The sequence below is a fragment of the Ursus americanus genome, chromosome 1, assembly GCF_024610735.1.
Source record: "Ursus americanus isolate L20-20 chromosome 1, mUrsAme1.1.p, whole genome shotgun sequence".
Taxonomy (NCBI): domain Eukaryota; kingdom Metazoa; phylum Chordata; class Mammalia; order Carnivora; family Ursidae; genus Ursus; species Ursus americanus.
Genome location: NC_142127.1, coordinates 44,668,270 through 44,786,103, shown reverse-complemented (window position 1 = coordinate 44,786,103; position 117,834 = coordinate 44,668,270). Strand labels below are relative to the sequence as shown.

The following is a 117,834-nucleotide window of genomic DNA, read 5'->3' as shown; positions in this document are numbered from 1 at the left end:
AAGGGAACAATGATGTATTCCCCCTAACTCGGATCGAAGCCACAAAAGGAGCTTGAGGGAAGTGGGAGAGAGTCCCTTCTTCCGTGGAATGCCAAGCAGGAAACACTGAGTTACTTTTAATGAGACAGAGGTCACGATCAGCAGTGATACTGCAGATGCCGGCCGGTTCCCAGTGTGAACCGCCGGCTTTTCCAAAGTGCCCAAGAAAGGTCTCCGGGTGGACAGGAGGCTTTTCATTTCGACCGTCTTTGTTATCATGGATTCCCGCTCTCCTACCTGTTTGAGGTATGTGTTTAAAGACCACCCCCCGCGTTTACTTCTCATATTTCTTTTTGTTCTCTTCAGTTACTCACTGAGAAGTGTCACTCCTCTGTAACAAATCGGTCCAAATAGAGTGGTGGTAGGTGCTTTTTCACATGTCTCCCCAACCGGTTGAAGCCAAAGCAGGGTAATGCTCTGTGCATCTGTGCGTGTGACTGAATATTTTCTGAGATGCAATAGCAAACTTGTGAATTGCTGACGCGGTTGCTCTCACACCCATCAAATGTGCCTTCTTTTCCTATGGATTTACAGTTCACATGGTGTTTCTGATGCAGTAGTGTAGTAACAGGACAGATTTCTCCGTAAAGCACTTTAAAGCATCCCAAGAGGATGATACCGAACAGAAATAGGAAAATTCCATGCTGAGGCTGGTGCTTCCGGCTTGAGTTTCTCCGGTTCTGGAGCAGTGGGTAGCTTACCTTTCCTATTTGCCGGGAGACCGGGCCCTCTAGGGTGATGCACCGTGGGGCTTGTGCACATTCGCTAGATGCCTGACACTTCCCTTTCCCCTCGGCTGGGCATTTTGGAAGAAGAACTATGGTGAAAAACTCCTGTAAACCTCTCCTTTGGGGCTGTTGCTCTTGTAATTGCTGTGAAACCATTGCATCCCTCTTCCAGGAGTGCTGTTGCCATTTAGGCCTTCCTCCGCAAAGCTCCTTGAAGAGAGTTTTAGATGGTGTCTATTTTAGGAACATAATGTGTAGACAGGAATGGATGGCCACAGAGATTTACGGGAAAACAATTTCGTGGAGAGGGTGAGGTAACATGATAAACCACTAGAATGGAGCGCAGCGGCTGGTTATATCACATGAACCTAGCAATGCAATCAGTTTTCATTAAACTCACTGCAACTCCTTTGCATGGCTTTTTTTTTTTCCTTCCCTCTTCACATTGTTGGTCTGTTTTTTCAAATATGTTTTTAGGTAGCCAACATATCTGGAATGCTCCTTCTAGTGAAAGTAATTAATACATTGGATTTGCCGCCAATACTAATAGTCTCTGTTTACATGGCCCCTTCTTGCTAGGGAATTTGGTATCTGGAGACTCATTTATTAGGGCAATTTCCCTTTAAGACATGGTGGAAAGGGTTTCTCCATCCATGGGAGGGGAAGGGAGGGCACAATTGGAGGCCTAATTAATTATACAGTATCCAAGAAGGCACTGGGGATCTCAGCCAGGATTCACCATTAGCAACTGAAATACCAGGGACAAAGGGACAGACTAGAGACCTGTAAGTAAACTTTATTGCCACCAATATAGGGAATGAAAACTCCAGAATCTCCTAGAGGAGTCCAGTAAGAAATATTCTAATTCCTTGTATAGAGGGCACTGTCAGGGAACCCAGAGATTCTGAGAGAGAAAACACAAGAGCACTTAGTCTCTGTGAGTTGCAGAAAAGGAAGGGAATACCTGGGGCTTGTTTGGAGTTACCCATAAGACCTCACAGACCTGGCAGTCCTCATGGGTTTACACTGGTATGAGTCTGACACCTGAAAGCACCCATTCAACATTTAGCCGTGGAGTTGGGGTGGGGTGTGTGGCCAGTACAAGGTGTTACAGGCCAAACCCATCACTTCCTGCCAGGTAAACAGCTACCTTGGAAGGGGGAGGGGAGGAGAAAGAGATTACAGTGGAGGGTGGAGAGGGACTGAGAATGAGCTATTGATGCTTTTGCTGTCTTCATCTTTGGGTCAATGGGGCTGTGATTTGTGAAGTAATCACTATGCTTTGAAATTCTGATTAGTCAATTAAGCCTGTTTCACATCTCTGTTTAGATTATACCAGTGAAGGGTAAGGGTGGGGAAGGGATTTATTCTCCAAGCAACTGTGGTGGGGGGGGGGGGGGGAACAACACCAAATTTCTCCAAACTGTGCTTTTCCAACTTTTTCTTTTGTCCATGTTCATAGATTCCCATTTATTAACTATTTTATTTAGCAAAGATGCATAGCATTTACTCCTCCCAGCCACTATTCTGAGCAGAACTTAACATATTTTGCCACTTAATCTATCAGGTAGGTACTATTATTAATCGACAGTTTATGGATAAGGAAACCAAGGCCTAAGGAGGTTAACTTTCCCTGGGTTAGACAGTAAGTGCACAGCCAAGAGAAACCCAGACAGGCTGGCTGCAGTCTGCTCTTTCCACCATCCCTGGTCACTTGTGTGATGGTAGAGCTAGGAGTCAGCCCAGATAATCAGGACTCAGGTAGTGCACTCTGTATATGGCGGCTGTAATTCTGATGTGGAAACGCTGGGGTTCAGAGCCAACAGGCAAGAAAGAATTCTTGAGGCATCTTTGGTGCAAAAAGGTGGTTTTATTAAAGCACGTGGACAGGACCCATGGGCAGAAAGAGCTGCACTGGGGTGTGAGGAGTAGCCCAGTATATACTTTCAAGTTGGGAGGAGGTTAAGGATAGCGCAGGTCTCTAAGGAATTTGGAAGCAATGTTTCCAGGACCTTGAGGGTCTAGCTGTTGTTGGGGAAAAGGTCATTTAGTGCTGTCTAGTAAAACCTCAGTCATGAGACCCTTCAGATGTATATCAGTGGGCCATATGCTTGGAGGATGATTGCTAACATCTATCTTGGGGGATGATTGCTAACATCTATCTTGGGGGATAGAGATAAAGGAAGTTTCCAAAGGAATTGTTAACGTATTAAAGGAGACTCACAGGGTCCTGGAGGTGGGTTCATGTTAAACTAAGATTGCCTTTAGCCCTTAGCAAAAACTCAACATTGGCAGTTGAGTTCCTAGAGCAAGAACACTTTGCCTCTCCCAAGGACTTGTCAATGGACTGTAGGTTGTAAGGATTCTCTTGCCTTTGTTCCCCATGTCAATTCATCTGAAATTTCACATACTTCAATTTAGAATGATTTCCTAAATGTACTATACTCACTCAGTCCCTATACTAGGTAGAGGAATATGGTGAATAAGACAGAATCCCTGCCCACATGGTACCTTCAGTCTAGTGATGGAGTTGGTAGACTTATCAGTGTGTAATGAAATAACAGAGAATAATACATGCTTTTTGAAGAAAAATAAAGTGGGGTAAGGCAAGACTGAGGATGAGGGGGGGCACGCAGAGAGAAAAGGCAAGAGGTGCAGAAAGTGATTTTTACCTGAGTGAGGTGAGAGAAGAGCGTTCAGGGCGGAGGGAAGGGAGAAAACACAAAGGTCCCCAAGGGCACAGTGTCTCACAGGTATAAGGAGTGGCACCCATCTTGTTAGCAATCCTGAGAGAAGAAACCGAAGGACTTGGAGGCCACACAGATGACCAGCCAGATCTGGGGAGCCCTGGCAGTGTGCTTAGGGCTCTCATCATCCCTGGCATTTATAAAAACAAAAATGGTGACAAATTACGGGTTAAAACAACAACAACAAAACAAACTTAAACCACTCATTTTTATACACCAAAAAGTTTTAACAACTCGTGAAGTTCTGTGAAAAATGCTGTTTCCTAGAATGCAGTGAAATTGGCTCAAAAAATGTTTAAAAGGCGCTATTTGATGAAAAAAATCTGAGATTTTTGGTTAGATGGCTGCAAATAATCAGCTAAAATTAAAAAACAAAAAAACCAACAATGCCCCAGGCAGCCAGTCCATCTTGCTTACATTTCAGCACTTTCCCCTGAAATGGCTAAATTTGGGAAGTGTGGGCTGATGGTAAGGATGGAAACTAGTCTGTCATCCCCCAGGTTTCTCAGGACACAGTAGGCGCTCAGAAGTGTTTGAACAAGTCTTTTTTTGAGAATGAATTGACAGGATCTCAAAATAATATGGGAAAATATAAACATCAGCTTTCATTTTTATCTATATTAAATGTTTCATTATGTTTTTATTCCTCCAGAACTCACATTCTAATAGTTTATCTTTTTATATCTCCTCTTTGCTCCCACTCCCTCTCAGGTACCTACAAACATTGTAATTTCTCTCTAGCAAGTGTGAAATTCTCTTCTTAGAATGAACCTTGCTTCTAACCCTATAAGTGGCAAAGATCCTTTCCTTCTCTTAGGACCTCTTCCTCCTTCTGTGCTCTGGCCACAACCTTAACTTGACCTGTGATCGAAAGCATCTGTAATTTTTGGCTTTAATTTTTTCTTTTATCATTTGCGCTTTAGATGTCATATATATGAAACCGTCACCTAAGGCAAGGTCGTGACAATTTATTCCTTTTTTTCTACTCTATTTATAGTTTTAGCTTTTACATTTATATCTGTGATTCATTTTGAGTCAATCTTTGTAAATAACATGAGGCAGGGATCCAACTTCATTCTTTTACATGTTGATATTCAGTTGTCCCAGCACAAGTTCCTTACCGAACCTAAACTTGTCTGTGCGCCTGATACGCACACAGTAGGCCAATGTCCGAGACGTGGGTTTTGAAGCAAAGAAGGCGCTATTATCAGAAGGGCAAATCAATGAGAAGGCAGATCGTTCCCGAAGTTGCCTTGCCCTGTTGCGCCTAGGGACGCTTCTGTATGTTTGGGGAAGAAGATGAATATACCTGAGGAGGGTGAGGCATATCCCAAAACCTGGAGGCAGGGGAGGGCTTGAAACAATCCAGGGGTAAGCATTCTTCCAGACAATGAGGTGCCGTTTGACACCTGGTCTGATCAGGCACATCAGATAATTTCAAGACAAATGCCCCCCTTCAGTACCCATGAGGTTTCCACAATCAATGGGTAAACAGAGAATAGGGGTAAAGAGGCAAAGGTAATGATGGTCACACATGAGGTTAAGAGGTGCACAAACATGCATAATTAAGTAGGGAACAAAAGAGAACCTGGAGCTAAGTTAATAATCAACTAATACCCCTGAAGTCTGTTTAGGCTTTCAACACAGGCCCGGGAACCAAGCACTTGGCCTGAGATTGTCGGAAAGCCTATTGTTTCCCCACCGAATCATCACGTTACTCTTGTTGGCCGTGCTATATGTTACGTGCATCTACGTTCTTAGCACCCGGTATTACACATACTGGTGCAATGGTTGCCTCTGCTCTTTAAGAAAAGAGCAGTGAGATTCTCCCTTTTGGAGAATCCATATAACTTCAAGTATAAGAAAATCGGCCCACATACCTGTAACTGTGAAACACTTTTTTAACCTAACTTCATGTCAAAATTTTTCTCATAACGGAAAGCATATTCATTTGTGACCGCACTGGAAATTTAATGAGATAATGAGTAACAAGCTAATATTTTTGCAGAAAGATTACTAGTAATTTCTAAGAAATATCCCTACTATATTGCACATGCCCTCCCAAACTTATACAAATATTATCCATGTTCTTTATATGTTTCTAGTCTGCTTTTGTTTCCTGTTTATGAAACCATTGGGGAAAACCATTGAACTTAAAATAGAGGCGAACCATTCAAATAGGGTTCCTTGTTGTATTGGTTTGCTAGGGCTGCCGTAACAAAATACACAGACCGAACAACAGGAATTTGTTTCTTATAGTTCTGGAGGCTGGGAGCGCAAGATCAAGGTGTTTCTCAGGTTTGGTTTTTTTCTGAGCCCCCTTTTATTGACTTGCTGATGGCAGCCTTCTCCGTGTCCCCACATGGTTTTTTCTTTGTGTGTATATGTTTCCCTAGCATCTCTTTTTGTGTCCAAATTTCCTCTTCTTATAAGGACACCAGTCAAACTGTGACAGAGACCACCCTCACAGCGCCATCTTAACTTATTCACCTCTGAAGTCCCTGTCTCCAAATACAGTCACATTCTGAGGCTCTAGGGATTAGAGCTTTGACAGATGAATTTTGAGGGGGACACAATTCAGCCCATAGCAGTTGTCTTTGGAACATTAATGACTGCTAAAATAATGAGCAAAGAAGATAGAAACTGATAAGTCATTTTTTTGTTGTTGATAAAATTATTGTGGTTATACTAATGGTGAGTTTTCATTATTCATGTTTCTCCCACCGGATAATGAGGAGTTGTCTGTATATGTGTTACTAGTCCAATAAAGGCAATTAATTAGGTTTCTATTTAAAGGGGCGTGCTGAATAACAAAGTGGGCAGCAGAAAAGGAGTGGTGACATTGATTACACTTGTGTGCCTGTAATGTCACGTTTGTATTCATAATCTGTGGGAAGTTTACTTAGCTCAGGCTCTTACTTGTTTCAATGAGAAAAGTGACATAAAAGGGTACAAAAATTAGGAATCCATGAAGAATTTATAAATAATCAATTTCAAAGTGCTTCAATAAGCAACTGAGATTAATTTAAGTATAAAAGTAATATCCTAGAAAGTTAGTGCAGCTCATGGGCTTGAGGAGTAGTTGAAATCTGGACTGGAAATGACAAGAGTAAGGAAGGCTATGATGGTCGGTTAGCCCTTACTTGGAACTTTCTGGTGGTTTTTACTGGACTTTTCTGGTGGTTTCTGGTGGGCTTTCTGGTGGTTTCTGCAAGATGCTGTTATCTCCTAGGATAAATTTGTTCAACTACTTTAGGATTTTTTTTTTTGTCATTTGGATTAAAAATTAAAGTTCCAGGAAGTGAGCATCTGGTTGGTCAAGTTTGGATTATAAATCTGATCACCTTAGTTAAGGGTGAACTGTGCCCTTCCACTGACAGTCCTACCAAACTATTCCCTGTTTAGAAAGATTAGTTCCGGGGGCGCCTGGGTGGCACAGCGGTTAAGCGTCTGCCTTCGGCTCAGGGCGTGATCCCGGCGTTATGGGATCGAGCCCCACATCAGGCTCCTCTGCTGTGAGCCTGCTTCTTCCTCTCCCACTCCCCCTGCTTGTGTTCCCTCTCTGGCTGGCTGTCTCTATCTCTGTCAAATAAATAAATAAATAATCTTTAAAAAAAAAAAAAAGAAAGAAAGATTAGTTCCACCCAAACAAAACTGAAAACAGTCTATGTATACAATGTTAGAAAAATGGTTAAATAAACCATGGTCCTTACAAAAAATGAGATTTCATAGAGCCATTAAACACAATGTTTCAGGAATGTTTACTTCTCTGCACAATTGTCCAAGCTATAATGGGTACATAAAAAATACCATACACACATATATATCTAGTATGAGCTCAGTAATAAAAAACAAGAAGCAATAGTGTTTTTACTTAGGAAAAGAAAAACTGGAAAGAATGTAATAGTTATCTCTAGTTTATGAGATTATGATTTTTATTTTCTTCTTTATAAATTTTCTTTTTAAAAAGTAGAATATTATGTCTTATTTTTCTTATAACAAAAGTAATACATGCTCATTACATAAAGTCAGAAAGAAAAGTATAGAAGAATAAAGATAAAATGACCCCTACTCTATACAAGCAAAATGATCACTGTTAATATTTTATATGCCAAAATATTTTTTGTACAGGTTCTCCAAAAAAAGCCTGTGTTGCTTTAACACCCAGAATAAAAGTTAGCATACAGGGGCGCCTGGCTCGCTCAGTCGGTTCGGCGTGAGACTCTTGATCTTGGGGTCGTGAGTTTGAGCCCCAGATTGGGTATAGAGATTACTTAAATATAATAAAATTTAAAAAACAGTCAGCATACATTACTTTTCAATGGATTTGGGTAAATCTGTTTTGTATAAAGATCCTTATTGAATTTGTATCAAAATAGTAAACTCAATATAAAGTTATTAAAGAAATAGTTGAATGTTTGAATATTTTATCATCCCACACGCTCTCTATGATAAAATTAGTATTCTGCAAGTTTTGTAACAATAGATGAGCTTTGGGAAAGGGTCTAAAATAAAGTTAGCTTTAAATGTCAAAGGAGTGTTGTTCTGAAATTGTGTAATTTGGTAATCTAACTTCTCCCTTTTGAATTCAGCAATATTTTAGGAAAGTCATCTTGTATTTGTGACACACCCATTATTTGCAATGAATTGTTTTCGTAAAAATTAACCTCAGACCGAGAACATCAAAAGCAGACCAAAAAAAACCCTATAAATACTTTTGCATTTGTACAGAAGTTTTTTTTTTAAGCTTGTATTGATTTGAGAGAGAGAGAACGAATGAGCGGGTAGGAGGGGCGGAGGGAGATGGAGAAGGAGATTCCCCACTGAGCAGGGGGCCTGATGTGGACCCTGGGATCATGACCTGAGCCAAAAGCAGACGCTTAACTGACTGAGTCACCCAGGCATCCCTGTGCATAAATTTTTGAACTACTTCCAATAAAACTCATCAAATTGGCAAAATCAGTTTATGAGATTATCAAATAGAATAATAAGAATATATTAGCAATGTATACTATTGAGCCAGAGGACAGGGTGGGGCAATGAGGGTCATCATTAGTGTATGTTGCGTTTGGAGAAGTGGAATTATTTGTGTGGAGAGTATGGTGAGACGAATCTGTGTGAAGAGGAATAGATGGTTAATGGCAAGTCTTAGATGACAATATCTAGATTATTTTTAAGCAAATACTAATAATTTTAAAATCAAAGAGAAATATTGAATACAGCAAAGAAACCAGAGTTCAGGATTTCTAATCATATATTCATAGAGGAGAAAAAAACTAAGAGAATTCTGTCACATGAAATATTTCAGTCTAAGAAATTCAGTGGATTTGAAAATCCTGGAAAAAGTTACTTTGAGACTTGACAAATGCTACCAGGCAGCAGTTTTCCTATTATCCTGGAATGTGATACACCATTTAAAAAGGCCAGTGGTATTTTGGGCTATGTATGTCAGTGTGTTGGTACAAAACCAAAGAGGCAACAGACTGGTTTCAGGTCTAGAATGCCATCATTTCAGTGGGCCCTGGCGTTTCAGGTTTCCAGTGATTTGAGGAGTCTGGAAGATTGCACACCAATATTTATTAGAAGTTTATAGATCAACCTGTATGAATGAAGACAAGACTGACTTTTGAAGACATTCCAAAAAAGGATGTTAGAATATAATTAAGAACTTAAATAGACATCAGTAAGCAAAGAAAAAAGAAAACACAAGGGTGGGCTCCATCAGCCTACCTACGGAATAACAAAGAATGGATCTCACCTCTCTCTCCTCTGGGACCAAAGCTTATCTTATTCTCCTTTACTCTCTCTTTTTTTCTTTTCATTTTTAGGCATTTTTCTGAGATCAAGAGTCGGATGCTTAACCGACTAGGCCACCCAGGGGCCCCCTGTTTTTGTCCTTCATTTCTAACATTCCTTCCACTCTGTGGTTATTTAAAAATATTTCCACAATCATATTCTGAATATGTTCATAGTCTTTGATGCATACAGAATGTAATACAAAAAAATAGAAAAAATCATTAACATGACTTCAGCAGTTATTTTCAAAATGTAGTCCACAGACCCCTCTAAGTTCCCTTGAAAGCTTTTAGGGAGTCGTTCAGGTCAAAACTACGTTCATAATCATACAAAGGAATTTTTCTTTTTTTCACTATATTGACGTTTGTCCTTATGATGCAAGAACAATGGAATCTCCTAGCCTTAAACTTACCAAGACAGGGACACCCAACTGTACTAGTCATCGTTGTATTCTTCACTGCCATTCACTTCCTGTAAAAACAGGTAAAGAAATAAATTAATTAAATTAAAAGCCAGTTATTATGTTCTGTGTGCTGAGATGGGAAATATGCATAAAGAGCATGTGCCACATTCCAGAGTATGATGATGGTTGACTCAAAAGAAAGCACTGTGCAGTTGTTTGAGTTACAGACTGAACTGGCTGCTTTTCCATGGAAGATCATTTTTATTTGAAAGAATGACTGACAGACAAATTGTGGTCATTCAGACTTGGCTATTTGGCAGATAATTTTTTGAAAATGAAGTAAGCCTGTCATTTCAAGAAAAACAACAGACTATTTGTTACCAATGACAGCATTGGAGCTTTGAAGAGAAAAATTAGAATTTTTGAAAACTTCTATCTGAACTCAGCAGCTTCTCAAAACTTAAAGGATTTTCCGATGTGATTAGTAGTGATGATAACAGATGGATAATGAAATGTTTCAACATCTCAAAGACCTCAACTGGTACATTTACAAATGAACAATGGATAATGATACAAAATTGTACATGGGTAATGGATCCATTCAAAGTGTAAGATAGACCAATAGATTTTAGTGTAGCAGAGTACGAAGTTCATTGATAATGGTTTCAGATTCCAGCTGTCCAGTTTCTGTAGGCTATCAAAGAAGACTGTTCACATTGAAGTGAAAAGGCTATTAAAAATTTCAAACTACAAATCTATGTGACGCCAGATTTTCTTCATCCAAATGTAAATTATAATGGATTGAATGTAGAAGCTGATTGAAGAATCTAGACATTAAGCCAGATGCTAAAGAAATTTACAAATTTATAAGATAACAGCACTCTCAGGTTTTTTTAGAACTATGATTATTTTTCACTTAAAATATTATTTTTAACATGTGATTGGTTTATTATTTATAAATTAGTATTTTCATGATTCCTCTATTTTAATTTCTAATATCATAAATATCAATAAACAACCCACATAAACAAAAGCTTTTTGGGGGTCCTCAATAATATTAACACTATAAGGGGGTCCTGAGACCAAAACTTTGTATGACAAGGATGAATTTGATAATTCATCAATTCAATGGTACATTTATGTCTGTTACACTGTAGACATGTACTCATTGAGATTATTATAATGCAGGTTAACTCAGTCCCTGGAAGCTCTGCTGATAGAGAAAATATTGGTCACATTATACCAGTAGGTTTTCCATTAGCTTCACATGTCATCGGTTTAGTTCAATAAGTTCTAGTGAAAGTGAACAAAAAGTTTTGCAAAGTAAATCAGAGATCATAAAAGATAAATGTTCTAATACTTTTTTATTTATTATTTATTTATTTGTATATTTAGGGATTGAGAGCATGAACTAGTGAGGGGGAGAGGGAGAGGGAGAGGGAAAGAGACAATCTCAAGCAGACTTCTGCTGAGCGCGTGGCTTAACGTGGGACTGGATCTCAGGAGCCTGAGAGCATGATCTGAGCCAAAATCAGGAGTCCCTCGCTTAACAGACTGAGCCACCCACGCGCCCCAATGTTCTAACACTCTTGTTTGGACTTTCATCATCCTTCAACTAAACCAACGTAAGAATGTTCTGTTGGTTTTCATCTTCCCTACTTGGAGTCAGCCCTCCACACAGTCAGCAGTGACTTTTCTAACAAGTGCATCAAATCACCACTTTTTGAAACTCTAAGTGATATCCTCGGGTAAAAACCAAGTTTCTTTAGGATGGCTGGCTTCTGTGAGCTGTCTAGGTTTTTCTTTTCCCCATGGCCTATCTACCCTGCCATTAGTCTTGCAGAACTAATTGCATTTCTGTGAATACCAGAAGCTGTTTACGTCTCCAAGTCTTTGCTACTGCTTCCTTCTCTGCCTAAAAAGCCACCGCTGCTTCTCGCGAGGATTCATTTCGCCGCTGTGCGGCGAATGTGCTGCTGCTCGCCGCTATCACAGCGCCAGTGGTACTTGGGTGTGCGTGTTTCGTAGCCTCCCTATGCGGTCCTGCACTTTCTTTGCAACACAGGCCAACCTAGTGCCTGCTATGACTAAGTATTATCAGCACTGCCTACATCAGTTTGGAGCACATAGGTACTCAACAGGTGTTTGTTAAATAAAAATGAAACAAAACCAAAAACAATTTTTGGGTAATATCTAACACCTGACAGTTCCATACTTTAATACCACTTCTATAAAAATACCACTTTTATAAAACTATATGTAAGAATAATACAGTAATTTTAATAATTCTTTTATTTCTTATGCAAATTCCAAACTGCTATTATAGAGCCCATAGATATTACAATTAACACTGCTTTTCAAAGCAATTTTTAAGGTTTTTAAATTATTATCTTTAGCATTATGAGTTGATTTAATATTTGATTACTTCTTTTTTTTTTGTCATTTTGAGGCATATGTTGTTTTCTTACGCGAGTCTAACTTTTAAAAAATTATCCAAGTGTTATTTTTTACAGTTGTAAAATTTATAAATAGTTATTATAGAAAACTTAGAATATTTAGAAAAGTATAATGAAGAAAATAATGTTCACAATCTTACTATCTTTTATGTGATTTTTCCCCACAATAACAATAGGGTATTGTTTTTAATATTTTAATATTTTCCTCAAAATAATCTTTATTCTTCTTTGCATTATAGGATTCCTATAGTGTTTCAATTTAGTATCAGGTGTTATATCTTAAACATTTTTTCTTGCCATCAGAAATAATCCAAAAATATAATTTTAATGACTCCATATATTCCATTATTGAGCTTTACATTTATTTAGTTATTCCTACAGTCTATTGTTCCATATATTTATGATTAGCATATATGCTGATTGTACAATCTGATAGACAAGTGAAAGGAAACATTGACTGATAACATTGATTTAGCTTTATAATAATATTCATAGTTAATGGACCCTGGAGTAGAATGGTCAGGAAGTTGTTCAGAGCAAGAGATAATTTTTCCATCACTCATTTTTTTCATTTACTATTCATTCACTTAACAAACACATATTGAGAACCTGCTTTGTATAAGACTAGCGTTAAAGACTATGTATAAGATTGCAAAGATACTTGCTCTTAAGTATTTAGATTCTGAATAAAAAATATAAGCTTGGGTATATAAAAATTGTCTTTAGAAAGATAGAATTCATTACGTCTTTCAAACTCTGAACATATTTTATACCATCTTTAAGCTTCAATACTACAGAGCTTAAGAAAAATCAATGTTCGTATTTACATGTACTAGTCTCTTCATATAAATTGAGTACTGTGCCTTGGTGGGTCATAATAGGATTCAAAATTCCAGCTTAAATAGAGAATAAAGATTTTTCTTTGTTTGTAATACCCAACATAACACCAAAGATAATTAATAGACATTCTGTGAGGAGTAATAATTCTTGACTTTAGGAAAAAAGAAAATTAGGTAAGGAAATATATTTATGTCCTTTACTATAAAATGTTCTGTATTTTAGCCTTTGTTACTATAGCTGTTGAATTTTGAACCATTTGAATATTGAACTTTGCACCTCTCCTTGGCATTGTTATTCCAATTATTTTATTAACTAATTCAGCGGCTACTTATTGTGTACCATTCATGAGGAAGGAACTTTGTATGGTACAGTGATGAATGCAAAGACAGATGCTTCTCTAGAACCGAGAATGAGATATATTCACAAGTAGAGATAAGGGGAGATAGAAGTCAGCAAGTAGTGCAAGAGTGGCAGACGAACGCTTATGGGAATTCAACCATGACTTGCTCTTCGTTTTGGAGAACTGCCAGTGAATGAAGAAGTTAACAGTCTATATAACAGCAAATTTGCCTCCACATTGGTCAATAAAAGTAGTTAAGGGGAACAACAAAGAGTAGGCAGTAAGTATCTGATTGATAAAAATAAATGAAACATAGCTAATAAGCAGTATGGCCTGTGACAAATATAATTATGAATAATAATATTCATTGTACAAGACGTGCCAGTTACCAATGTATTGACCCTCAGCTTCAGGTCCACCCTTTGGTACCTAGCCAGCCGTAGTATGTTGGGCTCTTTAAGCGTTTGTCCTTTACAGTAAGTTTTGTCACTGGTGTTAAACTTTGTCAGCAGAGGACACGGAAGGGGCATTGCAAGAGGAGAGGCCTTCTATTCCTGGTTCTAAATGTTACATTTTGATTTTACCTGCTTCCAGTGCATGGCCCACTAGAGGGGTGTGTGTGTGTGTGTGTGTGTGTGTGTGTGTGTGTGTGTGTTGTGTGTTGTGTGTTGTGTGTGTGTTGTGTGTCTGTGTGTGTGTGTGTGTGTCTGTGTACATCTGGTGATATTCTTTCCAGCCACATACTCAGTTCGGGCAGCCCCTTGGCGACTTCAAAGCCTTCCCAGCACGGACAGCACAGACTCTGGGACTGCCCACCGTGGTGTCCCGTTCCTCCTGAAGGCTCATTCACCAGCCCTGGAGGGTTGTTCCTGCTTGCCCCATGACTGTGGCCCACTCTGGCCTGGGGACCCCAGCAAACTACACGGTCCTATACAAACAGGGCTTCAACCACAGAACCTTCCCATGTTTATCCTCCTTTGGGTGCTCTACCTCAGCCCAAGACACTCCTTAGGCCTTTCTTAAATCTTTAAGTGACTCTCCTATCATAACATTAACTCTTCATATTCAACTTTCTGTGTTTAGGATGTGGTTTCTGTCTCCTGACGGGATCTCATACTGTGGCTACAAGTTCTTTTGCTCAGTTAAAATTGTTGATTGTCAAGTTCCGTAGTTTGTAGCGGTAAAGTTAGATTTCATGTCACTATCCCTGAAAAAAAGAGTTGAATGGGTGTGACATATCATCTTCTTGCTTGGTGTCATGGAAGATGGCTTTTTCACTAGGGAATGCTAAATATGGTCTAGCACTCCCATTAAGATATAAAAATTAGGCACTCATTGACCAAATAAAGTCTCATTAATCCTATTTCTAATAAAAATGCTTAATTTCATATTGAGTTATTAATATAACAGATGTCATAGGATTGTTTTGACCCAAGTAAGCCAAAAAAGATGGATTTAAACTATTTTCATATGGTCATAGGTGTGAATTCTTTTAATGTAAAGTGTTTCAATAAAGTATCAGTATATATGCAGAAGTTTTAATAGGTATGAGGTCTGTAGTCCAGGAAATCATTTGTTAATTGTAACTGATTTCACTTCTTTTGCCCGAGTTTTCAGTTACATTTAGACCTGGTGTTAGCCATGTTAACAACTAAATTTGGTCCCTCATTTTAATCCTTTGGTAAAAGGGGGAGACCCTGCATAAAGCAGTTTTAAAAATTTTATGATTGATTTTTAAACTCACAAGTGGCAATTTTACCTCAAAGATTTTTAAAACAACCAAAAACAGTAACAGCCGGGCTACAAGTTTATTGACTCTGGGATCTTTTAAAAGTGAAAATATTTACCAAGAATCCCCACTGGATTGGAGCAAGGTACACCAAGTAAATATGTACAAAATGTTAAATGAAGAAAAGTTCACATTCTTTCCTCTATAGCAAAATTCCTAAAAAAATAAGATATAAGATATGTCATTCCCCCTAGGACTTAACTGAGGTTCTTTGAAACATATCAGAAATAAACTGAGAAATTATCTCATTTCCTTTTAGAAGTGCTCTCCCACAGATGAAGTATTTTCTGTTATTTTTATTCCCTGAGGAAGTACTTTCTCAGGACCAGATATTAATTGTTTCCTTTCTCACCAGCAGCCTTGCACTTTCTTATAAACAGCAGGCTGGCAAGACAAAGTGGCCAATTCGCTTCAAAGATGAGGAAACTTTTCCATTAAGGGTTGTTGACCGAGAAATATCAGTCGAAGATCCCATACCAAAAAATGCACCTTATTTTAGCTTTAAGAAGGATTCTTCTAAGGGAAGAAATAGAAAATGTTATAAGGATATGGGTGCCAAATGGAAGTAGGGGTGATCTTATCTAGAGACCTTCTTTTTATGAAACTCTCATGTCCGATCAAGATCGATGCCACCTTTTATAGATGAAGAAAAATTAAGAGGAGTGAAGTGTTATCTCTGCTCACTCAGGTACGAATCTGCACTTTGAACAGTTTCTTCTTCCATATTAACCTCTCAGTTCCTCTGTTTTTTCCACACTTATTTTCTCACAGATCTTGATCCTCTGCTTCATTCTTTTTCTCCAGCATATAATAAGACTTTTTCCTTCTTATCAAAATGTTCCTTCTCTGTCTAGCTACAGTAACACCTTGTCCTTCTATTCAGTCAAGCTTCTTGAAAGAAGACTCATTCAGTGTCTCCATTTCTCATTGCGCATTTACTTTTTAAACCACCGCAATAGTTTGTTTGTATTTCTAGCACTCTAGGACTTCCATATGTTCATGAGATGATAAGGACAACCCTGTTGGTAATCCAATGGACTCTTCGGATCTTCCCATCCTAGATCATGCTGTAACATTAGACAGTGGTGATCATTGTCTCTTACTCTCTCTTCCCCGGTTTTCTCTTCTAGAAAATAGGGATTATTTCTGCAAAGATTGACAGTTGAGTCCTAGGAATGAAAACATTCCTTTTCGATTAATGTCTAGTTTCATCATTTTCATAAGAAAGTTATGACAAATTTGTGTCTCTCCCCTTTCTTCTCAGTTCTTTTCTCTACTATCCGTAAATACCACCAATAAAATTAACTGACTAAATCGAGTTTGATATCAGATCATTCACTCATTTCTTTCGCGCAGCAGATATTTATAAGCAGAGTGCCAGGCACCCTGCCATGAGCAGAGATATATTTCTAGCAAATCTGGTAGAGTGGAAGAACATGGAGCTACAGTCAGATGACTCAGTATTCATATCCCAGCTCTTGCTGAATCCTCTGTGACTTTGATCAGGGTTTATTTCTTCTGACTTTTGTTTTCTCATCTGTAAAATAGTGACAAAAATACATATTTGCCATGCAAACTGTGTAGTAAAATCTACCATTCATGTTCATCAAGTGCACAGCACGATGCTTGGCACCGTGGCATTGTGTTTAAACTATCAGCATTCCATTTTGTACTTTTTTCCTAAGTGATCAAAAGACCATATTAATTTTACAGGTCCTACATGTCCTCACAGCCCTATTCCTTTGTCTTCCTGGAGAATTTCCTTTCATTTGATAAAACCCATTTCAGCCATTAGGAAGCTTTTCTTAGCAACGTTTCTACTCCTCCCCATTCCGAAAGAATTGATCATGGCCTCTTCTGTGCTTCCTCTGTGTCTCATAGATAACTTACGGTGACATGTACACAGTGTAACAAACGTGTCTCTCCTAATATACTGTCTGCTTCTCCTGAACAGAAGCCATGTCTTCATATGTATATCCCAAATTTGAAATCAGGCTTAGAGCCACTTAGGCAACCCAGGAATGATTTATTCTTAAACAGATTAAACCATGCTTTAAGATACAAAAGCCTCCCATTATACATAAAATAGACAACATCAAATTTACTGACGTTTTATTTGGTGAATGATATTTTCTTTATACCTATTATATCTGAATAACAATGAGATATAATGTAATTATTACATGATCTAAATAATTCTGCATATATTTAGCAATCAAAATTAGTTCTTTAATTCACTGTCTTCTGAATGCTGGCGTGTATGTTTTCCATTATGAGTAAGTGCTTTACGTACTTCCAGAGATAACTATCATACTAAAATGTTCAAACAAAGATAAGCCCAAGATATGCCTTCAGTTTTAAAGGGAGGTTATTTCTTGTTTAAATGCATTAATTCAGATAAATACAACAAGATTATTTTATCCTTTGTTGTGCTTTTTAAAATTTAAATATTTCTTATTTATGTCATGTTTTAAATCTCAGACAATAGTTTCTTAGCTTTAAAAAATTGTGCCAAATTAAGTATTGGCCGCATGATTGGTGTTTCAGCATGTGGTCATTCTTATTTTGGATATTAATATAATTCTTTTTTGTTATTGTTTTATGGAACGTGCCATCATAAAGTTTTTAAAATGTTAGTATCCTAAAATGTAGAAATAGAGAAGATGTTTGGCTGGCAAATAGTTTTACTATTCAAGCATATAAATTTACTTACTGGCTTTTATGATTGCAAGTGAAGAAAATAAAATAAAATTTATCTTTCATGTCACTTTAGTGAGTAAAAGCCTTACAAATCACATATTTGTATTGCTAACTTAAAGGGTAGAAGGCTCTACTTATAAAAGTGTATCTTTCATCATTAATCCCCAGCTTTTATATCAGAATTACGAAGGACTACCATAGTCAAGAAGTTGAACTTTCAGTGTCTTAATGGTAACAATGAACATTGACTGTTAAAAAGCCTTCTATGAAAGAATTTGTATTTTATTACATATTGCCATATATATAATATAAAGAGTGTATGAACACGTGTAAAGTATGCATTCAACAGAGATCCAAAGCTGGAGTTGGATTACAAATTCTTAGAATCTTTAAAATAACTCTGAACCTTATTTCCTGCAATTATTGGTCTATATCATATTGCTGTTCAGGTAATTTCAAGTTATTCAAGATGATTAACACTGATTCCATGATATCCTGGAGAAATATATTAACTATACCCTTTTGAAGTCAATTCAAAACTATTACTGTTTGATAACTTTTTACTGATCTCAATGTTGAAAATGAAAATAAGAAATTAAGTGACATGAAATAAATGATATTAATAGCTCTGAGGGATAGAGGAATAGGAACTAGAATAACCTTGAAACTTTTAGAAACTGGTTCATTAAGGCAAGAGAAACTCTAGTGTTAAGTTTAACCATAAGGTAGTATATTCTGAATCAAGAAAGAAACTTACAAACAACAAGATGGTGGAGAAACCAATTCATCACACGCTAGTGGAATCAACAAGGCTCTTGTGTTTGAAGGTAGTCAATTATGTTTGTTGTTTCTGATTAATAGAAGGAAGAACAGGAAGATCATAGGATATTTTGATATGTAAAGATCAACTTAAAAAAGATCAATTTTATTGTTTCAATCCTTTTTCAAAAATATTAAATTGATTTATACAAAGACATAGGCTAAATAGAGATACTCTATCACTAAAAAAACTACACAGAAATTTGTATTAAGGGAAATGTATGCAAAAGTCAGGCATTGTCTTTATGCTAATCTTATTACCCCGCTTCTATTACAGTGTCTAAGCAGATCAGTGGACTTGGGCAGAAATTGGAAAGGAGCAAATGAACAACGCAAGTGGTCATATAGAATCCATGATACTGGAGTGAGATGTTTTTTCAGTTTAGCAGAGAAAAAACGAAAGGGAGAGGCAATAGCTACCTGCAAGCCTATGCAGGTTTGTCAGAAGGGGAGTAGGGGGCTGAGATTTTCATCTCTGTAGAAAGATCACTAGAAATGGGCATAAATTGTAGCAGGGGAGAGTTTTGTTTGTCTTCTGTTCTACTTCCAAAAATGATTTAATCTGACTTACAAAATCAAATACAATATAAATCAGAATAATAAAGACCAAAGAGCTAAAAAGAATGGTAAAGTAGATGTTGTTAGAAGCTGAAAAGTAATAGTGATTTTTGCTTGGTCTTGAGTTTAGCTTGTGCTTCTAACAGCTAAAGAAAGGGGTAGGGTAAGGGACACGGTGGAGTACATGAATAGTCCTCGTTGTCTGCACAGGCAAGTTAATAATTAAAGGCGAGCACCCTGCAAATCTCTTCTAGCCCTGTGTCCTCCAGCATATAATAGCCTAGCTGTGTGATTTAATAGTTCTGTCGGTGATTGATTGGGTGATTGGTATTTAGTGATCCTTTTTTTGTTGAATTCCATTCTACTACATATGCCTAGCAACTGTGTGCCTGTGCCAACTGAATAGAAATTTCTGGTATTTTTATCCTATCCAATTTATTTTCTGCATTTGGCCCTACTTTGAAACATCTAAAACACTAGGTATTTTTATGCTAAGATCTTTTGAATTTTGAAGTGCCACATTCTGACTGTTATTCCTTATTTCTGCCAAAAGATTATATAATGATGTATAAAACTGTGACTTTATGTGGAAAATAAATTTGGCTCAATTTAATATTCTGGGCACAAACTTTGTGTCAGCTGCACTAAAACTTGTTCTTTCTGGTAGATGTTCTACAAGATCTGAGTTGATCATTTAAAAGGACACTTTCAAACACTCACCTCAGTAAGTGGCTCAGAGATTCCAATTTGCAGGTAGCCCGTGTGACAGATCCATCTGTATACAGTTCTCCTCCAAATCAGTCATTCTCCAAGTGTCTTTTTTTTTTCTTGAATGTTTAAAGCATAATAATAATGGCTGCTTTTTTTTTCTGGTCATAATTTTTTCCATCTTTTACAACGTAGAGCTCTGACATTCCAACTAGGTGCTTGCCCAAATGCTCAAGACTATGCTAACGACGTTTTGAGGAAGAATTCAGCCTGGAAGGATTCTTTTAGTCCACTTTTATGAATAAAATGGGATGACTCCATTGCTCAGGGACAGAATCAGTCGGGGCAATACATGTTTCTAATAAAATATCAGCTGCTTGAATTTCTGGTTTTAAAACAAGAACACTGAACTGTGAAACAGTAGACCCAGATCCAGACCTCAGACTTCCCACAGGCCATCAGACCGAGGCTGCTCATTCCATCATCTGTGGCACTGCACTTCACCATACTTCCGTGTCCTCTGTAAGGCAGGCAGTTAAAATAAAATGTTAAGAACCCTTTTATGTGCAAACTGTGTATACATGTCAGGAACAATTGTTTTCAAGGATTAAAACCATATTGAAGTTCACATAAGTAAAATGGATTATTTATTGAAAATCCCATAGACCAAAACATAGCTAAGCCAATGAAAAGCCTGAACTGGAATTGAGAAGTCAGGAACCAAATCAAAATGGCCTACTCTTTGGTTGCACAACTAACTTCTTGTTTCTGTGGGTCTCTTTTTTGCCCTATTGGCTGGTATCCCCTGCTTGCTCATGGAGCTTCCCAGCCTCAACTCTAGATCACTCAGTTCCGGTTATCATAGCATTCTGACTCACTCAGTCAGTCTTAGTCTAATTTAAACATTCTCCAGGAAGAGAATCCTGTTGGCTCAGTTAAGCTTATGCAGTGGCTTCCCTGGGATCCGTGTCCTCATTTAACCTCCCAGGCTATGGCCATGGGAAAGGGTTAGAAGAGTCAGGTGGTACAAAAATGTCTGTCTGGGTTTATCTTTCAGCACAGGTTACATTTGGGACGCAATTTCCAAAAAGCAGTGAGGGCTGGGTAAGCATCTAAAATGTATTATTCCAAGAATCACTCACATTTCAGAAATGATGGAATTGAAGTTGAGGGAGGTCAAGAAGCTATTTTAATGTCCCAACTCTAAGGATTAGAAGCAAAATCTGAACCGAAATATATTCTTATTGCAAATCCAATGATCTCAACACGAAACTTTCATGGCTGAGAAGCTAAATCTCCAGGTCAGAAATGACCCCTTCCAACATTTAAATGAACTGTAACATGGATTCATCTCTAATTAACAAACCAATACTTGCATGAATTAACTCAATTGTTTAGGTGCCAAAAGCTTGCTTTTGGTATTTGTAAAGCGTGCCTTACCTAGTCTGTTTTTCTATACCAGTGTTTCTCAACACTTGCCCATTGATCGAATACAAGCTCTACTTCCTAACCACCCAGACGAGTGGGTTAAATACAGATGCTGGGCCCAACTTCAGACCTCTGAAACAAATTCTAGGGTGGGGTCTTGGACTGGATGTTTGCTCAGAGCTCTCCAGATGACTTTTGTTAATGCAATGGTTTGTGTCCGCCAAGTTCAGTGTCTATTAGAACAATAAGCAATGGGCTATATTAAATTCCTTGCATATTTTCACTTAGTTAAAATGTTATGTTCCATGCTTGGATTTCATAGAAAGGGGAGGTTTTATTTGAATAAGACTGAAAATTTTCATTGTGGCTAAATGTTGGGGTTCTCTTAGCTTAGTGATAACGTGCCTGTTATCATGAGACGGAGAACAGTGGCATCGCACTTCTTATGATCTGTGCGCTGAGCACATGGCCTGGAATAGACCACTGATTGATTACAAGTTAATTCATGTATTCGTTCATTCAAAGAAACATTTACTGAACAGTGTGGCACATATTTTGGTTCTCCAGTATCTCAGAATGATTATACTTGTATTTCTAGGGAAGCTGGAGAAGAATGTAGGACCCAAGAGATTCCGTTGATTTAGTTCTTGTTGATTATTTGCACGATTTGCCTTTTTTCTCAATGCCAAACTTATCTTTTCTGCCAGTAGTGAAAGGGGTCCCGGCTTGCCTATGCAGCCAGCAAAATTTATCAGCTTCTGAAAATGCCTAAAGTGCTGAGTAATGCTTGCCAATGTAACAGGCCAGTCTGTCCCTTCCCTACAGCTCAGTGAATGTCCTCTACCAGCACGACATGATCCCCCTGTTTTCATAGCTCTGTTTCTACACTCAAAATGAGCCTCGAACTAAACAAAACATTCAATAAGCTTACCGGTATTTTCTTTATTCAAATCAGTAGCATCTAAGTCCCTCCTGTAAGGACCCTCTGCTTTGGGTTACTAGAGAGAAAAAATATTTAAAAGTGCTATGTCTCTCGTTTCTGAACATTGCTGAACGATTTCCTGAATGATACCTTTCCTTGTAGCCAGTGTTTAAAGGAATTAAGTTAGATTAGTTATGTGATTTTTCTTAAGAAAAAAAAAAAAGAAGAAGTAGGAGAAGAAAGAAAAGAAAATCTTTTTCATCTCAGCTGACAGCAAGCAGTGCTGCTCCAGAAAGCAGTGATTGGATCTGCAGCTTCTCCGCAGCCTCTCTAGACTGCATTAGTGCACTCTGCTGCAAAGCCGTGCATTGTGTAACTTTCCCCATCAGGCAGCCAGCTGTTTAGCTCTCTTTCCCATAAAAGTCATTGTGGACGAAAGGGCAAAAAATAAAAATACAATGCAGGTGAGTTCATATGTCCCGACATGTTTCATGCAGATTATAGTACAATAAAATGCTTGTAACTGAAAGAGTAGCTGGAATTATTTTGGTAAATTGGGTTATTTTAAAACAGAAATCTTAGGAAAATGAAATTTTAAGCATAGATTATTTAGTTAGGAGTAACAAGTAGCAATAGGAATAAATATAATCTAATATAGAAAATATTAGATTTTAGAATTTAGAATATGTCTAGGGGAGTTTGCTTTGAAATATGAAGTTTAATTAACAATTATTCAATTAACCAAAGGCTTTGGAGGGTCTGTTAAGTATGTTACTCTTCTGGGTGTTACCAGAGGTAAAAGGGGTTTGTCGCTAAGGCAAATATATAACATATTAGTTACATTCTACAAGAAAGCTGTGTTGTGCCGGGGAGTGGTAAAGACAATAGAAACCAGGACCGTGCTGATCAGGGAAGGTGTTGGGGCTTGATGGTTCAAGGAGAGCCAAATGCTGCCAGAGTCTTATTCATCCTTTCCCTTTTGCTTGGAATACATTATATCCGCTCTCAGGCTGTAGGCAGTATATAATTGCTTTATCTCTTAGAGGTCTGTGACTCACGCAAATGTTTCAGAGCATTTTCCTCGTTATTGTGGTTATTCATGTTCACCAGTTTCCTCCTTAGTGATCCGAATTGCCTTCTCTTTCTTTCATTCTTGATTTTGAACGTATACGACCTCCTGGGTCAAGAGGAAAGTGATAAAATCAACAAAGGGGACAAATCACTGATGTGGACAGAGGCACTACCCAAACCTTTGAGGATAGTTCACATTCTTTATAATAGAAGAAACCTGACTACGTGGTGTGGGAGGAAGTACATATTATCTATGCCATGAGTTTGCTTTTCAGAGCCTTCTATTTAACATTTTTGTTAAAAATAGAAGCCAATATTGTTCATTTAGCCACCATAATTTACACACATAGTGAGGCCAAAATGAAATTAGTAAACTTGATCTGTCTTGCTGTTTTATTTTATTTATTTTTTTTTAGGATTTTATTTATTTATTTAAAAGAGAGGGAGAGAAAGCACAGAGGGAGGAGGAGAAGCAGACTCCCCTCTGATCAGAGAGCCCAATGTGGGGCTCGATCCCAGGACCCCGAGATCATGACCTGAGCTGAAGGCAGAGACTTAACCGACTGAGCCACCCAGGAACCCCATTGCTGTTTTATTTTTATCACCATCTCTCCATCATTGATGAAAATCTGCTTGTCACTGTTTAACAGTTAACCATTTTCCACTTGCAAAGAATAGAGTCCACTACTGATTCCCCTCATCAGTTAGGGACTGTTCTCAAGAACAATTCTGGAAGGAGTGAGTTCTCCGTGGGGCCCCTGCCTTAATCTCTGCCCCCCATTCTATCCTTTCTCCCTGGCATTTGATGATTTTGTCAGAAAGTCCCACTAAAATTAGTTCATCCACAAGTATCCTCCCACTGAGCTAACAGTTCCCACCCAGACCCACACTATACCTCTTCCCACCAAAAAGGAATTCCGGGCCCTCCGTCTGATGAATGGACTCACTTTGATACAGAGAAAGGAGTTAGCCATTGAGAAATAAGCAGTCTCTTTACATTCGTGTTGATGTATGAACAATTCATACTTAGCAGAGATAGTTGTCTTTTACAAGGGAATGCCTGTTAACTGAAAATGTTAACTAATTGAATTTTAGGCAATGTGAAAAGAATTTTTAGCAGAGAAGCCTTTCTTCAGGTTTAGGGTTTAGCAAATGAAAATACAGGACGTGTGATTTTCTGATAAACAATAAATAATTTTTGTGTAAGTATGCCTGAAATAGTGTATGGGATATGCTTACAGTAAAAAAAGTGAGTCTGTTGTTTATCTGAGGTTCAAATTTAACTGGGTGTCACGTATTTTTTCTGGCAACCCTATAGAGATTTCTTAAATTATCACGGTGGTTACTAGCACCCTCCGTGGCTTAAGCTGGCCCGGCTCTCCCTGCCTCCAGTCAGGTTAGGATTATATTTCCTCCATCTAGCACTCCACCCAGAAAAGAACAGCAGCTAGTGCCACAAATCTAGCACCTTTCTAGGCCAACTCTATAGCATTTTAACAGCAATAATGCCCTCGTGCCTAGGAGCTTTGGGACTTTACTGGAGGTGGGAGTGGAGTAACAGGCAAGAAATATTTGGGAATTTAAACAGAAGGAAAAACAATTTGAGTGTAAGCCTTAGTGGAACGTAATAATAGTATTTAAATTATTTATAAGGTTTCATTTAACAAAGCATATACTTAAATGACTTCAGCTGCCACCTGCCATTGAAGATAACAAAAAGGAAATTTTTCTCAGTACTTAAGGAATGTTAGAAAACATTTTGAGATGGAAGAACAGAAATGGATCCAAAAAGCATGCCTTTTTAAGAGTTTGTGTGTTAACTGTCTCTTTCCAGTTCTTCATCACTGACATAAGGCAGTGGCAACCACAAAAATGGGTAGGTGAAAGAATGTGGGACATGCATTGAACTTTATGGTTTCTTGTCTCACACGTTTATTAACATTCGGTTTGGTGTACCAAAAATATCTTTAAATGATAGGAGCATTAAAATGTGCATCTAGATTAGAGAAAAATCACTCTGGCCTGATAATTTTGTGTGAGACAGTGAATACAGATAACACAATGGTTGCCCAATTATTAAAACATGGTATATTGGTAATAATTCAGCACAGCATTGCAGCTCGCTGCACGCACACGCAGATACCCACACACTGACTTGACTTGTGGGGTTAGGGAAGATGGCCAGTTTTAATGCTTCAGTGTTCAGTGTCCATTTCCTCCTCTCCAGGACTAAAAAAAATGAATCCACTAAGATCAGGAATAGCTAATTCTCCAAGTGGCCTAAAGTCTATTTCATAAAGCAGCCTTTAGAAGGAATTAGCTTACATTCCAGTATTTCCAATATTGTTCATTTCCCCTTGCCAACTTACATCCTTCCCAGCCCTGCCCAGGACCTTGTACATGGTATGCATTCAGCAGATTTTTGAGGAATGAAGAAAATTGACTGCACCTACCACGTGTCACAAACCAGACGGAAATAGACCTGGCTAGGGCTCTGCCGTGACAGACGTGCTGGACATCTGGTCGTGTCCCCTCTCTGTGAGTCTGTGATCATCAGCAGCTGATGGGCACTCAATCTGTATGAAACTAGAACAATACCTAGAGGGTCACTTTAACCCAGACCAGTATTCCACAAAAGGAGTATAGTGAGAATGACTGAGGCCACACTACAGACTAAAAGCTGCTAACAAGTACTGCATGTAAGAAGTAAAGCAAATTTGATTGGTTAGATGATAAATAACATATACAGAAAATTCCATATAGTGAGTTTTTGAGTCAGGATGTTATCTCTATCTTTCATTTTTCAAGATCTATTTTCTGTAAGTTCTTTCTGCTTACCTTGTACCCATATGGTTCTTCTCTGAACAAGAGTTCACAGCAATAATTGCAGGTAATATTATTACTTTACCCATAATTGTTCGATATTCCAATTTTATATATACAATCTTTATCAATGGAACTACTGCAGCTCTGATAACTTCTGGTCTCAATTTCTCATAACTCAAGGAGATTACCTTTGTCTTCAGGCCATTTTGAAAAGTGAAAGTGTCCAACACCAGGTACTCATGCCTCAGGGTGGTTCATTTGCGTGCGACACTCTCCTCTCCCCCGTGCCACCATGTCTTTCTCTCATTCTTTGCCAGATAGCTCTGTCCTTCGTCTACCCAGCTGCCCCTGGTTCTGTGACGGCCGTGTTTCCGCACACATCAACCGTGCCCTGGGCGGTTTCGCTTTGTGATGAGGTGGTTTCATATGAATTCCCTTGAACAGGAGGAGGAACTTCAGGTTGAGTTTATGCTAAAAAAGAACCCCCTGAGCAGAATTCCACACTCCAGGACATCTTCTGTCTGGCACCACTTAAACACCCTTCTGGCTACAGCAGCTCAAGGACTGAACTCTTGAACTATTTCACACCCTGAGTTGTTCAGGCAACACGCATAATAGTGAAGGGGAGGCCATAAAAAAACAAAAATTAAAAACAAAACAAAACAAAACCCAACTGTGAGTGTGTAAGGAAGGTAATGCCTCAGCATTCAGTAAAGATCCTACCGAAGTCTAAACATGCATGCCATGAGACCTGAACGGGAAAACATGTTGGCTGAAAATATTGCGTTATTTCCCTGAAACGGTTATCAAAGTAGATACTGGCTAAAAGGGAGCGTGACAATTTTCTCCCCAACGACTTGTGTTAAAATGCTAGTGCTAGTGCTGACTTCTTTTTCCCTCGACAGGAATTATACCGAGTAAGCCTGATTTTTTCTCTTCTGTTATTGTCCCCATAGCAAAGGACAAATGCTGACTCTAGCACTATTTCCCTGGCTGCTCCTTACAGCTCCATAACTCCCACCTTGACCAGCACCACGGGCGCAAATGACTTGCATTGCCTGAGAGAGAAAGCAGCAAGAATGATGGCATTCATTCTGTCTGTATCTTTGTCAGATTTATAATACATTACTTTTCAACAGTGGAAAATACTGAATGGACTCCTGACAGTTCTACAGACAGAGGGGATGGTGGGGAGTGCGAGGAAGGTGAGCCACGGAAGTGAGATGAGAGGCTGAGGAAAAGGACAGAAATGGAGCATCAGGGAGAGTTGGGAGAGAAGAAAATGAGCGAGGAGAAAGGGAAGGCGAGTGGATGAACACAACTGGCTGCTGTACTTCTCGTCCCTCTGTTATCCACTGTGTTGACAACCTGCCGTGTATAATCTGGGCTTAGGCAGTGCCTCCCTTGGTCCCAGCCACACGGGGTGGGGGGCTTCCAGTGCTTCCAGCACACACTATCTCCAAATCTCCGACCACAGACACAGCCCGAAGAGACTTCTACTCTTTCCTCCCAAACCTCTGTGGCCCGACCACTCCCCCACCAAAAGAAGAGTATTTACTTTCAAACATAGAAGACTTCTTTATGGAGAGATTTTAATTTAAATAACTTGTTACTTACTGTTTTCTTAATACAAATTATTCAAAGTTGTGCCAGAGAATACCTTTCAGTTATCCTGAGTAGGAATGAGCAAGAAGAGATCCTGAATTTCACACGGTTTATGCTGTGGGCTAGCCACCATCCGACTTCTTATGGCTGACTTTTAAGGGAAAAACCCATCTTAATGGTATTATGTTCTTTGTGACCAATCTACAGGCAGAACCTAAGAAACTGAGCAGGTCTGAATCTCATTCAATAGTTGTGTTTGAGAGATACTGTGTTTCTGTATCATTTGTTAACTCGGGTTAGCGATCTGGTCATTGATTAGTGGCTTTTGCCAATGGATTGGTTAGCTTTGCTGTGTTCAATCAACCCCAAAGTTTCAGTGATTTACAAACTTGTTAGTGGTGAGTGGCTGGCTCTGGCAGCTCTGTCCACTGGTCTTCCTGTTCCAGGACCCAGGCTGAGAGAGCAGCCTCTATTTGACACATGCCATTCTTAGGAGTGAGGGAAAAGAAGGCTGGGTGGAACCGCAACATTGCCTGGTGAGCCTCTGTGTGGTTGAAGACTATGTTTGTCTTCTTCTCTCCCATTGGCCAAAGCAAGTCACCTCTTCAAAGGAACAATGCAGCAAGGAAGCACATTCCAGGAACATCACCTACCCAGAGGGGCTGCAAGTCACAAGGCAGTAGGTGGAGCTGTAGCCTCCCCTTAGGGGAAGCAATGATTAGGCATCTACCACAATTGAATTCCAGTGGGGCACTCGTTTCACCCCTTCGGGTCCATTACACCTGCTGCAGTGTGCAATGCTCAATGTAAAGAGGAGTTTGGGGCAAGACTAAGATTCTCCCTGTCAAGGATCTCCCCTGTCAGCTGTCGCCTCTGAGATGTTATTGCCTGCCTAAGGCACTGCCATCCCCTGCTCCATCTAGAGACTCTAACTGTTCACAGAGACAGTTCTTTCCCCATCTCCCTACTCTGAGACTTCTAACCTCATGTCTGCAGTGCATGTCAGAGTTTACCCAGAGGAAGGAAAGCATGGACTTAATGCAGCTTCTGTCTACTGCTCTACTAAAATTCATGAGTTGATAAAGACCTTACCATTCAATCTGCTGGAAATGATAAATATATATATATGCAGAGCACACACAAATTTATATTTCAATAAATGGTGCTACCACGTAACAAGTTTTCTAAAGGTTAAGACTCTCAGTCCAAGTCTAGGACACAAATGTGCCAGCACTTCCTACTGTCAATGCATCTTTTTAATCAGGAATACACTGAGTGCAAGATAACGTCCTATACTGGGTAGTAGTTGAGTGGTTTCTGGAATTCAGGGAACAAACTGATGGTATAGTTAAAGGCATAGTATGGAAATAGCAATTGCCCATAAGACTGGACCCAGTGAACTATTTTGGCTAGTAAAATTTATCATAGGGCAAAGGAAAATAGGATTGAAGGCCGGATGGTATCTATTAGAGCTAAATTTGAATAGGAAAGTTCTCTGTGGAGCAAGAATACAAATGTTTGGGCCACAACAGTATATGTATGGTCAAGCACATTGTGGGAACCGATTTGAATGAGTCGGTGTATTTTTTTTTTCGATTCATTAAATACTGCCTCAAACATACTGCCAAACCAAGATATATTCGAAGTTAACTCCAATTGATGGGATTGGGACATTAGGGGCTCTTTTGTTTTTCTGAACATTTAATTCAGTAATTATACAGTGAGGCAAAAATGCCTAATAATTACACAATTTTATTAATAAAAAAGTAATGCATTGTGTGTTTCTTGATTCTAAACATCCCTAGAATGTAGTGTTTTATTTTGGTTCAACATATAGCACTTTTTAATCCACTGTTTTTGTTAATTTAGCATTAGCATCTGAAGTAAATATAGACCATCTATTCAACAGAGTAATAAGTGATGTCGATTTGAACAAAGAAGTTTATTGATACTTGATCGGCCAAGGCACTAGTGGATTGAGTCAATTTTGGAGCTTGTGGTTTATTATTCGAATGCCCTGAAAAACACAATGTAGATGTCAATGTATGTTAGATACGAGACCTTCTTTTAAATGATATCAGCATATAGCATGAAAACTTAGGGATGGATTACAAACATTTTAAAGAATGTAATTTTTTTTTAGATTTTATTTATTTGAGAGGGAGAGTGTGCACATGAGGGAGGGGCAAAGGCAGAGGGAGAAGCAGGCTTCCCGCTGAGCCGGGAGCAGGATGCGGGGCTCCATCCCAGGACCCCAGGATCATGACCTGAGCTAAAGGCAGACACTTAACCAACTGAATCACCCAGATGCCCCAAGAATGTAAATGTTTTAAACACATGGAAGAAATATGTTGTTTAATCTCAGGTATAATACTTAAAATGAATATTATTAAAAACCAAATGAAATGAAGACTTTTTAATACACATACCAAACCAAATTTTTCTAGAAAAGAAATTTGTAAAACAATATTTCCTAGGCTTGTGAAATTCTGTGTAAAAAGTAATTTCTTTCCTGGGTATTAAAAAAAAAGAGTCATGTGAGATCACAACTGTAAGAATAACATTTTACCTAGTTATTTTTATTATTATTGGCAGCAACATTCTTTTATAAAATGGGTGGCAGATACACCACGAAACCAACCGGAATGCTTCATGAATTGCCATGCCCAGGTGGTTTATGTGCCCAGAATAGTAATGGGACTGCACAAGGGCTGACAGTCATTTTGGCAGGAGTCTGTTCGGTGTCTCCTCAGCATGAAAATCAAACCACTTTAATGACAGAATTGCAGATATATGAATTTTCCCCACCTCAAATTATATAGTATAAGATGATCGAGATACATAAATGATACATAATTATAACTTTAGTGTTAGGAAACCTTTGGGGAAATTGAAGTGGGGCAGATGAATTAGAGAAAGTGATCTGCTCAGTAGATAACTAGAAATAACCAGGTTTAGCAAAACATTAAAAAAGTTATTTAAGAGTGGGGGATGGGCTAGATGGGTGATAGGGATTGAGGAGGGCAGTTGTGATGAGCACTGGGTTTTGTATGTAAGTGATCAATCACTGAATTCCATCCTGAAACTAATATTTCACTGTATGTTAACTAACTAAATTCAAACTTTACAAAATTAATTAAATAAATAAACTAAAATGAAAAACAAACAAATGTTATTGAAGTAAAATATAAATTGACTGAGTTTATCAGGTTTTAAACCTACATGATATAATTTCTAAATTTAAATATTACAATCACCTCTTTTTTTTATGTCTCCTGTTTTTCAGATTTTCTAAGATAGTCTCCATTTCTGCCAAAATACTTTATTTAGTAGATTTGTTTTGGGTGTCTCTAAGAAATATAATTCAAGTGAATTTCAGTTTAATGTGGCTATTTATATTTGCATACACTTTACTGAGGTTTAATATCATGTAAGTACTTGAAAATTATTTCGTAACTATTCGAAAAGGACAGGCGCTGGTTTGGGAGTCAGGAAATAAAAATTCTGATTCCAGTTCTGCCATTATTAAGCTGTGTGACCGTGGACATATCACATGCTTATTTTGGAAGTAGGAAGCACAAAAACTCTAAAAAAAGAAATGTCAATTTTTCTTTGATTCCGTTTGTTTTCTGTTAAGTGAGAGGGATGAGTTAGACGATCCTAACTCTTCTTTAAATGTCTGCCATTTCTTGATTTTATGAGGACTTCTGTTTGTCTTATTCTCTTAAAATACCTTGTTAACCTATCAGAAGTTCAGAGGTTGAGGCAGACGAAGTCATCCCTGCCTGAAAGCCTGTCTCACAGACTCCAGTGGCCTGTGCCTCACCAGCATCATATTAGAATTACAGTAAGGATTACATGCATTCTCTTGTCTGTAAAGAAAAACTTAAAATCTACAACCTGGGAAAACAAAAACCTGTATGTTTAGTTCATTCATCAGTTGGTCAATTGATTTTTTTATTAATTAATTTAATAACTCATAATGGTAGCAGTAGAAGCTTGGAGGAGAAGATGAGGATTGTCTCACCATGTTGGTGGCAGGAGGGGCAGGCAGTCGAGAGGGGGGGTTACTTTTAGGGTTTAAAAAGAACATGGACTTTAAGGACACTGTGAAAGTAAAAATATCTCATCAGAAGTTAACAGTTATGTTATTCTTTGCCTAAACCCACGACGACATTAGAATGCAAAGTTGTGGGTATTAGTAGTTGCTTAGGGGGAACATTAAATAGCAACTGTCTTTCTCACCCATATTCTGAACCAAGAGCAAAATTAAACAGAGGACTAAGATAGATACGTAATAAAATATCACCTTTTTATCTCATAGAAGTTTGTCTGAAGGATGTAGCTTTGTGTGAAAGCCCAAAAAAGTATGCAAACCAAACTCGAGTTAAGCAGACCTGCACACCCAGGCCCGAGTTGTCGAGGATAGCAGTACTTTCCGAAAAGAAGTTACATAGTCATTAACTTGAAAAAGGCCGAACTTCTTCGCATTCAAAGCATTTATAAGATCGCCTTCATGTTGCAGGCTTTTTGTGTGAAATGCTGCAATGAAAAGGAAATGCTTCATTCTGAGCTATTGTAGACATTTCCATTTGGGTGGAAAAATTCAGATGCTCAAAGAAGTCTGAACTATGAGACCTCATGAGTTAAGATAGCTTTAAATGAAGCTCTTTTACAAAGGTGATCAAAACCATATTGTTCACTAGTCCAGGCCACCTTACAATAAAAATCTTTTGGCTGCGATACACAATTGCTCCAGTCCAGTCTGTACTACATACATAATCTTCTACAGAAAAGAGAGATACAAAATGTCCAGAAGCAAAAACTTCATCCAGGACTGGGACGTTTATTATAATGCATGTAAGGAATTCAGAAACTTAGAAGTGATACAGAATATTATCATTACGAACTTTCTGATCTTACAAAGCCCCCAAGAATGTGTAACATCACTGAAATGTGATTCTAATGCTACTGCTGTAGCTTCCCTTTTTTATATCAGCTTGATATCATCAGAATGCATCATTTATTTATCCTTTCTAAGTTCTGATAAATTTTTCCCTTTTATTCATCTTTCACCCATATTAATGAATATTGGGCTATTACTTTTTTTCTTTCCAGTCACAAATCCTATATTTTGTTTTACAAGCTTTTTTCTGGCTATAGCCTCTGGCTTCCATTTTGGATTTTTTTTTTCCTCTTTAAGACTTCTTATCTAATTGTTTTCTACTTTTGTTTGCCCTCCTAAAGAATCATTCTTCTTCCATTTTTCTTTTTTTAAGGATTTTATTTATTTATTTGAGAGAGACTCAAGAGAGAGAGCACGAGTGGGGATGGATGGGCAGAAGGAGAGGGAGAAGCAGGTTCCCCATTGAGCAGGGAGCCCGATGTGGGGCTCGACCCCAGGACCCCGGGATCATGACCTGAGCTGAAGGCAGACGCTCAACCAACTGAGCCACCCAGGAGCCCCTTCAATTTTTCTGTTGTCCATTATACTAATTATTCCCAACATTTTTTTTTATTCTTTCAGATTTGATGTCTGTTAACATACACTTCCTGTTATTTTGTGTGCCTAATTATGGTTCTTTCTTTGCTTTCTTTCTTTTTTTTTTTTTAGTTTTCTTTTTTTATTTTGTCTAACTGCATATCTCTATTCCTCTTGAAAATACATCTGTGTCTTTGAAGTCTTTTCACTAAGAAAGTGAGCGTGTCATCTTACCTTTTTTGAAAGTTAGCAAGGGCTCCTCTGTCAACCCAAAGGCATATATAAATCCTGGTTCTCTTGTAAAGAAAAGGGTGTAAGCCAAAACCACAGATTCTGATGTTCCCCCCTTTCATATCAAATGAGATGTAATTTCATAAAATTAGGACCATGTATTTAGTTACACATTTTTGCACTAAAGAGTGAAGTTTCCTTTCAAGTGTAAATGAAGAACTCATCATTTGTTTATTTATTTATTTATGTTAAAGATTTATTTATTTATTTATTTGACAGAGAGAGACATCGAGAGAGGGAACACAAGCAGGGGGAGTGGGAAAGGAAGAAGCAGGCTCTTAGTGGAAGAGCCTGATGTGGGGCTCGATCCCAGAATGCTGGGATCACACCCTGAGCCGAAGGCAGACGCTTAACGACTGTGCCACTCAGGCGCCCCTCATTATTTATTTTTATATTTTTTAGCAAAGTATGTACAAATTCCAAATATAATTTAGAAGTTTTTTTCTATAGTGGTACTTAGAAAATATAATATTAAATTGTATCTGATAGTTTGTAAATATTCCATAAATAAACTTATGGGATAGTTTATAATTTAAATTTTTTTATTCATATAATTAATACAAGGTTTACTTTTAAATAGATATTGGAATAAGCTCTACTTAGAGTTGCAAAAACCCTTTCATTAATCTCAGTGTGATGTTATTATAATATGCATGAAATTGCTCAGATATAAATGTAATTCCAGTGTCTGAACTAATTTATAATTATATGTAATACAGTTGAAGCGATTGTATTTATCAACATAAAATGTTTTTCTTCTATCTTCCTGGTTGTTTACTTCTCCAGTTGGAACTAACAGCTAGTAATCAGGAAGATTTGCCTAGAAGGCTTTTCTCAAATAGACTATTTCTGGAAAATAGGAAGGTTTTAGTAACTTTCTGTTCCATCTACACAACTTCATGGGCAACAATCTCCAACATAACATTCCCTTTGAAGGGCAGTGATTGGCCACAGTGATCATATATATTTAAAATATACCTATATACAAAATCCAAACATATATACATATTAAGGAAGTTGCAAAAGTGAAATGGAAAGGAGGAAACCAAGTGGGACGGGCAAAGACATACCAGATAAATGCAAACAAGAAGAAAACAGGAGTCCTAATATGACATCAGACAAAATTGTCTTCAGAAGGAAAGATATTAAAGTGAGACAAGGACTATTTAAGGTAGTAAAGGGTTCAGTCCACTCCATAGATCATACCAAATAATACAGCATTAAAATTCATAGAACAAAAATCACAGGGACTATAAGAATAAATAGAAACACATTAAAACAGACTTTAATTTTCCTCTCTCAACTCATAATAGATCAAGTAGAACAAGAATATGTACAGATACAGAAGATCTAAGCACGGTAAATTTAACTGAGATAAACTGAACTCTATAGCTTTATTTTTTTTTTTAAAGGCAACTTTTTTTTTTTTTAAGATTTTATTTATTTGACAGAGAGAGACAGCCAGCGAGAGAGGGAACACAAGCAGGGGGAATGGGAGAGGAAGAAGCAGGCTCATAGTGGAGGAGCCTGATGTGGGGCTCGATCCCAGAACGCCGGGATCACGCCCTGAGCCGAAGGCAGACGCTTAACCGCTGTGCCACCCAGGTGCCCCTGAACTCTATAGCTTTAAAACAAAGAAAATCTTTACTGTGTTCTTGGAAGGTCACTTAAAAAAACAACCTCCATTAGGACAAAGAGGAAATCTCAGTAAATTCCAAAGAACATAAATGGTACAAAGTACATTATTGGATTATAATATAATAAAACTAAATATAAATAAATAAGAAGAAACCTGTTATTTGGAAATTATAAATACTTCTTCTTATACAGCTCTTACAATTAAGAGGAATTTGAAAGCAAAGTTAATTTTAAGAATTTTCTGGTTATTTTTTATTTTTCCAAGTTCGTGCAGTTCTAAAGTTTTCTTGTTATTTTTGGGAAGGATATATTTAATTCATTAATTAATTTAGGACAATTTCATATCTTTATTATATTGTATTTCTATCTAAGAAAATGATATGTCTTTCCATTTATACTTTGTTTTAGGTTTATTCAAAGATTTTTTAAAAATTCTTACATTGTATTTATGAAATATTCATTAATTGTGTTTTCCTCTTTTAAATGGACTGTTTTTTAGGTTCACATAAAAACTGAGCAAGAAGTACAAAGTTCCCATATATGCCCAGCCCCCCTGTGAGCTCAGCCCACTGTCAATATCACACACCAGAGTGGCACTTTTGTTATAATTGATGAGTCTACATTGACACATTGTTATCACCCAAAGTACATAGTTCAGATTACGATTCACTCTTGGTGTTGAACATTCTATGGGTTTGGACAAATGTGTAGTGACTTGTACCATTACAGTATCATACGGAAAAGTTTCACTGCCCTTCACATAGTCATTGTTCTTTCCCCACTAACCCCCAGCAACCACTGATCTTTTTACTGTGTCTATAATTTTGCCTTTTCCAGAATGTCATATAATTGGAATCATGCAGTATGTAGCTTTTTCTGATTGACCCTTCCACTTAGTACTATGCATTTAAGTTTCCTCCATGTCATTTCATGGCTGGATAGATCATTTCTCTTTAGTGAGAAATAGTATTCCATTGTCAGGCTATACCACCATTTATCAATCCATTTACATTTTTAGGACATCTTGATTGCTACCACATTTTGGAATTTTTTATTAATAAAGTTGGCATAAACATTTGTGTGCAGGTTTTTGTGTAGACGTAAGATTTCAACTCATTTGGGTAAATACCAAGGGGGACAATTGCTGGGTTGTAGGCTAAGAGTAAATTTTGTTTTATAAGAAGTTGCCACATTATCTTCCGAAGTGGCTGTGCCGTTAAGCATTCCAGATGGCAATGGATGAGAGTTCCTGTTACTCCACATCCTTGTCAGCATTTTGTATTATCAGTGTTTAAGATTTTGGCCATTCTAATAGGTGGGTAGTGGTATCTCATTGTTGCTTTAATATGCATTTTCCTGATAATATATGATACAGAGCATCTTTTCATATGCTAATGTGCCATCTGTACGTGTTCTTTGGTGAAGTGTCCATTAAGGTCTTTGATCGTTTTTTTGAATCAAGTTGATTGTTTTCTTTATTATAAAGTGTTAATTGTTCTTTGTATATATATTTTTTCTTTTGAACTAAAATAAAATGTATTTACATTATTTCTAGTGCAGTTCAAGTAAAAACAGGTCCTGAACAAGCCTGGGAAGGTGTTGAAGCGAGAGAACCTAGGAAACGTGTTACTTCTTAGGTGCAGCCTGATTGTAGCAACAGGAAGAACTTCAGACACAGGAATACAATGTAACCCTTCAGTTTTGAAATGTTGCTAAATCTTCTTGTGCTTCAGAAATGACTGCCCCTGTCCTATAAAAATTAAAATCATCTCTGCCGTTATGTGGAACTGCAGCCCAGACGGGTGCTTCATCAGTCCTTGTCAGCTTTATCTTTTGCAAATATTTTCTCCCAGTCTGTGGCTTGTCTTTTCATTCTCTTGACATTGTCTTTAACAGAGCAGAAGTTTTTTATTTTAATGACATCCAGTTTATCAATTATTTTTTTCATGGATCCTGCTTGCTGTGTTTTTATCAAAAAAGTCATTCCCACACCAAAAGTCATCTAAATTTTCTTCTGTGTTCTCCTCTAGGAGCTTTATCGTTTGCATTTTACATTCAGCTCTATGATCCATTTTGAGTTAATTTCTGTGAAGAGTGTAAAGTCTGTGTCTAGATTCATGTGTTTGCATGTTGATGTCTAGTTGTTCAAGCACTATTTGTTGGAAAAGACTATCTTTGCTACATAATATTGCCTTTGCTCTTTTATCAAAGATCTGTTGACTAAATATATATGGGTTTATTTCTGAGCTCTCTATTTTGTTCTGTTGACCTGTTTGTCAATAGTTTCACCAATACCACACTACCTTGGTCACCGTAGCTTTATTGTAAGTCTCGAAGTCAGGTACTGTCAGTCATCCAAGTTTTTTCTTCTCCTTCAGTATCGTGTTGGCTATTCTGGGTCCTTTGCCTCTCCATATAAACTTTAGAATCAGTTGGTCAATATCCACAAAATAATTTGCTGGAATTTTTATTGAGATTGCATTGATCAATAGATCAATAAACAAAGATCAAATTGAGAAAAACTGACATCTTGATATTATTGAGTTTTCCTATTCATGAGCAGGGAATATCTCTATTATTTAGCTCTTCTTTGATTTCCTTTATTAATTTTGTAGTTTTCCTCATATAGACCTTGTACATAATCTGTCAGATTTATGCCTAAAAATTTCATTTTTGGGGGGACTAATATAAATGGTTTGTGTTTTTAATTTAATTTAATTTAATTTAATTTTTTTAAAGGTTTTATTTATTTATTTGACAGAGACAGCCAGCGAGAGAGGGAACACAAGCAGGGGGAGTGGGAGAGGAAGAAGCAGGCTCCTAGTGGAGGAGCCTGATGTGGGGCTGGATCCCAGAATGCTGGGATCACGCCCTGAGCTGAAGGCAGACCTTAACGACTGCGCCACCCAGACACCCTATGTGTTTTTAATTTTACATACCACTCGTTCATTGCCGGTGTGTAGGAAAGCAATTTGCTTTTGTGTATTGATCTTGTATCCTGCAACCTTGCTATACTTGCTCATTAGTTCCAGGAGTTTTTTGTTTTTTGTAGGTTTGGTTGTTGTTGTTTAATTCTTTTGGGTTTTCTACATAAAAAATTTGTTATCAGCAAACAAAGACACTTCTATTTCCTCCTTCTTAATCTGTGTATCTTTTATTTCCTATTCTTGTCTTATTGCAGTAGTTAAGACTTCCAGTACAATGTTGAAAAGGAGTGGTGAGAAGGGCTATCCGTGTCTTTTTTCTAATCTTACTAGGAAAGCTTCTAGTTTCTTCTATTGTGTTTTAAAATATGTATTGTTCCTGTAAAGAAAATCTATTGAGTTTCTTATGTTTTTGAACCCAGACACTTAATTCTCTTACTACTTGTCGGAGTTTTTCAGTGTTTACACAATATGCAAATAAGTATAACTTTACTTCCTCTGTCTGTGTACACACAAATGTGTATAATAACACATTTGTGGTGAAGATGTGGACAAACAGGCACAGCATTATATTGCTGTCTGGAGAGCCAATACTTCATAGCGAGTAATTTTGCAATAATTATCAAAATTAAAAATTCATGTTTTACACAACCAAGTCCATTTTTAGACACTAATACCATAAATATGTCCGCAGACATGTGAAAATATGTGTATGAAATATATTAGTTGCAGCTTTATTTAGAATAGCAAAAGATCAGAAACAACCTGAATACTCGTAACTGGACAATTGATTCAATAAATTACAGCACTTAGAAACAATGGAAAACCATGTAGCCAATAAAAAGAGAGTTGAAGCTATAAAAATTGATAAGGAATGAACTCTAATATATACTTTTAAGTGAAAAATGAAAGGTTCAGAAGAGTTTGTGTACTAAGATACTATATGTATGTGTTTTTTGATAGAAAATGTGTGAGTATACATACACTCATGTGACCAGTGTTTACCTATTACACACCTGGAAAAATATATGGAGCCAGAGAACAGTGGTTACCTCTGGGAGCAGAATCGAGTTTTGGAGAGCAGGTAGCAGGGAGAGTTTACACTGTATTTTCTTTTAAATGATTTGTGTTTATGTCATTTACACATACCTTCAGTCAAAAAACGAATTAGTTAAAAGTGAGAGTATCTATGTCATAATACTTCCCTTATGAGAAAAAGCACCGTACTTGTTATCCCTAAACTTTTATTTCCAAATAAATAACTGCCAGTGTTTTCCTGATGCCTTGTGGGGGAAGTAGAGTCTTAAGGTAAAATATTCCTTTTCCACTCATTTACATTTACTGATTTAATTTTTCTATTCTTCCAGGCCCTGAGCTGATTACAGGTAGATTCTTACAAGCTCTAAAGTTTGTTAGTTCACTTAATAGACGGAGGGTCCAAATTTAAACTTCAATGTCCTACTTGTTTCTCTTCATCCACTGAAAAATATTGTCATAAACCTCACAGCAGAGGGAACGTCCTTCGGTGAAATTTGAGGGCCCTCTAGGATGCCTCACAAAACAGTCGTGGCTGCAGTGTTGTTATCACAGTTTCTATCCAGCAAAGCTGCAATTGACTGCTTCATAGCTTGTTGACCTTAATGAGTTAACACACTTTCCAGATAAAACTCATGGCCAAGCAGGAGCTTAGGCTCTGAGAAGTTTTGGCTCCATAATATCTGTGAAATTTGAGCTCATATTAAATATACCTTGAAACAATACACTTGGGATTTGGCTCCTGGCGTCAGATCAGATCTGACTCTGCTGTATGGAGTTGAGAGTTTTGCCTCAGGTCCGCATCGTATGTTTAGCACTCCAGGACTATAGAATCAGCAAGAACAGCCTTATTGCTTTAGGGAAGCAAACACTTCCACTCTTGTTGAGCTATGGCACCCTGCCTTCTTTCCGATCACTTTTTCCTGAAATAGGAGAATTCTGTTGTCTTCTCCCACCTGAGGCCCAATCTAGGAATTTCTTTCCAGCTTAGTCTTTTTCTCATTCCTAGTCACATAAACGGCATTTGTCCAACACTGAACTGTCTCTGTGCGTGTCCAGGTAAGCCAACCCTGGCATGGCTAATGACGTGAGCAGGGCACAGTTCTAGCTGTCTCCATCTGAGATTAGATCAAGACTCAGGTCTGTGAGTCAGTCAGTAGTGACTCTTTGGTTATTAAGGCTGGCTAAAGCAAACTGTTTTGATCGGCTTGGCCAGGAGCCACCTGTCAGGACTTAGGGGTTGGATTTTATATCCTCTCAGAAACAACTCCCTTTCTACTCCATGCCGTTGATAAGCTCTTATTGCCTCTCTGCGGATACATCCTCATCTGGGTGGCTCACAGAGTGAACAGCCCATTAGGGACATGATGGTGTTTAGCCTAATGTACTTTAATTAAGGCTATAGTTGAATCACTTTCTTAAGTTATGGCACAGTTCCTGTGTCGGCAAAGCACAAGAATTAATAAACATGGGACACTTAACAAAACCTGAGATAGAAAACATATCTGGTAAGCCAAAGCCAATGAGGCAGAAAAGTAGAACGGTGGTTGTGGGGGTTGGGAGGGGGAAGGGAGAATTGATATGCAGTGGGTATAAAGTTTCCGTTATGCCAGATGAATAAGTACAAGACATCTGCTGTACATCTTTGTGCCGGTAGCTAACAATACTGTCTTGTACACTTAAAAATTGATTAAAAGGGTAGATCTAGTGTTCCATGGTCTTACTACAAAAAAATTTGTATTTCATAATTGCATTTCAATTTAATTAGAAATAAAAATGCAATCCTCTAGTTCCTATTTCATGACCAGAGTTTAGACATTAAAATTTTCTCTTAATCTCCTTAGAATATCTGCATCCTTTTTTTTTTCTTTTTTTTAGGGCTTTCATATGCAGAGTAGATGGTAATTAAAATGTGCAGGATGACAAGATGGAGCAAACAGTGCTTGTACCACCAGGACCTGACAGCTTCAACTTCTTCACCAGAGAATCTCTTGCGGCTATTGAAAGACGCATTGCAGAAGAAAAGGCTAAGAATCCCAAACCAGACAAGAAAGATGATGACGAAAATGGCCCAAAGCCAAATAGTGACTTGGAAGCTGGGAAGAACCTTCCCTTTATTTATGGAGACATCCCTCCAGAGATGGTGTCAGAGCCGCTGGAGGACCTGGACCCATACTATATCAACAAGAAAGTGAGTGTTTTTTATCAGGCGTATTTTACTGCTAATTGCCTACTGCATACCTTGGACTGTTGTAGCACCAACATGTGCCAAATTAGCAGAAAGTCCAGATTTGTGTGTGTTTTATGCATATGCATCCGCGAGAAATAAATTGGTTATATCATAACAGATGGAGCTGTCCGAAATGCACCACAACAGATACCTAAAAATAAATGTATGATGTAGGCAGGCAGCTAATTTAACGAATTGAAACATTCTCCCCAGAGATTGTATGTACTCTACAATTTTATTATGTGTTTTCTGCACTTGAAAATCCTGAAACTATCAAAAGTGATAAAGATTTCAAAAATATTAGTATTAATTTCTCATGGAACAAAATTTGATGCCGCAAAGGTTTCAATTTCCAGATCATGTTATATATAATAAATCAATTTCCTGCAGAAACTTTTTCCTCCTTAGAAAAGAACATTCCTATACAAACTACAGTTTTAAAAATTCTTCAGAGCAAATAATAATGTACTTTTTCCATTTGGATCCATGTATCTCTGGGAAGTATTATGTTTAGTGGTAACAGCCATTAAAACTCAGTATATCAATCAGCTGAACTATGAAACAAACAACTGAATTGCTGTATCACGAGGTGTTAAATCAAAATTTAAATAATGAGATCTATTCTGCCATTTTTCCCAATATTATTAATACATAAAATAAAATTTTGCTTAAAATATTTTTATTTCAAAAAATATTTTTATTTTTTTGGTGAAAGTATATTGATATTGGTAAGAATTAACAAAAATATAGTATTCTGAGGAACTTTTAAAACAGTATTTAAATGCCTGTATTTTCTGTATCCATGCTTGAAATGAATACTTTGTATTAAGCATCCAGTCTTTCATTATGACCATGACTTCACCAAACCAAGAAGGAAAGCATAGAAAAAGATAAAATTGAAAAAAAATGTATCGTATTGATTTTAGATTAAATTTATGACTAGTTAATTTGTAGCATTTTATTATCTTTTTCACTTTGTGAACTCTTGGTAGAAGAATGGGGCAAAAAAATTGTAACTGAGTAAATAAAATTTTTTAGTTGGACACGAGCCTTAAAATACCCCAAAACTTTTAGGGACTCTCTTGGTTGCTGGCACAGTTCTGTATCAAGTTAGTCCTTATTAAACGTATAAGTTTGGTGATTTTAATATGTGGATTTGAGACAGTTTTGCAAATTGCTTCTTTATTGACTACCGTAGTTTCAGAAGTAAAAATCTCACTATGTTCAGATTTTTTTTTTTAATTTTTCAGGATATAACCAATTTCAGGACTTACTTTCCCTTTTTAAAAACCAGTCTGCACATTATACAGTAAAGAAAGAGATAAAGAACTGTTTTCTATAGATTTCATTATCTTTTATTTACTTTGCTTTTTAACATAATGTTAAATCCTAGCAGGTAAGAGTTTATCCATTTCATAACTACCATTTAAATTATAAGTTGCACTTTATCGTTCAGTCACTCCTTTGAAAATTAATTTGATATATTATCTGAAAAGCTAAAACCCAAATTAAGCAAATGATGAGGGGTTTATCTGTATAAGGAAAGCAACAATGCAGATTATTCAATTTTACAAACATTTTAACTTATTTGAAATTGCTTCATTCTTGAAGTAATGACTCTGATGTGTTTCCAGACAGACATTCATTCACACCGTAGAGTTTGTTTCTTTATTTTTTTAGCCTGTTTAGAGGTGCTGTTATCATGGGTAAGGGGGCTCTGTCCTCAGCAGGGCTTTTGCTACCCCCAACATCCATGTCCCCCCTTTCTGGTAGTAATCACAACCTAAAAATTATTACAGCTACCCAGTTTCTACCCCTTCATCAAACAGGGCTTAAATCTAGCATCGCAGCTCATACACTGTGTCCTTATTTGTAAAACAGTAAACGAATACTTTGAGAAAGACCAAACTAATACATGTTGACAAGGGCAGCAATTCTTTATGTGGAAACCAGATTATCCAATCAATCTTTCCTTTAAATTAAAGAGTTTTCAGACGTAACAGTTGTTGTCTTGAGGGAGTGTCCCCAAACAAAACACCCCTTGATTGGATTAATACAAATGATATATAACAAAGGATATGAAAGCAGCTGGAAAAGAAAATTATGCAAACCCTTTCAAATAGTTCAAAGAAAGGTCTTCAAACTGAGGATGAAAGACCAGCTCTGAAGGAATCAGTCAGCCAGATTCTTGTGCTGAAGTAACCCTTACAGACTTGGTTAGGTTCACATTCAAACTTGCCTCTAACATCATCTATCCTTATCTCCAAACGCACATTGTATGAGGAAGGGAAGACATTTTGGCATTTTGGAACAAATCACACTGTGCAAGCAGGACAACCTGATAAGAGAAATACTGTTATCAGGAAGGAGTTTTCCCCAAGGTAAGGCTCTCCATTGCCTTAACACTGGCCTGACATCACCCAAGTCTCCAAATGTAAGCCGTTCAACAGCAATACAAATGAAACTCCACAGCCCTGAAATGCTTGGAAAGTAACATTGCATGCTTAGGACACACGACTATGCAACGTGTTTAAAATTTCCTTCTTTAGCATTTTCATGTGAAGACTTTCTCTAGTTGCCATTACACTGGTTTCTAGTCTCAAATTTTCTTTCTATAATTGGATTATTTCAGTTTTGAGGAGTAGCCTCAAATTCTGGATTAGTTTGCTCTGATTAAAGTTGGAATGCTTAGAAAATTAATAGCTTTTTAAAAAATAGTGAGTATTTCTTTTGATATTTGGTAACCAATTTTATTGTCCGACTTGGATATCTGAGCTCAGCAGGGTGATCTTCATTAAAACGGCGGCTGACACACACGGTTCCCCTCGCATACACAAAGCTTCTAATGGTGGAAATGTCACTGAAGATCCCACTATTCCTGATATTGGGGATGTGGATTTTATGGCCTGAGTGAGTTGGAATATACAAATATAGGCAGGCCAGTGACTTACTTCCCTAAGTTTTAAGTCAAGTATGACAATTAATGTGCCATTTATATCTATAGACAAAGTCTTTAGTTTCTTTCTTATTAATATATAGAATAAACAAAGCAAGACTACTATAAAAATGATTGCAGAATCTATTCTTTATGTTATATTTTAAAGTACAGTGGTATCTGTATAAGAAATTTATGTGTTAGGACTAGAAACAACGCAAACCACACTAGAGCCCTCTATGATCTTCTAAGAAGACAATGTCAGTGAGCTTATGGAACTGTCATTGCTGAGGGTGTATTTTCAGATGGCATATGCCCACATATTTTTATCTTCTTTGCCCTAGTTTAAAATGTGCAAGTTATATAATGTTCGAGAGTTCTACTAAAATTGTTAAAGTAGTTTAATCCCTGGTCAGTGATATTGTAGTAACAACTGAAGAGATAGTAGCAATCATCTCATGAACATTCCTGATGCGTGAAGCATTTCCAGACCCTCAGAGGTTTTAAGCTGTCAGCAGGCCACGGTAAGAACCAAAAAATGAAATAACAGTGCTATCAGAATACGATCACGGAATTTTCCATATCGTGTTACCCGTGGTCCAGCACTCTTCGAAACATGATTCCAGGCTGGGTTCCTTTTGTTTGTTTATTTACTGCAGCTATGTGGCAAGTCACATTTAGCTTGTGAGCACACCTTTTTTTCCCCTTATTTTTTTCTTCACATTCTTTTTTTTCAAAGCTTGGGATAATTTTGTACCATTTGGCTATATGTTCAAATTCTTCACCTACTCTTTATTACAGAAAATTTCTTTCTTCCCATGTTCTTCTTAAAATTACAGATGACTCATTAGTACCATGGAAGAAAATATCCTTTGTGACAGTGTCCTGGAAATAGAATGAGGTATTTTAGATCTGTAGTGAAAATGGATGTTAATCATGGAATATAGAAACGTATCCAGTTAAAAATGTATTCTTTCCTTGATTGTGTCGCGGGCCATTTATGAACAACTTATTCTCCCTTTTTATCAGCTCTTCTAAAAAAGATGCATACGGCCTCTTTATTGGAGCTGCATGAAGAGTCATATGAATTTGTGATTTCAAATTCATGCCTGGTCTGTTATTGCTACAGGAATTTTAAATTGTTATATTGGGTAGAGAGAGCTGTTTGTTTTGTTTTTAATTGGGATTAGGGAGTTTTTCTTGCAAAAGTAATCTAACAGAAAATCAGAAAAGTAAATGGTAAATAAAACCTTATAATTCCATAAATTGTCTTATGAACAGTCCCCAATTTGTAACTTTTTTTTTTTTTTGGCATATCATTAGCTCCTCTAGAACTAGCAGTCCCCCAGGCTCTCCCTTCCACCCATGGCACTATAGCTGACTTCCAAATCTTTCTCCTCTTCATCCACTATTTTTTCCTAATGCCCCTTTCTTCTTTGTCACCTCCCCATCTCTGGCTCGGAAACAATCCCAGATGATGATTATGGTAGTAAAATAATGGTTAGCATTTATTAAGTACCTGCTATATTAGGAAGAAACTCTTCAATTTAGAGTGACAAAAATCTAAAAGAAAGTCGTTTTTGAAACCAAACAAGCTAATTAATTAGCTATGTGATGGACTCATTGACCAGATTAATGCCACATGAGCAGGCAAATATTATAACTCTGTCCTCAATGCACTACATATCAGGATATTTACAGTTCCTCTTTAATCCTCATGTCCTTCCAAGATAACTCTTGTCTTTATTTTAAAATAATGAAACTGAGGTGAAGTAATTTGCCTAAGATCACAAAGCTATTAAGTAACAGACACTAGATTTAAAACAGATCTGTCAGCGTCTGGGGCCCATTGCCATGCTACTTCGGGTGTGCAGTCTTTGCACTGATAATGCCGGTGGAAAAGAAATGTCAGTAGTAGAAAATAGATAAGCCTATTGCTGCTTTTCCTGCCCCTCTAATCACACCATCTTGCAAGCTCACCCATCTCCTAGGTTGGTAATATTTCCCAAACCCGACTTGTTGCTTCCCTATTTCTCTCCTCAGGGGCATGCCCTATCTTTGTAAAAACAAAAATCTTTAAGACTCAGTAGGTTTATATCAACTTCTAAAATAATTAGACAATTACATTTCCCAACAGATTCTAATAGGATGATAAACACCTTTTTTTTTTTCCAAGGAGGAGAGATTCAGCAAATTTAAATTATGTGCCTCTATAAAGTAATGCATTTAATTTGGGATCTGAAGGATAGCAAGGAGAGGAGAGAGAAGTCTTCCAGGGAAAGGGAATAGCCTACAAGCGGACATACGATATAGCCGGCCTATAATAAGTAGGAAGAGAATCAGATGTGGTTGGGGAGGTGGGTCAGGGCTAGATAAAGGTGCTTTGAAGTGCATTATTAAAGAGTTTGAAGTTTAAGGGCAAAATGAATTCTCAGTGGGACTTAGGTTAGGGGAGTGACATGGTCCATTTTATATTTTTAATGATCAAGCTGGGAGTCTTTATGGACGCTTGGTCTAGATTTTTGACAATGAAGACAGAGAATAATGGATGGGATCTGAATCTATTTTGGAGGTGCTCAAGTACCAGATAGCATTGTTTTCTGAATATGAAATTTGGGAGGAAAGATGGAGCAGTAAAGTTGCAATGTGAAAATTGGTCCTGCTTTCAAATACGCAAGTGTTAGTATGTGTATGTGTTTGAGAACCAGACAAACACACACTTCTAACCTTTTCATTCTCGTATCTTTATGGCACTTTAGAATTCATTAAGGTGGTTCACATCTTTTCTTTTCAGATGTAGAAATCAACAGGGAATAATCTGCTCAAAATTTTGACGCAGCAAGTCTGCAGTAAAACGGAACCTCAAACCGGTCCTCTTCAGTCAGTGAACTGAGCATCTAATAATGTACCACACCCACCATATAGGCTGAAGACACAGGCTGGGAAATAGTTGACAGCCAGACTGCATTTGCACCTGTGGTTAGAGTGTCTCCGCTCTGAGTGGAGGCAGGGGCAGCTGTAACCCGGCTAAGAGCCCAGCGGGGCACCTCCGATAGGGTTGTCTCCGCACTGGCCCACCCCCACCATGACACCCAGCTAAAGCCTAGGGACAAGCAACTCTACAGACTCCTCCCTGGGTACAAATTGTCTTTTGCATGAGCTTAACGCAGAGATTTTTTTTTAAAAAACTGACTGTGAGGTATTGAGCCCACAGACACATCTGGTTTGACTCAGGCAATATTGTTTTTTTTTTTTTTTAAGATTTATTTTATTTATTTGACAGAGAGAGAGACAGCCAGCGAGAGAGGGAACAGAAGCAGGGGGAGTGGGAGAGGAAGAAGCAGGCTCCCAGCAGAAGAGCCTGACGTGGGGCTCCATCCCAGAACGCTGGTATCACGCCCTGAGCCAAAGGCAGACGCTTAACGACTGAGCCACCCAGGCGCCCCAGGCAATATTGTTTATTTTGAATTAGCTTCCAAGATCTATAAATCAAGAGAACACACACACACACACACACACACACACACACACACACACACACTCATGCATACACGCACACACATAGGATCTGCATATTTAGGGTTTCTCTTATGATATCAGATCTAGCTTCACTGGTTTGCATACCAAAAAATTGATAGGGACCTCCCACCACCTCGCCTCTGTGGGCATTTTGGCTAGTGATCCCTGGCTTGAAGACCACGTGTGTAATTAGGGAAGGCCAGATACTTAAGCGTGGGTGCGCCACAGGCAGGCAAGTGCCATGGGCTGTTCTTTGGGCCGCTTATCCCTAGCCTAAAGGGAAAAATATAATAAGACCAGGAAAGAAAAAAAAAAGTTAGATATTGCATGCTCCTTTCAGTCATCAGGTGGTGAAGCTGTGAGAAAGATTTCCATTTCTCAGTGAGCCAGAAAAGGTGGGAAATGTTGGCCTGAATCCACAGATTATCACAAAATAGGCATGGAAGTAGGTAAAACCCTTTAGAATGCCCACAGGGGGAAAAAAAGTATTAGATGCCATGGAGTTGGCCCAGATGAGCAATGTTCCCAGAAGTAAGTACTGATGAAATCTCTTGACTTTCTATGATGTTCTTTACATTCAAAACTTCTGAAACATCTCTCCTCCTGCCACGTGGCTCTCATTCAACCCCTCCCTTCTAAATCTCTTCTCCAACCAGCAGCTGAAAACCGGGAAAATGTTGTTTCCTCTCCTGGCAGAAGATGGAGCCAGGGAATGTCCCTTATTCACATGCCAGGGCAACTTCAAGGGGAAAGGTGCACCTGACAGCCCAACTTGCAATTCTTTTGCCATTTGCAGAGTCACAAGTTCTTTTCCATGGTGATAAGGTTTCACAGTACCATTAATACAGAATTCCTTTTCACTAAGAGTTAGATAGGCTTTTGAGTGGTATGTAAATATATATGTTTATGTGTATATGTATGTGTATGTATATGCTTTCTGTGGGAAAATATATTCAGTACAAACAGTTGATTTCCAAATATATTCTTGGAGCATAGTGTATGTACAAGTTGAAAATTGTTTGTTTTAAATTTTGAGGCTAAAGCACAAATCTATTTATTTATTTATTTATTTGTTTATTTATTTATTTATGTTAGTCACCATACAGTATATCCCTAGTTTTTGATGTAAAGTTCCATGATTCATTACTTGCGTATAACACCCAGTGCACCTTGCAATACGTGCCCTCCTAAATACCCATCACTGGCCTATCCCATTCCCCCACCCCCCTCCCCTCTGAAGCCCTCAGTTTGTTTCCCAGAGTCCATAGTCTCTTGTGGTTCATTCCCCAATTTAATCAACCACGAGTGTATTCTGTATTTTCTATTGTTCATAATCATTGCTAGCCTTCCCCTGTTACTTTTGCCAGTACATTTACTTTAAGAGCAGACAAATGCAATACATTTAGAGGCAGTCCTGTTATTCTGGTAATTTTTGATAATGTTTAGATAAATACAAAATTGGGCCTTAAACTGAAACTATTTAGTGTAAAGAACATGGCCCCTAGATTGAAAGAAAAATTAAAATAGCGGACATCTTTAGAAAAAGAGACTGGAAAACTATGGCTTGTTAAATTCAATGCCACCTTGGAAAAAAAGAATTTATAAACAAATCACTTCTAAAAACTCAGAGACAAAATCACTCTGTAGTAACAAGCACAGATTCATAAATAGCGATTTCTACCAAACTAGTCTAACATCATTGTTTCCTTATTGACTGTGCAGCTAGGTTAAGGGGAAGGATTTTAATGCATGTGTACAACATAATCATTAACAATTTGGGCAACTTTAAATAGTGCCCATTAACAGACATAGGTTCACAGCCTTGCTATTGAAGAATCACCTGAGGGATTTACTAGAAGTACATAATACTCTGCATCAGAATCTCTACTGAACTGCAATCACAACAACTTTATGAGCTAAGAATATGTATTCCCATTTTCCAAAAGAGACAAACGAGCAGCAGGAAGCTGAGGTAACTGGTCTAGGCTTGCCCCGCTGGCGGGCTGCGGGGTCAGCTTTGAGCCAGATATCTGACTCCAGACTTTGAACTTTCAATAACTACAAGTTCAACTAAATCCTACATCTATTTTCCTAATGTTGCTCTCCAGATTGTCAGACTGTTGAGTAGCAGAGGTGTTTGCCTGTTTTTCTTGTTTTGCCTTGAAAATCAGAACTGCTTGTACCTTGCTGAAGAGAGTCGGAACTAGCAAAGCCACGCATGTGTTCGTCTAGGACTGTGTTGCCAAATGCAATAGACATGAGCCAATTGTGGCTACGGTACTTTACATGTGGGGAATCCAGACTTCGAAGACTTAGAATTGATGTGAAAAAAAAGATGTAAAATATCTCACTAATTTTTAATATTGATTCCATGAAATGATAATATAATGGATATAGGTCATAGAAAATATTACTAAAATAATTTCACTTGGATCTTTACTTTTTTAAAAATATGGCTCTCGGAATATTTAAAATCACATATGGGCTCAGATTTGTAATTCACATAATATTCCTATTGGCCAGCTCTGATCTAGGTAAACCTTTGCTTATCCTTCTAGATTTTCTTCTGTTGGCTGACATGGTTGAACATTTACTAGTATATAAACTTCTTGGGGTCATGTCTATCTTTGTTTTCCCTGTAAACTGTAGCACAGAGCTTTGCAAATATTTGTGCTGAACAGTTCATATCTATCTTTTGCACTGAAGTTTAATTAAATTAATATTTGGACCTAAACTACTTCCATGATACTTTCCGGGTGTTTGCCATGCTCATGCATATTAACAGCTTATCAAATAGGAGCTCAATAAATGTTACTTGAGTTTGATGACTATATATGAAGGGGTAAGTGACAAACCTGACCACCATCTAATGTATGAAAAGTTATGCTCATACAAATGTATCCTTAAAGTGATATTTCATATATAGAATCTCATTTCTGATTCAGTCAAAACGCTGTTTTGAAATTTGTTCTGAGGCACATAATTATTCACTCGTTAAAATGATTTCATGAATTTTCTGCAGCCATGGGCTGTAAAGAGCTTGATGCTATTTCTCAGCCTTTCTCCTCTACCACCAATCTTGAACTTTTTCTTTGGTATTGAAGTGACTTCGTGCAGTAAATATTATCCTGAGGAGTTGTGATAATGAAATTTTTACTGAACTAATTAGATTTAAAAGGTGCTAAGGTACTTCACTATAATAAGCCATCCAATACATTCTTTTAAAAAGTCCATACTAAACTATACATTTAGAATCAGTTAAGATGGTAAATTTTATGTTACATGATTATTAGTAAATGCCTTAAGAAACACAGAGTCAGAATCCTTCATTATATGTTATTTATGTTATTGTATGTTGCTACTTAATTTTTTTATATTTTTGTCTGCACATGGCTAATTGATCTTAAATATATCTAATGCTTGGAATGTGATTCCAATCACATTCATGGTTCGGGGGCTGTGAGCTTTCACTCTGCTAAAAAAGGCACTACATGAGATGAGCAGTCAATTAGGATTAGAATTCAGTGTGTCAGCTAACTCAGAAATCCCAATACAGAATTTAGCACTCCTGGTCAGCAGATACTCTCCAGGGAGCTTGGCTTCCAAAAATCAATTCTTGGATTTTGTCCATCTAACTCAAGAACGGGTTTGAGGGTGGCTGTTTTTATTTCCTATTGCCCATGGAGGGATGATAATATTTATTTTAAAGAATAAGGGGTTAAAAATAATTTCAAAAAAAGTATTAGTTCTAGTGAATGATTTTGCATTCTACAGGACTAATTTTCAAGTGCTTGAATTGGGAAAGCCGAAATGACTATAAAAGGAATGTAGTGTCTGAAGAGTCTTAGAATGAAATGAAATATGCACCCATTTAAGACTCTCTTTTAACTCAGATGTTTAAAATGTTAAGACAATAAATAAATTCTCTTGGCCAAATACCTTATGTATGATAAAATTGCAGGTAAGTATCAAGTAAAAGGTAGGGGACACCATTGGATGTCCTCTGAGTTAAGAGATCCAGGGACCCCTGGTCTGCATGGCACACATTGCAAGTTGCAACATTGGAATAATTCATTATGACAAATAACAGAAGTAGGCAATAGAGTTGAAATGGTTTATACTTTTATACTTCTATGTTGTGTTCCTATCTTACAGACTTTTATAGTATTGAATAAAGGGAAGGCCATCTTCCGGTTCAGTGCCACCTCTGCCCTGTACATTTTAACTCCCTTCAATCCTCTTAGGAAAATAGCTATTAAGATTTTGGTACATTCATATCCTTTTCAAGTGATCAATATTAACTATTTGTGTGTAATCTATAAGTGCTTTCTAGCTAAATATAAAATTGGCTTGGGAAATGTCCATATTCTATGGCTTTTATCACTCTCGTTTTTGTGTCTTCTTTTGTCATATAAGTCTTATTCTTACAGTTTATTAGTCACATGGATGCCACTGAATCTTACGAAGTCTTTAATATTATATATTATAATATATTATATTACATATATAATATATATATCTTTCAAATGTAAATTACATGTCAGTCTGTAACATTTTATATATTTATATATATTTTATATATATCTTCCTAAAAATACTCTAATGTATTGAGTCTTACAAATCTAGTGTAAAGTAGCCATATTTATCCTTACCATCTTTGCACAAAGGCTGTCATGATCTAGAATTTGCGGTGAATAATGATATAATAACAGACAAATCTATTTCCAGAGCCAAGTTCAGACATATCTATTATATAAAGCATTTTAGTGTACCTTAGAATAAACCTTTAAGTATATTTTCTATGGGAGAATGTCAGGAGGTTTTGGCCAATACTTAGTTAATTCTTGGACTTTCCTAATGAAATCCATGAGGAAATACTGGAATACTGGCTGAATTTCAAATTTAAGTCATTGAATTATGACTGTGTCATGGAAAACTGATTGCTCGGTAAAGACTTCGGAAGTTAAAGAAAGAAGCTGAAGATTATATTTCCAAACGGTCTTTAGGGATTTGACTTTGAGGTTTCCATTGGTGTTAAAAATGGACTCCAACCAAATTCATCTATTCATGTTCATTGGCAAAAAAAAACTTTATTTCTGATTATGTCTCATTTGATGACTTTGGTGTTAATAAATATGAAAATGTTGTAATTTTCATAAACACGTACTACCTGATTTTTTTAAAAAAAGGATTCTAAATCTGAAAAGGCCATTCTATTTTTGACCTGATAGCAAGAGAGTCCTTACTGATATAAATATGATATTATTAATATTAAAAGATTCAAAACATAAAAATTCTACATTCAAGATTTTTACCTTTGTGGAGGTTACCTTATCCTAGTTTGCACTCCTACTGCCATCATGTGGTCATTTGATGAAAACGTCCTTTTTCACTTCCGGAAAATTTTTGTTTTGGCAGTCAACTGTAGTGGAAAGAATATTGGATATGAAAGCAGGAAACTTGTGTTCTACTCCTCAGCCAAGTTATCTAATTTCTCTAGAGCTTAGGTCTTATTTCTCTAATTTCTGAAATACAGTGGTTAGACTAGCTCCAGAATGCTGTTATGTTTAGTCGTTAGTTTGAGCTCACACTTGGATCCTATCTACTAATACGTAGGCCTGTGCAACGGACCTTACCCATTTTAACTCACGTCTTCTGCACCTCAAACTGACCAGGTCTATACCTGATTAGCTGCGTTGTAGAAAAGTCGGTGGAGACATAAGATTCTGTGGCAAGAGTGGCTGAGTGACTTGCCCAAGATTACTTTCATGTTGAATTTTAATTACATTCATGTCACTTTGAGTCCTGGCCTTCTGGAATTTCCACTTTTACTCATACTCAGTATGGCTGCACTTGAACAAACTCAGTGAAAATAGAGCAACCCCACACTCAGCACCAGGCTATACTTTGACTACGTATTTTTTTAGTGTATTAAACTTATTCTATAACATGTGTTTAAGAAATTACAATATTGCATGCATGTGCCTTCCTCACAATTTACTATTTTAGTCACCCGAATGAGTTCAAATTCAAATTAGTTCGAATCAGTTTTCTCTGCTCACGTTCTGTGCCACTCCGGATTGCACAGTTTTCCCACTAAAGTTCTCCGGGAGGTAAATATATTGATTCAATAATAGTATCAAAAGCAGCATTTTATACTTACGTAAACCTTTCTCATAATTATCTCAATCTACACAACTGCTCTGTGATGGGGATATTATTGCCCACATTTTACAGATGACAAAACCGAAATTTAAAGAAATTAGATAATGGCCCACACTGTATCAGTTGCTGTGTCCTAGCTAAATTCCAGTTTGAGTTTTCAATGTTAGTTTTATATAATATAATACATGGATTTGGGTTTTCTTTTGTGTATTCCTTAACAATTACCTACATTATTCAGCATGCTAATTATGTGCACTATTTTGACAAACTGTGTGTTTATGACAATGAGTAACCCTCCCGACTGGACAAAGAATGTAGAGTAAGTTCAACTTATATTTAAACCACCTACTCTGTGAGCAAATGTGTGTGTGTGTGTGTGTATGTGTGTGTGTGTAGATATAACTGTATAGATATATAGACCTGTATACCTGGATATCTATATCTATATATTTAGGATTTTGAAACTATGTACCTTCCATACAAAACTGAAGAGTATTTTTCTTAAAGCCATTTCTGAGCACAAGTACAAAGCAGGAAGACAAATGGTATTGGCCCTCAGGCCTGCTGGCTTTAGATCTAATATCTGTCCTTCACCTATATTTGATGGTGATTAGAATCCCATCATCCTTGGACACTCACCATTTTTTCTTTAGGGTCTATAGCAGCCAAAGCAAATGTGATGAAAGCACCTGCAGAAATGAACCAGTATGGTAGATCTTGGTTCCTGTTAAATTCCAGATGAAGTTAGTGAGTTCAGAGTTTATCAGGGGCTGTTACACAGGCCATCAGAAGACAATGTTGGGCCTCTTCAAGTTTTCATTTCCATCAGGCACATCCACTTCATGTCAGGCCTATGTCAGTTTCAAGCGTTGTCATCCAAAAAGTCACTGAAAAAAAAATCCCCAAATTTGGGACTTTACAACTTGAAAATTCAATAAACTGAGGGCTAAACTAACTGAAGCCAAAGTAACAGTAGTGTTTTTGGAAACTCGAAGCATTACTAACTCCACTGATGGCTCTGTTCTGGGATACCTCTGAGGGCAGAGGCTGGATTTGTGTTACGTGCTACTGGGGCTGCTCGCCCTGCCCAGGTTGTAACCACTCTTGCTCTGTGGCTGCTGACCCTGAAAACAACACCCACAAGGATTCCCAAGAGCCCCTTCCCTCCCTGGACACTTCCAAGTTGGAGCCAATCAGAAAGAAACAGAGATCCTACAGGAAATAATAAAATTTACATACAAAGAATACCCAAAGTATTGAGGTTAACATGTGAGGCCCATCCACCTTCAGTCCCCCTGGTTTCTGTGACTTTATTCTCCAAATTCTGAATAGAAGGTCAAAACTTAGGAAACATCTAAATTTCTGAATTAGCCCAACATTTTAATCTAAATTAAATTTTCGCCTCTTATGACCCTAAAATTATTCTATTTTGATGTTAACAAAATACTTTTTTCCAAGTTAGTTCGTTAAACGTCTTGTCTTGTAGAAAGAAAAACACAAGTCTTGCTAACATGTCAGTGTTCTCTCGTTCATAAAACATGATCGAAATTAGCTTTTTACTTTCTAAAAGAAAATCATTTTATGCTTCTGCAATATTATTGGCTGGCCACTCCATCATGTGAATGTACTGGGTAATTTTCAAGAGGTTCTATTCATTTATGTCAATACCAAGATATTTCAGACAGTAGCTACATAGATTTTATATAGCATGTATTTCTTCTTCCACCTGTAGGACACTTTAAAAACAACTCTTCATATCTTGGGGAGTGAATTTAAATGTAAGGGTATGTTTTATTTCCATGAAAATAACATCAACCTACTTCGATTCCTCTTTTAATATTCCTCTATCCCAATGACAGAGTGATAAGAAACTGATATGCTCTAAAAGAAAATTATTGCTTTATCAATTCTTTTTGGATACTCGCCTCCAGGTACACCTTCACAGGAATATATACTTTTGAATCACTTATAAAAATTATTGCAAGGGGCTTCTGTTTAGAAGACTTTACTTTCCTTCGGGACCCATGGAACTGGCTCGACTTCACTGTCATTACATTTGCGTAAGTGCCTTTTTTGAAACTGTAAGATAGAATGTGGTTTGGCTTTCTATGAGTGCTTCTGTTTTTAAAGACTAAGCTTGCTTTAATTGAAAAGCACCTTGGTATGATTTAGACATTTAAGCTCCTGATTTTATTTAGCGCAACAGGTCAAAGTGGCAGTTCACTTCCGCATACAACCGCTGCAGGGGGTTGAAGTTGCAATTTCCATGTGTAACAAGCATGTCAGCAAACTTCATACCTGCCACAAACACACACACGCACACCCTCCCACATGCACAGAATGTGAAAGCACAGGTGTATGCATAATACATCTGTGAAAATGACTTTTAAAAATTATAGCCACAAACACCTGCTGGCTGCACAAACTTTCATTGACCTTACCTATATTATGTATTCTGTCTTCTTTTCAAGATTTTATTTGTTTATTTATTTATTTGAGAGGGAGTGTGTGCAAGCAGAGGGAGGGGGAGGGGCAAGTGGACTCCACACTGAGCATGGAGCCTAACTCGGGGCTCTACCTCACAACCCTGGGATCATGACCTGAGCTGAAATCAAGAGTTGGATGCTTCATCGACTGAGCCACCCAGACACCCCTCTCTCTGTCTTCTTTTATTAGTTTGGTAGAATAATGGAATATAAGCATCTATGAGCATCAAAACATTCTGACAGATAAAACTAATAGGAAAAAATAAGGTACTTAATATATTATGTATCTAATATAATAAATTATTATTTCATCAGCAAATTGATTTTTAAGACTTAAGAGCAGACACATTCTCTGTCTTTTCCTATTCCTCACCTGATCCCATTTCTTTCTTCCTCTTTTCTTTCCCTTTATGATTGTCTTCATATCGTTCTTTACCCTCAACATAAACCTTCTTATCTTCATCTCCCATCTGGATACACTCAGTAATATATACAATTTCTCTATCCATCCCCTTTAATTTTTTCTAGTGGTAAACATCCCCAAGGAAGAAGAGACTCAGAAAAGTAATCGAAGGCTGTTCAGGAGTAGGTGAAATTAGTGTGTAGGAAGGTGGTCCATGTCCACCTGGTCTCACCGTTCCTTCGGGAGCTGATTTTTTTGGCCTCTTATAGGCATAATGGGGTAGATAGGAGGAGAAGTAGGGCTGACATACTCAGGTCTCCAAATGCTGCCTGTCTCATCTTAATTCCATAACTAGGATAAGCCAATTCTTCCCATTCCTTCTGGCCACAGTTCAAAAGAAAGCATATTGGAACAACTGTTTCTTGAGACTAAAGTAACAGTAATAGCAGGGGCACCATTGAGCCCTCAAAAAATCTTGTTCTTACCTTGCCTAACTTTCACTTAGGAGTTGCACTAGAAAAACCTTTTCATGTACAGATAGTAAGGCAATCTGCCTTTTTCTGCCTAAATTTCTCTTGGATGATTTCATACCTTTTTTTTTTCTAACTGAAACCCTGAAACTATAGCCAAGAATTATTTTCTATTTACTCAGTTCTCCTTAATTACACATGATGTTAATTATATTGCTTGCCAAAATAACAACACGATTATATACTTGATGAAGTTTACATCTATAAGGAGCCTTAAATTATGTAGGTTAAGAAAACAAAACTATCATTTAGAATCACCAAGAAGGTCTTTATAAAAGGTCCAAGCAAATAATATAAATCCTGCTTAAATCTTGAATAACTCTGATTTAATTCTACAGGTATGTAAAAGAATTTGTAAGCCTAGGCAATTTTTCATCTCTTCAAACTTTCAGAGTCTTGAGAGCTTTGAAAACTATTTCTGTAATTCCAGGTAAGGAGTGATTGGTGTGAAGCATAAGGCTCCTTGTACCTACAGCTCTTTCTTTGTATCCTGTTATTGTGTTGTGTGTGAACTCCCTATTACAGATACGTGACAGAGTTTGTGGACCTGGGCAATGTCTCAGCACTAAGAACATTCAGAGTTCTCCGAGCACTGAAAACAATTTCAGTCATTCCAGGTGAGAGTGGGGTTAAACACTGGGGCTGACCCATCATATTTTTTCACAGTGACAGTTTCTTTGCTTGGCAGCATTACAGAAAATCAGGAACCATAATACTGTAATCAAAATCATAATCAAAATCAAATGCTTTACAGGAAATAATTCTTATATGGACGTAAGTTTTTATGTTTTTCTACTTTTTATCAGCCTAGGAGTTTAATAGTGATTTTCATGAGATACTGAAATATGCAGTCTGTGTGTGATTTGTACTTAGAGATGTCATGTTTTGTTTTCTTTTTCTCCATGTTAGTTGTACCAAGGATTTGGTTCCTACCAAATGTACCAATTTGTAATTTCTTGTTCATTGTAGGTATTGACGATAATGTATATACAATGTAAATCCCAATACTGCTTTAAAAGAAAGGAAATAAGATAATGAAGAATAGCATGAGTTTGCATAGAGGATTTATTATCTTAAAGTGTAGTTATACCCCAAACCACCTCCAGAATTACAGCAAAACCTTTCCTACTTATAAATAAGCATTTAAAAATATGGTACTCAGGTAATTTGCTATAAAACTGACAACTGACACTAATGAAAGTATGGGGTGGGTTTCATTAGCAAAAAGGAGAAATACAAGAGCCTTTTCTTAATATAGGCTTCATGAAGACCATGCACCACCCATTATGTTCTCTCAACATAATGGGATATGATCTTCATTTCATTATTTGGATCATTATGTTTCCAGAGCTTATCTCCTTAACACTCTAGCCTACCATGAAGTGTTGCTTTTCCACTAGCATTACAATTATTTTCAGACTTATGCATGGAATTGATGTTTTCAAGAAAATCGTGTAAGGCTTTTGTTATTTCTGACCTTCTAAGTCTTCATAGTCATAGCCTTCTTTCTTTAAGGCCTGAAGACCATTGTGGGGGCCCTGATCCAGTCAGTGAAGAAGCTCTCTGATGTCATGATCCTGACTGTGTTCTGCCTGAGCGTGTTTGCACTGATTGGGCTGCAGCTGTTCATGGGCAACCTGCGGAATAAATGTGTACAATGGCCTCCCACCAATGCCTCTCTGGAGGAACACAGTATAGAAAGGAATGTAACTATGAATTACAATGGCACGCTTGTCAATGAAACTCGCTTTGAGTTTGACTGGAAATCATACATTCAAGATACAAGTAAGAATTTTTATTAAGTAGATTTATTTTTTCATTGTTGATTTGCCTTCCACCAAGGCATGGAAAATTTTCTTAAAATGATTGCATAATAGGTTGTGACCTCTTAATCACCATATCAATGGTTTGCATATACACTTAATTATTTTATTGATAACGGTTCTAATTTTGACTCCTAAATGCCATTTTCTGTGGTATCATTATGTGGGAGGTTGAAAAATTCAGCTGCAAAGAAAATAAGTAAAATTTTATCTTTTATTTAGTTTTAGTATTTACCAGTGGCAATGTTTCAAAAGAGGAAACAGAACATAATACATAGAGGGGGGCAGGCACCTGGGTGGCTCAGTTGTTAAGCATCTGCCTTTGGCTCAGGGCGTGATCCCAGGGTCCTGGGATCCAGCCCCACATCAGGCTCCTCTGCTGGGAGCCTGCTGTTTCCTCTCCCACTCCCCCTATTTGTGTTCCCTCTCTCGCTGGCTGTCTTTCTCTCTGTCAAAAAAAAAAAAGAACATAATTCATGGGGAAAGGAAATCTTTAGACGTCTAAAGGGAGTCTTTAGATGGGCTTGTATCTTTATTATTTTTAAGGTGATGAGTAATACTTAGGGAAAAAATCAAAGAAAAAATCTTAGTGACTGGTTGTGTGGAACAAGTAGGATTAGTCATAAAAAATAACTGGTAGTTGGATAATTCTTAAAGTCATGATAGCATAATAAAAAAAACCTAATCAGTGTCTTTTTATAGTTGGAGATCTAGAAAACACCTTGGGTGATACAGATTAACTCTTTCATGACATTAGTGATATGCCAACAAATAATTTGCAAACAGTTGCAAATCTCTAGATGAAGAAAAATACATGTCAAAGCAGTACATGAAATATCCCTTACTCACTTCATATGATGCCAGTAAGTCTACTGTTGTCACCAACTCCCTGAAATCTGTTATTTTTTTCTCTCTTCATCTAAAATCAAGGAACTGACCATGAGGATGTCACGTAGGGTATATTCTATCTAGTGAAAATGTGCTGGACTCCGTTTCTCTTATAATCAAAGTAAAAGAAATCTTAAATATCTGAGGCGTTTTCAGCTCTATAAATTTTTACTTATCATTTTGCCTAACAATACTCCGTCTGTTGAAAAGACTATTTTAATCAAATGCAAATATAAGTAAAATGGTTTGTCTTTGAAAGTAATAGAAAATTAAATTTATTAAGATTAAAGATAAACTCTATGACTGGAAGTTGTATTTTCTTCAGATTAAGCTTCTAGATCATTGACTTTAATGGATAAAACTTCATTTATAAATACCTGATATCAAAAATTTATCCAGAAACTATCATATTCCTTTCACTTCACTTCATTTTAATTAAAAGTTAAGAAATACTATCTAAATTTTCTTGTCTACGTTCAAAGAAGTAAATACATTAGCAATGGAAGTATTTCCCACTCTGTGTTTTTGTATCCTTTATAGAGCTATGCGTAGAATAAATTTCTCTGAAAGTTTAATATCTAGAAAATATTTCTTTTTATAAAATCCAAAATTTTTCTTCTTAAAACTTGATTATAGGTATGCCTGTGTGGCTCAGTCAGTTAAGTGTCTGTCTTTGGCTCAGGTCATGATCCCAGGGTCCTGTGATTGAGCCCTGCATTGGGCTCCTGCTCAGAGGGGAGCCTGCATCTCTTTCTGCCTTTTGCTCCCCTGATTGTGCACTCTCTCTCTCTCTCCCCCTCACCCCAACAAATAAATAAATAAAATCTTTAAAAAAAAAACAACTTGATTATTTAAATGGCATGATCTCGTCCTTTTTTATAGCTGTGTAATATTTCTTGAGTGAGTGAGTGAGTGAGTGTGTGAGTGTGTGTATACACCACATCTTCCTTATCCGTTCATCTATTGATGGACAGTTAGGTTGCTTCCAATATCTTCACTATTACAAATAATGCTGCAGGGGCGCCTGGGTGGCGCAGTCGTTAAGCGTCTGCCTTCGGCTCAGGGAGTGATCCTGGCGTTCTGGGATCGAGCCCCACGTCAGGCTCCTCTGCTGGAAGCCTGCTTCTTCCTCTCCCACTCCCCTGCTTGTGTTCCCTCTCTCGCTGGCTCTCTGTCAAATAAATAAATAAAATCTTTAAAAAAAAAAAAAAACAAATAATGCTGCAATAAACATAGGGGTGCATATATCTTTTCAAATTAGTGTTTTCATTTTCTTTGGGTAAATACTCAATAGCGGAATTAGAGGATATTATACCTAGTGAAGTGAGTCAGACAGAGGAAGACAAATACCATCTGATTTCATTCATAAGTGAAACCTAAAAAAAAATACAATAACAAATGAATAAATAAACAAAAAGCAGATTCGGACCTATAAATACAGAGAATAAACTGATGGTTGCTAGAGGGGTGGGAGGTTGGCCAAAATGGGTGAAGGGGAGTGGGAGATACAGGCTTCCAGTTATGGAGTGAATAAGTCACGGGAATAAAAGGCACAGCATTAGGAATATAGTCAATGATACGGCAATAGCTATGTGTCAGGACAGAAGGTAGCTACGCTTGTGAACATAGCATAATGTGTAAACTTGTGGAATCACTACGTTGTACACCTGAAACTAATGTAACACTGTCAAGCTTATTCAAATTTTTAAAATGATGATTTAATTCAATACATTTCTCTTTTTGTCATCATTTTACGTATTTATTCAATAAACTTTATTGAAAGGCTGCTGGGCCCCAACAATAGTAATATGGAAATAATTAATGATCAGACTTTCTTTCAAGGAGTAACAATATTTGTAAACAAATAATTACAATATAGGACAATGAGTACAATAATAATGGAAGTAGCTACATATTACTGGTAACACAATGAGAGGAGTTCTTAATTTTGCCATTCTTTAGTGGTAGGAAGTAGAGAATATCAAGGAACAATGCATAGAAGAAGCGACACTTGATATTAAAACACTCTAAGGAATTTGTCAGAGAAAGAAAGCTTTGAGATAATATAATATTAATCTCTAGTAATTATTTTAGATTTACTATTTAACATATTTTATTTTGTTTCTTTTACTAGTTGACATGGTTTGTGCATCTTTTGCTATAAGCTGCCTCTTATATATTCTGGAAGTCGGTAGAATGTGAATTATAATTAACTGTTTAACATTTATAAATAGTGTTTGAATATACAGAAGAAAGAAAAGATACAATCTTTTTATTTTGAAATGTGTGGTCTTTTTGAAAAAAAAAAAGGAATCTCTGTCATGCTTATCTATTTTTATAAAATGAAATTTTTATTTTTCACAAGAGTAGTGGAAAAAATATGATACCTTTTCAATTTCTATGCTAGCACCTGTGATTACCACTGATTTTACATTCACAAAGAACAAATGCTTTCTACTATTAAGTATCCAATCCCTTTAATATCACATCTAGTGTTTAGAGGGAGAAGTGGCAAATACATGTGTCTTTGAACAAATTATGTAATGTATTTTGAATTACGCTGAATCCTAAAAGTTGCGCCTGATCTTGCTTTCATTTTGCAATGTGATGCAAAATGCTCATCATTTGACTTTCTTTTTTCTCACCAGGATATCATTACTTTCTGGAGGGTGTTTTGGATGCCCTACTGTGTGGAAATAGTTCTGATGCAGGGTAAGCCAATGATTTGTGTGTGCTTGTGGATATGTCTATTTTATTAATACTTATTTGCTATAATTAAGGTTACTTCTAAGGTGAGGGATTATTTAAAGATTAGGCAAGCTTTTATGTTTCATAAAACAAGGAATGATACTTTTGCTGTGTCCCTTAGAATAGTATATGTGAGGGGCGCCTGGGTGGCACAGAGGTTAAGCGTCTGCCTTCGGCTCAGGGCGTGATCCCGGTGTTATGGGATCGAGCCCCACATCAGGCTCCTCCGCTATGAGCCTGCTTCTTCCTCTCCCACTCTCCCTGCTTGTGTTCCCTCTCTTGCTAGCTGTCTCTCTCTCTGTCAAATAAATAAATAAAATCTTAAAAAAAAAAAAAAAAAAAGAATAGTATATGTGAGCTAGAAGACAACCTTAGAGGGGAAATGAACTAGAGTATGCTAAAATGCTAATTATCAACAGAAAACAGTTTTGTAAAATATTATTAAAAATGCTAAGCAATATTTTAATGATGATATCAAGAGGCTAGTAAAACTATGTTGTGTCAAAAGCTGGGAAATATATCATGCTTCTATCCCTTGAGATAACTGCTATCCCTTGAAATAGCCAATTTTCCTGGTTAGACAATTTTGTAAGTATAGCATGCTATCAGAATAAAAAGTCAGAACTTCTTGTAATACTTTCTTTTGTCCCTTTTATAGTCAATGTCCAGAAGGATATGTGTGTGTGAAAGCTGGTAGAAATCCTAATTATGGTTATACAAGCTTTGATACCTTCAGTTGGGCCTTTTTGTCTTTGTTTCGACTGATGACTCAGGACTTCTGGGAAAATCTGTATCAACTGGTGAGAACCTGAAGAGATACATACCACATTTACGTAGAAGCATATAAGAAAACTATCTTCGTTAGGAAATCCAAGTCACAGCATAATATAGCAGAAGGAACAGAACTTGAATTTAGGAGATTTGAGGTCCTGTATCCTATTGATTATAACGCATAGTAAGCATAGTGATAACAGGGCTAGCATTTCTCTCTCATTTCCCTTTGGCTCAAAACCTATTTTCCACCCTTTCTAGACACAGGTCTTCAGAAATACAAGGGGCATCTTCCCCCTCCACCCTGTCTGCCCCCTCAAATGACTCAGGTGACAGGTGATGAAAATCAATAAGCAGACATAGAGAACTTTGATGTCTTCCTTGACTTTTATCACAGGCTCAGCTCTTTGATGGGATCTTGATGGTATTTGATTTGATTCCGTTTTATTCTTGGTGAGTCCAAGAATTCCCTCCTAGAGATCAGAATGTGAATGCATGAGTTAGGGAAAAAGAAAGAGGAAGAGGTTAAAGAAGCAGTCAAGGAGGTAGAAGGGGGTGTGACCACCATAATTATCCTTTATGTCAGAGTCCTACATGACACACAAGTAAGTTGAAAGTTGAAGCCACTAGTTAGTGAAATGACATTGAAACGATAATTTTAATGTTCTTATTTTCAGACACTACGTGCTGCTGGGAAAACATACATGATCTTTTTTGTGCTGGTCATTTTCCTGGGCTCGTTCTACCTGATAAACTTGATCCTGGCTGTGGTGGCCATGGCCTATGAGGAACAGAACCAGGCCACCTTGGAAGAGGCAGAACAGAAAGAGGCTGAATTTCAGCAGATGCTCGAACAGCTTAAAAAGCAACAGGAAGCAGCTCAGGTAAATTCACCACGTCAAATATGCCCTGTCTCACGGTACAATTATTTTTTATTATTTTGGTTGTTACAAAAATACCAGAGAGAATGTGAAAGACAGATAATTGTTTGACTCTACTTAATAGAAGCGGATTCGTAATGGTTTCTACATATTGATCATCTGTAGATTATCTAGCTTAATTTTCCTAAGATGTCTGCAATATTGGCCACAGTAAGAACTCTCTCATGCCTTTTTAATGTTTTAAGATTTTTATAACTAAAGGGGAAATGTGATTTTGAATCTTCTCAAATGAAAAACTTACTGAATGGATATACTGGCATTAGGAGAAAACCCTAAGAAGCCATCTTTTCTTAGAAATAAAGTACTGGTTATCATATAAAAAGATGTTCATCTGGCTCTTAAAAGATAGTCTATTCTTTTCTTTAACCAAAAATATTTTGGCTTTTAGTATGGTTGCTTACTTGCCTTTCTGATAGAGTAAATAAGGAAGTGATGAAGTAATGTTCTGTGATAAAGCAGTAGTCAGCAGGCATATGAAAGTCACCAATTTTAGGGAGATCAGGTGACTGACTACAAATTGCTTGTTCTTATAGTGAGGTGTTGATATAGTACAATTAAATGCCTGTCTTATCACTTCCATCTTCCCTTGGGCTTTCTGTTTAGCATACAAACTCAGTGTCTTTCCTTTAGAATAAAGTTGCTTGGGGAATATTAAGGTATTGGCCAGAGTCCCTGTATTGAGGGTACTCTGAGAACAATGGTAATAATCAAAAAGTGCCAACTGAGTACCAGTACAAGCTATGATCAAAAGCATTCTTTTCATTCCATGCCCGCATGTCCAGCAAGAACCAGTACTGAGCTAAAGAAGCCGGGATGGTATTTGGAGAAAGGAATGTCTGGTCTTGCTTAGTAGAAACTGTTGACTGCCATTTCTCCAGTCTGTAGGATTATGAAGGGGCAAGGAACGGGTTTTATCACCGTCTATAAATTTGGTGGATCATATTTTGGCAGCCAAGCTTTAGTATCTGGGGAGAGGACTTCAGCTTTTCATTTCATTCCTCCTACCTTGGAATATGACCTTGATTAAGTCATTAGCTTTTCTTCCATGCCGCAGTTTCTTTCTCAGAGAAAAGAAGACAGTGCTAATTAAATACCAATTTTTGGAGTGATTCAAATCCCCAAAAGTAATACAGTTTTATGTTCTTGTTGATGCCTGATGGACCCTTTTGAATATGTGGACTTTGCAGTGTAATATAGACACAATAAGTGTCGGCACAGATAAAATCACATTAACCCTGAAAGCCTTCATTCCATAGAAAGGGGGGGAAATCCCATTTATACCTGCAGAGCTTCTTCTATGGATGACCAGCTTGAGTCAGCTAAATGTATTTTTTAAATGTCATGCAAATACTTGAGCTTAAAAAGATAAAATCTTCTCTAATGCCATACTAAAACCATTTCTCCTTAATGTAGCAGGCAGCAGCTGTAACGGCCTCAGAGCATTCCAGAGAACCCAGTGCCACTGGGGGGCTCTCCGACAGCTCATCTGAAGCGTCCAAGTTGAGTTCCAAGAGTGCTAAGGAAAGAAGAAACCGGAGAAAGAAAAGAAAACAGAAAGAGCAGTCTGGTGGGGAAGAGAAAGATGAGGATGAATTCCATAAATCTGAATCTGAAGACAGCATCAGGAGGAAAGGGTTTCGCTTCTCTATAGAAGGGAATCGGTTGACGTATGAAAAGAGGTACTCCTCCCCACACCAGGTAAGGCACCGTGGTGTTAAAGGATGCGTGGGTGAAAGTCAGAACACTGAAGAGAGGGGGAGAAGTAAATAAGATTTACAAATTGTCATCAAGTGAATTGACTGCTGTGTTTATTACATTTAAACCTATCCTTTCTTCACATAGCTATGAGAAAACTTTACTCCGCATGTATGTAAGTCTGTGGCTTTCTGTAGTTGGGGTCACACTGAGTTGAAAGTCAGAAGACCTGGATTCTCATCCTGATACTATCTGCTGATACCTTTGAAAACTAATGACGTTTATTCTTTCTGCTCCTCAGCCTCTTTAATGAAAACAAAAACCAGCCAAAAACGTGGATATGGGGGCTGGCTGATCAATAACTTCTTTATGTTGGTTTTTTTACCCCTTAACTTCTTTATAAACCATACATGCTTCTGAAAATCTCAGGTGTGAGATGCATTATCAAAAAGCACACTACTCTGGGGCGCCTGGGTGGCGCAGTCGTTAAAGGCGTCTGCCTTCGGCTCGGGGCGTGGTCCCGGCGTTGTGGGATCGAGCCCCACATCGGGCTCCCCCGCTGGGAGCCTGCTTCTTCCTCTCCCACTCCCCCTGCTGTGTTCCCTCTCTCGCTGGCTGTCTCTCTGTCACATAAATAAATAAATAAAAAATCTTAAAAAAAAAAAAAAAAAGCACACTACTCTGAATTTCGGAAGTCTGTGCCTTACAGATGAAACAGCAGTAATAATGGATGTAAAGTGATTTTAGAAAGATGGCCTAAAACAATTTGAGAAAAGTGTTGGAATTCTTTGAAAGGAAAGAGCAGTAAGAACAAATGTGTCCTTGTGAATCATGCTGCCAATGTTTATTGAATCCTTTATGGCATCCATAGTATGTGCTAAGGACGTTTCCTTTTGAACTTGAAAAATGGTGATTCGGGGTTTTGTTTTTCGGTATCTTTAAGTTGTGATCTATCTCCCCATTCATAACCTCAAGGCCTAGAAATCTTCTCTTATAAAACCAACTTAATCTGAGCACATAAAACGAGAGTGTTAATCAAAGGGAATGAAGCACATTCTCTTATGAATACTGAAATCTCCTTCAACTTAATCTTGCAAAATTAAAAGCACATTTCAAACGGCTATATTAATTTGCTTGTACTCTTTTTGGTTTCAAACTTCTAGTCTCTGTTGAGCATCCGTGGCTCCCTATTTTCTCCAAGGCGAAATAGCAGAACAAGCCTTTTCAGCTTCAGAGGGCGAGCAAAGGATGTGGGATCGGAGAATGACTTTGCCGATGATGAGCACAGCACCTTTGAGGATAACGAGAGCCGGAGAGACTCGTTGTTCGTGCCCCGGCGACATGGAGAGCGGCGCAACAGTAACCTGAGTCAGACCAGTAGGTCTTCCCGGATGCTGGCAGTGTTTCCAGCGAATGGGAAGATGCACAGCACTGTGGATTGCAATGGTGTGGTTTCCTTGGTTGGTGGACCTTCAGTTCCTACATCGCCTGTTGGACAGCTTCTGCCAGAGGTGATAATAGATAAGCCAGCTACTGATGACAATGTAAGGAAGTTTTAAATAGTTCAGGCATGGCTGGCCCGTTATTGCTGCACCAGCCAGTGTTTCTACAGAATGGAACCTTTTGAGAATGATTCCTGGTTGGTCAAGCTGTGAATGCACCTGCATCTTGTAATACCTTTACTAGACTAACCAACTAAAACTTAAGGCCTCAACACTCTCTTGCATCACACTGAATGCATTTACTTATTTAATGTGCTAAGAATAAATTAGACACAAAAAGAAATCACTGCCTCCAGTCGGAGGATTTGCTATATACCCATGCTGAGCTTAGATAGCAAGACATCCTCTAAAGCTTTGGTATAAAAGTAAATGAATGATTCCTCTGTTTAAGTATAAAGGGTATATAATAAATCTTTCCAACAGATTCTAAACGATAGTTCTGCCTTATTTTAGAAGATTTTCGAGAACACTGTGCCTACATAGATAGCTTCATTGTTATCTTAAAATTTCTAGTATTCACATTTGTTTTTCTAAAAAAAATGCTGATATAAGTCTTCTCAAAACCACTCTAAATGACAAGACATAAATCGTTAATACAGACAGATAAAAATTGTCTGCACAAACGTATGTTACGTGTTTGTGAATGTATATGAGGATGAGGAATTTCTGAACACACGCTGCCTCTTGTTGAACGGGTAACTCCCTTGGAAATATATCAGCATGATGAGGCATGACCAAGTCAGCATTAGATGACTTATTGCTTTGGTACCCTGGATGAAACTGTTGTCCATGCAGCATGTGTGTGTTTTTCACATACAGTTTGTGTTGTCAATGACCATCTATGTCTTGTGTACAGAAAATGAGATGGTGGCTACATGTGTTGTAAACATTTGTATTTCTTGAAAAATAAATGGCTACCTTCTCAAAAAAACAATGCCTGACCATTTATATGACTTTTCAGGTTTTTGTTTTGTATTGTTAGTTCAGAAAGGAGGCAAACCGTTAAATGTGTCTCTCAAGAGATTTATTAACTATATCAAAATCACATCATGTCTTGTAAAGTTATGAAATTAGAGGGTTAAAAAACTCAGTTTTTGCTGTACGACTAAATGGTTGACAGTTTGGCTATTCCAGGTTAATGACACAATAAGTCAGCAGTATCTGCCATCACCAACGAAATACGAAAGTGCATGATGCATGTGTTTCATGAAATTCACTGTGTCACATTTGGTTCTTTGCTTAGCAGATTGCTCAAGTTCATCATTTAATACATTAGCATTTTCTTTACAGGGAACAACCACCGAAACTGAGATGAGGAAGAGAAGGTCAAGTTCTTTCCATGTTTCCATGGACTTTCTAGAAGATCCTTCCCAAAGGCAAAGAGCAATGAGTATAGCCAGCATTTTAACAAATACAGTAGAAGGTTTGTTACACATTCCATTTTCATTCAATTATTTTCACTAAACTTATATTGTCTCGAAACAAATATCTCTATTTGTAAATTGGAAAACAGTACATTTTAAAGAGAATATACTAGATCTTATTTAAGAGTTACTATTTGTTATACCTACTCATATATTCTAGGAGCTTTAAAAAAGTTACTTAAGCACAATGATTTTGGAAATCTAAAGAATGTTTTCCTGTTTGGCAATTCTCTGAAAATGCAGAATAAAATGTTTCTGTTAAGGCTGCTAATCTCACTAGTCATAGTGACCCTCTCTTCTGTTCCATTTAGCTTAGGACTTCGACACCATCCTAAATACTCTGAAGATTGGAGAGGAGGAAATGATTCTTGGCTCATATCAATTCCTACCCTATCTTTTACAGCTTTAGGTTGACAGTTTAGCCAGATATTAACATAGGATTGCACACAGTATCTACATTTCTGCATCTCACATTCCTATTGAAACTTCATTTAAAAGACCATTCACTTCAGACCAAGTGCTGAGCCATATTGTCAACGCAGGCGAGAAAAATACTCTTTGCTACCTCTGCTCTATGTCTGATGAAATACCTTCGGGTGTCTAAAGAATAAATTCTATAGTTTTTTTTTAAGTTCAAAAGAGGTTGACTCTGTAACAAATAAGAATGTGTTGATTACTGAAAAATAAGTCTAGTGGATCTGAAATAAATATATATGTGTACAAAATATATCTTTTGGTGGTTCTTTTTTTTTTTTTAATTTAGAACTTGAAGAATCCAGACAGAAATGCCCACCCTGTTGGTATAAATTTTCTAACATATTCTTAATCTGGGACTGTTCACCATATTGGTTAAAAGTGAAACATATTGTCAACCTGGTTGTGATGGACCCATTTGTTGACCTGGCCATCACCATCTGTATTGTCTTAAATACTCTTTTCATGGCCATGGAGCACTATCCAATGACAGAACATTTCAATAATGTGCTTGCAGTAGGAAACTTGGTAAGCATGTTGGAAGGTAAATGTCTTCAGTCTTTGAATTTTCTGTTTGAGAAACTGTTTCCATTTAATAATAGCTTAAAGCAGTCTTTCTACCACCCTTCCTACCTCGTGACTCCCAAAAGATGAGAATTATATCTAGTTGGCTACACCCTACCTTATGCCAACCATGATAGCCCTTAATGTCAAAGCAAAAATTGAGAAAGAGAGCAATAGGCATAGGCCTATAGTACTACTTGAAAGATCAATATTGATATTTATAATTTTTTCAAGATGCAGAAGCAATTTAAGGGCACACTTTTTGAAATTATATTATCACAGTTTCCCTAGCTGTAGAAGGCTTAAAAAAAAAAAAATGTAAATTTTGCTGAGTCATCATCATTATAAGCAAAAATTTAACAACTCAAAAATGTATTCAGCTTTTCCCCTTCCAAGATCTAAGTAGGACATGGATTGTTTTATCCATCTGTTCTATAGCAAAACCATCAAATATTGAAGACCTCCAGTACATTCTGTGTATTATTTGATTAGTAAGGTCATTTTTGGTGAAGGTTGTCACCTAAATCCTTCTCTCCTGTGCTTAAAAACATGAATTATTAAAGTGATTGTCAGTTGACTCAATTTAGGAATAGTAGCTTCTATTTGCTGAAAGAAAGAGGACTTTAAAGTAATGTATGTATTTATCATGGTATTTGTTTTGAGGTTTAAGATTTTTGATGGTAAAGAGCCAAACAGGTAAAGGATGCGGCATTGTAGTATTTACAGTTTTAAAGCTCTGGTATTTATACTATGGAAGTAAATTTATTTTTTTCACATGCTTAACAAATTGATAATAGTAGCACACATATTACAGTAATAGATATATGCATATAATAACAATCGGATTTGAGGAAAATGGGAATACGCTTATAGATAAATAAAAGTGTTCATGGGCAAGATGTCGTGAGTACCCACGTTGCATAAAATCCGGAAGGACAGGCAGTTTGATGTGATGGAAGTTAAAAATAGATTTGGACTCAAATCCTAGTTTTCCCATTTTCTAGTTGTATGATACCAGGCAAGTCACTGGTAAAGTAATGGATAAAGTAATGTTTGTATTACCTGCATTAGCCACTTCATAAACTTCTGTGGCAATAAAATGAAATCGAATAAATGAGAGCTTTTTTATACAAACTATAGATTACCATACAAACATATCTAGTAATAGAATCATTATGGGGAAATTAGCATAAACATTTTGTTCTATGATCAAATACTAAGTCATTCTACTTTATCATTATCTGATGGAATTAAAGTAACTTTGTTTTGATTGTAGGTTTTCACTGGGATCTTTACAGCAGAAATGTTTCTGAAAATTATTGCCATGGATCCTTACTATTATTTCCAAGAAGGCTGGAATATCTTTGATGGTTTTATCGTGACGCTTAGCCTGGTAGAACTTGGCCTTGCCAATGTGGAAGGACTATCAGTTCTCCGTTCATTCCGACTGGTAAAAAACAAACAACAACAAAAACAAAACCTGTCCAACAACCAGGGCTCTTACATAGTACTCTTATAGGTTTTACTATGCAACTATTAACATTTTTAATTTTTGTGTAACATTTATCATCAAAACTATCCCTAAATGGAAAAAAATTATCTCCACTTTAGAAAAAACTTTATTAAAAAAAAAAAAGCATAGTCAGGTAAAGTTTAATATATAACTCAGTTGCCATTGTGACTATTGTTTCTAGAGATATAGTTAATATTCTGGATTGAAGAAAATATTTTTAATGAAAATATATCACATTTTAATAGTAACTTGAAAATATAAACAGCCCTTTGTATGATGGATGGTGATCAAACACAAGATCAAACACATACGCAGAAAATTCCTAATTCGACCTCTGGAAAATATGCCCCTTCCCTAAATCAGAGGAGAAAAATCTGTAGGATTACTTACCATGCCCATTGATTTACATATATGTCCTTGCAAATCAGGGAAATAATTATAGGTGTGGGAAATCTCCAAATTTTTAAATGCAGGCATCTAGCTATGTCAGTGCTCCAAAGGAGTATTAAAGAATAATAAACACTTTTCTCTGCTTGTAGCAGAGGCTCTCTATGATGTCATTTTATATGCTCTTGACAAAAGAGTATCTTTTCAACAGAGATTATTGTGATTCAGATGCTAATATTAGTGACAGGCCTGGCATGCCTTAGAACCACATTCACAAAGCAAATTAAGGACAGTTGGACCCCAAGTAATCTTCAAAAAATTCACTCGTAGGGAAAATGATCTACATGGTTAAAATATGAAAGAATGTAATTCTTCCTAGGGGGTCCAAAAACTAGCCATGAGCCTGAGTGGGTTCAAGGGCAGGGCAGATGTTGTAAGAGATTCAATATTAATCATCATTTCTTGGTAAACCTCAATGTATGTAAAGATCATAGTAATATAGTTTAATTTTTTTTATTTTCCAGCTCCGAGTTTTCAAGTTGGCAAAATCTTGGCCAACATTAAATATGCTAATAAAGATCATCGGCAATTCTGTGGGGGCTCTGGGTAACCTCACCTTGGTGTTGGCCATCATTGTCTTCATTTTTGCTGTGGTCGGCATGCAGCTCTTTGGTAAAAGCTACAAAGATTGTGTCTGCAAGATCTCTACCAGCTGTGAGCTCCCACGCTGGCACATGAATGACTTCTTCCACTCCTTCCTGATAGTGTTCCGTGTGCTGTGTGGAGAGTGGATAGAAACCATGTGGGACTGTATGGAAGTTGCTGGTCAAGCCATGTGCCTTACTGTCTTCATGATGGTCATGGTCATTGGAAACCTGGTGGTACGTACCCATTTAAGATATATATTTCAGAAATAGATTAAGAGTATAATAGAATGGTGACCATTTCGTCCAAAACAAAAACTATGATTAATAATTTATAAAGTCTTCAGGCTTGGATATGCATATAGTCTCACTTGACAACACAGCAATATAGGAGTGACCCTACAGTTTTTATATTCAAATCAGCTTTGTCAATCATTTCATCACATTTAGTATATGCATTTTAATAGAGTATCATATTGAAGACAGGCCTTGAAGGATATGCTGGGAACATTTTACAAGTTCAGAGAAAAGGGAGAGAGAAGTCTGAAAAAAATTTTAAAGAAAGCTTTATCTTACTTGCCAGTAGAGGACTAAAGAGTGCTGTTTTTAAGCATTTTTAGTGACTTTACCATTTCCTTGCCTCTTTATGGCAGATAGCATTCAATCACTCTATGTCGTATGGCAGGTGGATTAGCCAACCTAGGTTAATCAATTCTCTAGTGGTTCTCAGTCAAAATAAGGGTGGGCTAATGATGCCTGAGGTTACCCAAATGGAGTAACTGATCAGTTCTTCTCTCTCTTAAGTTTGAAACATGAATTACTCTTTGTAGTGTAGAAAATGTGGTATATTCCAAAAGATATATATATTAAGTGTCAGTCTTATGGAAATATTAGAGATTATTTATAAACAGTTCTCCTAATTCATTAATAGTGGAGTATGAGAAATATAATAGTTTAAGAAAATAAGTGTCAACGCCTATGTTAAGATACTGATTCTTATTCTGGATCATAATGATTTTTTTTCATTAATATCTAGCTCAGTATCCCTGTTTATCAAAAAAGAAACTATAGAAAGTATTTAAGTGCATAATTATAAACACCAGTGATGTTTGAGGTTAGAACTTTATATGGTATATATTTCCATCTGTTTTCTTATAATCATTCAGTTTTAAACATAGCTAAACCTTAGGTTAACTCATTCAACTTCTTCATCCTATAAGTGGGAGAATGTGTGACCAACAGAAATCATGTCTTTGCCCAACGATGCAGAGTGTAGCCGCTATTGAGCCACACCCCAAATTCAGATGGCCCAACTTCTAATCACTATGCTATGGTGTTCCTTTCCTACCTAGCTGTTAGAACTTACAGTTTTCTCTACACTTAGACGAGTAAGTGATCTCAGTCTGCTCTTCGTTACATTGGGATAAAATTATAATCATGTCCGTGTTATTTTTAAGGTCCTGAACCTCTTTCTGGCCTTGCTTCTGAGCTCATTTAGTGCAGACAATCTTGCAGCCACGGATGATGACAATGAAATGAACAATCTCCAAATAGCTGTGGACAGGATGCACAAGGGAATAGCCTACGTGAAGAGAAAAATATATGAATTTATTCAACAATCCTTTGTTAGAAAACAAAAGATTTTAGATGAAATTAAACCACTTGATGATCTAAACAATAAAAAAGACAGTTGTATGTCCAATCATACAACAGAAATTGGAAAAGATCTTGACTATCTTAGAGACGTGAATGGAACCACAAGTGGAATAGGAACCGGCAGCAGTGTTGAAAAATACATTATTGATGAAAGCGATTACATGTCATTCATAAACAATCCCAGTCTTACTGTGACTGTACCAATTGCTGTAGGAGAGTCAGACTTTGAAAATTTAAACACAGAGGACTTCAGTAGTGAATCAGATCTGGAGGAAAGCAAAGAGGTAAGATTTTATAGATGTGCGTAGTTATAAATTTATATGTATGTACATGTATTATTGCCTGTATATAAGTATATATATGTGTCTTGCTGCCTTGGGTAAATCAGATTTGTGTAATGAGATGGGGAAAGAAAGAGCACAGAGATACAATGGTAGGCAGATCCTCATCTCATTTCACATGTCCATGGATAATGAATTCAGGGGGAAAATATGAGAGATCATTTTTGTAAAACATTGTATAATTTTTTCAGGATTTTGAGTTATTATCTCAGTTAAAATGTTGTTCATTAAAGATTTGGGTTTTACTAAAGAACCAATGGAAGCTGATTTTTTAAAAATGATTTTTATTTTTATAAAATTGGTTCTAAAGTACTTTTAAAATAAATTTGGCAATATTTTTTTAATCCGATATTTTTTGTCTTGAATCTTCAGATTTACATTTAATATTTGGCGAAGACTAATAGCTACCATATGCTCTGTTGAATTAAAAAAGAAACTTTTTAAAAAAGAAACTTTTATTACAAATACCATAACAAATACTTTTTCTGCAAAAATTTTACATGATTTATATACTGTTTTTGTCTGTATGGTTCAGGGCTAACAGAAAAACTGATTTTTTTTTAAGATTTTATTTATTTATTTGACAGAGATAGAGACAGCCAGCGAGAGAGGGAACACAAACAGGGGGAGCGGGAGAGGAAGAAGCAGGCTCATAGTGGAGGAGCCTGATGTGGGGCTCGATCCCATAACGCCAGGATCACGCCCTGAGCCGAGGCAGGCGCTTAACCGCTGTGCCACCCAGGCGCCCCAGAAAAACTGATCTTTTTATTAAAAAGTGACTGTCCACTGAACCACTGGAGGCAGTTCTACTTCTTCATACTCTGTGTCATTTTATATCTTAGATTATCATTGCATTAATTGAAAATTTAAATATTGGGATAGTAGAAACTTTAGAGACAATGTAATGCAGTATTTCTCAAATGATGAGTCATGACCCAGTAGGATAAACAAATTTATTATACCAGTATTTTTTTAAATTGTAATTAAACAGAATAGATGATACCAGAGCACATGGCATGATGTAGGGAACATGATGAATGAAGCTCGGGCTGCCTATGCCGAGCTCAGATGCACCGCTGTCCTAATCAGAGTGCAAGCCCTGGTCCACGCGGGGGAGTGCCTGAAGTGTAGAGTTCTTAAATGTGAGAAACACTGTTTCGGTGCTTTGAAAGTAGGGATCACGAAAATTTCTGGACCCCAGGCAGAATGGATGGCTTCTGTTTTGGTTTCCAGAGATAGAAGGCAGAGCATAGGTAATAAACAACTCATTCTCCAGGCTCATACATCCCACAAACTATCACACCATTTTGTTCTAACTACCGATATGCATGTAGTCTCTCCTTTTATATTGTGACATGCTTGAATATGTTTGCTACAAAGTAGGCTATCAGATTAAACTTTTCCATCTCATTTAACTCTGTGTAATAGAACCATTTTGAAGGATTCTCATTATCACACTTGCTCTGAGAGCACATGTGAAAATATAGTTTTATTTCCCATGATCCAGACTCCATTTTGCTCCTGATTCAACCTAATATTGTGTTAGAGCTTGTTGTTTTTTTTTCTTTATTAGACATTTGCCTTGTCAATTTACGTAGGGTTTCTAAGAAAGTAATTATCCTTCGTCTTTCTTCACAAGAATTGCTATTGAAATGCAGTTGTATCTCAACCAGCTGAATTTTTATATTAAATACTGAAACTTCTGTTCATCCCCGTTACATTTCAGTTTCTTTCATTCATTTTTGAATTAGTATATATACATATATATATATATACACACATACATATATAGTTGACCCTCCAACAACATGGGTTTGAACTGTGTGGGCCCATTTATATGCTGAATTTTTTCGATAAATACAGTAGAGTACTGTAAAGGTTTTTTCTCCTCCTTATGATTTTCTTAATAACTTTCCTTTTTTCTAACTATATTGTAAGAATACAGTATATAATATATATGCAAAATATGTATGTATTAATGAACTGTTTATGTTATCAGTAAGGCTTCTGGTCAATAGCAGGTTATTAGTAATTGAGTTTTGGGGGAGCCAAAAGCTATATGCAGATTTTTGACTGCACAGGGGGTCAGCCCCCTGCACCCCTGCATTGTTCAAGGGTCAACTGTACCTATATTTGGATTTTAGAAGGAAGATTCTCAACCTTTAATTATGAATTTCGATGTAGGAACATACCTTATTAACTCACAGTGTTACCTGCCATGGGCTCTGCTAGACCTGCTTCATTTAAGTATGTTAATATTTCCTTGCCGGGATTTCAATAATGAGCCTTATCTATAATGGATCATTACTGAAATTATATCAATGCCTTGGGTTAAAGTTATAAATGGTCATTGTTTATTATCCATTTTCTAAACATTTTTTTAGACATGTAAGCCCACAATTATAATGTTGTTCATAATAGATTATTCTCTAGAGCCAGACCCTGTGTTAGATGATTCCCCACATACCATGTGGCCTTACCTGACTATCTGGTCCTCAATTCTCATCTCAGAAATGGGGATCATATCACCTACTTTGTACTTTCTGTGGAGTATTTAATGAGACAATAAATGTGAAGTAGTTAGCACAGTGCCTAACACATTATAAATATGCAGTGAATTGTCATTATTATTATTACTAATAACATTCCCAACACTCCGTTGGCCAGTGTTTTCTTGTAAAAATTAGTAGTAACATAGTTCTTTTAGTAACACAGTAACCTACCTAGTAAACTACCATAGTAACATAGGGAGTCCTTTTGTGGTGTCTGCCTTTCACCCTCTGTAATAAATTGCTTTACAGTTTTATCTGGAAAAGCGATAGATTTTCTATTTTCTGTTTCATTTTTAAATTGTCTCCTCAAATTCTGGATAAGGTAGACTCCTTAAAAAAGGTAGGAAACTTTTTTCCTAAGAGCATACCAGTCAGGAAGAATAAATATACAGAAACCGAGAGACATGACACAACATGTTGTGTTAGACACAATAATAGTTTAGTGGTTCTGGGATATAAAGTCACAGGAGGTGAAGCCACAGGAGTGTACAAGGAGCAGACTGCCTCAGTTTCCAGGAAACAAAGAACAGACTGCAAATGAACAGATGCGTGAAAAGGGAGACCTGTATTTTTTTTTTGCCTCCCGCATAAAGCATACACTTATGCACCACTGTCCCCCTTTCCAGGATGAATTTGTGGGCTATCTTTCTATACCTGTCCCATATTTGTCCCCAAATGCAGGAAAGGCATAGCATGGGTCACATTTAACACTTCTGTAAGTCCCAGCAGACTTCAACCCACAAAGTACATTCAAACAACCTAACAAATTGTTTTTAAAACCTCATGAAATTTCTTGACTCATGCAGTAGTAAGAATAATGGGTCAGCTAGAAATATGGGTTTCCACTGAAAATTGATAAGGAATGGTGCCTTAGACAGGTTTTGAAGAGCTTTAAAAACTGGGCAAAATTGGCATTATAAAGTCATACCTCTCCAATTAGAAAACAAGTTTCTTTGGTTATGGATTGTATTTTATATAAATTTAGTCTTCTCAAGCACCCACTGCAATGTTGGGCACAAATATGTACTCAATAACTTTTGGGTTTTGGTTGATTTGTTTAGATAACTAGGCTAAAAGTCTGGTGGCCTTCACTCTACTATGGGGCAAATCACTAGCTCTATTATCCCGTTTCCCAATTTGTAAAAGGAGGACAACTGTCCTCTGGTGCTTACAGGAATATTATGAGGATCTAAACCTATTTGGAAGTTAAAGTGCTCAAAAACATAAGGTGATAACAGCACAATTACTACTATAATTCTGTCTGCATAAATACTTTTTGAATGAAGTGAGTTATTAAACTTATACCTTTTTTGGAGTAAAAACAACACATTACTAAACTCGTTAGGGAAAAAAGTACACTTATTTTTGCAAAGAGTGAGCCCTAAAATGAGTAAAAATGCCATTTGGATCTTTGTAATTCAGGTCATGCTAATAACAAAAAAAACATTTATTGAGTGCTTACCATGGGAAAACAGTGTTTGTAGGGTTTTATGTGCATTGTCTCCCTCAATCTTCATACCCACAGATAGATATTATTCCAGTCTTACAGATAAGGACATTGAATGTAGCATTTCAGTAGCTTGCCACTGTCACACAAATGAGGACTGATCCTGGACTAGAAGAATCCAGGCAGTTGGCAACACAGTCTATGTTCTTAACTGTTACACTAAATCTCCTTAACAGTGTCTGAAAAAATATTTTCTTTGGCATTACTTTAAAGTTAATGATATTGTTTATTGAAGAACTAAGAATAGGTGTCCATTATAGAGGTGGTCTTAACTACCAATATCTCTTCACTGGGCATAGACTAATGGCATGGCCACAGGGGTCTGTGTCCTCTCCCTCAGTCCTGGAGGGTCCTCTTCCTTCTGCGCTGGCCTACAGGTTAGACCAATCTGCTTCTGCCTCCCACACTGACCCATGGAGGTCTACTTCTAATTATGGGGCATTTATTCTCTTGGACTATGGCTACTCCAAGCTGTGCTTTGGGAAGATACACCTGGAAGAATCTTCCAAATCATTTGGAAGCACTTCTATAGTTACATCACCAGCTTATGAAGTCTTTGAGAACAGGCGAAACACTAACCAGGTCTTACTCACTTTAAGGCCACAATGAGTACAAAATGTTTATGAAGTGAATAAATAAATGGGTAGTGAACATTTACTTCTAGACTCCCATTTGCCCTCTCAATTATAACATCTATGTTAAAATAATATTTATTTGCTGTTTTGTGGATATTCTTTCATTTAATACTTTTACCTCTACTGTATTTGGGTTAAAGAACATATGACATTTCCCAGCTGAAGCATATACTGCTCAGCAGACTAAATTTATACACAGAAAGGTCTATGGTGAATGCCTCAGTTCTTAAATGTATCTGAGAGCAGGGATTAGTCCATTTCATTGACCGCAGTATAGCCCACCTTCATCATGGTGCCTAGTATATAGTAGGTGCCCAGTAGATACATGTTAAATAAAGAAATGAGAATAGGAAGTTTCTGCTTAATTCTGAATGAAAACAGATATGTACGAAGATTTTTGCAAATATCCCAATTCATGAACACCATGATAACATAATTTTCCCCACTGAGAAGCATCACACAACATATCTGGGGATATTAAAAATCTCTGGGAGATAGATGTGTATGCCCCCAACTGTTCTTTCTGTACAATCTCTACACAAATCCTCATGGTCTCTGATGCAGCAACTATTGCCTCCATCCTGTATTACACTTTCTCCTTCGGAAGCCCTTCCCACAAACTTACATAATTGGAAAGACTCCCATCCTAAAATAAAATAAAATCGTGTAAATTTTAAACGTTCCTTTGATCTCATCTCTTCCTTAAGTTATCTGTCCTTGAATTCATTGCCAATCCTCTTTAAAAGATAGATTAGATTATACTCACTGTCTTCCCATTTTCCATTGTTCAGTCACCTTTAAACATCTCCTTTCTGGTTTCTTCCCCTACCCTTCTCTCTGTCAAAAATCATTGATGTTCTCTTATTTGCCAAGTTCAGTGACCCTATTTCACTTGTCTGCAACATTTCCTAATTCTTTTAAGCTCTGTCATTCCCTGGCTTCCAAAACTCCAGGCTATTTTCCTCCCAATCATATAAACTCTCAAATAGCTTATGAGAAGCCCGGATTCATTCTCAACTTCTCTAATTGGAAGGCCCTCATCAAATTTCCTGCCAAATCCTGCGGATTTTATCTCCTAAATCCTCTCCAATCTTGACCTCCCAGTTCCTGTCCTATTATTTCATCTGTATCACTAGAATTACCATCTGAAACACATTTGTACGGGAGAAAAAAAGGCAGTCTTAAATATATCATGAGCAATTGGACAGCCTTGATCAGACTCATTTCTTCAGTCTAATTCCCCATGACTCAATTCAGTTCTAGTCACATGATTCCATGAAGTTTCTGTCCTTAGCTCCATCATTTCTTGTTGGAAATTACCTTCTCTCCTTGCCATTCTCTGCAAAATCTAACAAAACAAAATGACCTTTGAATCAATATTCAAGACTTTTTTCATGTATTCACTCCACAAAAATATATTGTTGCTCTGTTAACTCACTATATCAAACAACTCTCACTTCTGGAAAGGCCTCTGAATTTCCCCCAACTAGAATTACTAGCTGCGTACAATGAAAGGTATGCATTGCCCTCTGTTTCTCTGTTGTGTATCTCTGTCTATCCTACTTACTAATCTTGTGAACAACTCGAGAATAAGAACTGTGGTCATAGGTATCTTTGTACTTCTAGTAACTTCCACAGTACCTGACACAAATGAGGTGCTGGATCAGTGTTAATTGGCATCATGTAAGTTAGTGGTATGTTTCATGTCATCAGTCATACCTTTTCAAAGTATACAGATTAATAAATCAAGCGAGACTATTCCTAAGTCAAACTGAGTAAGCAGTTTGCTTTTGGATGCAGGTTCTCTCTGGGGAGGGGGCAGAGAGGAGAGAAGAAGGATGAGAAGAGAAAAGACTTGTAATTATCATATAATTGCCTGACAGATGTCCATGGAGCTCTTTGTAGAGTCCCATCTGGACATTGCTTGGGTATTCCCTTCCAGCTCTTGCCTATTTCCCTATCTGAGCTATAGTTTCTCAGGGCCATGATCTTTATGAGATGGCAACTGTTCCATGTGAAGAGTGCTACCATCTACCCAGTGGATACCCAAACTCCTTCTCCCTTACATCTGGTTGATTACCAGGTACCACCGAGTCGATGCATCTTTGTCTACTCTGCATCCCCAGCAGCCCCACACAATGGCAGACCTCCATCATCTCTCGGGTTGAACTGCTGCAACCCCCACAAATGTTCCCTCTCACTAGCCTAGTCTCTACATAATAAATCGTCTTTCTAAAAGGCAAATCTGGTCATAGCTCTCCTCTCTTTCTAACCTTTCAGGAGTTGCCCCTTGCTTACAGTCTATTCTACTTAACATGGCCTATGAGTCCCTGCAAAAAAATGACCATTACAGACCTTTCCAGCCTCACACAGTAGTAGTCTCCACCTCTCCTCATCCAAGTACACTGATATTTTGTTTCCTAAAACTCCCCATGCTTTGTCAGGTTCTGACCCTTATACCTGTTCTCTCCATCTAGAATCCTCATGCCATCATCCTCTTCCCCTGCCCCAACTCCACCCAGCTCATCCTTCTGGTGCTAAATGTTGCTGTCTTCTGCTCTCTCCTCTTAGACTGAGTTAGGTGGTGCTTTCAAGATACCCTATATTAACTCGATTGCAGTATGTGACACTTGTTTGGTCATCTGTATCTTCCATCTGATTGTGAATGCATGAGGGCAGGTGCTAGGTCTAGTCACTATTTCCTTTTTCAGGTCCTAATCTTCTTCTTGTGCATGGACTGATATTTTTGGTGGTTGAAAGGGTCAAATATTAGCAATTACACGTATTACAAACTATATAACACTGTTATGAAAGTTATTACCATTTACTGGGTAAGCACATGGCAAGCATTTTCTGTGTGTTATCTTGTATGATCCTTATAACAATCATGTGACATAAGGACCATTTTACAAATTAGAAACTAAAGCTTAAGGAGGTGAAGATAATTGCTTAAAGTCCATAAAACCACTAATTGTGATTCAAACCCAAACTTCTCTGACTCAAAACAGAACTCTTAACCCTTTCATTATAGTTGCACAGTTCCTCCAGTTGGTAGACACTTATTAAGTATTTGTTAAATATGTTATCATTTATCATGAAAAATTAATGTCAAAAGAACACTAGAGACTCTATGCCCATTTCAGTGAAATGAATTTAACAATGGAAAATACTCATTTGATTTACAACTTTGATTTCTAGCTTGGGAATTATAAATGCAATTTTGCAGACTTTTTTTGTTGTTTCTAACTTATTTGCATTATAATAATTTTCTGTTGGCCCATATATGATGAGGTGTTCTATTTCTTTTCTATCTAATCATCAATACAAAATTCATGTTTGACATACTTTAAAGCAGAATTCAGAGTATATGAGAGCTATATTCCTCCGCTTTCCCTTCTACCTTGGTGAAGTGTTTGACTAACACTTGATTTCACAGTTGATAAGAACAAGTTAATATTTAGTAAATATGAGTAATGCACTGAAGACTTCCCTTCCAGCCCACAGTTTGATGAAGAAATCATCTGGGCTTTAGGGATGATGTGGGAATTAATGAGTTAATATTTGACTTTTCCAGCTACTCTGTGGAAATGCTAAATCTCAGTACAGTGCATTTTTCTTTGATCTTATATTGTTGCTTTGCTGGGAGTTTTTAATAGGGGTCATTTAAATTTTTAGTATGCTTGTGTACACTAGAAATATTTACTAATGCATAATATACACAATAAAATATTAATACTAATATTTTGATGTTGTAGAACATCTCATTTATATATGATTTAAGATATATATGTATATATGTATTTAAATATATATAACAACATAAAATGCCCACCTTTAAAAAAATACGTGCCTAGCTTTAAAAATAAATGCTTTTGGGGCGCCTGGATGGCTCAGTCAGACGAGCATCCGACTCTTGATTTCACTCAGATCATGATTTCAGGGCGTGAGATGGAGGCCAGCATTGGGCTCCAAGCTCAGCTCAGAGTCTGCTTGAGATTCTCTCTCTCCCTCTCCCTCTGCCCTCCCCCCATGCGCATGTGTGCACATGTACACTCTCTCACTCTCTTCTAAAATAAATAAATCTTTAAAAATAAGTATTAAAAAAATACAAACAACACACATTCTGTATTCTTTTGGCCCTTAAATTCCAGATTTATATTTTAATAAATTAATCACTTATAAATTGAACTATTAAACCCTATAAATAAGCTTCCTGTAGCAAATGAAGTCTAAAATAAAAGCATAAACATCCTAACATCAAGCCAGAGAACAAGAAAAAAACATGTAATCATTTACTCTTTAAAAATATTGTGGACTATTTTATTTGTTGTGCTTTATTTTGCTTCACCCTCAAGGTCAAAATCATTTGCTATGGTAGAGAACATTTTTTAAAAGCAACAAATGTTATATAAATCCACTGAGGAGGACAAATGCTCTTACTATCAGTGTTGTAGTTATTAAGTGGTTATTGAATGCCCTGGTGTACAAGACAAAGTGGATGCTTTAGATGTGATGTGGTCCCTGCATTCTCTCAGCTCACTTATTAAGTCAGCCTGCAAAAAATACATGAACAGTACAGGTCAGTATAGAATTTAGCTTGAAAGTCGTCACATGTGAAAATATACATATTTTCAAATGAACTAGCTCATTGGTAAATTAAATTTTGATTAATGGCTTAATAAATATGAAAATGGATTTTTAAAATAGTCTATTACTCTCAAAAACACATGCTTTATTATTTGGATGGTGAATTTCAAAGTAAAATTAAATTTGAATTTAAAAACAAAAAAGGAAGAATTAATTGGCCTTGTTGGTTTTTTTTTTTAAGATTTTATTTATTTATTTGAGAGACAGAGTGAGTGAAAGAGAGGGCATATGAGCAGGGGGAGAGGGAAGGTGAGAGGGAGAAGGAAGGGGAGGGGGATGGGTAGAGGGAGAAGCAGACATGGGGCTCCATCCTAGGACCCTGGCATCATGACCTGAGTGGAAGGCAGATGCTTAACCGACTGAGCCACCCAGGTGCCCCACCGTATTGGTTTTTAAATCAACAAAAGTACTGTTTGAGGATGTTTTTATTTTCGCTGTTATCCATTTTTTTAAGTATTTTATTAGAGATGGGTTCTTGCCACACACCTAAAAATCTTTGCCTTCCGTCTTTGAGTAATTGTGTTATTATTACAATGGAAATAAAGAATTCAGAGGTATATCATCTTTGATTTCAACAATGAAAAATGTAAGAATATATTGATAAAAATACATAAAAATGGTTGTGAGTGTTTTAATACCATTCTCTTAGCCTGTGATAAAACAAAGTAAAGAAAAATTAAATAGGGACATTGATAATTTGAATAATGTAAGTAATAAAAGTAAATGTCATGGATGTATATATTATCTCAAAATTTATACATGCAGAAAATTCTTTTCAAGTGCCCATGTATATATTTGTATAAATTAACAATGTACTAGATAGCAAAGTAAACCTCAATAAATTCAAAATAGAAGATATCATAAAGGGTTACTATCTAATCACAATACAGGTAAGCTAGAAGTCAATAGTAAAATGAAAGAAAAAGTTCTAACCATTTGAAAGTTAAGAAATTCCCTCCTAAACAAATATTGGGTTAAGGAGCAAATAAAATATATAAATAGCTATTTGGAAAATAAGAACATTTTCTGTCAGAATCTGTGAAGTAGGACCAAGCAGTCACTGAATGTCTTAATATTGACAAGAATGATCAAGAAAGAATGAGAGGTCCTGGGTGGCTCAGTCAGTTAAGCTTCTGACTGAAGTCATATTCTCAGGGTCCTGGGATGGAGCCCCAAGTCCAGCCCCTAGTCGGGGCTCCACCCTCAGAGGGTAACCTGCTTTTCTCTCTGCCCCTCCCCCGCTTGTGCCCGCACACACACACTCTCTCTCTCAAGTAAATAAAATCTTTTTTTTTTAAAGAAAGAATGAAAGAACACGACAAAAAAACTTAGTTTGAGAAATTGGAAATTAAGCAAAATGAAGGGAATATAAGAGAAATTAATGAATTATCAATGTAGCAGATGATATTAGGATAGCAGGTGATTCTTAGAAAAGAAAACCAGTAAAATACAGACTTTGGTATGGTTGGCAAGATCCTGAGATGACCCCAAAGACTCTTGCTCTTGTGTAATCCCCACCCCTGAGCGCAGCCGAAACCTGCGGCTATGATGAGATGTCATCCCGTGATTATGTTCCCTTTCTGGCCAAAGGGAGACTATCCTGGGTGTGCCTGCCCTAATCAGGGGAAACCTTTAAGAGTAGTTTTCTCCCACTGCTCACATAAGAGTAATTGAGAGAGAGAGAGAGATGCTCTGGCTGGCTCAGAAGAAAGACTGCATATGAGGCAAGGAACTATGGTGGCCTCTACTTGCTGAAGGGTTCAAGCCCATGAGTTAGCAGGGCGGTGGGGACTTCAGTCTTAGAACTGCAAGAAAATGAATTCTGCCCTTAGCCCATAAGGTTGGTGGATCCCGAGCCTGGGATGATAACTGCATTCGCAGCCAACACCTTAGCTTTTTTCCAGTGAGACCCTGAGTACAGCAGCTGACTACGTAGCGCCAGATTTCTGACCTACAGAAACTGGGACATAATAAGTTGGTATTGTTTTAACCTGCTCAATTTGTGGCAATTTGATACACAGCAGTAGAGAACTAATTCATTTGGCAAATATTACACATTAAGGAAACTCAAATGACTTTCTGTTTATAAAGCGCAATTGCCGTTTGATAAGAACACAAACGCTCCAGTAGAAAAATACGCAAAAGACAGGGACAATTGACAGAAGAAAAAACATAATCGAAATGAACCTTAAGAATGATTAACCTTAATTTTAATAAATTAATATTAAAGTAACTATAAAGTACTTTATACATTTCACTTTGGCCAAGAAAAAAGAAAAAAAAAGCAACAAAGGAAAAGAAAAAAAAAAAAAACCCAGATAAATAATGCATTATGTTGATGAAGGGTTTCTATGAGACAGAGACTTCACACGAATCTCAGAATATAGTATCTCCCAATAAATGTTTAGTGATTAAATGATTTTGTACATAGAGCTAGTAGAGAAATTAACTTAAAAGCCCAGTTTTATGTGAGTGGTTTCTCTGTTTCCAAAGTGGGAGTAGCTATTACTTTTGCTTCTCCCATCCTTGGCCAGAGATGATCACGGATTTTTCTAGATATAGACCCAGCACCTATGACTTAATCTGTGCACACCCAGCAGCCATACCCACCCTGAGCTTTTATCGCCTTATCTCATCCTGAGTCCAGGTTTGTCCCTGCATTGCCTTCTTATCATTTTCAGTATCACATCTCTCTTGTTTCATTTCAAATCCTTAAAGACTGTGAGTTGTAGAACACTACAGTGAGAACTTGCCTGGTCCGCCTTCCCCTTCCCCGTAGGGTTGAAGTCTACATCTCCATAGAACATAGGTTGGAAACCTCTCTTCTGTAATAATGACAGATACTCACCTTTTATTGCAAAATGAATATTAAAGATTAAAGATTTACATGACTGCCGATTGAGAATGTAACAGGACAGTTTATCATCTGCAAAAGCACTGTTTCTCTAAATTCTGAAGTGCATCAATGACTGAGCATGCACTGTTTTTATGCAGAACCTATAAGAATGCCTGAGTTTCATCTCAGTGTCTTTCTCTCTTGTTTTTATTAATTAGCTTTGAGAGAAAGGTCTTGGTGTCCTTATTTATTAATGTTTTTGTGTATTTAATGTTTTTATGTATTTTAATCTTTTTTATTTAATACATTTATTATTTAATTCATTAATTTAAAATTTATTTATTCGGCACACTTCAGCTCAGTCATTTCTGCATCTGTTTTATTTTGGTTGTTTTTTTCTCTCTCACACTAATACTCATGTATTTACATCATGTGTAAACTTCTGGAAAAAGCACTGACATTTCTTTCTGGTTAAGGTATGTTTTGTTTTGTTTTGTTTTGTTATTTTTAAGCAGGAATGAACAAAATTTAATTTTTTTGTTTTAGATAATACTTAAATATTAAGAAAACTAAAATTTTAAAATTCAAAATATGTTGGCTAAATTTTTCTATACATTATATTTACATAATGACTCTGATTTTATCTTTCCAAGAACAGTTGCCCAGAAAGAAGGAAAGGCAACCTATAATAGTCCCTGGGGCTTGCACTGTCTTCTCAGGCCAGATGTACCATAGCAGAGCAAACAATTGAAGTGAAGAAGCAAGGTCCCCTCCCCCCTTTTGTTTTGTTTTTAAGATTTTATTTATTTGAGAAAGAGAGAGAGCTCACATGAGCAGGGGCAAGATGGAGAAGCAGACTCCCTGCTGAGCGGGAACCCCCCCCCCCCCCCCCCCCCGCCCAGGCAGAACTCCATCCATCCCAGGACCCTGGGATCATGACCTGAGCTGAAGGCAGATGCTTAACTGACTAAGCCACTCAGGCGCCCCCTCCCTTTTGTTTTTATTTGAAGCATTTCTGAATAACAAATGCAGAATTAGATTTGGATATAAAAAGCTAGATGAGGGCGCCTGGGTGGCTCAGTCAGTTGAGTGTCTGCCTTCACTCAGGTCATGATCTCGGGGTGATTATTATTCTTCCACAATGATGGGCAAAAAGAACCACTATGAGCAATAGCCAGAGAGCATTAAGAAGTTCACCTTGGTTAAAGCACAACTTCTGTGTAGGATAAATTTAGGAAATGTGTTTGGAGTGCTAAGTTGGAGCCAAAAAGCTTCATCTGGCAATAAGATATGAAACAGAGGTATTCGTTTGCCAAATATTTATTGGGCATCTAGCGTAGAGCAGGCTTTGTGGTCCACAAAGCTCTAGAATTAGGTGAAGCTAGAATGAGGATGATAATTATTCAGTATAGCTCTCCAAAGAAATGACAAGAATGAACAGAAAGGTCATAGGAATTTGGAAGACAAGACCGAGAGAAGTATTATTTCAAAGGTAAAATTTAACAAATTTGACTTTAGATTACTGTCAATATTGCAAAAGAGTAAGAATAAAGGAGAACTTGAGTCTGTTTGCTCAAAGAACAATATTGCAAACAATGAGCATCGAACTTGGTTAAAGGAGTAGGTATAGGATAGGAAAAAAAAAGTCATGACTTTAATTGAGAGCATGTGGAGTCTGGGTGACATGAGGCGCACTTCTACTTTCTTACACTAGTTCAGGCAGACTGTAGAATATACTTCCGTTGCTTGAGAACTGTTTGGAAATTAATACGTAAGCATATATAGGATCACTTGTCTATAGCTAGTAACTGGTAACATATTACAAAGTTGGGGTTGTACAAGAAAAATAGCTAATTTTAAAGAATATTCTTAAGACTAAAGTTTGATATATTGGCAATAGCACACTCATCTGTAGAAAATCTGAGCTAGTTAGACCTGGAGTAACTCTAGGCATAAATAAAAGGTGACAATTTATTTTATCCTCATCCAGGCAAGACACGTCAGAGGAGGCTATTTGTGGAGGCAATCAGGAGGCATTTGATAAAATTAATTTCATATTATTTTAGGTTCACATCTTTTTACCTTAATACACTCAGTTGCTGATTGGAAATCTGAAATCCAGATGACTAATAATGGTATTTAGTAATGGATCTGAAGTTTGATATGGAGGCTGATATTTGGCACCATATGTGAGGAACTGTGATAAGCGAAAGGTGGATTTGTCCAAAATTTTTAAAGACTTTTCAAGTATTACTTTAAAAAATTTCCCTGTGAACTGGGTGCTATATGTTAGTGACTCACTGAATTCTACTCCTGAAACCAATATTACACTAGATGTTAACGAACAAAATTTAAATAAAAACTTGAAACAAACAAAAACAACCCAAATTTCCCTGTGAGTTGAAGTAATACTATATAACAAAGGGTTTTATTATCGCTTGCACATAAGTTACTATTGTGACATTTGCTTTATAACAAGTATATAATTAGTTTGGCAGAATTACTGTAAACAAAAATTAAATAGAACTCATGTCTACAGCTACCAAAAAGCTAGCTTGTTGCAGCTGATGAAATAATTTCCATGAAGATACTGAATATTTGTATTATATAAAATTCCATAATTAGTTTGTGATGTGAACAGGTGTCTTTGTTTTTTGTTTTTCACTTCAAGATCGAATTATAGATTCTCTTCACCTCTTGGACTAATCTTGCTATTTTTTCAATAGATTGTTTTCAGTTTTAAATTGATGGAAAAATTATGTGTGTCAATACACTGTTTCAGAAACAGTGTGATTGCACAGAAGACAGAGCATGGACTTTGGGCTCAGGACTAATTCTCTCAAGTATTGGCTTTCTCATTTACTGGTTATATGAGTTAGACAAATTACTTAACCTGTCTGAGCTTTTGTTCCCCTATCTGTAAAAAGAGAACAATTATACTAATTTTCCTTCCCCCTCACCCTCCCTCTGGGGCTTCTCTAATTCAGTGGTTTCCTTAGTACATGTTCCTGATGGCCATTTGTAACTTCATAACATAACAATTCGATTTCATACTAACATTGTGAATAATAGAAAAGGAGGTAACACAGACAATTTCCTTATTTCCTTTTCTTATTCAATCTGTCTTTTGCTCAAACTTAAAATCTCTTCACTTCAAGGAGAATCCAAAATCAGTTCAGAGCTCCAGTTCTTTCTTTCTAGACTATTAGTTATGGAAATTAAAGTGATTTACTTTTTATGTCCATCTCACGCACAGAAACTTAATGAAAGCAGTAGCTCCTCTGAAGGCAGCACTGTGGACATTGGTGCACCTGCAGAAGAACAGCCTGTAGTGGAACCTGAGGAAACCCTTGAACCCGAAGCCTGTTTCACTGAAGGTAAAGAAAATGACCCTCATGTTAATCTTCCTTTTATAGAGTGCAGTTGTTTTTAGCTGTTGATCACCCAAGATGGACCATTCATAATAGAATAGAACCTTTAGTAGATCTATTTCAATTACCTCCAAAATGCTAACAGTTTTTAAATCTATTGTTATTTTGGTTAACTCTGCCCATTATGTGTAAAGATCATAACATGGAGAAAACTATTTTTAATGTAATCAAAACTAGTAATTTATATTTTTAAATAAAATGGTGATTTCACAAGGAGTGGCATCTGAAACACTAATCACAATTCTCATACACAGAATTTACCTTAAAAATAACTTTCTGACTATTAAAGTTAAATGACTTGCAAATGCTGAACTGTATTTTTTAACAAAATCATCATTTTCCAAAGCTTATTGGACGAAGCAGGAAATAAGCACAGCCCCTTTTCTGATACCTGAACAGTACCTCGTTGAGCCTAGCTGAGCCTGGTACAATATGAACAACAGTTTTAAGACCTTTGTTTTCCCCATGACTTGCATTTCCCATGGTCTGATTTTCTTGGGAATTTGAGTTTTGAAGATATGAATATATTTGCATGGTTTCTATTTAGTGATCTTTTCTTCACAGGCCTAATATATATTGTCTCCCTGTACTTCCTAATATAAATTCCACACATCACTCAAAACTACTTTCACCTGACCATTGTGGAAAAGAGCTTATTATTCCTTATTATTCCTCTCAACAGCTATTCATAAATATACCCATTTAATTCACCTGATAACTTTTTGTATATTATCTTATGAGAGCTCTTCTCTTTCTGTTTTGAACTGTTGTATCTTTACTGTCTTTTTTCTTCCCTCCTTTCCTTCATTCCCTTCCTTCCTTTTCTTCCAGCATAATTGACTTTTTCTTTTTTCTCTTTTGTTTTTGTTTTTGGGGGTCTTTCTGGGGTGGGTTGTTTTGTTTTGTTTTGCCTTGAGGTGGGGTTCCTGAGCTTATATCTTTTCTTGAAAACAAGAATGTAAGATTCTTGGTGGCAAGGCCCATGTGCTATACTTTTTTTCTTTTTGCCTTTTAAAAAATATTATTTGTATCCTCGATGGAGCTTACAAAGGTAATCACAGGTAGTCTGAGTGAGTAAAAGCAGTATAAGGAAGGCAAGGACAAATCAAAGCAGGACCAAGAAATCACACTTTAATGGACTAAATCAATTTTGAAAATTATATGAGCTCTTCTAGAAACACCACAAGAAAGCATAGCAATAACAAACCCAGCATTGTTTGGGGAGATCTACACTATTATTCCGTAACCTCTTTAAGGGAAGTTTTCTGTTTATCACTAATCTTCATTTTGAACTCCGCTGCTAGAGCGACTCCAACAGAGTGCAATAGGATGGCATAGTGCAAGGCAAAGATACTTTACATTTGTTTGTACTTTACCAAGTTCTTTCTTGGACAATAAGAGTTGAGGCCGAAAAAGCAGGTAGTATTAGCCAGGGAACTGTTTAAAGAGGTGGAATAATTTTCACAGCTTCACACAGCTAATGAACGTGCTCTTACTACTCCAGGCTTAGTGAGTTACCCTAGGAAGATGGAGATGGTAATTGTAGTGAGAAGATGAATCAGGGACACGCTAAAGAATACTACTGAAGCAGCAGAAGTTACTTCATCTACTCCTGTTTGAACATTATACTTGCAGGCTGTGTACAAAGATTCAAATGTTGTCAAATCAGTGTGGAGGAAGGGAGGGGAAAACAATGGTGGAATCTGAGAAGAACGTGTTTCCGAATAGTTGAACATAACTGGTTTGAGACCTTCATTGTCTTCATGATTCTCCTTAGTAGTGGTGCACTGGTAAGTGAATATTAAGCAAAAGTGGTACAATATAAAGTTTAAGATAATCTAATACTGATGACTTATTAATCCTTTCTATTGCACTGTTTTAGTATCCAATGCATTTTTTCCCCAAACCCTCATCCGACATTCATTTTCATTTTCAAGTTTTCAGCCATTACCTCTGTTTGATAAATCTCAAACTGTTATCTCTACTTAGGACTTCTTCCTTAAATAAATACACATTTCTATATCCATCCATCCATCCATCCACCCATTCACTTACCACCCATCCATCCACCCACCCACTCTTCTACCTGTCTCCAACACATTTTTCATTACCCCACATCCTATCTTCCAGATCATAGACTTAATGTTTTAACTATGCATTTCTGGATTTATTTCTACTATGTATACATACGATTTCTAATTAACTATTTATTAAGTTTTGCTTACTATAAAGTAACCTAGAAAATTTGTCCCTCCAGCTTATCCATTATAACCAAAGAATACAAATATCCAATAGCCCATATTTTAATAAGAAGGTAAGCATGGCAACTTAGTGTAGCTATTGGAAGTCCTGTGATAGAGAATATATAACTTCTGAGTTCTGATGAATATTGTTTCTAAATGGTATTATCTCCTTATGGACAGTCAATAAGTCCTTAGGGACCACTTCTCTGTCCCTTTTAAATTGTGTCCACTATTCTTATGCTACTCAGGAAACAATGAATATTGGTAACAAAAAATATTGGGCAGCATGCCTAAGCGATTCATTTAAAGATTGCTTTCTCTTTATACAAAGATGGTTTTTGCATTGAATTAATTTATATTTGTATGAAAATCACTTACAAAAATATAAAGCATAACATATAGATAACATTTTAGAGGAACACTGACACAAATAGAATACTTAAGCCATAAGATAGATAGTTAGATGACAGATAGAATGAACTTGTCTGATTGAAATACAATCAAAGTTTCTTTAACTTACATTTATAATTGGAACATATGCCTATATTTTCCTGCATATCTCTGATGACATAAACTTTCTCTGCATGCCACTTTATACAAGAAATAGTCTTTTGCCCCTGAAACAAATGTGAGAGTTAGATGAAAGGTATAAAGAGAGGTTCATATTAGAAGAACACATATCACAATCTCAATGAAATATATTTTCATCTTATCATCATTGTCATACCATATCTCTGCTGAGAAATATAAAATATTAAAGTGAAGGGAAGAGAGGGGGACAAATAAGCCCAACTATGTAGTAAAATTGGGCAATGTCATGTTCGATTACAACTTCTACTTTATGAAAAATATAAACCTCCACTTTTTATTTCTTCAACCTCCTTTTTATGGCAAAAAAATCAACAGCAGAAAGCAAAAGAAATGAAACAAAAGGAATAAATAACTTCAAGTTGGGGCAGCACCATCAGGATATGATATCAAGAAATGTTTCCTAAATCAGTCAAATTAATTCATGAAAATTATGCTTTTACCTCTTTCTTCTGGCTCTAAGATCAATGGAGAATATAACTTTCCCCTGATTCATTAAAAGATCTTTGAGAGGAAAAAAATTTTTTTTAAAAATAGCCATAGCTACTACTCCTCTGCCCTCCTAGTCCAATGGAATGTCATATGTATATATATAGAATCAGAGAAAAAATTTAAAAAAGTAAAATCAGGGAATATATATATATATATATATATATATATATATATATATATAATCAGAAAAATAGCTTAGAAGGTATAATAGTTTTAGAAAGCTAAAATATATAACTTTTCTTTATAGGCATTTGAAGACATATATATTGATCAGCGAAAGACAATTAAGACAATGTTGGAATATGCTGACAAGGTTTTCACTTACATTTTCATTCTGGAAATGCTTCTGAAATGGGTGGCATATGGCTATCAAACATATTTCACCAATGCCTGGTGTTGGCTGGACTTCTTAATTGTGGATGTAGGTATCCTTTGTATCTTTGTCTTTACATTCAAGCAGTAGTTTGTCTGACCCGTGTTCTAATTCTAGAATGGCGAATCTGACCAGGATGCTATGTTGACAGGCTATGCTACTTAATAGACATTAACCTAATTCACTGAATGATAGTGTTGTAGTACGAAATAGACTTAGTACTGGTTTAGAAATGGGGGGATGGGATCTGTGGTGGTTGTCTAGGATAAGAAGCAGAAAATAACACAGCAGTTTGTTGGGAAAGTGGTGAAATAGGGTATGTTGCTTAAACTCCTTATGTTGTGTCAGGCAGACTTGCGTTTGAATCCCAGTCCCATTGCCGATCGGCTGTGTGCCAGTGGGTAAATTACTTGTCTCTTAACTCTGTGAAACTGATATTAGTAGGTACAGTATTAAAGGCTCTCGTAAACAGTGATGGTGGTGGGAGCTACCGTCAATTTTTTAAAATTCTCTTTGATTTACCCAAAGTTTTTAAAACGTAGATTTAAAGAGTAGATTATATAGATTACACTCCATTAGAGGCAGTAAAGCGTACAAAGTGTAGGGAAAATTCTGCTTCATGCAGCGGCAGGAGTTTCCCTAGGATGTAGACTCAATTTGTGGCAAGCCTGTAATACGCCAAACAGCCCTTCACAGAACTTACATGCCCAATGACTAATAATACTTCATCTCCCCTAAAACAGGTGGCTGCCTCTGAGATTTATTAAACAAAATGGTTCATGCTATCAATTTGGCATAATTTCAGCTTCAGAAAAGTGTGTCCAAAATATTGCAGATTTCATAGGCAACAGTTTTATCCCCAAAAGATAATAAGTAAAATCCAGCAGGACTACACAGTTTTACCGTGGAAAGTATTTCTAGAGCTAAGTCATGCATGTATCTCCTGAATTCTGAACAAAAGCAAAACCAGAGCTATTTGAAAAGCTTACCAATGTTACTATGAAATGAGTAAACTGAGAAAAACCTCAAAAGAATAATTGCTTCATCATTATAAAAGAAAAAAATTTCTAACATCGAGGTTTCATTAGAAATTATATATTTCAACTCATAATTTTTCACACTACATTTTAAATCTAAATATTATTTAACTCTTTTGAAACTCTGTGAGCTTTGCTTTTCTCTATTATACTTATTACATGTCTGAAATTTTAGTGAAAGAATGATAATTTTATTATTATAAGTTGGGTTTTTTAATTACTAGATTATAAGCACTTACTTGTTACTTATTTTTTATTGAAGTATAGTTGACATGCAATGTTACATAAGTTTCAGGTATACAAAATAGTAAATTTAATAGCCTGAAATATATCAAGAAAATAATTCTGTAGAGATTTTGTCATTTTGCAATAATAATATTTTATTTTTCAATGTTCTATTTTAATTATTTCATAAGGATCAGTGTATCTCTCTAAAAAATGCAAAAAAGTTATAGCACATTGCAAGTAATATAAAAAGTATATTTAAATATAAGGCAACTTAATACACTTAAAAATAGAAAATTTTGCAAAAATAGTGTCCAATGTATGTGAAACTGTCCAATACTAGCCCCTTTCAAACCAAAGAAATTGTAACTCTGGATATGGAGTTTTGGTACACTCTTTATTTAGAGAATTAGACCACCTAACATTTTTCTTTCTTAGTACTCTCATATTTCATACAAATTAAATAAATTCATTGATTTATTTACTTGGCAAATATTTGTTGATTATCCCTTTTCAGCCAGGTAACTGTGGCAGAAGCTGTAAGTTAGTATAGAAAAATTTGAGGAAGTTTCATGATGGATTTATTTATTAAGTTACGCTGTTTACATAACGATAAATATCGGAGAAAACACAGATGTTAGCAAGACAAACAAACTCACCTTCAGAAATCAACTGCGAAATCAATGTGCCAAGTTACTAATTTTTGAGAGTATCAGTTATAATTAGTTGAACATACAATGCAGGATTGAGATGTCTTGCCTTTTCTGATGGACTAGCAGTTTTTGTATTTTATCACTAGCCATACAAAGCCCTAAATTCACCACAACTTAATAAAATAAAAGGAAGATAGCCAATGACCTTTTCTTACTCCTGAATTTCTTCCTTTTTTTAAATTAATTTTAATCTAGTTTTTCTAACTAATTGCTCTACTAATAAATTAGTTTAACAATTAATATTTTACATGACATTTAAGGTTTTTTTATTCAGCTAGCTTTAATTCACATCCTGAAAGCTACTTTTTTTGCATCAAGCTGAAAACACTTTCTTAAAATTTTAAGCAAAAAATTGTATTTATTATATAGTAAAATGAGAGATGATTTTATTTATTTCCTTCCTTACTTATTTGTTGGTGCAGGTTTCACTGGTCAGTTTAACAGCAAATGCCTTGGGTTACTCAGAACTTGGTGCCATCAAATCTCTCAGGACACTAAGAGCTCTGAGGCCTCTAAGAGCCTTATCACGATTTGAAGGGATGAGGGTAAGGAAAATGAAAGAACCTGAAGTATTACGTATAGTAAAAATTAAATTAATTACATTAAATTCTATAAAAGGAAAACCCATGCATGCAAAAGGAATGGCAAATCCTTGCAAAATTGCTACTCTATCATTTTATCTGTTGCATATTGACTTCTGGGTGATATGCAAGAGAACTTAGGCCTCCCTTGAAATGATGTAATATCATTTATCTGCTGTGCTCATTTAAATGACTTTATTTCCTAATCCATCTTGGGAGTTTCCTTACAAACCTGTATACAAAAAAAAAAAAAAAAAAAAGCAGATGCACTATTAAAGTACTATGTGTAATGATATGATAATAATCCACTGAAGTGAAGTCTACGTTATATGCTTCTCATTTGTGATGACCTAAATTGTATTTAATGAGTTTTATCGAAAATAATGTGAATCACACACGTGTCTAAGTATAAAAGTAAAGGAAAACAATTTTTAAATGTCAAAATTTTGTCTGTATAATGCCAAAGTTTGCATTATTTGAATATATTCAAGGGTAGCTATTAAATATTGACTGAAATTTAAACTTTTTTTAAAAGTTATGTTTAATATAGCCTCAATTTATAACTGCCTTAATCTTTTTAATGTATATAAGTAGAAATACTAACTTAAAGAGTATATGTAAATCCACACAATTTTTCATGACAATAAATAAAGCATTTATAATATAATGAAGAGAAAATATAATTTTGACTCATTACCACAGATGATTCATAAATTAAGCATAACTGAAATTTCACTTGAGTTACAGAAAATGTTATACTATTCCTTTCAAGGAAATATTCTGTCATTCCCTATGATTCATTATGGACTAGAAATGTTGCCATTATTGATCTAGTATTTTCCACGCCTTGTTAAAATTCATGAAGCATTGATATATAAGACGTAGAACATTAAAAAAGTAGTTCCTTTTTTTTAAAAAAGTCAAATTTTCTTTTACCAAAACAAAGCTGCTTAATAAGTGTGATTCCAATAGAAAAACATTGCTTTTTCTTCTGCTTAAGGTTTAGTTGTTTATGGAAATTGAACTGTATTGAAGACTTCCAATTACGTCTTCTAGGTTGTTGATAGCCTTACGTGTTTTTTTAAAATAAGATTTATTGTAAATGTCACATGAGACTTGTCTTTAGTTTCCCTAACATATATAGAAAGTTTTTTCCTCATTAGAAACAATTTAACACAATATAATGCAGTCTTATTTTATTTCTCACAGAGATCTTCACATTTTTACTAAAATGTTAAAGGAAATTCTCTCCAGGGTATGTAAAAATTAAGTTTATTTTCCAATGAAAATGTCACTTTCTTTTGTTTCAGACTGGCCGTTTCTTGAGAAAAATATTTGTATACATTCTACTTGAAAACATATTGCCTGAATCAAAGTAATACCTTTTAAACGTCTTCTGAAATCTGAACAATGCTATATGAAGCTGTTATAAACATTTTGAATTTAACCTTTTCAAAATGTACTAAATACGTGATTCAAATGGCCAGAGATTCCCATGTTTAACACTTTATTTCCGTAACAACATTGGTCTTGCGTGTCTACCTTTGATTTTTACAGAAATAACCTTATCTGTAATTATTGATCAGTAATGCTTTTTATATTATAAGGAGAGGTTAACTTTTGCAACTGAGAATTTTAAAAACATAAACTTCTTATTGATGCTGATAGGAGATGAACTCATCTTTAAATTATAGGATTTATGAATATGGTTACTTGCCTCTTGTGACAGCTTATACACAACCCTAAAATGGCTGATCATTTCAATACATGTTTGGCATTGTAGAGACAAAATAACCTGATTATTGATTCTATCTTTGTGTTTCTAGTGTTTGGATTTTTTTATTATTATTATTATTTTTTTACTTTCTAAAAAATGTAAACATGGATGATGGTGAGGATGGAGATAATAATGATGACTATAATTGGGAAGTGATATTTGAATATATTCAGAAACTCTCATTTTATTCTTTTCCCTAGCAGCATAAAATCACAGTAGCTGTGTCAGAGTGTAAATCAAGCACTCATTTTATTTTTGTTGATTTGTCACTTTTTTAAGCATGTGCTTTTATGCAACATTACCAAATAAAGCATGTTGTACAGCGCTTGATAAGAAGTTAGAAAGTGATCAATTATCATCACGTTGCACTTTATGTTTTGCATGTTTTATGCACATTTCTGGCTGACAGCTTTTAAACATTTATTGTATTTCAAATTTCCAGTCCAAATTTTTCAACTTGTAAAATTGAACTGAGTGAATTGATGTCATGAATATCTAGGGTAAAATAAAATTTGTACTTAAATTAGTATTTTAATTTTCCTAATCTAAGAAATCTTAGATACCTTCTTTTTCAAAAGAACTCAAGTCTTGATTGATAGGAAAGCAGAGACCAATCATATACATAAAGTAACACCAAATGTTCTGTCATATTAGATTTTTAACTAATAACAAACTATATATTTCTATTTTATATAGGATAATCTTGCTCCAACTTGGATGGGGTGGAGCGCTGGTTCCTCCCCTCAGCCCTTTATTATGGGTACTGTATTACCCCTTTTGCTACCTTTCATCCTTTCACTGTGACTTTGTGTAGTGGGATGAGGGAGGGATTGGGAAGGGTACTATCGCACCGCAGTAGGGAAAATACACTATATTCTAATCCCCTATTTTCAATTGTCTTAAATTTTCTTTTGAGAAAAATACCTTTGTGAATTTACCCTCTGTGGATTTGAACACCAACTGTTGATTTCTTTACTAAGTTTCACTGAATATGATTTAGTTATGTATATATGGAATTTATCCATTTATGGGGAGATTATCTGATCGGTGAGGGGGGGGTTAGGAGTGAATGCGTGAAAACTTTAACTTGTTGATCCATGATGCTGTTTGAGGCATAAAACTCTTGGCATTTTTTACACTGGTCTGGATCCTGAAAATGGCCATCCAGATACCAGCAATCAATTCCCTGCCTTGTTTTATATGTGTGAGCAGATGCTAGGTTCAGTATTCCAACTTTTGTAAGACTGGTATTGATTGCATGACCGTATTCATTTTTGTTAAGTGAAAACTTACGAGGGTTATTTTCAAAATGTAATGAGGCAAAAATATATTAAGAGTTGAGTCAGCACATGTGATTTGTGTTTTAAATGAGGAAAAGTTAATATAAAGAGATCCACATATTTGAATTATACAGACTAGAATAGCTACCTAGAAATAAAACAGAAATGTCTTACCATATGTATGAAATAGAATTTAATGCATAAACTTACTTCTTAGAGTAAGTCACTCCCAAATAACTTTTTAGGATCTTAGAATATATCACAATGAAAACATAAGTAAAAATGAATCTATATTTTGTTTATTCTTGAAGTTTAAAAAAAATGTACAAGGAGAGTTTTTATTTTTGAGAGAGATAAAGTTGGAGATTTTGTTGGGGAATTGTATCATATCTTTCTAAGATAATTTTCTTAATTAAACCCCATAACACAAATGTAGTCATTAGATTTAAAAAAAGATTCCATTGTTCTTCTTCATACTTAAAAATGTGTGATTTTAGTTCGCCTGCTTTTGATTTTTATTCATATAGTTTTGTATTTAGATTAAAGAAGCATTAGAATCCATGAGTAGTATCATTTGAAGTTCAGAGATAATTTGCTCTGACAAGACATTTCTACGTGTATCAAAATTCTTCACATTAATTTGCACACTTAATTGTCAATCCTTCATTTTGTATAGATTTAGTAAAAATGCAGATAATGAACCAGATACGGAAAGAGTTTTTATAAGAATGGATTGTGCTCGAATAGAGAAATTCTATTGATGACGTTTTGCAAAACCTTTGTGAGAAGAAGCAATCTCTAGTATTAATTTATTAAGATGGTTCCATCCTTAGACATCTTCTTTTATGCATCCTGAAACCTCAATCTGTTCTTTCCAATTTATTCAGGCCATTTCTGCCCAGTGCCTTCACCTCACGGGAACTAATTACCGCAGTTCCCTAGAGCCTGAAAAGAGTTCATACACCTCCGTCTGTGCTGAGCCAAGGAATGGCTGGGGCTCTTGGGAAAAGACAGTCCTTTCTCTGAACTTTACTGCTTAATTTAATGAAATTTTAAATATGACGGACCTTTGTATAGTAAATTTCCCAATACTATGCCAAAAGTTTTCCAGTATTTAGTTCTTTTATCTTCATAAAAATAAACCTTTTCTTTGGACCAAATGTATGCCAACGTTGCAAATTATTTCCTGAAAGACTGCTTCAGAGCACTTGCTTGCCTCATGAATTACATAGAGTTCATGTTAACACAAAACTAATCCCCAGTTTCAAAGTAAACCTCTCAGACTTACTGGCTAACCCCCAATTTTTTTGTTGTGCCCGGCTCTTTATTCTCATCTCGTATCCAATGTAACATTAAAAATTATGTTTTCATCAATAAATGCTAAGCTAATCTTTACTTCACTCATTCATTCAATCATTTTTTTCCCTTATTCAAAGTACTCTGTTATATTCCCATATTCGAAACATTCAAGACCTTGGAGAATTCACAAATATATTTTTGCATGTTGGGTTAAAAAAAGAAAAAGCCTCTTGTCTGTCAAGATTACAGGAACACAATTAACTCTAATACAGGCAATGTGGGAACCAGATAAGTGGGAGCAACTCTAAGGAGAACGAGTGAGGTAGAGTGGAAAGAGCAAGAACTAGATGCTACTTCTAGTCTACTTTCTGAGCTTAATCCATCTTAGCCTCATTTTTCTCATTGCCAACAGAGAACACCATACTTAATTGTCTCTATGGTCCTGGCCAACACTGGAATTCTGATTCTTAAATTCAAAAGAGAAAACGCTCATCTTTATTTTGGAGGCTAACATGGAGGGTGAAGTGAGGCTCCATGAAAGAAGTGCTACGTGAACTAGATCTTGTAGAAGAAAGAATGTTCCAGAAAGGGGGATACTGGGCAAAGGATTTCAAAGGCATCTCAGTTGTCTGGTAATTGTATCAATTGGGTTGGCATAAGGGTAGGTGGCTAGGGAAGTTTAAACTAGAAATATAGATTGTGGGGTGATTTGAATACCAACATAAGGAAAATATTTGATGGTCAATTAAATAATTTTAAAGCGAGACTTAGGGATGATGAATTCATATCACATAGATGAAAGGAAGGAGAAAGAGGACTCTGACAGTAGTGCCAGTATGAATTATTAGAGGCCAGAGCTAGGAGGAACGGTGAAGATGGGAAAGAAGTGACAGAGGTGAGAAAGGGCTTGAAGAAACAAGTATGGGAGCTAGAGATTGACATGAAAAGAACTTCAGGAAATAGGTATAGGTCACCCGTTTTCTGCCCATGCTCTACACTGGCTGTTGTAGGTAAAAATGTGCATTCCAATGTGTACTCTGTATACACATTAAAAATAAGGTTGTTTTTTTTTTTAATCTGGATGGTAGGCAAAATATTCAGAAAAGGAGGGAAATAACTAACTTGATTCCAGCTATCAAATTTTGAATCCAGGAGAAATCTAAGTATGTACACACATTTAAAATGAAGTATAAAATAAGGATGTATTTGATCAACTATATTACTGCAGACAGGAAATGAGATAAGGTAAGGTGCCTGTTCCGTTTGGTAGGCCGCATAGGCTGTGTCACGTGGGTCTGCCCAGATGACTCCACCAACATAAATGTTTGTGCTTAGTTCCTTACCTTTGCCCACAGTGGTTTTACTGTTTCCTTGGACCCACTTAGCACACTGTTTTAGAACCCCAGAAGGCCTAGAGTTCTTTGAAAACTTTAAACACAGCTCAGAAGCGTAAGGAATTGGCTCATGTATTTAATTTTTCAGACAGGCAATCAAAAGATTTTGCTCTAAAAATACACTGGCATTAAATGGCCGATAGAAGATATTTTGATGCTTATTGTTTACATTGGATCAGATTGACAGGAGTAATAGAAGTACACAGGTAGGAGTAACTTAGCCAACAATGTGCAAGTCTGAGGCATCCTCTGTCACTCACGAGCGTCTTAGGGCCCGTCTTTATCTTCCCTCCTAGCTACTCCTATGCAGCTCCAATGGGCGCTGTCGAGAAGGGGGCAAGGAAAACCATCCTTCCAGTGTTGCCAAATATGAAAACTCAGATCTTTTCATCTGGGATCCAAAAATTAAGATAAAAGGGTGAAAAAAAAAACATGCTCCCATAGAATAAGAATAGATAATTATTTAGCACAGAATTTGATGTTAATCACATCAGATTTGGGACCTATGTGTGGCATCCCCCCTTTTCTTATTTTCCTAAGAAACCAATTTCTATTATGTTTCATTTAAAATAAGTTTATTGAATTAAACTCAGTAAATGAAACAACTGATATGACTGGAGCTTGAAATAAACGATGTGATGATCTAATGAAATACATAATGCTAAACTGTCTTGCTTCTTATGCAAAAATTATTATTAGTCTTAGCAATGCATGAATAATTAAGGACAAAACTATAGTAGGCATTTAATAAGATTTTTATATTTATACATCTGAATTTTAAATTTATTAAAGTATATTGGTCAAACCAACTTATGTCCAAATATTTTAGTTTCATTATTTAATATGTTGCCTTTTTTAAAAACTTAATCTTCTTAATCTTCTGTATTAGGATTTCCTACTTCTCTTTTTTCTAATAAACAACAAATATTCTAATTTCATCTGGCAGCAAATTCCTCTGATTTTGCCTTTCCTTTAACCTTTTGGAACTTCCCCCTCTCTATTTTTTAAACTTTTTTTTCTTGTTTCTTTGTTATATTGTCTATATTTGTTTCCCTAAATGTATTGCTTAAGAATGAATGGATTTCATTTTAAGATTTTTTTTACTTTGCTTTTATGTGTCCTAGAATAGTCTCGATACTAAAAAAAAAAAGAAAGAAAAGGAAAAAAAAGAGAGAAAGAAAAAAATGAAAAAGAAATACTAAAGATTACTAGGGAAATGTCTTTTCCTTTTTAATAAGTAAGAATTCTGACTTTTCTTTTTTTCCATTTGTGTATTAGGTGGTTGTGAATGCCCTTTTAGGAGCAATTCCATCCATCATGAATGTGCTTCTGGTTTGTCTTATATTCTGGCTAATTTTCAGCATCATGGGCGTAAATTTGTTTGCTGGCAAATTCTACCACTGTATTAACACCACAACTGGTGACATGTTTGACATCAGCGAAGTGAATAATCATTCTGATTGCCTAAAACTCATAGAAAGAAATGAGACTGCCCGATGGAAAAATGTGAAAGTAAACTTTGATAATGTAGGATTTGGGTATCTCTCTTTGCTTCAAGTTGTAAGTGAACACTCTTTTCTCTGAAATTTGTTTATTGTTTGGAATAATAACAAAGTAATGACATACATCTATGTTACTAAGAAGAGAGATTAGTTATTATGAAGAAAGTTTATAATATACTTTATTTCTAATTTTGATTTATGAGTACAAGCGTATGAGCCCAGATGGGTGGCAGCTTGGGTCCATGTAAACGCAGTGCAGACATAGTTGATAGTGACCAGCTATTTCAGTTCCTACCAAAGGTTTTATTCTCTTCCTGCCTATATTGCTCTCTCTTCCCATATGAACAAGTTGATTAATCATTAAGTTTGCTATTATTTTTCCTACTGCAACTGGAAAGCTTTTTTCGCTGATGGATCACCCTCTCCAAACATACACACTTAACACACCTGATTGGGTTGTAACTAATTGGTGGCAATTAACTGCTACTGAGTTGTATGATTTGGACTGAAGATCGGGGAAGGAATGACACTTAGCTTTTAGGGTGAGACCCTCGTAATGAAATGGAAATAGCACAGGGTAGAGCCTGAACACAGAAATGAAATACAAGCAGCTGTGGTCTCACTTCAAATGACCTTTCAGTGCAATTACTGAAGTCTATTTTATCTAAATATTCGGGCTTTTTACTGCTGGGTTCCTAAGCCTGATTTACACAATAGAAAAATAGTTCACAGTTTATAAAAACGCAAGAGGTGGTGGCCCTTTAAGGATTTGCATTTGATGCTGCTTTTGGCAGGAGCTGCATCACAACAAAGTAGTGGCTAAAAACAGAATCCCGATTGTTTGAAAAACACAGAAAGATCCTGCTCTATTTTGGCCACTAAAAACTCAGCTTAAAAAAAAAAAGGCTATAAAAGTTCTTTCCTTGTGTTTCTACAGAGGCTTTAGGGCAGAAATCCATTTCTACTCACCAGGATTATGTTTTCAGTTGCTCAACCAGGAGACTAACCAAGCAAACAAACCTGTATTGGTCAAAACCCTCTTGCATCTCTTTCAGAGGTGTCTGAACTATGATTCTTTTACAAGTTCTTCCCACCTTCTTGTTGGAAGTTCCTATTTCTCTTCTGGATGTTTCTGACTTACTCTGAATGTTTATGCGATTAAAATAGGGATTTAAAAAACCTGGCAAGTATGAATTCTTTAAATCTTATAGTGGACACACGATGACAGTTTCTTGAGAGTTTATCCTAACCCTTAATTAATAACCACACTTGTAAATATCACTGAAGTATACCACTTCCTCCGTAAAATTGAGAAAAGAAAAAAAAATTCAAGCAATTCCTTAAAATGCTGAGTAATTCTAAAAATGTCGAGTAAAGGTCTTGCGTGAAGCCATTAAATAAATTCCACCACTGAAGAAACTCTAAAGTACTATTTTGTAGTTGGCTTTATACAGAATCACCTCTGTTGATGAGTAACTCATTGAAATGGTTCCTCGAATCATGTTTTTCCTGTTCCTATACCTAGTGTGTAATGGACTTGTTCTATCGTTGACCTCAGCCATTGACATTCCACATTTCCCTCTCTGACATACAAACAGCTTCTATTTTCTAGCTAAGAATCATTAGTTTCTCTTCACTGCCATCACACGCACCCTTCCTTGGTTTTCTTCCCATGACATCCACCACTTCACAAGTGTTAGTGTTATGAAAACAAAGATGTGTTGGAATACAGTTGCCGAAAGCTTTGCTAGACTTGCTCACTAGCTAAGAACAATCCTCTCAGACTTCCAGGGTTTAAAATGTATGTCCTATGACAAATAACAAATTACTGTAAGTTATTAGACTTGGGATCTGTCTTGAATCTGGAACACCAAGTGTCTACTGTATTATTTTTGCCCATATGAACTCACTTTCAGATGATCCTCAGAGTGTTAAGGTCAAGAGAAATGTTAAACTCTCAGTCACTATCATCACCTAGCCGATAGATTTCAGTGGATGACTGGAGATCTAAATTGTAATTGTTTTGCGGTTACACATATTGTCAAGTGTGTTGGCATTTGTGAAGCTTTCTAAAAGTATTCTACCAAATTTTGATAGCATTTCAAATTTGCATTATTCCATGAACTCTTAAGAATTGAGAAATATTTGTGGGTTGGTTGTCAAACAAGAGGATATATCAAATAACCATTTTGCTTATTATGTGTTTTAGAAATGAAGTCTTACTAAGATATGGTATTGGTCCAAAATCCATGTAAAATTTGTTTTGAAATGTCTTTCTTTCAAAAACGTTCCTTTTAAAAAAATAGATAAGTAAGAATATTTATTAAACTTCAGGTCTGAATTATTCCAAAGTAAAGCATGCGTGTCCTTTTTAATAGGCCACATTTAAGGGATGGATGGATATAATGTATGCAGCGGTTGATTCCAGAAATGTAAGTATTCTTTATATCCTGCCTTTTTGTAATATTGGTTAAGTACTAAAATTAATTCAACAGAGGATAGCAGCCAAATGGGATGATTCTATGATGACTATTTTAAAAAAGGAAAAAATACGACTCAAGTTAATATTCAAGTATAGAGTGTTTAAAAGAAAAATCTTACTGAAATAAATCAAAACAAATTCTTTCCAAAGTTAAAGTAACACATTCATATATTTAATAACTGATGAATATCCTTCCGTTGAATATTTTTCTATTTTGCTTTCTTCTTCTCTACTAATTATATAATCGGCAATAATTTTGGTGTGTAGGAACAAATGTGAAAAAATACATGATTGCTATCAGTAGTTGAAATGTATAGTTACTCTCCACAAGTAGACAGTGTGAAGTTAGGGATGTTGTCCAGGCAGCCTTAGATTTCTATAATAATCCCTTTCAGATTCATTCTTTTACATGATTTTCGCATCCGTAAATGTACTGGAGCCTTTACCAATGATGTTATCACCTCAGTGGTCACATTTCCTTTAAGTTTGTATCACCAAAGGAAAGACCTACTTTATTTGGTTTCTCCTATCATAGCCTCTTTTAGGCTTCAAGGAGAGAACTGAAATCCATGCGATTCCAACTCTGCTTTTCAAAACTGTGTAAAAATTTAGTATATTCTATTGTCTTCCTCATTCTGTTCCGAAATCCAATCTCTTTAGTCTATTATCGTGAAAAATAACTTCTGTCTCTGTACTCTTTAAACTGACCCGATAGAGCTCACTTATCTTTTTTGATGTACACTTCTCATAAGGGCTTTAATTTTATTTGAGTACCTTCCTGATATCCTCCAGAATTGTGTTATTTCACTTGTTACTACAGTTTTGTTTTGTGTGTTTGGTTGGTTTTAACTCTGTTATCTTTAGAATGACATGAATTTTTAGGAAACTATCTATCATGACTCATTTACCCTTTATTATGGGATATATGGTAGCTCACTGATAACTTACTGTAAGTCCAATCCAAAGACTAAATTATCAATTGAGGTTTCATAAGATGGATGTCTTGTTATGTTTACTCAATCTAAAAAATTCAATGACTATTGTAATGTTAAAGGTATGACGCTAAACATCTAAATGAATAACTCAATTCTTGTTTGCCAAATAAATTCATATACACACAAATGGTTGTGTCCTAAACACAGTCTATACATATTATCTGGAATAAAATTTTTCATTAATAATTTTTAAATTATTGAAATTCAGTACTAAAAAAATTTTACCAAATTTAGCACTCTACCATCCGAATAGCAAGATACTAGTTGTATTTATAGTTATAAAAATAGATTCTAATGTGTTATAATAACTATATTTTCTTACATGAAAACATCTCTAAAGGCTAATTTCAGAGATTTTTTTTAGAGGTAGCTGATTCAGAGGGGGAAAAAAAGTACTGCTAAGTATTACTAGGCATTTTCTTTTCTATTCTCATGAAAAAGCACCAATGACTTCCAGCAACAAAACATATTGTGATATTTTACAAACTCTTCTCCTTTGGTAGGTGGAACTCCAGCCTAAGTATGAGGAAAGTCTATACATGTATCTTTACTTTGTTATTTTCATCATCTTTGGGTCCTTCTTCACCTTGAACCTGTTTATTGGTGTCATCATAGATAATTTCAACCAGCAAAAAAAGAAGATAAGTATTTCTAGTATTTTATCTCCCCCTAAGATAGTAAAATTATTTGAAGTGCTTTCTCCACTAAATGAGTACTTTGATTCAGAAGCCTAGTGGGCATATATGTTAAAATCTATTTTGCGCCCTTCCCTTCTGCCACCCACTGCCCATCTCTTTCAGGGTATAGAAAGTCAAAAACAACGGTGTTCTGTATTCCTGTACATAATTTCACAAAACCTCTCTCCTCTTTTTTATTTTAATTAATTAATTTGTTAGTTTTATTGATTTATTAATTTATAAATATTAATTATTTTAATTAATTCATAATTAATAATTAATTGATTGATTGATTTTAAATACAAAATTTAAATAAATAAATTTATTTTAGAGCCAGGGGCCACATTTCCATTCCTTTGGAAAAGAATAACTAGGAAAAAAAAAACTAGAAAAGAACCCAAGCATATGCCCCTTTTCCAAGGTCAACTTGTTTTATCCCTATGATTCCCCTCCTAAAAATATACTTTCTGGTGAAAACCCTTAGAATGTTTGCAATAAATTAAGCATAAGACATAAACTTCTCTTGGTGTTTCTTTTCCTTCATCAGTTCCTTGTATAATTTCCACTTCCTTCTCCCTGTTATTTAATTATAAACTATTAGTTCCAGGTTGAATTGAACAGCTCTTTATTTTATTATTATCATTTATAAAGCCCATTTTATCATCCTAATTATATATGCACAATATAAGAAATATGAAAAGTAAAGAAATATCATTACTTGGGAGTAATCACTATTCACATTTAATGCCTTTCTATTCATACTTTTTCTACATATGTTCTTCGTATCAAAATTATTTTATTTACAATTATAAATTCTTGGGGCACCTGAGTGGCTCAGTCGGTTAGGCCTCTGACTCTTAATATCAGCTCAGGTCTTGATCTCAGGGTCATGAGTTCAAGCCCAGGATTGGGCTCGGTGTTGGGCTCATGCTGGGTGTGGAGTCTACTTAAAAAAAAAAAAAAAAAAGGTGTTGCATATAATTATAAATTCTCTTTTTGACTTAATGTAAGTATTTTTCCATTCTCATAAGTCTTTGTATATACATTATCATAATTTACTTAACCATGTCCCAACAAATTGATGATTGATGTTGTTTCTAATCCTTAATGATTTAAATAGTGCCTTGTCAAAAGTCTTTGTGCAAAAGAAAAAAAATGAGTATTATTTTCTTGACTAATTTCTAAAGTATTTTGCTTCCCCCAATAATATGCCTGATCATGCTCATAATCACACTCATAATAACATCCACACAGACATGCCCAGGGCACTGCTGGCTCACTGGCATCAAACATTCTGTTTTTCAATACTGCATATTTGATAAGTGAAAATTGTTTTTAATTTTAATTTTTATGTCTTTTATTACTAGTCGGTTTAAACATGTTTTTGAGTGCTTTTTGCCATTGATATTTCTTCCTTTGCTTGCTATTCCTTCATCTTATTTATTCAGTATATTTTCTTATTATGAGTGCTTCCATTGTATGAGATACTTACAGAACATTGCTGTCCCCACCCCTTTTTATTGTTACTAATATTCTATGGTCAATGTCAGGCTTTTATTTCACTTATTAGCCTGAGTTGCGATCCTCTGTACCTCCTGGCCTATCATATCCTTGCCATACTAATGATCTCTGGTGTATCCCCAAATCTTCTACCAACTTAGCACATTTCCTTTCTATCCATTTGTTCCAATTCTTGGCAGACTGAAAGTGGCTTTTTATGAGTAACTTTAACCCATCTTGCAATATACATACTATAATGCATTGCTGCATTGGAATAAGAAAATCATTGTCTTTAACTTCTGAAAAGCAGTATGTACAGCGTTAGGAGCTGAGTATTTCAAGTCTCAGTGAATCAAATTTTACCACTCACTGAGTATATGGTGTTGGGTAAAATACTTAGCCTCTCAGTTTCTGGGGTTTTTTTCTGCCATAAAATAATAATGAAAATAATAAAGTCCATTTTGGATAATTAGAGAAATAATATTGTACTACCTAAAAAATACACTTCTTATTTTTCAAATTTAAAATTCTAAGAATAATTATGTTATCCATTTTCTTTTTTAACTGTCCCTTTCCTGTTTTAAGTTTAACATTTAAAAATTATGTGCAAAGGGACACAGTTTTAACCAGTTTTTATTTTTCTTTTCTTTACTTTGGAGGTCAAGACATCTTTATGACAGAAGAACAGAAGAAATACTACAATGCAATGAAAAAATTAGGATCGAAAAAGCCACAAAAGCCTATACCTCGACCAGGAGTAAGAAATACCAAATAAACAATAACACTTATATTGGGAAAAAATAAACAAAAACAAAAAATTGCATGGGCTTTCTCACAGAAGAGATAGTGGCTAACATTTCCAGCAGCAAAAATTAGAGCTTCATTAATTCATCCTTTTATGGTAATGGTAAAAAAAAATTCTAAAAAGAGACCACCAAAAAAAAGAAGATGAAGAGGAAACAGAAAATGCACCCTATTTTCAGGGGATTTCTAATTACACAACTAAAATCCAAACTAAATGGCAAAGACACATAAGTAGGTGATATGCACAAGAAAAAGTTGATCATAGAACTCAAGAGTAGTTGCCAAGTAATGGTAAAGAGAGGAGTAAATCTTGGGTGGGGTTAAAATACGTGCAATTTTCTGCTGGATTAACAAACTGACAAAGTGTTGAGTGAAATAACATCTTACTTCCATTTTATTTTCCATTAGAGGAACTGAGTGGAGAACAAAAGAATTCTAGTATCTACTGTTCATATATATGGCTATAAAGTTATAAGTTACTAATGTCTTCAGAAGTCAGGGTCATTAAATAGAATTCATGATGATAAATAACAATTCTCATGTTTCCGTGATGAATCATCCAGACAACTGTGAAATGGAGAAGGCTTATCCCACACTGTACTGATTTTTGTAATGATGATCTGTGAAGTTAAAATAATTCCTGGGGTACATTAGGGAACAAAATACTAGTAAACATTCATATTGTGCTAGCTGACGTTCCCTTCTTGAAAATGATGAGAAATACATACTATTCTCTGGTAAGCCTTAACTCTGGAAGTAGAAATGGGTCAACTATGTGTAGGAAAATGTGAGATAGAAGATATCCTCAGAGTTCCTGAACGGCCTTGGAAAATGAGCCAGACAATGGCCTCCAGGGACCAAAAGTGGCAGAAATGGGGAGCAGAGCCACAGATCATTGACAGAGACATTAATTTTTGACATCAAAGAATAAGGAATGCCATTCTGGTCTGATTATTCCTGTGTAGGCTCAGCATTCTATGTCAAGCAGCAAGGACTGTTTGGTGAAAGAACATCAATATTGACATACATAGGCTTTAAATGCATAATGTTATAGATGTGTTCCTGAAATTCCAAGCTCCCTTTAGCAATCCTTTGAGAATAAGACAAATGGAACGTTAATAGATACTATGTTTTGAAATGGCTACATGGTCCAACTGATCATGGGATATTCTGGCAAAACAAAATTAAGCAGGTTTCTTCACTTCTCATAATCTTAATATGTTAATGTGCATTTTGTGCCTCTGAGTGAAGTGTATAGCATGCAATGTTTCTTGTCAGAAATCCCCTTTTGGAAAAAAAAAAAAAAGAAATCCCCTTTTGACAGGGATTATTATTCTGTGGAATACATACTGGTAAATAGAAATTTCGATAGCTAAATCTTAAAAATTAATGCGTAAGCCATCTTTTACAAAATTCCAGGTGAGTGCTTACTATGTATAATATTAGAAAGCTAATCAATGCAGAAAGTCCTTATGCAGATGCTAATATGTACAGGAAAACTCCTCTGTTACTGAAAGCATTTCTGTTTCCCTACAGAACAAATTTCAAGGAATGGTCTTTGACTTTGTAACCAGACAAGTTTTTGACATAAGCATCATGATTCTTATCTGTCTCAACATGGTCACGATGATGGTAGAAACAGATGACCAGAGTGAATATGTGACTACCATTTTGTCACGCATCAACCTGGTGTTCATTGTGCTGTTCACTGGAGAATGTGTGCTGAAGCTCATATCCCTCCGCCATTATTATTTCACCATAGGCTGGAATATTTTTGATTTTGTTGTTGTCATTCTCTCCATTGTAGGTAAGAAGTATTTAAAATCTCTTAAGTTCTGTTTAAGAAAAGTGAAAGTTGGAACATTCAAGTTTAAATTAGAGATCATGCCACTACTTGGAAATAACTACTCAGAAATTTTTTATGTATTTCATCCAGGTGTGTTTATTTTTCTTACAAAATGAGGCTCCTACTATGTATATAGTATTGTATCCTAGCCTAACCATTTTAGATTATGGTGAATCTAATGGTAAATTCCCATTCATTTGAACTAGGAATCTGCTATTAACTAAGATAAAAATGTTTGTGACATGTCAAGATTGAGTAATTTTCATAACATCTAAATGGCTCTGTTGAGAACTAGAAATTTAGTCTGGTACTCAGGAAGAACACTGCATTGGATATACAGACATAGAGCCATTCAGCATTAAATAGAAGTGGAGGCTGGTGACAAGATAAAGAAAGGCATAGAGCGAAAAGAAAATAAAGATAAGAACAAAATGTTAGGAAATACAGACGGTAGTTTCTTTAAGGATATCAGGTAGATATTTTCTAGATAACCTTGAAATGGAATTATTAGTAATGATGCACAAGGGATGTGAGGTGGTATGGGACATCATTTTATCAGTAATACACTTCAAAGTCTGGAATGTACAACACATCACATGAACAATAGCTCATCTCATTAAAGATACAACTCTAGCTCTAGGGAAGTGATAAGCCTATCTATGGGCCTAAAGTATTTATTCTTCCCTAAACCAGATAATATGATTGGGTCAACATTTTACCATTCAATATGGGGCATCTCTGTTGGGTAGGTTTTCATGCCATTACCCCCTCTGAAGAAGATCTTCTATCTAACCCATATGTTGTAGGTAGCCTTTGATTTCCATACCAATCTATGGCATAATCAGTTGTGGAAAGTGTACTAAGGTTGTCTTCACCTCTCTTTTCTCACTCTATCTTCCTCTTTCTCTCCCTCTCTCACACACCCACACACGCTTAGAGTAATTTACTCTTTAAAGAATGAGACAGAGTAACTTGAAAGCACTTGGTTTCTTGAACTCCTTGTTAGTTCAATTGTTATTTCATTATTTAAAAGGCAATTGGAGAAAAAGACTTAAAAGAAGTGGGCTGAGTGACCACATTAGACACAGGAGACCAGTAAGAGCTTCAGCTTGGATCATTTTAGAAATGTACCAGAACATATACATATACTATTATATATATATGTAGTATATAAGAATATTATAGGGGAAGCTTAGGCAAATATCAAGTTCATGGAGAGATGAAAATAGCATTAAAAATTGCAGATACTTTTAGATGGATAAGGACTCAATAGGCAATTTCAGAAAAAAAATTGTATTCATATAAATGTGAACTTATACCCTTGGCCACTGCTGTTTAGACTTCATAATTTTTAACTTATTTTTTTAGATTTAGTCTTGAAATTTTGTATAAGCTAAAGATAGTCTTTAGACATCCCTCAAAGACAAAAAAATATTGTAAAATTGTTATTGAATATTGTCTGAGCTCGGAGTACCATAACAAATTACCACAGATGGGGTGTTTAATAAATTAAACAACAGAAATTTATTTTCTCACAGTTCTGGAGGCTCGAAGTCCAAGATCAAGCTACCAGCATGGTGGGTTCCTGGTGCGAGCTCTCTTCCTGGCTGGTAGATGCCTACCTTCTCACTATGTCCTCATATGGCAGGGAGAGAGAGGGAAAGTTCTCTAGTGTCTCTTCTCATAAGGGAACTAATCCTATCATGAGAGCCCCACCCTCGTGACCTCATCTAAACCTAATTATCTCCACAGAACCCTATCTCTAAATACCAGGAATTGGAGAGTTAGGGCTTTAACATACGAATTGGAAGGGGGGCCAGTGAGGAAGAAGGGACACAATTTAGTCTATAACAAATATCCGGTTGAGTTTAATACTGAATGTCAAAATTAAGGTTTATTTATAATATATATTAAATACAGTTATATATATTATATGCATGTCAAATTTAAGATTATGTAACTGAATTTCAGGCTCTAAACTTTACTTTGGAGACTTAGCAGAACTGTAATTATTATTTTAGTGGATAACTTCTTTAATGGTTGGTATTCCCATTTTTTATCTATAGGCATGTTTCTGGCTGAACTGATAGAAAAATACTTTGTGTCTCCTACCCTGTTCCGAGTGATCCGGCTCGCCAGGATTGGCCGAATCTTGCGACTGATCAAAGGGGCCAAGGGGATCCGCACGCTGCTCTTCGCTCTGATGATGTCCCTTCCGGCCTTGTTTAACATCGGCCTCCTGCTCTTCCTGGTCATGTTCATCTACGCCATCTTTGGAATGTCCAACTTTGCCTATGTTAAGAGGGAAGTTGGAATTGATGACATGTTCAACTTTGAGACCTTTGGCAACAGCATGATCTGCCTGTTCCAGATTACCACCTCTGCTGGCTGGGACGGACTGCTAGCACCTATTCTCAACAGTAAACCACCCGATTGTGACCCTAATAAAGTTAACCCTGGAAGCTCAGTTAAGGGAGACTGCGGGAACCCCTCTGTCGGGATTTTCTTTTTTGTCAGTTACATCATCATCTCATTTCTGGTCGTGGTGAACATGTACATCGCTGTCATCCTGGAGAACTTCAGTGTTGCTACTGAGGAAAGTGCAGAGCCCCTGAGCGAGGATGACTTTGAGATGTTCTATGAGGTCTGGGAGAAGTTTGATCCCGATGCCACCCAGTTCATGGAATTCGAAAAACTCTCTCAGTTTGCAGCTGCTCTGGAACCCCCCCTCAATTTGCCACAACCAAACAAACTCCAGCTCATTGCCATGGATTTGCCCATGGTCAGTGGGGACCGAATCCACTGTCTTGACATCTTATTTGCTTTTACAAAGCGGGTTCTGGGAGAGAGTGGAGAGATGGATGCTCTCCGAATACAAATGGAAGAGAGATTCATGGCTTCCAATCCATCAAAGGTCTCTTATCAGCCAATAACAACGACTTTAAAACGGAAACAAGAGGAGGTGTCTGCCGTTATTATTCAGCGTGCTTACAGGCGCCACCTTTTAAAGCGAACTGTAAAACAAGCTTCATTTACGTATAATAAAAATAAAATCAAAGGTGGGGCTAATCTTCTTGTAAAAGAAGACATGATCATTGACAGAATAAACGAAAACTCCATTACAGAAAAAACTGACCTGACCATGTCCACAGCAGCTTGTCCACCTTCCTATGATCGCGTAACAAAGCCAATCGTGGAAAAACATGAGCAAGAAGGCAAAGATGAAAAAGCCAAAGGGAAATAAATGGAAAGAAATGAGAATAGTTGTGTGACAAGTTGTTTACAGCCTGTGAAGGTGATGTATTTTTGTCAACAGGACTCCTTTAGGAGGTCAATGCCAAACTGACTGTTTTTACACAAATCTACTTAAGGTCAGTGCCTACAATAAGACAGTGACCCCTTGTCAAGAAAACTGTGACTCTGTGTAAAGGGGAGACGACCTCGACAGGAGGTTACTGTTCTCACTACCAGCTGACACTGCTGAAAACAAGAGACAAGATGGCTACTCAGACTGTAGGGACCAGTTCAAAGGGGTGCAAACCTATAATTTGGGGGTTGTTTAACATGAAACACTTTAGTGTAGTAATTGTGTCCACTCTTTGCATTTCAACTGCCACATTTGTCACATTTTTACGAAATCTGTTAAGGGATTCATCTTTTTTTTAATCCATATGTTGTTTAGTATATGTGACTATTTTTGTAAATAGGGTTTCTGTTGTGAAATAGACAAAGGGCCTCTTCAACAGGTGTGCCACTGGGGGTTAGCGCAGTCACACGGTCTCCCATCTGCACAAAGGCGTGGTTTGCATGAGGGCATGCTGCACTTAGAGATCATGCATGAAAAAAAAGTCACAAGGAAAACAATGAGATCTTAAATTCCATCCATATCTCTGGGAGGGATAATTGGGGAATAATTGGAGGTGCTTTGCTGATCTTGTTTTGTCAAATCCAGCCCCCAGACAAAGTAGATCATTTTTGGGGGTAGGCCATTAAATCTTAGCAGGTGCAAACTTCCTTCAACTGTCTGGAGTTATAAATGTTGTGTTTCTGTTTATTGTATTTAAAAAAACAAAACAAAACTGAGAAATGAGCATTGCTTCTCCCCTGAAGACTGAAATGACCAGAAGAGCCCTTTATAAATTTCTGCTTATCCTGCACTTTGGTTAAGCCATCTTCAGCTCAGCAAGGTTGACAACTGTATATGTTAATGAAATGCTATTTATTATGTAAATAGTCATTTTACCCTGTGGTGCACGTTTGGGCAAACAAATAATGACCGAAGCACAGTATTTATTGCATCAAATATGTACCACAAGAAATGTAGAGTGCAAGCTTTACACAGGTAATATAATGTATTCTGTACCATTATAGATAGTCTGGATGCTATCAGTGCATGTTTCTATTACCATGCTGCCGTATCTGCTTTCTCCCACTGCTCAGAATCTCGTTTATGAGAAACCATATGTCAGTGGTAAAGTCAAGGAAATTGTTCAACAGATCTCGTTTCTTTAAGTCATTAAGCAATAGTTTGCAGCACTTTAACAGGTTTTTGGTTATTTTTAAATTTTAAGTGAATAACATATGGTGTATAGCCAGACTGTACAGACATGTTTAAAAAACAACAACAACAACAACAAACACCACTTAACCTGTTAAAAATGTGTTTAGGATTTTATAAGCAAAATATAAATACTGTACAAAGTCATTTTATCTTATTTTTCAGCATTATGTACATAAATATGAAGAGGAAATTATCTTGGGGTTGATATCACAATCACTTTTCTTACTTTCTGTCCATAGTACTTTTTCATGGAAGACATTTGCTAAATAAGAAAAGAAAACAAGACTGCGTAGTTGTAGATTTCTGCTTTTTTATTACATTTGCTAATTCTAGCTTATTTCATAATTTTATGGGGCAAAATAGGTTCACAAGTCACACCCAAATTATGCTTTGCAATTGGAAAAGGGTATAAAATTTTATTGGCGTTTTTGGTAGTGCCTGCACAAACTGATTGAAGGTAATGCTTATTTTTCATTTTTGTCCTTTTCTTTCTAACTTCTGTTTATGCTTTCATTTCTTTGGAGTCATGCTGCTCTAGATTGTTCTAAATATAATGCGGGTTTTGCAATTTTTTTCCCACAAGAACAGAGAGTAGGGAACTTATATAGAGAATTACATCAGGACATTTTGTGTTTCTTATAGAAGCAAACCATAGGCTCCTCTTTTTCTTAAAATTACTTAGATAAACTGTATTCGTGAACTGCATGCTGGAAAATGCTACTATTACCCTAAATGATGCTAACCAACGTTAAAAATGTGCAAAACTAATAAAGATTACATTTTTTATTTTATTGTTTGCCCACTTACTTTTTGTTAAAAGCACTTGATGAAAAGATGAAGATATTTTATTCTAAAAATTGAGGGAGAAAGGGAAGGACGCACACACACACGGGTCTACCTGAGCTGACAGTAAGAAAACCGAGAGTAGAAATGGGACTATGAGGAATGACCTCCCAGGGGCTACAAGGAGTAGGGTGTGAGCTCTGCCAAAAGGAACTGATACCAGAGCATAAGCTGGTGGCTCTAGATGGAAAAGAAGTGTGGGAGCTAGAGCAATGGTGGATGGTCCTTTG

General features: G+C 36.3%; 1 protein-coding gene across 2 annotated transcripts; it reads left to right on the top strand.

Annotated features, from left to right (window-relative positions):
* Nucleotides 1–41,031: 41,031 nt before the first annotated feature.
* On the top strand, nucleotides 41,032–117,552 carry LOC123781127 (sodium channel protein type 1 subunit alpha). Of its 2 annotated transcripts, none has more exons than XM_045780500.2 (26): nucleotides 41,032–41,336; nucleotides 51,985–52,103; nucleotides 54,224–54,313; nucleotides 55,926–56,054; nucleotides 57,939–58,030; nucleotides 58,929–59,198; nucleotides 62,773–62,836; nucleotides 63,531–63,672; nucleotides 64,321–64,527; nucleotides 65,998–66,282; nucleotides 67,443–67,790; nucleotides 69,072–69,204; nucleotides 69,969–70,207; nucleotides 71,520–71,693; nucleotides 72,668–73,024; nucleotides 74,245–74,727; nucleotides 90,218–90,338; nucleotides 92,028–92,182; nucleotides 93,963–94,136; nucleotides 96,486–96,608; nucleotides 103,673–103,954; nucleotides 106,275–106,328; nucleotides 107,877–108,014; nucleotides 110,203–110,307; nucleotides 111,891–112,161; nucleotides 114,267–117,552. In XM_045780500.2, exons 1-26 carry the CDS (start codon nucleotides 41,073–41,075, stop codon nucleotides 115,442–115,444), a joined length of 5,997 nt encoding a protein of 1,998 aa, XP_045636456.2. In that variant the 5' UTR covers nucleotides 41,032–41,072; the 3' UTR covers nucleotides 115,445–117,552. The 2 variants fall into 2 exon arrangements, with proteins under 2 accessions (XP_045636456.2, XP_045636464.2); XM_045780508.2 differs by having other exon boundaries at nucleotides 67,443–67,823.
* The last annotated feature ends 282 nt before the right edge of the window (nucleotides 117,553–117,834 follow it).

Bases quoted from the DNA above. Each gene is read 5' to 3' on its own strand.
- LOC123781127 (XM_045780508.2), top strand. From the start codon at position 41,073: ATGGAGCAAACAGTGCTTGTACCACCAGGACCTGACAGCTTCAACTTC. The intron at 56,055-57,938 runs GTAAGTGCCTTT...TCCCTATTACAG, and splicing joins TTCACTGTCATTACATTTGC to ATACGTGACAGAGTTTGTGG. The intron at 74,728-90,217 runs GTAAGATTTTAT...TCTCACGCACAG, and splicing joins ATCTGGAGGAAAGCAAAGAG to AAACTTAATGAAAGCAGTAG.